Source organism: Erythrolamprus reginae, unplaced genomic scaffold, assembly GCF_031021105.1.
Source record: "Erythrolamprus reginae isolate rEryReg1 unplaced genomic scaffold, rEryReg1.hap1 H_5, whole genome shotgun sequence".
Classification (NCBI taxonomy): Eukaryota; Metazoa; Chordata; class Lepidosauria; order Squamata; family Dipsadidae; genus Erythrolamprus; species Erythrolamprus reginae.
In genome coordinates, this window is record NW_027248506.1 from 114052 (window position 1) to 238658 (window position 124607).

Here is a 124607-nt window from a genome sequence, read left to right on the forward strand (position 1 = left end):
CTGTTTCTGGCATGCCACAGCCCAGTGACGGTCCCTGGAGTGAGGGGTCAGGAACCCCTTTATTATAGTACTGCTGTGCTGAACTTGTAGACGAACCTCATTTTAACGTATTTTTAGTTAGGATTATGCTTTAAGGCACTGCCACCTCAATTAAGCTTGAGCGCTGGATTCCTAATATTAACTCAAATTACTCAAGACCCACGTTTACCGCCAGGCATGGGGGAGTTGAGACACCTTCCCCCAGGCTTTTTATATTTATGTTTGGTATGTATGTGTTGTTTGGTATTTTTAAATACGATATGCTTCTTTTTAATATTAGATTTGTTCCGCCATAATATTGTTGTGAGCCGCCCCAGTCTCCCGAGAGGGGTGGCATACAAATCTAATAAATAATAATAAATAATAATAATAATAGCTACATAGTTAAAACTTAAGTTCTCAGCGATACTTACCCAGTAGTGAGCTAGAATGTTGATATCGTATATTTTTTGTATTTGCTTGTCTGGGATAGAAAGCAGCTCTCCTGTTACTGCCACACCGGCGTTATTCACTAAAATAGTGACATCTCCAACTTCTTTTTTCACCTTTAAAGTTAAGAAACAGAAATGGTTAAACTTTGCAATGGTTAAATTTAGTTAAAATCTTCCCCTTTTTGGTCTGTGCTGCCATATTGGGTGCTGGTCCATGGACCGGGATTGGGGACCCCTGAATTATGGGAAGAACCAGGACCAAAAAGCCTTCCTCAGTGTAAAGATGCTCGAGGGTGACATTTTACTTTGTAGCATGACAACTACACTGCACAAAAAAATAAATAAAGGGAACACTTAAACAACACAATATAACTCCAAATAAATCAAACCTCTCTGAAATCAAACTGTCCACTTAGGAAGAAACACTGATGGACAATCCATTTTACCTGCTGTTGTACACATTCAACTTTGTACAGAACAAAGTATTCAATGAGAATATTTCATTCATTCAGATCTAGGATGTGTTATTTGAGGGTTCCCTTTATTCTTTTTTTGAGCAGTGTATTTCCTTTTTAATTAAAGGAATTTGCAAGGCAGGTGGTGAGGGTCATGGAAAGTGTTTGTAGGCACAAGAGCAACCTCTCCCTCCACATGATGGACAGCAAATCGAGGCAGTGTTGGATCTCTCAATTCACAGGATATATTTCATACCGATCTATAGGATTTTTAAAGATATTAATATATATCTATATTGTGTAAAAAAAATGAAAAAAATACCAATACCCAATTTTGAAAAACGTTGATCACTATAATTTGTTGTATAGGAACTATATTGACAAAATTGAACGGGTCCAAAGACGGGCTACAAGAATGGTGGAAAGTCTTAAGCATAAAACTTAGCAGGAAAGACTTTATGAACTCCATTTGAACAGTCTGGAGGACAGAAGGGAAAAGGGGGACACGATCGAAGCATTTAAATATGTTAAAGGGTTAAATAAGGTCCAGGAGGGAAGTGTTTTTAATAGGAAAGTGAACACAAGAACAAGGGGACACAATCTGAGGTTAGTTGGGGGAAAGATCAGAAGCAACATGAGAAAATATTATTTTACTGAAAGAGTAGTAGAGTCTTGGAACAAACTTCCAGCAGATGTGGTTGGTCAATCCACAGTAACCGAATTTAAACATACCTGGGATAAACATCTATCCGTCCTAAGATAAAATACAGAAAATAGTATAAGGGCAGACTAGATGGAGCGTGAGGTCTTTTTCTGCCGTCAATCTTCTATGTTTCTATATCATACTGAATAGGAGGGAACAAAGCAGCCTCTAAGCTCATTAGAATGTGATAATCTTTTTCTTGAAGCGTGTTTTTCAAAACTTTATAAAAACCAGGAGGAAGAAAACCCACACTCATTTACTGCACAGAATTCTCACTTTCTCAGCCGCACTGTAGATGTCCTCTTTCAAACTGCAGTCCACCACATAAGGATACGCTTCAACGCCCAGCTTTCTACAGTCTTCAGCGGTTTCCTGTATGCCACACTACAAAGAGTAATAATAATATAATAATAATAATAATAATAATTTATTAGATTTGTATGCCGCCCCTCTCCGAAGTAGAGAGGATAAACATCATTCACTTCTTTGCATTCTGCCAACAAAATATTATTGAATCAAAGAAGGGGGAAAAGGTTACTACAGTCTCAGCAAGACCATTTAAAAGTTTATGTAACGTATAACATGTGCTCAGTGATCCCATCACCAGACAATCAATCAATCATTACCGGACTCCATAGTGTCATCCCCAAACCCCCAACACTTTACCCATAGTTCATCTACGGTTGACCTCTCCAGATTCCTAAGAGGTCAGTAAGGGGCGAGTACAAGTGCACTAGAGTGCCTTCCGTCCCCTGTCCTATTGCTCTCCTATATCTCCTATTCCTTTCTTCTATTCCTATATCTCTTCTTCTGTTCTTTCATTGATATGTTCTATTTCTATATCTTCTCTTCCCTTCTTTCTTAGATATATTTTACTATGAGTATTTCCTCTATAACCTTCATCATGTATTTTACTATGTGTATATAGATATATATCCACTAAAACCCTCATTGTGTATTGGACTAACTAACTAACTAACTAAATACCTCACCACTAGTTGGGGGTATTTCTTGTATAAATCATTTAAACTCAAGAGTGAAATATTTCTTTACATATTATAGAGTGGTTCCAACTTGTTTCTCATAGCTTGGTCTCGGATCCTACTCGCCATATATCATCTTTCTTCCTTCCTTCCTTCCTTCCTTCCTTCCTTTTTTCTTTCTTATTTATTTATTTATTTATTAGATTTGTATGCCGCCCCTCTCCGTAGACTCATCGCCCCATCAGCTGTTGCAAATCAGTTTCATTCATCGAATTCATCCTTTTATCCATAATCTCGAATTGAATGTGGTCCACCATATACCTTTACCAATTTTGCATCGTACATTTTGTCGTGTCTTTCCACCCCAAGACTATGACCGCCTGAGCGCTTTCTATCGCTGCTTGTTTTATTTCTCTGTATTCTCCCATCTCACTACTTTTTACTAACACTGCCATTTCCTTAGTAACCGTCCATCTTATATTTAATATCCTATTAATATCCTCTTGCACTTTTTGCCAAAAATGCTGCACCTCTGGGCATTCCCAGAGCATATGCATAAACACTCCTTTATCTTGGCACCCATGCCAACAGATACCTTTAACGTTCTGCTGAAAGTGTGCAAGTTGAATGGGTGTGATTCAGGAAGTTACTGCCGCTGGTCAACTGGAGCCGTCCTGCCTGCTGCCCACCCCTATTTATAGGTCATAACCAATAGTACTTTGAATTGCATCCGGAAACCAATCGGCAGCCAATGCAGTCCACTGAGTGCTGGAGAAATATGGGTATGTCTTAGAAGGCCCATAACCGCTCGCGTGGCTGCATTCTGAACGATTTGAAGTGTCCGAACACTCTTCAAAGGTAGCCCCATGTTTGCGCAGCCCAGTTGCTAGCATGCCGTGGATTGGTGGTAGCCCATAGACTGGGAACTGGGGACCCTGGATTTAGGGTTATGTAGCCTTAGTATGATTTAATTTAATTTATTAAATTTGTATGCCGCCTCTCTCCAGAGACTCGGAGCGGCTCACAACAATAACAAGAATGTAAACAGTTCTAATACATTAAAAAATAGCCATCTAAAAACCCATTATTAAAACCATACAACACATACTACACATAAATGATATAAACCAAGGGGCACAATTTCCACCTATGATCACCTATAAAATCCTACAGAGCATTGAGACTCATCTCAAGTTTTCACAAGGGATGTGCCTGGCCTGAATAGCCTCTATTGGAATAAACTGGGTCATCCCTTGAGATCAGTAATAAAAGTACCATCAATAAAATCATTTCTTTCCTGTTTCAGTGCGATTGTAATCTTGGAACATCTCAAACTAGTTTACAGTCTTCAACAACACAAGGCATTCTATGTCTTCTGCATGTAGCAGGAAGCAAGGGACTCATGTATGTAATTAATCTATTTAATTAACACCTTTTGCTTTATTGAATACTAGATTGTCTAAATAACTTCCTTTCTCTGTCTTTTTACAGCCCACTAATCAGTAGTTCTAGAAGGAAATAGTTGACTTAGAGGTAGAGACACCTTTCAGGTTAGAACATAGAATAATAGAGTTGGAAGAGTCCTCGGACCTCCAACCCCTAATCGGACAGAAGACCCTAGACAGACCCAATTCTTATAACTGTTCTTTGTAATTTATTTATTTTACTTCATTTATTTATTCATTTGTCCAATACACAAATACATAGGAAGAAAAATAGACATGTGATAATATAAAAGAGGGTGAAAGTGAGCTTAGAGGAGAGGATATACGAAAGGAAGAGAATATATAAGATAGGTGAGAGAAAGGAAAGACAATTGGACAGGGGACGAAAGGCACACCAGTGCACTTATGTACGCCCCTTACTGGCCTCTTAGGAACCTGGAGAGGTCAATCGTGGAGAGTCTAAGGGAGAAGTGTTGGGGGTTAGGGGTTGACACAATTGAGTCCGGTAATGAGTTCCACGCTTCGATAACTTGATGGTTGAAATCATACTTTTTACAGTCAAGTTTGGCGCCGTTCGTATTAAGTTTGAATTTCTTGCGTGCTCTTGTGTTGTTGCAGTTGAAGCTGAAGTAGTCATTGACTGGTAGGACATTGCAGCATATGGTCTTGTGGGCAATACTCAAACCATAGCCTCCAGCCCCCTAATCATTTTTGTGGCTCTTCTCTGCGCTCTTTCCAGAGTCTCAACATCCTTTTTGTATTGCGGTGAGTAGAATTGGATGCAGTTTTGGTTTTACTAAGTGTGGTTTTACTAAGGCTTTGGAAAGCGGTACTAGAACTTCATGTGCTCTTGATTCTATCCGTTATTAATGCACCACATGATTGCGTCGGCTTTTTCCGGCGGCTGCTGCATTCTGCAGGCTCATATTTAAGTGATTGTTTTTCTTATGTCAAGACATGAAGAGTTATGATCAATGTTAAATTCCAGTTACGTTAGCTTATCGTTCTGACCTATGCATAAAAATCTAGTTAACTAAAGGTCAGCAACAAATTGTCACTAGATAAGAGTAAATGATAATTCCAGACTATTTCCCCTCTTGACTCGGGCCTCAGGCAGTACTTGTTTTTCTACATATTTTTTCCTATTGCATAAGTAGGGCTGTCTGCAGGAGGAACAATAAAAAATATTGAGAGGGTATTTATAACTATCTATCTCAGGGTATCAAACTCAATGTCATTGAGGGCTGAATTATTATTATTATTATTATTATTATTATTATTATTATTATTTATTGGATTTGTATGCCGCCCCTCTCCGCAGACTCGGGGTGGCTAACAACAATGATAAAAAAACAGCATGTAAAAATCCAATTAATAAAACAACTAAAAACCCTTATAGTAAAACCAAACATACACACAAACATACCATGCATAACTTGTAATGGCCTAGGGGGAAAGAATATCTTAACTCCCCCATGCTTGGCGATAAAAGTGGGTCTTGAGTGATTTGCGAAAGACAAGGAGGGTGGGGGCTGTCCTAATCTCTGGGGGGGAGTTGATTCCAGAGGGCCGGGGCCGCCACAGAGAAGGCTCTTCCCCTGGGGCCCGCCAAACGACATTGTTTGGTCGACGGGACCCGGAGAAGGCCAACTCTGTGGGACCTTATCGGCCGCTGGGATTCGTGCGGTAGAAGGCGGTTCCGGATGTATTCTGGCCCAATGCCATGTAGGGCTTTAAAGGTCATTACCAACACTTTGAATTAGGAGATCCATGATGGCGAACCTACGGCATGCGTGCCAGAGGTAGCATGCAGAGCGCTGTCGCCAGCTGCTCTTCTGGTTTCCGATGCGTGCATGCGTGCTGGCTAACTGATCTTTACATGTGCCGGAGCCAGGAAACCCGAAGATCAGGTGGCCGGTGGGTGTATGCGTGCTGGTCAGTTGGTCTTTGAGTTTCCGGGGCTCCTCTGCATGGGAGTTTGGGCACTTAGTGCCGAAAAGGTTGACCATCACTGCTGTGAATCGGGCCAGGTTACTTGTGGGACCACCCCCTGCCGCATGAATCCCAGCGACCAGTTAGGTCCCACAGAGCAGGAGCGGGCTACCATTCCCAGCACTACCGGAACGGGCTGGGAGCGCATGACCCCCGCGGCCCCGCATGCTGTGCGCATGCACCCCCGTGTGGGATTTGGCTTCTATGCATGCGCAGGTCTAATCTCGCGCGATGATGAGATTTCCGGGTTTTTTCACTTTTTTTCATAGTTGATACATAGAACTCACTACCAGACTCTGTAGTATCTCCCCAAACTTTACTCTTAGACTATCCACTGTTGACCTCTCCCAATTCCTAAGAGGTCAGTAACGGGTGTGCATAAGTGCACCAGAGTGCCTTCCATCCCCTGTCCTAATGTTTCTCTTTTACATGTTTATAAATATTATTACAATGTTCCCTCGATTTTCGCGGGGGATGCGTTACGAGACTGCCCGCGAAAGTCGAATTTCCGCGAAGTAGAGATGTAGAAGTAAATACACAATACAATTGGCTATGAACAGTATCACAAGCCATCGCTTAACACTTTAGACCCCTAAATTACCATTTCCCATTCCCTTAACAACCATTTACTCACCATTATTACTGGTACTCACCATTGAATAAGACAGTGATCCTGATATTTAGAAACATAATTATTAATAATATTTTTTGTGTTATTTATTTGCAAAAATTATTAGTATGACGTCATCGGACAGGAAAAACCATGGTATAGAAAAAAACCTGCAAAATATTTTTTAATTAATTTTTTTAAAAAAAAAACGTGGTATAGGCTATTTGCGAAGTTCGAACCCACGAAAATCGAGGGAACACTATATATCTTTGTATACCACCAATATGTACTTGACAAAACAAACAAATAAAAAGAAATATTTCCATTGGAACTCGTCCCACAGATATTTGATTTCTCTACATTTGATTTCCAGGGATGTCTGTGAGCCTTTTGCTTATTCTCTCTCCCTCTCTCTCTGGTTCATTCACTAATTCTAAAGTAGAATAATTGCCATACCTTGTTTATGTCCCAGAGAACCAATCGGCTTCCCTGTTTGGCAAATTCAAAGGCTGTGACTCTTCCGATGCCACTTGCAGCTCCAGTGATGAGGACAGTTTCACCAGCTACGGATTTTCTCTTTACAGGAATAAAGCATCTCACCAAAGCTTCAATATAGCAATAGGTGGCAAAGACGGCAAACCAGAGGAAATGCAATAGGGAATTCATTCCTGCTCTCTTCTGCAACTGTGATTTGACAGACTGTTGGGAGGACTTTGGAATACTGTACAGCAGGCTATTCACCTACTCACTACAGTTCTTGCCAACTCCACCCTATGCAAATCCACTTACAAAATGAAACAGGAGAGAAAATACATCTGCTCTTTAAAGTTTATGATAATCAGCATGTCGGGAGAGAGGTGTCACCCAGGCATCCTTTTAAAAAAATTTCTTTCAGCAGTTCTGAGTCAGAGAATTTCATGATAGGATACATAATATTATTCCATTCTTCCATTAAAAAAAAATACAGTATAGCTGCACAGCAGTTTTTGAATTAGAAGGTGTAGCAGCTGTTGAGTAAAACAGTAGTATATTTAGGATTTTTTTTTTTAAAAAAGGAGGAAAGTATTCTGTATGTTTGCCACCTTGAGTTTTTAAAAAAATAATAAAAGGAGGGCAACTGATAAAAATCGCAGACGACACCAAGCTGGCGGGGGTAGCCAATGCGCTAGAAGACAGGCTCAAATTACAGAAAGACCTAGACAGTCTAACACAGTGGGCCCACACCAACAAAATGATGTTTAACATCGACAAGAGCAAAGTCCTTCACCTAGGCAGAAAAAACCCTGGACACACATACAACCTGGGAGAAACCCCTCTTAGTAGTAGCGACTGCGAAAGAGACCTCGGAGTCTTGGTGGACAATCAATTAAACATGAGCCAACAATGTGCAGCAGCAGCTAAAAAAAGCCAACACAATCCTAAGCTGCATCAACAGGGGGATACACTCCAAGACCAGGGAAGTCTTAATACCACTCTACTACGCCCTGGTCCGACCACACCTGGAGTACTGTATATAGTTCTGGTCACCACACCTCAAAAGAGACATTGAAACTCTGGAGAAGGTGCAAAAAAGAGCAACCAAGATGATTAAGGGATTGGAAACCAAGACTTACGAAGAGAGACTGAGGGAACTGGGCATGGATAGCCTAGAGAAAAGGAGGGCCAGAGCGGACAGGTATACAAGAGGTTGCCACAGAGAGGAGGGGATCACTTTATTCTCCAAGGCAGCAGAGGGCCGGACGAGGAACAACGGCTGGAAGCTGACCAAGGAGAGATTCAACATGGAGATAAGGAGGAACTTCCTGATGGTCAGAGCGATCAACCAATGGAACAACCTACCACCGGACGTTGTGAATTCCAACACTCTGGACATTTTTAAGAGAAGATTGAACTGCCACTTGACTGGTGTGCTATAGGGTTCCTGCTTGGGCAGGAGGTTGGACTCGATGGCCTTCATGGTCCCTTTCAACTCTAACAATAAATAAATAAATAAATGAATGAATGAATGAATGAATAAATAAATACAAATGAATAAATAAACCAATCTAACATATTTGCATAAAATGGAGATGCAACTGTCTATAAAGTAGGATTAATCAAACAGATTTTTAAAAGGTTAATGACAACTAGTCACAACGGTAATATAGAATCACACATAATTGTTTCCCTTTTCCTCTCCTTATTGACTCTTTCGCTCCTTTTGTGGGACTTTTTTCTGATAATTCAGTGGAAACATTCCCTACCCATCCTTAACTTGGCAAAAAACTAAGGATAAAAGTAGCTATTTCCATTATTGATCCTGACCTTGCCTTTTATTGTTTCTGTTCCTGGACCCGGTCAGAATTCTAACTTCCTTCCACGTAACTGGTTCAAAACCCAACAAGCATTATGCGCCTTCGGTCTATCTTTGGATAGAAATAACACAAAGAGGGTAAAGTTAATTTACTATTGGAATACTTTAAAGGTGCTTCAGAAATGAAATTAAGACCATGCCCTGAAGACGTGGTCCAAAAATAGATGCCACCAGACCATATCTGTGCCACGGTTTGATGCAAGTGGGAAATGAATAGTGGCTGTAAATGTCCTTAGGAGTCATCTGGATGGAACAGAAAAATAATAATAATTCCAAAATTGCTGTGCTTTAGTAAATATCGACAATTTAGAACTTTAACTGATTCAGAAGGAGGCACTTTGTCTACTAGCAGATCAGCCCTGCCCCTGCAGAATAATCACAATTCTGAAATCACTGCCTTAGATATCATTAGATTTCTGGGTCAACTTCAAAGTTATGATGATGCAAAACAGGAAGAGATTCAGACCACAGGAAACCAAGATAAGCTTCTTGAATCTGTGCAGATGGTTCAGACCGATAAGCTTATGGAACACAGCAATGGAAATTCTGATCTGAACAATTTCAGATACCAAAGAGAGCCATTTTATACTTTTTTCACAGTTGCCAAAGGCATTGGACATATTGGTTTGGCTTTACATTATATGAGGGTCGCCCAGAATGTAATGCACCACATTTTTCTTCTCAGTCTACAGTAATGTTACGAATGTGAAACTTTAGATATACATTATTTGAATTGTCAGGAGTGCGTGTGTAAATTTTGTGTTTCTACAGATAGCAAAGCTGCAGCAGTTTTTTGAAATGGCGTCTGTAAGTGATGTACGTTATGTAGATCAGCTCTTTACCATATTAAGTTAACATGTGCTTGTCTTCCTTTGACTATGAATACTTTTACTTTCCCATATATGGGGCATAGATTTCATGTTAACATTTTAAAACTTCCTGTGTCTGTTTATAGTCAGCCAATCTTCTGGACCTTGGTTACTTCCCTTTTTGTAGTTTTCCAAAAGAGACTTTCTCTACTGCATTAAGACTTCTTGCTATCAGTGCTAAAGGGGTCACTTACAGATCATCTAGTCCAACCCCACTTGTTTCACTTAATGACTTAATTAAGGTTTTGATGTGCACTTTGATCAGGTAGTCCAGTAGCTCATGATTCCAGCTATGCCTCCCACAGAAATTTTTGGTGAAACCCAAAGGCCCAATAAAAGCAACAGGTCAACAATTCATTCGGTAGCAATCTGAGGATTAGAAATTCACAGTTATTCAAGTTTTCAGATGGGTGACCAAAGAGTTATGCTGATTTTGATGCAGTACAGTATAACATCCCTATACTGGCAAAGCAGAAGTTGGTTTGACTTGCCAGCAGAATTGTTCCACATTACAATCTTCGATATCGCTGGGGAATCCTGGGACTTGAACTCCACTCTTTTCAACAAGTTTGAAAACACATCGCCATGTCTGAAAAACAGTATTTTTTTTTAAAAAAAATCTTTTTTAAAAAAGTATTTTTTTAAAAAAGAATAGTCTAGAATAGAATAGAGCTGGAAGGAATCTTGGAGGTATTCTAGTCCATAAAAATTATATTTTTAATACAAAAATATATAATATAATCAAAACTGAGGAGCATTTTTTAAAAAAAGAAATAAATGAAGCAACGAAGTCTGATTTGAATCCAATTTAGAAGAGACACGAATCGCCTCAGTGGATTTAAAAAAAAAAAAACAACCGAATTTTTACGATAATAGATAAGATAGGTAAATAAATAAATAAATAAAGCCAGAATTTATAAGGCCAGGAAACGTCAGAACGTTTCTATCTAGAAGAAACTTTTCCTTTCCTGCAGATTTTTGTCCAGTAAATAATTTCAAAACGGCATTTCCCCACCAAGAAATAATGTCCTCAGTCAGGGGTAGGCAAAGTTGGCTCTTCTAAGATAGATGAACTTCAACTCCCAGAATTCCTGAGCTAACATGATAGGCTCAGGAATTCTGGGAGTTGAAGTCCCCAAGTCATAGAAGAGCCAACTTTGCCTACTCTTGTGACCTCAGACGCGGCTCTATTTCTTTTCCATCTCTATGGTTGAAGAAGAAAATTGAGACCGCGACATGAAAAGCTTCGTCTCGGCAAAACAGGCAATCACGCGTTCATCCCTTATCTAATCAGAAATCGCATCTCTCGTGACGTAACGTTTGGCGACGAGGTTCGAGGCGAACCACTGCGCGTTTTTAGTGACGATAACAAAGTGGGCCGGGCTAAAGAGAGTGGGAGGATGATATCTTTCGTTTTTATTGGCGAGAGTCGGTGTCTTTTATTCTTCCGCCTCATCAATGCCGAACAGTAAAGCCAGCATTTTAACCAATGACGAGACGGCGATTGGTTCGAAGGCGGGATCACGTGGCAAGGAAGAGGAAGGAAAATTTGACGGTGAGTTTTGGAGGAAGGAAGGAGGGGGCTGGAAAATGCACTCATTCCCCCCCTCCCAAGATTATAATTACCTTGCTTATGGAATGAGAAACATATTATATGTATATATTATGCAAATTTAAACACACACACACATTTTATATCTATGTATATGTGTATGCATGCATGTATATAGGTGTATATACACACACACACACGCACAAACTTACGAATTATCCTAAAAATGCAAGTTCCAGGTATAGTTAAAAATGAAGAAACGACAGACAGATATATATATATTGCTCAAAAAAATAAAGGGAACACTTTATAACACAATATAACTCTACGTAAATCAATTTCCTGTGAAATCAAACTGTCCACTTAGGAACCAACACTGATTGACAATCCATTTCACAGGCTGTTGTGCACGTTCAACTTTGTACAGAACAAAGGATTCAATGAGAATATTTCATTCATTCAGATCTAGGATGTGTTCTTTGAGGGTTCCCTTTGTCTTTTTTGAGCAGTGTGTGTATGTATGTAGCTCTCTCTCTAGTATATAGCTCGCTCTCTATATCTATCTATCTATCTATCTATCTATATCTCTATATCTCTATATCTCTATATCTATATCTATCTATCTATCTATATCTCTATATCTCTATATCTCTATGTATCTATATCTATCTATCTATCTATCTATCTATCTATCTATCTATCTATCTATCTATCTATCTATCTATCTATATCTCTATATCTCTATATCTCTATATCTCTATGTATCTATATCTATCTATCTATCTATCTATCTATCTATCTACCTATATCTCTATATCTCTATATCTCTATGTATCTATATCTATCTATCTATCTATCTATCTATCTATCTCTATCTCTATGTATCTATATCTATCTATCTATCTATCTATCTATCTCTATCTCTCTATCTCTATCTCTATCTATCTATCTATCTATCTATCTATCTATCTATATCTCTATCTATCTATATCTATCTATCTATATCTATCTATCTATCTATTGCTATATCTATTATAGCATTGCTATATCTATTATCTATTTTCTTAATTCATACATTTTATTGAGGTATATTCAATATTAAGGAATTGAAGTATTTTAAGTATTTTAAAAAAGCAGCTATGTTATTTCTTATGTCAGTTGAAAGTACAATTTAAAAATACAAAAAAGAAACACAGCATTGTCATTAATTCATATGCATTGCAATATCTTCAGATATAAACAATTTGACAGAAAATATCAGCAAAGGGGAAAATTTTTGAATTACGTTCTGCAGCTGATCAAAATAGGCAGCTTGCACCTAGACTTATATACAATATAATGATAATTACTTTATCTTGTAGGTGATGAAGAAGGGAAGACAGCATATATCACATTCTTTTTGGGGGGTTTGATGTCCATCTTTTTCTACACATACTTGGTGTTTCATTTTGAAGAAGCCACCTTTTTTGAACTCACTACATGGAATGGCAAGAGGTTTCTTCGCCCAGACCATTACTGTAGTTTCTCTTTCTGTAACTCTTTCGGTTTTTACTAAAAAGTCCTGCACCAATTTTTCTCCAGTATTCCAGACAACAAGGAATCTTGCTTATAGGTACTTATTCCATGGTCTAATTTACTTTCTATACCAGTGATGGCGAACCTGTGGCACAGGTGTCACAGGTGACATGCAGAGCCAAACCTGCTGGCATGTGAGCTGTTGCCCTAACAGTTCCAATGTGCATGTGTGTGCCGGCCAGCTGATTTTTGGCTCACACAGAGGCTCTGGGAGGGCGTTTTTGGCTTCCAGAGAACCTCTGGGGCGATGGGGGAGGACATTTTTACCCTCACCCAGCTCCAGGGAAGCCTTTGAAGCGTGGGAAGGGCAAAACATGAGCCTCCTGGTCTCAACAGCAGTTGGGAAACAGGTCGTTTCCGGCCTCCAGAGGGCTTCCGGGGGGCAGGGGAAGCTGTTTTCGCCCTCCCGAGGCATTGAATTATGAGTATAGGCACTTACACATGCCCAATTGGCAGTTCTGTGTTAGCAAAAACTTGAGAAGAGAAGGATTTAGGGATAGGGATTTCTGACATTCTCAAAATGGTTGAACAGTGTGGTCGGGCAGTAGGAAAAGCAAGTAGGATGCTTGGCTGCATAGCTAGAGGTATAACAAGCAGGAAGAGGGAGATTGTGATCCCACTATATAGAGCACTGCTGAGACACCATTTGGAATAATACTGTGTTCAGTTCTGGAGACCTCACCTACAAAAAGATATTGACCAAATTGAACGGGTCCAAAGACGGGCTGCAAAAATGGTGGAAGGTCTTAAGCATAAAACGTATCAGGAAAGACTTCATGAACTCCATCTGTATAGTCTGGAGGACAGAAGGGAAAGGGGGGGACACGATCGAAACATTTAAATATGTTAAAGGATTAAATAAGGTTCAGGAGGGAAGTGTTTTTAATAGGAAAGTGAACACAAGAACAAGGGGACACAATCTGAAGTTAGTTGGGGGGGAAATTAAAAGCAACATGAGAAAATATTATTTTACTGAAATAGTAGATGCTTGGAACAAACTTCCAGCAGACGTGGTCGGTAAATCCACAGTAACTGAATAGTTGAAATCCACAAGTCTTAGAGTTGCCAAGTTTGAGGACCTCTGGTCTAAGTGTACTTATATATCTCCAGCCCATCTTCACGGCCCTGGTTCCACAGAGGCACAACTGCAATGGCCGACTGTAATGGGCCAAAGGAAAATCTGCATAGGAAAGCCAGAATGTCCCCCTATCCAGGGTCAAAAATTGAACGCGCACAAGTACCTGATGATAAAGTGGATTGGTCGATCAACTGGAAGAACTACAGTCCGGCGGACTATACGGCACCAAGTGTTTTGTCGGGACCTAAGTGGGCAGACCCAGAAATTGGGTGAGTCACTCGACCATAGAAGTGTAATCCAACCTTGAGCCGGTGATGAGATTTGAACTGCTGACCTGCAGATCTAGCAGTCAGCTTTAGTGGCCTGCAGTACCGCACTCTACCTGCTGCGCCACCTCGGCTTCTCATAGGCTAATCACTACTGCAAGCCTCAAGTGTATTATAGAACGGAGAATTGATCAGAGGTTTTAAAGTCTAAATTTTTGAAGAGGAATGAAAAAGCTGACAAAGGCTTATTTGTGATTAAATGTTTTTCACTAAATTCAAAATTGTGTTTTGAATTAACAACGTTCATAACTTTCATGAGATACTTTATCTAATCTTTTAATTGTTTTTGTTTTTCTTCTGAAAAGAGCCAAAAACTTTTCCCCAAAGTTCAACGAGAAGGATGCGGAAGTGGAAAGGAGAAGCCACAGTGGCTTATATGACGTGGAAAATGGGAGGCCCAGGTGCGTGGCAGTCTTTAGCTAAACAAGCACTAAATAAACTAAGCAATGGCTTAATAACTAGAATTTATTGAATAAAGTACAGCTCACTGGGTTCATAAACCACATATCAATCAAAAGGTATTCATCAGTATGTAAAGTTTCAATCAGTAACTCCATATTTTAATTTAGCGTGATATATGAATTTAGCCTTTATGCGTGAAGATCAGTGGCCTGCAGCTAGTTTCTTTTTCTGTATCTTCGAGATATTGGGCCATTATGATGGGTCAGTACAGTGGTACCTCTACCTAAGAACGCCTCTACTTACGAACTTTTCTAGATAAGAACCGGGTTTTCAAGAATTTTTTTGCCTCTTCTCAAGAACCAATTTCCACTTACAAAACTGTAACCAGAAAAGGCAGGGAGAAGCCTCTGTGGGGCCTCTCTAGGAATCTCCTGGGAGGAAACAGGGCCGGAAAAGGCGGGGAGAAGCCTCCGTGGGGCCTCTAGGAATCTCCTGGGAGGAAACAGGCCCAGAAAAGGCGGGGGGAAACCTCCATGGGGCCTCTATAGGAATCTCCTGGGAGGAAACGGGGCCTCCACCCTCCCTGTGGTTTCCCCATTCACACACATTATTTGCTTTTTCATTGATTCCTATGGGAAAAAATGCTTCTTCTTACAAACTTTTCTACTTAAGAACCTGGTCACGGAACGAGTTAAGTTCGTAAGAAGAGGTGCCACTGTATTGTTTATTTGTATTTTTATTATGCTTTCTCCATCCGGGCTGGAGAATTTTGGGGTAGAACGTGGAATCTTAAAATTGACAAGTTTGGAAAACACTGGATTACAGCCAGACCGTTGTTATTTTCAGGAATCCTGTAGGCAGGACAGGATTGGTGGGACGAGGTCTGCTGGGGCGCTGGGGACCCAATCATGCTGCTGATCCTCTAATAACAAGGTAAAAAAAACCACGATACAGGCAATGTACGTCCACCAAAGATCCAATGTTTCTCACCTAATATACCAGGGTGACACAACAGAAAAAACATACAGTGGTACCTCGTGATACGAACCCCTCGTGATACGAACATCTTGAGATACGAACCCGGGATTCAGAAATCTTTTGCCCCTTTTTCCGGCTTACGAACCCACCGCAGATCTCAAAATGGCTCTCCACTGGGCTCCGCCGCCTGGCTGTCACCTTCTGAAACAGCCGGGGGGCTTCTCGGCGTTCTCCTGAACGCCAAACCTGGAAGTTTGGCAAAAGTTCGGGTTCGCATTCGGGTTCTGGAGGCCGCCGAGAAGCGCCAGGATGTTTCAGAACGTTACAGCCAGACGGCGCCACCCAGCGGAGTGCCGTTTTTGCAATCGGCAGCGGCGTTTTTAGCCGATCTGGAGGCTGAAACGGAGGTGGGGAATCCCAATAGGGAATTCCATGGGCGGAGCTTTGACGTCACAAAGACGTGCTTCCTGGTGGGCCGAAACGTGGTAGGTAGATAGATAGATAGATAGATGATTACATTTGTATGCCGCCCCTCTCCCCAGACACATGCTAATTCCCAGTCACGGTTTAACGTTAATGAACTTTGAACCATATATCCACTCTCCTCTGTCCCCTCCAACTCTTCCTTTTTTTATACACACACTAGCTGCAACTTGATTCAATGAGTTTGACCTTGTGGTGGGTAGAAGGCTACGTCGTCGTCAAGTGCCCCCTGGGCTTCTGTGCTGTCTGTCAGTCGTAACATGCTGCCTTTCTTCTTGAATTTTGAGGGCTTAACGATTTTCTTGGCGCAACTTTCAGGTGGAAGAGAGAGGACAGTGGCGATAAAACAGCTCATCCGGTATCTGGTAAAAACATCTTGCAGTTTATTGCCATCAAAAGGAAGGACTGTGGAGAATGGGCCATTCCTGGGGTGAGGAGAACAACAATGAGATATTTCATTTTCAGGGAAATTTATCTGCATCAGTAATGGGCCGCTAGCTGGTAGGGCAGGGGTGGGCAATTAATTTTGCCAGGGGGCCGCATGAGAAATTGGGATGGTTTTAGAGGGCCGGACTAATATAATTAACTCAGTTCTACCCAATACTGTATAATACTGTATAATGCGTGCGTTTGGGGAAACCACAGGGAGGGTGGAGGCCCTGTTTCCTCCCAGGAGATTCCTAGAGAGGCCCCACGGAGGCTTCTCTCCACCTTTTCCAGCCCTGTTTCCTCTCAGGAGATTCCTAGAGAGACCCCACGGAGGCTTCTCCCCACCTTTTCCAGCCCTGTTTCCTCCCAGGAGATTCCTAGAGAGGCCCCACGGAGGCTTCTCCCTTCCTTTTGCGTTTACAGGTTCGGAGGCTGGGGTTTGTAAGTGGAAAATGGTTCTTGAGAGTCTAAATGCTCTAATGCTATTTCATCCTGAGGCGACACCACCTCACCCATCCTTTCCCAATAGCTATTATTGGCTAGGTGCGTGAACATTACATAACAAGATTGCGATCTTCCTTTAGGGAATGGTAGATCCTGGGGAGAAATTGTCTGCTGCTCTAAAGCGAGAATTTAGTGAAGAGGCCTTGAACGCTTTGCAGAAAACTAAGGCTGAGAAAGAAGAGATGGAGAAGCAACTGAGTAGACTCTTCAGTCAGGATCACTTTTTGGTAAGTTATTATTATTATTATTATTATTATTATTATTATTATTATTATTATTATTTATTGGATTTGTATGCCGCCCCTCTCCGCAGACTCGGGGCGGCTAACAACAATGATAAAAAACAACATGTAACAATCCAATTTAATAAAACAACTAGATCAGTGGTCTCTCCTATGTTTTTAAGCTCTTTAAATATTTAATGGAAAGATTTATTTTATTTATTTATTAATTGGACTTGTATGCCGCCCCTCTCTGTGAACTTGGGGCGGCTCACAACACACCAGTGACCAAACAGTACACAATAATACAGCTGGATCCAATTAATATAAACAGTTAATTTAAAACATTATTTTTTAAAAAGCGCTAAACATTAAAATCATTCATACAATTACAACCATAAGCATACTAAACATTCAATGGCCAGATGCCCCCAAGCCTGACGGCATAAATAAGTTTTGAGGTTCTTACAAAGGGCAAAGAGGGTGGGGACAGTATGAATCTCCAGGGGGAGCTGATTCCAGAAGGCCGGGGCCGCCACAGAGAAGGCTCTTCTCCTGGGCCCCGCCAAGCGAGATTGTCGAGTTGACAGGACCTGGAGAAGGCCAACTCTGTGGGACCTAACCAAACACTGGAATTCATGTGCCAGAAGGCGGTTCTGTAAGTAATCTGGTCCGATGCCATGTAGGGCTTTATAGCTCATAACCAACACTTTGAATTGTGCCCAGAAACCAATTGGCAGCCAATGCAGTCTGGGGAATGCTGGAGAAATATGGGCTGCATTCTCAGATTGCTGAGACTTTTCAAGTAAATTTAGGAACATTAATTACTCCACTTAAAACCACCAAATAGTAGGTAAAATAGCAGTATTTAGCTCGCTCAGCACAACAGGTTTAAATAGTTAAATTAGCTTGAAGTTGGACGGCCTGTTTTTAGTGTGGTTTTATTCCCATCCATGAAGTAGAGCCTGGCATGGCTCAGTTTCCCAATCTCTCCAGTTTTTTAACATCTGACATGAGGTTTTGGGCATGGGATCATTTGGTGATTTAGTACTACAGTGGTACCTCTACCTACGAACGCCTCTACTTACGAACTTTTCTAGATAAGAACCAAGTGTTCAAGATTTTTTTGCCTTTTCTCAAGAACTGTTTTCCATTTACAAACCTGAGCCTCCAAAACTGTAACCAGAAAATGCAGGGAGAAGCCTCTGTGGGGCCTCTCTAGGAATCTCCTGGGAGGAAACAGGGACGAAAAAGGCAGGGAGAAGCCTCTGTGGGGACTCTCTAGGAATCTCCTTTGAGGAAACAGGGCCGAAAAAGGCAGGGAAAAGCCTCTGTGGGGCCTCTCTAGGAATCTCCTGGGAGGAAACGGCCGAAAAAGGCAGGGAGAAGCCTCTGTGGGGCCTCTCTAGGAATCTCCTGGGAGGAAACAGGACCGGAAAAGGCAGGGAGAAGCCTCTGTGGGGCCTCTCTAGGAATCTCCTGGGAGGAAACAGGGCCAGAAAAGGTGGGTAGAAGCCTCTGTGGGGCTTCTCTAGGAATCACCTGGGAGGAAACGGGGCCTCCACCCTCCTTGTGGTTTCCCCAATCTCACGCCTTATTTGCTTTTACATTGATTCCTATGGGGAAAATTGCTTCTTCTTACAAACCTTTCTACTTAAGAACCAGATCACGGAACGAATTAAGTTCGTAAGTAGAGGTATAAAGCTATTACCATTAGGCGCCAGATTACCTGCACTTTGTTGGAGTCAGCCCAAGTCCAACTACTTTGATGTTAGCAGAAGAAACTGGCTGTTGTCCATTTACAGATTAGATCAGCAAACCTTGGAAGCCACATCTCGCTTTAATAGATTCCCTGGAAATTGCCTCCCACAGGGAGTTAATTTGGCTTCAATATTAACCAGTATTAACCACTTTCTGGAAACCACTGAAAACTGGGGGTTGATGCCAGAGGGTGTCCACATCGTCCACCCACACACACATTAGAGATAAGCATATTGTCCTTATTTGTGAGTTGCCTAGAGCAGTGTTCTCCAACCTTGGCAACTTGAAGATATATGGACTTCAACTCCCAGAATTCCCCAGCCAGCATTTGCTATGGAGACAGGGCATTCGCTGGCTGGGGAATTCTGGGAGTTGAAGTCCAGATATCTTCAAGTTGCCAAGGTTGGGAAACACTGGCCTAGAGTCTGTGGGTGGTGGGATATAAATCTGATTAATAAACAAATATGGCACTAAATAAAATGTGACACCTCATCCTAAAAGCTCTGAATTTTGCTTTTTAAATTTTTTTATAAGGTTTATAAAGGGTATGTGGATGATCCTCGCAATACTGACAACGCTTGGATGGAGACGGAAGCGGTAAACTATCACGATGAATCTGGTGAGAAGCGAGGCCTGTGTAATAAAACCTTTGATCTTAATTCAGCAGTGTTGATTGTAATGCCGCGCAATATCTTTGTATTGACAGTTCAATTCTTTCTGTTAATGGTAGACAGTTTAGGAAACCGTCTTGATGTCATGCTTTCTATTTATTTATTTTATATATTTTATTTATTCATTTGTCCAATACACAAATACACAGGAAGAAAAATAGACATGTGGTAATATATATAAGGGTAAAAGTGAACTTAGAGGAGAGGATATATGAAAGGAAGAGAATATATAAGATAGGTGAAAGAAAGGAAAGACAATTGGACGGGGGATGAAAGGCACACCAGTGCACTTATGTATGCCCCTTACTGGCCTCTTAGGAACGTGGAGAGGTCAATTGTGGAGAGTCTAAGGGAGAAGTGTTGGGGGTTAGGGGTTGACACAATTGAGTCCGGTAATGAGTTGCACGCTTCGATAACTCGATTGTTAAAATCATATTTTTTACAGTCAAGTTTGGAGCGGTTCGTATTAAGTTTGAATCTGTTGCGTGCTCTTGTGTTGTTGCGGTTGAAGCCAGATGGATACAGGTAGTCCTCAACTTAGAACCAAAATTGAGTTGGGAAAGTGGGGGACACGATCGAAACATTTAAATATGTTAAAGGGTTAAATAAAGTTAAGGAGGGAAGTGTTTTTAATAGGAAAGTGATTTATTCCTATGGGAAACATTGTTTTGTCTTACGAACCTTTCACCTTACGAACCTCGTCCTGGAACCAATTAAGTTCGTAAGACAAGGTATCACTGTACTATGTTCCAACCACTACACAATCTCGGCTCATGCACAGATGGGAAGGAGAAGGAAATGAAATGCCAGCCCATATTGTAGACTAGAAAGAGACAAGACATCGGCTGAATTCCATAACGTCTCTCTTTGTATTAATAGGTAAAGCCATGAAGAATTTAGCCCTGGAAGCAGGCGATGATGCTGGGAAGGTGAAATGGGTGGATATCAGCGGAAAACTTACACTGTATGCCAGCCACTTAGACTTTGTCCGACTTGTAGCAGAGAAAAGAGGAGCTCATTGGAAAGAAGACTGACTTTGGTTGACGCGATGGGACTAACATCAAACCATAAATGAAATCCTATCATTTTGAGATGGTAATGTAGTTGGAGAATGGGAAGAAAATGCTTTTTAGGATATTATCGGTGCATGACTTAAAGATGCAAGATTTCATGCATATTCTGACGTTCTTGGGTTGAAATCATTGGAACTTTAAAATGTTTAGTGTTGGTTGCATTATGCTTTTGTAATCACGTCATTCGACTAAGTATTGGCTGTATTTGTTGTATACCTGTTTTGTACAGAAAATAAACTGAGTAAAATTGAGTTTTTTGTGGCCCACCAGTAATATTGTTGAAAGATATTTACAGCTGTCAAACATCTCTGGAGTTGACAGCTCACTGAACAGCTTAAATGTGTGCCTTTTGAGAATAAAGAAAAACGTCAATCTACCTTACTGACTTGACATTATGTTGAAGTTATGTTTTAGCGACGCAACGATGCAATGAACAGGGACAGTAAAAATGGGCAAACTAAAAGCTAGAACATTCGGTTGTGCTTCAGAGCGAATGAATGATGCTCATTTCAGTTCCATAAACATAAATGTATTACACTGGTTTGTATTATTTACGTAGCAAGGTTTTTTTATTAGAGAAGTAATGCATTTAGGCAATAAACCCTACAAAATATATTAGCTTGAAAGCTGTAAGACATTTCAGTAAAATGAAACCAGCTTAATTGGCAAATGGAAGCTTATGGGTTCTTTTAAAAGCTCTGTTAAGTTTAAGATTTGAGAAAGAGAATTCAGTACTTTACCGAAACTATCATTGCCTTACAATAGATGGTTTTACATAACATTCAGGATTTAACTTCACAATGCAAATGTACATTTTTATCAGAGAAATGAAGATAGTTTCTTAAAAACATGTAGAGTAAATATGGCATTTAGAATGCACTAAAGCTGTGGTTTGGAAACTGTAGCAGGAAATGAGAAATAGGTAAGTCGTCTTGGATGAACTCTCTCACATTTTCATTGTCACCTTTAGAAATAAAAAAAAATTAATAGTTGAGCAGCTGTTGAATTTTGTAATGCCACATCTAGGTGGCAAAAGCTTTTGTGCACACAGTTCCAAATTAGGTATAGCTTTCCTGCGACACATGATATATATATATATATACTCTCCTACTTTTAGTATTTTAAGGTAAAATTGATGGTAGATTCTTAGATGATGAGTGGATAGATGTAGATGATAGATAGATGATAGATATAGATGATGTAGATAGATGATAGATAGATGATTGTTGTTAGCCGCCCCGAGTCTACGGAGAGGGGCGGCATACAAATCCAATAAATTATTATTATTATTATTTATTTAAATTATGATATAGATGATGGATGAATAGATGGATAGATAGGTGATAAATGATAGATATAGATAATAGATGATAAATGATAAATGGTAGATAGATGATAGATTGATTGATAGATGATAGATATAGATGATAGATGATAAATGATAGATGACAGTTGATAGATGATAGATGATATAGATGATGGATGAATAGATGGATAGATAGGTGATAAATGATAGATATAGATAATAGATGATAAATGGTAGATAGATGATAGATTGATAGATGATAGATAGAGATAGAGTCATAAAAATGACACTTTCCCCAGTTATAATTTTGGTGTCAAATCTTGTAGGCCATAAACATTTAATAGAATTGAATCTCAATATTTGGAACCTTGACACAAAGAATACAACAGAATACCAAAAAGTATTTGATACATACCGAGAGCAACAATAAGGATTCTATTTCTGTTGGGGAAAAAAGTATTTTTTTAATTTCTCATGAGAAAGGTCAACATATAGATTAGCTTTCACTGTCTTAAATGGATGCTCCTTGTATGAGGAATAACAACATCCTATCTTCATGTACCACAATCCTTGCTAATAATCTCTGCCTTTTCCCCTTCTTTTTTGAAAACTGACACCACAGCTCCCTATTTGAGATGGTAGGGGGGTTGAGGGGTGGGGGGCTGGGAGAGCTTCACCTGGATTCTACGGTCATAGCTGATGAGGTCCAGGGAGATCTTCCAAGCGGTTAGCTTTCCCCAAGCCGGGATACTCTGTGGGGCAGTTAGGGTTTTTCATCCAAGCCATTTGGGAAGATACCTGGTTGGAGAAGGCCGGTTTTGCATTTTGCATTTATGGAAAGACTCCACGGAAGTGCTACTAATCAAGCGCTTGCCCTAAGAGCTGACAGGTTTTAATCCTCTCCTGCCTGAGACTTTAGAAATGAAGTCAAATGTGCACTGCTCAAATAATAATAATAAAGGGAACACTTAAAGAACAGAATATAACTTCAAGCAAATCAAACTTCCGTAAAATCAAACTGATCACTTAGGAAGCAACACTGGTTAACTTCACATGCTGGTGTGCAAATGGAATAGTTGTACAAATGAAGTATTCAATGAGAATATTTCATTCATTTAGATCTAGGTTGTGTTATTTGAGTGTTCCCTTTATTTTTTGTGGCAGTGTATTATTACAATTTTCTACAAATGGTGTAAGAACTAAAAGGATGCTTCCAAATTGGGGCATTGGCCCCATTTTAATTCCCCCATCCTCCCCCAAGGAAGGTTGAAGAAGTGGGACTGCTCCTGCTTATTTAATTATGTATTATTATTATTATTATTATTATTATTATTATTATTATTATTATTAGATTAGATTTATTGGATTTATATGCCGCCCCTCTCCGCAGACTCGGGGCAGCTCACAACAATGGCCAAAAAACAGTACATATTGACAAATCTAATATTTACCAATCTAATTGCAGTTTTAGGTTAAAAATTCATAAAAGCAACCCCAATATGTATAAAGAACAAGCACACAATCAGTCGAACATGAATTATTATTATTATTATTATTATTATTATTATTATTATTATTATTTATTAGATTTGTATGCCGCCCCTCTCCGTAGACTCGGGGCGGCTCACAGCAATAATAAAAACAGTGTACAATAACAAATCTAATATTTAAAAATATCTAAAACCCCATTATTTAAGAAAGACATACACACAAACGTACCATGCATAAACTATATAGGCCTGGGGGAGATGTCTCAATCAGGAGTTTACGAAAGGCAAATTTAATTATATTTATCCCAGAGGGTTGGGAAGGAAAGCCAAGCATTAATCGTTGCTCCTGTGTCAAGAGTGTACATATCACCATTAAGTCAGAACTAGTGCTAAAATTCTCTTGCGTCATAACTTTCAGAGGAATATGTTGTTAGCATGGCACATGGGGAGGATTGAGTTATGGATGTGGGCACCACACCTGTGCGATAGCATGCACACGTGCGCTTTTAGCACCTGAGGAGGAAAGTTCACCATCGCTGGTATAGGGTTTGCTGCCTGAGCCAGGGGGCTGGACTAGAAGACCTCCTAGGTCCCTTCCAAACCTATTCTTCTTCTGTGTCTGGCCTTGGTCTAGAAAAGTCTCAGGTTTTGGGACAAGGGCATACAAATTTCCACTGCAAATGGTAATGTGGGCACGGTATTATCATCCTGATACCAGAACTGTTTATTCATTCAGCCAGTGTTGGGAGTGACAACTGCGCTGAAAAAGTGATTTACGGCTGGTCCTTGCACGTATAACCATCACAACACCCCCACGGGCATGTGATTAAATTTGGGGAGCTTGGCAACTAGTATGTGTTTATGATGGTTGAAATATCCTGGAGGCATGTGATCGTCATTTGAAGCCTTCTTAGAAACAGAAACAGAGAAAACAGACGGCAGAAAAAGACCTCCTGGTCCATCTCGTCGGCCCTTATACTATTTTCTGTATTTTATCTTTGGATGGATCTATGTTTATCTCAGGCATGTTTAAATTCAGTTCCTGTGGATTCTTCCTTCCTTCTTTCCCTTCCTTCCTTCCTTTTCTTTCCTTCCTTTCTTCCTTCCTTCTTTCCTCCCTTCCTCTCTTCCTTTCTCATTCATAGAAATATAGAAGATTGACGGCAGAAAAAGACCTCCTGGTCCATCTAGTCTGCCCTTATACTATTTCCTGTATTTTATCTTAGGATGGATATATGTTTATCCCAGGCATGTTTAAATTCAGTTACTGTGGATTTATCTACCACGTCTGCTGGAAGTTTGTTCCAAGCATCTACTCCTCTTTCAGTAAAATAATATTTTCTCACGTTGCTTCTGATCTTTCCCCCAACTAACCTCAGATTGGGCCCCCTTGTTCTTGTGCCTATTAAAAACACTTCCCCCCCTGAACCTTATTTAACCCTTTAACATATTTAAATGTTTCCATCGTGTCCCCCCTTTTCCTTCTGTCCTCCAGACTAGACAGATTGAGTCCATGAAGTCTTTCCTGATACGCTTTATGCTTAAGACCTTCCACCATTCCAGCAAGTACAATCAATGAGCAAAGCTCGATCCACATAAGAACCATGTAACAACTGCAGTATGTGCTTAATAGCGATGGTTAAAAACAAAAGTACTAAAATGGGGCAGAACTCACTTAACAATCACTTTTCTTAGCAACTGACCCAATTGTGGGCATAAGTAGAGGACTACCTGTACCATAAGATAAAGCTGCCTGAAGAGCACTTCCTTCAATAGGTGGAGCAGGAGATGGGTGGGATGATTACATGGTCAGAAATTTACATTTCTAGCACTGTTTAAGCTGGATAAGGACAAGAAGGTGAGTTTTATGTATATATGATAACATAAACTACTTACCCCTAGGATAGGTTGAAAGCCCTAGGAACAGAGTAAATATTAGATTATTATAGCAAATCCAGTGGTGAAATCTGACTTTTTTTACTACTGGTTCTGTTGATGTGGCTTGGTGGACGTAGCGTGGCGTACTGTGGCTTGGTGAGTGTAGCAGGGGGAAGGATAGTGCAAAATCTCTATTCCTACTCCACCCTGGGGCTAACCAGAAGTGGTATTTGCCAATGCCCCGAAATACTCAAAATTTCCGCTACTGGTACTTTGAACTATTCAAAATTTCCGCTACTAGTTCTCCAGTACCAGTCAGAACCTGCTGGACTTCACCTCTGAGCAAGTCTTTAATGGTAAACTAATTAATACGGTTGATCTGCATTCCACTCTCTTACAAAACTGACAAATTAAGTGCCACTGGGAGTGTTTGCTCCCAACAACTATGCGCTTTGTATTGCACATAGTTTTCTCCTTCTTGTGAAAGTCCCTTCTAATTAAATAGTTTCCTCATCATATCACTGACGACTCCACTGTTTCACACCTACGACTAGTGCTAAGAAAATAATTAGGGTGCCACAACATGTTTGAACCATCTGGAAGTCCTGAGGATACTAAAATATCTTTTTAAAAGGCCAATCAGTTCTCACAAAACTCTAGGTATGTGTAGGAGAGTAGGAAATGATGTGAAAAATAGCAATGTGGATTGGAAAGAATTGCCATTAATCTAGAAATGCTGGACCAAATGTCTTTTTGGGTATATATAGGCCTTAAAACCTCTGCACAAGTATTTGTACTTCAGAAATTAAGGGGTTTTTTAGTTTTTTTTTTAAAAATCCCCCTTCCTTTCTCCATATCTTTGTTGGACATCTTTCATTCCTAAGTATAAAGTTGGTCCTACTCATTGGACCGATGGATAATATGACATTATCTGAGTAAAATCTTGGATTTTAGTAACCTGAATATGCTGGACTGGAGATCTTACCGCCATTCCAGGAAATCCAGGGTAAAACTAAAAAGAAACATAAGGACAAAGGAAGGTAAGAAACACAGAACTAGTATAGTACTTTGAATTTCCATAACAAGGCTGTGCCCCCAACTCAATGGCTTTGAGAATGGGAAACTCAACCATTGATGTCTCAGCCTATGGCAATTATATTGAGGTCTAGAATTTTCCAAAACAGGAATGTTGCTTATATTTACAATATAGCTGGGTTGCTACCAGTTCGCTCTGGTTCTGGCGAACCAGTAGTGGCGGTGGCAAGAGGCTCCGCCCACTGCCCAGGTGTCATCCCAGATAATCTGCGCACGCACATCTCCAAACTAGTAGCAAAAGTAAGTGAGACCCATTATTGCCCCACTAGTAGCTGGTCCTTAGCTGCCTGAGCCATCTATTCTTTCTTATTCTTTATTCTTTATTGGCCAAGTGTGATTGGACACACAAGGAATTTGTCTTTGGTGCAGATGCTCTCAGTGAACATAAAAGAGAAGCTACATTTGTCAAGACTCATGAGGTACAGCACTTAATGATTGTCATAGGGGTCAAATAAGCAATGAAGAAACAATCAATATTATTAAAAAATCTTAGGATACAAGCAACAAGTTACAGTCACACAGTCCTAAGTGGGAGGAAAAGGATGATAGGAATGATGAGAAAAAAACTAGTAGTAATAGTAGTGCAGACGTATGGTTTGACAGTTTTTAAATAGTTTTTTGTGTGGTGTTTGACAATTACTAAGGTGACCAATTGTCCTCCTTTAGGGAGGACACTCCTTCTTTTGTAGGTTCTGTCCTTCCTCAAAAAGTGTCCTCCCACCTGTCCACCTTTTTGATATTTTAAAACTAATCTGTTAATCTCTGTATTCAGAGATGCCGCGCCGAACTGTTGCGCGTCATGTGATGGCACAGTTCAGAAATACGCGATTACGAAACGCATGCGCAGAGCACAGGAGAACCTCACATGCCTCGCACTTATCTCCCACCATTGCCTCTATATTATACTTCGTGTTTACTGCTAACGGAAATACGAAATTATTTCTTTCTCAGTGAATTCACGTTTTACTAATTCATTAATTCAATTGTATAACAACCCGGTTTTCAACACAAAGTGTAAAATAATTAAATATGTATTTCCAATATATTGTTAGAAATGATATACTGACAAAAATATTCATTCAATGGGAAAAAAATACTCGTTTAATTAAATAATTAAAAGGGATGTAAGATTAATTAGTGTATTTTGGTTTGAATTAATAAAATGGTTCATTTATTTACGTTGTACTTTTTTCTTATATTTTTTTCGTCCTCCTTTTCATTGTAAAGAAATTGGTCACCTTACAATTAGCTACCACACCAGATAATAAGATATCACACTTTCTTAAAAAGACAACTAGACTTTGGAATTGCCAGTGAAATGGCCTTCAGAAATTCCCAATTGAAATATGGATGAGTGAAGTGAATTGGTCTTACCTGAGCAGGCCCTGGAACCTAGAAGAGAGCAGAAAAAGAGAGAAAAATTCATATCACATGAAACAGGACTATGATATTCACATCCAGAATAACAAGAGTTGGAAACGACCTTGGAGGTCTTCTAATACAACTCCTGCAGGGGACATTATACCATTTTAGACAAATACAGTGTTCCCTTGATTTTCGCGGGTTCGAACTTCGCGAAAAGTCTATACCACGTTTTTTCAAAAATATTAATTAAAAAATACTTTGCAGTTTTTCCCCCTATACCACGGTTTTTCCTGCCCGATGACATCATATATCATCACCAAACTTTCGTCCACCTTTAATAAATATTTTTTAAAAATAAACTTTAATAAATAAACATGGCGAGTAATAATCTAAAAGGTTGCTAAGGGAATGGGAAATTGCAATTTAGGGGTTTAAAGTGTTAAGGGAAGGCTTGGGATACTGTTCATAGCCAAAAATAGTGTATTTACTTCCGCATCTCTACTTCGCGAAAATTCAACTTTCGCGGGTGGTCTCGGAACGCATCCCCCGCGAAAATCGAGGGAACACTGTACTGTATACCAGTTTACCAATATAATTTCACCCTGGCCAGTACAATTTTCAGACAAATATAACGACTTCCTCTTCCCACATATAGTTCAGATTGCTGAGCTGCAGGGTGAATTTCGTGGGGGTTTAATTATATTTGTGGAAACTTGGCATCTCTCCTCATCTTATGGAAGAAACGCTTTTCAATTTTCCCCGAGCTGCCTCTTCCCGTTTCAATTCTTACTATATATTGAGCTTATTAAAATGAATGGGTGTTGTTAATGGAGTTAAAGATAACACTTGGCATCGGTTGTCAGTGCCAGGTTTCAGCTTGGGAAAGTGTAAATAACACGGAAACATCTTCTTCGCCTATGCAAATATACAATTGGTTTCCTCATCGATAAATATGGGGTGTTTTAGATTTGTACTTCACTTTAGCCCTGGTAATTTGCTTTACGGCAGCCAAGACGAATCTCATTTTCTGCTCTCTGCCCCTTTTTGGAAAGTCTGCCTGGTGAGATGGCACATGGGTGGTACATAAGCAACTTTTGAAAGGGAATTACAACGGCTCTTTATTTATTTAAGACAAGTTATTTGGACGCCCAGCTCTACGACGTTTTACTGTTATTAATTGATGGATTAACTTAATGGGGTTTTATTGCTTTTAATATTTGACTTAATTTATGTACTGTATTGCTATTGTTGTAAGCCGCCCTGAGTCCTGTGGGATTTGGCGGCAGATAAGTCAAATAAATAATAAACAAACTAACAAACAAACAAACAAACATAACTAAGCTGAGCTGAGCTGAACTAAACTAAGCTAAGCTAAAATAAACTAAGCAAAACTAAAACTGAAACTGAAACTGAAACTAAAAGTAACTAAAACTAAAAGTAGCTAAAACAAAAACTAAAAGTAGCTAAAACTAAAACTGAAACTGAAACTGAAACTAAAAGTAACTAAAACTAAAAGTAACTAAAACTAAAACTAAACTAAAAGTAGCTAAAACAAAAACTAAAAGTAGCTAAAACTAAAACTGAAACTGAAACTGAAACTAAAAGTAACTAAAACTAAAAGTAACTAAAACTAAAACTAAACTAAAAGTAGCTAAAACAAAAACGAAAACTAAAAGTAGCTAAAACTAAAACTGAAACTGAAACTGAAACTGAAACTAAACCAGCCCAACTCATCCTCACTGACTCCAGGCAACTTACAAGGATAAAAACCCAATGTAAGATGGTTGGAGGGCAATATGCTGACATTGTAAACTGCTCAGAATCAAATGAGCCGTTTGATGGGCTCCATCCGACTCTGGGGTCCCCAGCCTCATTGGCAAAACCGGGTCTTCAGAGCCTTGAGCAACAATATCAAAGTTGGGCCAATCGTATCTTCGCAGGGATGATGTTCCAAGGAGGGAGCCACCACGGAGAAGGCTCTTCTTCTTGGTCCTGCTAGACGAATCTCCTTAGGAGAGGGGACCCGTAGCGTTCCCTGCCTCCCCGCTCTGGTGGGTCGGGTAGTTGGAAAAGATAGTCCTTCAAATAACCTGATCCAAGGCCATGTAGGGCTTTGAGGGTAACAACCAGCACTTTGAATTGGACCCAGAAGGAAATCTCTATAGAGATAGAGAAGGCTCTGTATGAGCTGAGACACAGGCAATACGAAGTGCTTCATTAGAAGGATTAAACCCTTCCACCTATGGTCATAAGTTATGTGGGAAAAAAATTCCTTTGTGTTTTATTATTAGAAACATAGAAACATAGAAGACTGGCGGCAGAAAAAGACCCCATGGTCCATCTCGTCTGCCCTTATACTATTTTCTGTATTTCATCTTACAATGGATATATGTTTATCCCAGGCATGTTTAAATTCAGTTACTGTGGATTTCCCAACCAGGTCTGCTGGAAGTTTGTTCCAAGGATCTACTACTCTTTCAGTCAAATAATATTTTCTCATGTTGCTTTTGATCTTTCCCCCAACTAACCTCAGATTGTGTCCCTTTGTTCTTGTGTTCACTTTCCTATTAATAACACTTCCCTCCTGAAGATTATTATTTATTATTATTTATTAATTAGATCTATCAGCCGCCCTTCTCCTCACGGACTCGGGGCAGTTTTTATATTAACTAATATAATTTTTTTAATATGAGTTATGTGGAAATTATTCCAGTAAAAATTCAAGCAGAAGAGGGAAGAGTTAATTATATTCTGCCCATCTTCATCCTGGTTTTGGTGAATTATTTTGCTCTGTTCAAGAAGCCCAGGGACTTCCATTGTTTATGGCAATTGTTTTTTCAGCTGGCCTCCTCTTGAATTGTCGAAATGGGAGTGTTGTAGTTTTGACACACCAGAGAAGATATAAAACGGGGAAGTAAAATGAATTGTAGAACATCTACAGCAGGGGTGTCAAACTCGAGGCGTCATGGCATCGTCACATGACGTACCGGAACTTTCCTTCCCCTTTCGCTAAATCGGGTGTGGGGCGTGGCCAGTACATGATGCATCCAACCTGTGAGCTGGGAATTTGGCAGCCCTGGTCTATATGATGGATGTGCAATCTTGACATCTTTAAGACCTGTGGACTTCAACTCCCAGAATTCCTCTGCCAGCATGGCTGGTTAGGGATTTCCGGAAGTTGAAGTCCACAGTCTTAAAGTGACCAAGGTTGGAGACTCGGGTCTAGGGAATACTCAAACTTTTTTTTTTTTTTAAATGACTTGACAGGTTGTTTGGTAGCAGATTGTTGTCAATTTGCAATGCAGAAATGCTTCAACCACAACAACAGAAGAGCACACAACAGATACAAGCTTAATATTAACCCCTCCAAACTTGACTGTAAAAAATACGACTTTAACAATCGAGTTGTCGAAGCATGGAATTCCCTACCGGACTCTGTAGTGTCATCCCCTAACCCCCAACACTTTACCCTTAGACTATCCACGGTTGACCTCACCAAGTTCCTAAGAGGTCAGTAAGGGGCGTGCATAAGTGCACTAGGGTGCCTACCATCCCCTGCCCTATATTCTCTCCCATATCTCCTATATCTTCTCTTCTGTCCCTATATCTTTTTCTGCTATTCTCTCATAGTTATATTTCACTCCTTTATTTTCTCCTCTATTCCCCCTTTAATACATTCTACCTGGTTTTATTATTTATTTATTTATTTACTTACTTATTTGTTTGTTTATTTATTTATTTATTTATTTATTTATTTATTTATTAATCAGATTTGTATGCCGTCCCTCTCCGCAGACTCGGAGCGGTTCACAGCAATAATAATACAATATAAACAAATCTAATATTTAAGTTAATTTTTAAAAAACTCCAATTTAGAAACCAATCATACATACTAGCATACCATACACAAATTTTTATAAGCCTAGGGGGAGGGAAAATGTTAATTCCCCCATGCCTGACGACGGAGGTGGGTTTTAAGGAGCTTACGAAAGGCTAGGAGGGTGGGGGCAACTCTGATATCCGGGGGGAGTTGGTTCCTAAGGGTCGGGGCCGCCACAGAGAAGGCTCTTCCCCTGGGTCCCGCCAAACGACATTGCTCAGTTGATGGGACCCGGAGAAGGCCAACTCTGTGGGAACTAACTGGTCGCTGGGATTCGTGCGGCAGAAGGCGGTCCCGGAGATATTATTTCCTCTATAACCCTCATTGTGTATTATTGTGTATTGGACAAAATAAATAAATAAAATAAAATAAAAATAAAATAAATGTTTCTACATGCCAGCCTAGATAGAAACAATGCAAAATGAATAATGAGAAATGGTCTTACTAGGTATTGAGCGATCGGCATCCCTGCTGCATTTATCTAAAGAAAACAAGACACATGTCGATCAGTTCAGTGTGCTTCCTACTGCTATGCTCCTCTGAGTGAAGCCATGCTGCCATTTTATTCTAGATGCTTCATTTTTTGTGCGAAGACATAGAAAATGGCATTGTCTTTCTAGACCAGTGGTTCTCAACCTGGGGGTCGGGACCCTTTGGGGGCCGCCTAAGACCATGGGAAAAGGCCATGATGTTAGGAACTAAAGCTTCTATTCTGGCGCCTTGGAACATATTTTTACAATCCAACCAATCAGGCTTTTACAGCGGGGGTGTCCCTCTGACCTTCCTGCCAATCAGCTTAAAGCTCCGTTGGGAGAATTGGCTCTAGACTTATGGTTGGAGGTCACCACAATATGAGGAACTGTATTAAGGGGTCGCGGCATTAGAAAGGTTGAAAACCACTGTTCTAGACCCTTTAAGGAGTAATTCCATCAAATTTAATAATAATAATAATAATTTGTATGTTTTACACAGGGGCGGAATGCTATGGGTTCAAGTGTACCGGTAATGGCGGCCACCGGTGTTTCAGAGAACCAGTAGTGGCGGCAGCGAGAGGCTCCACCCACCCACCAGGATATCACCATTTTCTTGTTTTCTATTCTTTGCGCATGCACAAAGCCTTCTGCGCATGCACAGAGTGTGAAAGAGTGTGTGAGACAGTGAGACATGCGCACACCTCCGAACTAGTAGGGGAGGTAAGTAGATTTCACCGCTGGTTTAACATGTCGATTGTTGAAAGTCATGCCCTGATACTACTTCCTGTATTTTATCTTAGGAGGGATCTATGTTTATCCCAGGCATGCATAAATTCACTTCCTGTGGATTTACCAACCACGTCTGCTGGAAGTTTGTTCCAAGCATCTACTACTACTGGCACAGTTTTGAAGCTAGTGAAATATTATTATCCTTTCCCCCTCCCTTCACCCCTCAAATGATTGCAATTATCTCATACCGCAGTTGGGTCAAGAGGCACTGGAATAGGAATCTGTAAGATCAAATGAATATAGAAATCAGTCAAATAAGACACAAAAGCATATGACAGAACTTAGAAGCAGCCCTTGACTTACCACAGTTTATTTAGTGACATAGAGGCACAGAAACATAGAAGACTGACAGCAGAAAAAGACCTCATGCAGTCTTTAGTCTGCCCTTATACTATTTCTTGTATTTTATCTTAGGATGGGTCTATGTTTATGCCAGGCATGTTTAAATTCAGTTACTGTGGATTTATCTACTACATCTGCTGGAAGTTTCTTCCAAGCATCTACTACTCTTTCAGTAAAATATTATTCCCCCCCCCAACTAACCTCAGATGGTGGCCCCTTGTTCTGGTGTTCACTTTCCTATTAAAAACACTTCCCTCCTGAACCTTATTTAAGCCTTTAACATATTTAAAATATTTCAATCATGTCCCCCCTTTTCCTTCTGTCCTCCAGACTATACAGATTGAGTTCATTAAGTCTTTCTGGGAGTTGAAATCCGCCAGCCTTAAAGTTGCCAGGGTTGGAGAACCCTACACCAGAATATTGGCGGTTGAATATATGCTGTCAAATAAGATGCTTACAAATTGCCAAAAACACTGCTTAGCAAAACGCTGAGCAATTTCTGGGCCCCTCTCTTCCATCCTCCTTCACAGGGCAGGTGGAATCTGACTTGGAAAAGCTATCATGGACTTCATCCGCGTGAGTTACTTGATACTGCAGTGCCATCTAGCGATACCAATGATATACAAATCTTAGCATACTCATTGAGTAGACCTCAGTCCCTCAATCAGTGGATACCTGCTTTTCTGTAATTAGACCGAGGTGAAATTCATTAGGTTCTGACAGGTTCTGGAGAACCAGTATTGGAAATTTTGAGTCGTCTGGAGAACTGGCAAATGCCACCTCTGGCTGGACCCAGAATGGGGTGGGAATGTGGAGTTTGCAGTATTTATTTATTGGATTTGTATGCCGCCCCTCTCCGTGGACTCGGGGCAGCTAACAACAGTGACAAAAACAGCATGTGACAATCCAATACTAAAACGGCTAAAAACCCTGTTATAAAACCAATCATACATACAAACATACCATGCATAAATTGTAGAAGCCTAGGGGGAAAGATTATCTTAGTTCCCCCATGCCTGACGGCAGAGGTGGGTTTTGAGGAGCTTACAAAAGGCAAGGAGGGTGGGGGCTATTCTAATCTCTGGGGGGAGTTGGTTCCAGAGGGCCGGGGCCGCCACAGAGAAGGCTCTTCCCCTGGGTCCCGCCAAACGGCATTGTTTAGTCGACAGGATCCGGAGTAGACCCACTCTGTGGGACCTAACTGGTCGCTGGGATTCGTGCGGCAGAAGGCGGTCCCGGAGATAATCTGGCCCGGTGCCATGAAGGGCTTTATAGGTCATAACCCACACTTTCTTTCCCCTTGGGTGGGGTGGGAATGGAGATTTTGCAGTATCCTTCCCCTGACAGGCCCACCAAGCCGCGCCCACAGAAAGGGTAGGGAAATTTTTTGAATTTCACCCCTAAATTAGATCTTTTGAATGATCTGTCCTGGGGCAGAAACCTTTTCTTATGAATATTGCCTCTGGATTGGCAGCTCTTAGCTAAAAAGGCTACAATAGAAGCAGGCTCTCAAATGCAAAGGGGAATCCTAACATAGAAAATATGGCAGGCTCTATGTGCATCATGGTCTGGAGAGTCCCATCCTTGGTCTGCTGTCCCAAGTGGTCATTTTGTCATCTATAACGTATGAACCCTGTCTGAACATGGTTCAGTAGATCTACTACTGCGAGTCTGCGGAGAGGGGCGGCATACAAATCTAATAAATAATAATAATAATAATAATAATAATAATAATAATAATAATAATAATACATCAGTAGATTCTTCTGTTTTGTTAAGTACAACTTATGTCATTGCAATGAAAAGATGGTGATGGTGTTACCGGTATTGGCATAGGAGGTATGTTCATCCCTATAGGGACATCTTGCTGTTGTCGAGGGGCTAGGAGGCGACCCATGCGCTGTGGAGATATAACGGCACCATTGTCATTCTTCTTAATGAGTTAGAATTCTAGCGCAGTCTTCTTAATCTTGGCAACTGGAAGAATGTGTGAACTACAGCTCCCAGAATTCCCCAGCCAGAAAATCATGGCTGTCTCAGGAATTCTGGGAGTTGAAGTCCACAAGTCGCAAAGGGGCTTGTTTGGTACCTTTTAATAAGAAAGAAAGAAAGAAAGAAAGAAAGAAAGAAAGAAAGAAGGAAAGAAGGAAGGAAGGAAGGAAGAAAGAAGGAAAGAAGGAAGGAAGGAAGAAGGAAGGAAGGAAGAAAGAAAGAAGGAATGAAAGAAGGAAGGAAGGAAGGAAAGAAAGAAAGAAGGAAAAAAGAAGGAAGGTAAGAAAGAAAGAAAGAAAGAAAGAAAGAAAGAAAGAAAGAAAGACTTTTCTCTGTTTGAAGGAGCAAAATCTGTAACCCCTGTGCTAATGTGGCTATTCTAACAGGCAGGATAAAAACACATTTATGCTATCCCAAAAACTCTTTTCAGAATTGGGCATAAGATCTCAGCTTCAAATTAGATGACCACTATATGGTGTTTAGAGTTTTCTCTCTACTGCCATGTGTGTGTGTCCCTATATCCTAGCCCCAACTGAGGAGTAATTGCAGGGTATATGTTCATCTAACTCCAATGCATTAGCTGTTAGGAAATTATAGCAAATAAACAATTTACCACTTCACTGGATGCACTTGCTGATCTCTGTTAAAAAAAAGAAGAGTAAAATAGAGTTAGAACTTAGCTTTCAGGAAACATTCCTTTATTATCATAGACTAGATAGGGGTCAGCAACCTTAGACACCCAGAGAGCCATTTGAACCAGTTTTCCACAGAAAAGAAAACACCGGGAGCTGAAACAGTCTTGTTGTTTTACCAACATTTATCATCATTTTACCCTTAGACTGTCCACGGTTGACCTCTCCAGATTCCTAAGAGGTCAGTAAGGGGCGTGCATAAGTGCACTAGAGTGCCTTCGCTTTGCCATTGATTCCTATGGGAAACCTTGTTTCGTCTTACGAACTTTTCACCTTACGAACTTCGTCCTGGAACCAATTAAGTTCGTAAGACGAGGTATCACTGTATTTTTAATATTTTCTTGTGAGGCCACATTACTAGTGGTCCAGCAGCAGTGGGCTGCTCGCAGTTCGACTTAGTTGTGCAAACTGGTAACGGTGATGGCGCATGCACAGAAGCGTCACATGCGAGCACATGTAGGTGAACCACTAACAACAGGTTTTAGAACCCACTACTGGTTCATGGGCCAGCGATTGGACATGTTAAAAAAAGGGAGTACTGTAGTGTGAAACTTATTTTTGCACACATTTGTGACAAAATAGGAATTGGTCAGGGGAGTGGGATTTACCTCCACACGTCTTCTGACACCATGATGTTCTGTTTCCGGTCTCTTTGTGACTCTTGTTGGGTGTCTTTCCTTCATGGATAAAAAAAGAAAAAGGTAAGCAGAGGACCAAAATGAAGGAAAATGGAATGGTCTCCCTCCCATTTTTAAGAATATGGATTAGATCCAAAGATTGTGGATTGTGCTGAAATGAATCGATTTACAATGAAAATTAAAGATAAAGAAGATTGGTAGTTTTATGAAATCTGGAGAAAAATTTACGAATGGATTGAAAATAAAAATCGATAAATTTATAAGCACTTTGAAAGTAATGTAAAAGAATTAGAGACACGTTTGTAAAAACCTGGATGACAAAAAGACAAATGGTGGCAGTATTAGATAAATTATATAACACAGACTTAAAGGAATTAATATTAGAAATTGTAAAAAATGCATGCAATTTTTAAATCTTTATATTTTGGTATATTGTTCTTTTCCCCCCCTTTCCTATTTTAGATTAAGATTAGTCTTTCTTTTTAAATTAGATACGATTTAGTTGCTAGATTTTTAATTTGCTGTACAAGATGTTTATATATATATACAGCATTAGATATCAAGGTATGAGTGTATTTACAGATATGATTGATTATGATGACTTATATGTTTCTATTTATGCGTGTTTTAAGGTGCAGAAAAATAAAAAAAACTTTATACCCACCCCCAAAAAGCCTTGAGTGAAGGAGTATTATCTTGGTCCACACATAAAATATGCAATATATAACAAGCTCCCCTTTTAATGTATTTTTAATTATTTTCTTCTGGGGTCACCTTACTAGCTGCCCATGGTTGTTCTCAGTTCAACCCAGTTCTGCGAAATGGTAGCGGTTGTGGCGGGAGGCTCCACCCACCCGCATCAGTGACGGGCCGCCCGTTGCTGGCGCTACTGGTACACTCTTGGCGACGGGCGTGGGCATTAAATTTGGCTTCTGCACATGCGCAGGGAGTGAAATCTCACACGAGGATGCTCTCGAGTGAGAGATTTTGCCAATATTCGGTGATTTCTTTGCTTGTGCAAAAGCAACCCCCCCCCGGCGAAATCTCTCATGCACGAGCATCTTCATGAAAGATTTCGCTTCCTGCACATGCACAGATGCTGAATATTGCATGGGGGCGCATGGGCATGTGTCAGGAACACAGAGATGCATGGCCATCTCTGTTTTTCCAACCGGGACTGCGCACTGCACCATCCATGCAGCAGCTCACTACTGACTGACTGCACAGAAGCGTCATGTGCGAGCACGCATGGGTGAACCACTAGCAACAGGTTTCAAAACCCACTACTGGTTCATGGACCAGGGATTGGACATGCCTGATGTAAATAAAAAAGGGAATAGTATGAAACTTATTCTCACACACATTTGTGACAAAACTATTAGATTTATCATTATATATTGTTTTTATCATTGCTTTAAGCCTCCCCGAGTCTACAAAAAGGGGCGGCATACAAATGTAATAAATAATAAAAATAAAAATAATAAAATAGGAATTGGTCAGGGGAGTGGGATTTACCTCAATGCGTCTTCTGACACCATGATGTTCTGTTTCCGGTCTCTTTGTGACTCTTGTTGAGTGTCTTTCCTACATGGATAAAAAAAGAGAAAGGTAAGCAGAGGACCAAAATGATGGAAAATGGAATGGTCTCCCTCCCCTGTTTTCAAGAATATGGATTAGATCCAAAGATTGTGGATTGTGCTGAATTGAATAGATTTACAATGAATTCGGAGATTCGGAGTTTTATGAAATCTGGGGCAAATTTTACAAATGGATCTACAAATTTAATTTATCATCATCATCATCATCATCATCATCATCATCATCATCATCATTAACATTATCATTATTTGTGACCAGCCCTCCAATGTCCAATAGGCACGAGCAAAACGGAAACATTTCACCCTGTCCCAAAGTTGGAGGTTGCATTGAGAAGTTGAAGAAACAACCTTAAAAGCAACAACAAACTACTTCAACTTAAAGCTACTTAATTTATTATTGAAATCACCAGGTGTTTAACTCAGTTTAAGGTGGCTGTCACTTTAATTCTTACTTACCCCGACAGGGACTGTAAGCACCACATTCAGAAGGCAGGCAACAAGAATCAACAGTTTCATGTTGGCAGGGAAACCTAAAATGATATAACACAGAAATAATTCAAATTACTCTTTGCTTTGGGTTGTTCTCAAACTTTGCCAGTCCTTTTCTTCATTGGAACTAACGTATTAATGGATTTGTTTCTTTTAAATATCTTAAATATTTTAAATTGCCTCTGAATCAGTTCTTACTACCCTGTTCCCCCCCAAATAAGACATAGAAAAATAGAAGATTGACGGCAGAAAAATATCTCATGGTCCATCTAGTCTGCCCTTATACTATTTCCTGTATTTTATCTTAGGACGGATCTATGTTTATCCCAGGCATGTTTAAATTCAGTTACTGTGGATTTACCAACCACATCTGCTGGAAGTTTGTTCCAAGCATCTACTACTCTTTCAGTAAAATAATATTTTCTCACGTTGCTTCTGATCTTTCCCCCCAACTAACCTCAGATTGTGCCCCCTTGTTCTTGGGTTCACTTTCCTATTAAGGCATCCCCTGATAATAAACTCAATCGGCTTTTGAATACATGTAAATAAAGGCAAGCGCTTATTTCAGGGTTCAAAAAAAATACTGCTCAAAAAAATAAAGGGAACACTCTAACACAACGTAGCTCTGAATGAATGAAATATTCTCATTGAATACTTTGTTCTGTACAAAGTTGAATGTGACAACAACACCATGTGAAATTGATTGTCAATCAGTGTTGCTTCCTAAGTGGAGAGTTTGATTTCAGAGAAGTTTGATTTACCTGGAGTTATATTGTGTTAAGTGTTCCCTTTATTTTTTTGAGCAGTGTATAAGGGTCTTATTTGGGGGGAAATACAGGTAGGAGTTCTTAGCTGTAGAAATATTATTCATATCTGATTCTTTTGTTGTATTTTATGAAATACCAACAGATGTGGGTTTCAGCAGGTTCTGGCCAGTTTTGGAGAACTAGTAGCAGAAATTTTGAGTTCGGAAAACCAGTAAATACCACCTCTGAGTGGCCCTGTCTCCATCAATTCTCTGCCTCCTGAGTCCCACTCAATCTGTAAAGTCTGGAGGACAGAAGGAAAAGGGGGATCGAAACATTTAAATATATTAAAGGGTTAAATAAGGTCCAGGAGGGAAGTGTTTTTAATAGGAAAGTGAACACAAGAACAAGGGGACACAATCTGAAGTTAGGTGGGGGAAAGATCAGAAGCAACATGAGAAAATATTATTTTACTGAAAGAGTAGTAGATCCTTGGAACAAACTTCCAGCAGCCGTGGTAGATAAATCCACAATAACTGAATTTAAACATGCCTGGGATAAACATAGATCCATCCTAAGATAAAATACAGGAAATAGTATAAGGGCAGACTAGATGGACCATGAGGTCTTTTTCTGCCGTCAGACTTCTATGTTTCTATGTTTCCCAGCTGATTGGGAAAAAATTAGGATTTTGCAGTATCCTTCCCCTGCCACACCCCCAAGCCAAGCCACGCCCACCAAACTACACCCACAGAACCGTCAGTGAAAAAAAATTGAAACCCACCACTGAATACCAAACGGTAAAAGTGATTTTTGTAAAACTCAGTTTTAGATATAGCTCAGAGTAGAAGTACTGCTATTGCTATCTGAATTTTTTTGGTAACATTCTATAAACTATCAATCAGTCAATAGGAGCGTCCTCGGCTAACTCCAACAATGCAGCAGATTCAACTCCACTTTGGAAAGAAACTATCAGGAATCCTAAGCAGGCATAAAAACATAAGCCTTTTAGAATTTATGAGATTTTGGTGTCATCTCATAAGGCCTTACAAGATTTGAAACCAAACTGCCAACATCTCATGATAGCTCAAGACGTTTGTACTCTCACCAAGTTTTAATCATTTTAATACTTTAAAAAAAATGCTTTTGGATATAGCTATCCAGTATCTGTAGCTGACTCCCTTCCCCTTTCCTACAACTCATAGGTAGGCTACCATTAGCCTCTTTTTCAGATTGCTTGAAATTTAGCGTAAAGAGAATGGCTTGGAAAACTGCCAAAGGTTTGAACAAAGTGACCAATAGAATAGAATAGAATGGAATGGAACATAACATAGAATAGAATAGAATTCTTTATTGGCCAAGTGTGATTGGACACACAAGGAATTTGTCTTTGGTGCATATGCTCTCAGTATACATTTAAAAAAGAGATACATTTGTCAAGAATCATGTAGTACAATATTTAATGATTGTCATAGGGGTCAAATAAGCAACGAGGAAACAATCAATATTAATATAAATCTTAGGATACAAGCAACAAGTTACAGTCCTAAGTGGGAGGAAAAGGATGATAGGAATAATGAGAAAAAACTAGTAGAAATAGAAGTGCAGACTTAGTAAAAAGTTTGACAGTGTTGAGGGAATTATTTGTTTAGCAGAGTGATGGCTATATACTTCTAATTTTAGCCATCAGATCTCTTTGTGAAAGAATCGGACACTTCATCTACAGCTGAAATCATCCTATCTTAAAAAATCATTAAATCTAACAAAACAAAATGTAACAGTGCAGAGAGCATCTATCAAAATATACCCAGTTTATTTGGATGCTTATTCTAAAACACACCAGAATCCTTGTCTTACCTTTGCTTTGCATCAACGCCAGCAGGAGAACCAAGAAATCAGCTCGATCTAGGAGGCTTTTCCCCTGCAGCTAGTATTTATATGCTGTCCTGATGATCTGGCTTTATTTATTAGAATATAATCATAGGTTTCATGAATCAGAACTTGGAAAACAGCTGTTGGGTTAAGGATTGGGGTTTTGTGACTTACTTACAGAAATCCCCGGAGGAATGTTTCATCTCGACGCAAAACGTGTTGTGAAAAGAATTTAATTAATTATGTCTTTTTTCAATACGGCGAGAAATATCTAGGGTATTATTTGAAGAGCTTTTTTTAAAATATAGAGACTTTTTTTAAAGGATTTAAGTTATTTAAGAAAGACTGGTCTATGGTGCTTTGCCAGAAGAAATCAAGGAAAAGAATTATGTCCTACATGTTAAAAATGTCCTACCTGTTAACAACTACTTCACCTTCAACCGCAACAACACACGCACACGAAATCGATTTAAACTAAATGTCAACCGCTCCAAACTTGATTGCAAAAAACACGACTTCAGCAACAGAGTAATCAACGCCTGGAATGCACTACCTGATTCTGGGGTTTCTACTCCTAACCCCCAAAACTTTAACCTTAGACTATCTACAATTGACCTCTCCCCCTTTCTAAGGGGCGTGCATAAGCTCACCACTGTGCCTACCGTCCCTGTCCTATTGTCTTCTTTTGTTACTTTTTATCATTACTTATCTAATGTTTTATTTGTACAAATTACCACTCTATAATTGTTTGACAAACAAATAAATAAAATAAATAAATTTGATGGGACCTAGGGGAAGAGCCTTCTCTGTGGGGGCCCCGGCCCTCTGGAATCAGCTCCCCTCAGAGATTTGCACTGGCCCTACCCACCTCGCCTTCCATAAAAGTTTAAAGACCTATCTGTGCCTCCAGCCTTGGGGCCGTTAGAAGCGGTATATAAGTTTAAATGCTGTTGCTATGTTCTAAAATTGTGAGAAACTGAACAAGAAATTGGAGTGATACATTGAGTATGTTTGTGTGTGTATGTGTGTGTGTGAATAATATTTGTCCTAATCCTAGTAAATCCAAAATCTTGCTTTGTAATATATAATGATTATATGGGTTGTAGTATACTTAGGTGAGATTAACTAGTGGGTACAACATATATTTTAAAGCCTTTCCATTCTGAAATTTCACCCTAATTAAAGTGTGAGTTTGAGGAATACCAATCTTCTTCAGCCAGTGGCTTCCTTTTGTTCGTTTTTTGACAGAGCTCAGTCATAATCATTATGGTTTTATGAAATATCTTTATATGCGGCTCTTAGTGTGGACCGACTTTGATAACACCTAGCTAGCCATTCTAGAACTGACAATGGAATTCTGATAGCATAAATTATCTGGAAATATTTACGGGACCGCCTCTTCCAACATACCTCCCAGACACCAATAAGAGCTCACAGGTCCCATTGACAAAGCAATGCAGGTTGGTGGGACCATGGGGCAGGGCCTTCTCTGTGGCTGCCCCGGCTCTATGGAACCAACTAACCCCCCCAATGTTTGTACTGCTCCCACTCTACTGGCCTTCCGTAAAGCCATGAAGACCTGGCTTTGCTGGCAGGCCCAGGGAGGGGGCATGAACTAACAACTGTCTAGGCCACACTGTATGAATAATAATTTAATAATAATAATAATAATAATAATAATAATAATAATAATAATAATAATAATAATTTTTAAAAAATTAGATTTGTATGCCGCTCCTCTCTGCAGACTCGGGGTGGCTCACAAGTGATATATATGTATGGGAATGTATGAGAAGATATAATCCAAAAGGAGATTCTGTCTGCAGCAGAAATTCCAATCTATCTATATTTACAGCTTTTATATTCCTATGAATGAATGTCTGATAACACAATTAAGTTCCCCAATTTAACAGAATAACAGAGTTGGAAGTCTTGTAGTCCAACTCTCTACTACTCAAGTAGGAAACCCATCACCCTTCAGACAAATATTTATCCAGCCTCTTCTTTAAACGTTCCAGTGTTGTACCATTCACAGCTTCTGGAGGCAAGCTGTTCCACTGGTTATTCTTTAAATGTTTTAGCCTCCTGTCGCTTAAACATATGGACCCCTAGACTTGTGGACTTCAATTTAGCCTTGAGTGCTCACTTCCTGTTCACTTCCATTTTTCATCCTTCAACACAGATAGTCTACTACAGGTTATGGTTTTCTTCCTCCTTCCCTCCTCTTCCTCCCCCCTCCTTTTTTCTTTTCTTTTTCGTAAAAGGTCACATAAGATTTCTCTTATCGCTCCAGTCACGTTATCGACTTCAACCACTGGAGTTAACTTGCAAATATTTAATTGCTTTCCTCTGTAAATCCCTTGGAAACCACAAGGAGTGTTTCTATTGACATCACCGTCTTCTGGATTATATAGTAATGTTTAGATTTAAGAAAAATTACCGAAGAACATTCCTTTGTTGTTGTCCCTTTGAGGCAAAAGGGCAAAACAAGAATAAATGTTTTCCACAAGGATGACAGAGCACAATTTCAATTCCATAATAATTCATTCCTTAGGCATTATTAGAATAGTTAAAGACAAGCAAACCAATTTAATTTTGTTACTAATTTCATTATACATGATACAATTCCCATTTAAATAATAATAATAATAATAATAATAATAATAATAATAATTTATTAGATTTGTATGCCGTCCCTCTCCGAAGACTCGGGACGTCTCACAACACAATAAACAATGTACAAATCCAATATTAAAGAACAGATTAAAACCCTTATCATAAAAATTAATCACACAACCCAAGCAAACCATACGTAAATCATAGTAGCTACGGAGAATATCAACTTCCCCAAGCCTGGTGACATAGGTGGGTTTTTAGGAGCTTGCGAAAGGGAAGGAGGGTGGGGGCAATTCTAATCTCCAGGGGGGAGTTGATTCCAGAGGGCCGGGGCCGCCACAGAAAAGGCTCTTCCCCTTGGTCCCACCAAACTGCATTGTTTTGTCGACGGAACCCGGAGAAGGCCAACTCTGTGGGACCTAACCGGTCGCTGGGATTCGTGCAGCAGAAGGCGGTCCCTGAGATATTCTGGTCCGATGCCATGAAGGGCTTTATGGGTCATAACCAACACTTTGAATTGTGACTGGAAACCGATCGGCAACCAATGCAGGCTGTGGAGTGTTGGTGTAAAATGGGCATATCTGGGGAGGCCCATGATTGCTCTCGCAGCCCTATTCTGCACAATCTGAAGTTTCCGAACCAAGGCAGCAGCAGCATCGATCACGACAACAGGAGCTGTCGGAACTTCCCGAGCTGCCGAGGCTTGTAAAACGCACCTTGACAAGCCTCAACAGCTCAGGCAGTTCCCCTTCTTGCTCTGCCTCCTCACGCTCCCCTTTGTGCGCTGCTCCTGCTGTTGTGGTCGATGCTGCTGCTTCCGCCGTCACTACCGGTACCGCTCAGGTTACAACAAAGGGAAGGGAGGGGCAGACGGAGGCAGGGGGAGGGGGAGAAGATGGGAGTGGGGGCCATGTGATGCCAATGCCGCCAGGCCCCTCCTCCTCCCCCGAGACCAGGACAGAAGGGGCCTCCAACTCCAGGTCACCATGCCCCCTCCTTCCCGACTGCCACCAATTGCCTGTCTGCACCTGGGAGCAGCGCCTTCAAGTAGCACCTGGAGCACCTTCCTCGGTTTTCTCCTAAAACATCTGGGCGGAGGTGTGTTAACATGGAGGTCTGTTAAAATCGGGACATTTTTGAAACCCAGCGGGATGTGGGATAAATTATTCAAAACCCTCCAAAAGCGGGACATCTGGTCTCGTTACTATTAAATTATACAGTATTTCCTCTTCACTTCCCCAATCTTTTCAATAACAAAGTACCCCAATTTCTTAACTATGTTGCTGGATATATGCCCAATATTAGAAGCAAGAGAGTCCCTCGGGAAAAAATCCAATTGACCATCAGATGCCTACAAAACTTTTGCCAGACCCATCCTTGAATACAGTTCATCTGTCTGGAACCCATACCACATCTCGGACATCAACACCCTTGAAAATGTCCAAAGATACTTCACCAGAAGAGCCCTTCACTCCTCCACTCGAAACAGAATACCCTACGAAAGCAGACTATCAATCCTAGGTCTAGAAAGCTTAGAACTACGTCGCCTTAAACACGATCTGAGTATTGCCCACAAGATCATATGCGGCAACGTTCTACCTGTCAATGACTATTTCAGCTTCAATCGCAACAACACAGGAGCACGCAACAGATTCAAACTTAATATTAACCGCTCCAAACTTGACTGTAAAAAATATGACTTCAGCAACCGAGTTGTCGAAGCGTGGAGCTCATTACCTGACTCAGTAGTGTCAACCCCTAACCCCCAACATTTCTCCCTTAGACTCTCCATGATTGACCTCTCCAGGTTCCTTAGAGGCCAGTAAGGGGCGTATATAAGTGCACCAGTGTGCCTTCCATCCCCTGTCCAGTTGTCTCTCCTTATCTCATTTATCTTTTCTTCCTTTCAAATATGTTCACCTATACTTTTATATCTTTTCTTCTATTATTTTCTTTACTTATATTATTACATATCTTTCTCTTCAATGTGTATTATGTATTGGACAAAATAAATAAATAAATATCCATTTTATTTTATTTCCACCAGCACTGACTGGTATCAGCCACAGAGAAGGGAGAACCACAGCAAAAGAGTGCCCCCTCCCCACCATTTCAAGGTTACCAAAGTCATTCTGGCAAGATACCATGGTCGGTGGCATCAAAACTGCCGAGAGATCCAGAAGGGTCAGGATGGAGACTCCATCCCCATCCTGAGCCCTCCAAAGTCATCCACAGGCGTGACTCAACTGATCCTTCACTCCTTCATGATTTCATCTGTCATTAGCTGATGGAGCTTGCCACTCCACTTTAGATGTTTGAGTTTTAAAACACCCTCTTCTTTAAACGCAAATTCCACCAGAGATATGATCTGACACGCTTCTTCAACAGTTTGCTTGCTCATGTGGTCAAGGCTCTGCCCAGCTTCTGTTAGTCAATTCAGGCTGCTGTGAGCACCCTCCCTCCCTAGTCACTGACCAAGTGTCATTTGGCCTTAGGCTGACACGTAATGTCTGACTGGAACTTTCCAAGGGCTTCTCAGGTTGCTTCCAAGGGCTTCTCAAGGAGTCCTCTTTTAAAAACCTGCCTAAAATATCAATTTAAGCCGGGAAAGTCAGCGGAGTGCTGCCCACCGCATGTAACTGGTTCAGTTACAAATTTCCCAGTGTGCTGCTGAAAGAGGATTTTAATAGCCTTATTTTGAAGGCCATATGTCTTTGCAACTCTTAGTCCTTCGGAGGAATCAACTTATGATTTCCATTCAAACTGGTCAATGCTCCCAGGACCAGTATCATCCACATGGGGTTTTTTCATCTACTCCACACTGGGAGCTGGGTGATGGGACAGGTTAGGGGGGGGGGGGGTGTCTTGCAGTCTTGTTTCATTAGGACTAGGTCACTTGGCTTAAATCCCTTTGGTCACTGGGGATGGTGGTATGGGGCAGATAAAAGGGGCTAACACAAACCTGGGCAAGGGGCGGCCCGCAGGCCGCAGGCCGCAGGCCGCATCTGTCCTGCCAGCTGTCTGTGACCGTCCCGCCTGCTATGTGTGACCGGTCCTCAGAGGTCGGGGCCCGCTCCAGTGCGGGGATGAAAGAGCTCACTGCATCTGCCAGGACTCCTCCAGTTTGTTTGTTTGTTTGTTTGTTTGTTTACTTACTTACTTACTTACTTACTTACTTACTTACTTACTTACTTACTTACTTACTTACTTACTTACTTATTTATTTGATTTGTATGCTGCCCCTTTCTGTAGACTCGGGGCGGCTCACAACACAATAAAACAGTTCATGACAAATCTAATAATTTACAATTTAAAATTTAAAATAGTTAAGAAACCCCATTTTAAGCAGACATACCTACAAACATACCATACATAAATTATATAGGCCCGGGGGAGATATCTCAATTCCCCCATGCCTGATGACAAAGGTGGGTTTTGAGGAGTTTACGAAAGGCAAGGAGGGTAGGGGCAGTTCTAATCTCTGGGGGGAGCTGGTTCCAGAGAGTCGGGGCCGCCACAGAGAAGGCTCTTCCCCTGGGGCCCGCCAAGGATCAGTTCCTGCTTTCCTGATGAATCATGCCTCCAACCCAAATTTTTAGCCTGGTTTTTTTTTGGGGGGGGGCGTCTTATACTCTGAAAAATACGGTAACTAAAGTTAACTTCAACAAGCCCCTTCATTGTGTTTCTTCTCAGTTGCAAATAGCTATTGCCCTGTTTCTATTCTGTAGAAGAAAATTGCATAGCATTTCAAATAAAAGCAAATATTGATGCATGTGTTTGTGTCCTTGTGTAGGTGTTTTTGTGGGTATGCCTTACATTATTTTTATTTTTCTTCAAAAGTGCCCTGCAAAAAAAGAATAAAAATTAACCATAGAATATCCTTGTGGGCTATAATTTGGGAAATTATACTATACTTAAGATTTCCAAAACTAACAAAGATAGGCAATAAAGATAGACTTTTTACCCATTTGGAAATTGGATAAGTATGCAAATTTCCTGAATTAGTTGGTACTGGTATCCCTTGCTCGGCCTCTGAAAAAAATGACTAGGGTCAGGTTTGCATTTATTTCTGTCTGTTTCCCAGTAACTAAAAATGGGTCAGAGACAAAGGAAAGTCCATAATCCATAAATTTTAATAGTCTCATTTTAAGAAAAAGAAGCAAGAGAAAAATGTCAACAACTAATTTCATATAATAATTTAGAAAAACTTTTCTAAAAAATTGTGACATTACCTTTTTCTTCTTTTATTGGATTCAAATTATAAATTCCAAAGTTTCACTTTAAGAAGAATACAGGTGAAACTCGAAAAATTAGAATATCGTGCAAAAGTTCATTTATTTCAGTAATGCAACTTAAAAGGTGAAACGTAATATATGCGCGAGAGACTCATTACATGCAAGGCAAGATAATTCAACTTGTGGTTTGTCATAAATGTGATGATTATGGGGTACAACTCATGATGTAGTTTAGTACCACCTAGTGGCCAAAATGTTTCATGACACTATCCATAACATAACAATTTAAGACTGCCAAAACTCTTTAACGAAAGGTGAAATAAAAACAGGAGTGGGCTACTGCCTGGACCGGGGTGGTGGTGGTGGAATGCAGTGGGGGGTAGCGAAAATGGAGCTCCACACCAGAACACCCAATATGCACAGACAGATGTTGAAAGAAAATGTATAAGCCATGCCCACAGTGTGGTAGTAAAAACTTTGGTAGCCCTTTACTGAATAAAACTATCCAAAGTAATTGACAGTTTGCACAAAATTATTACATTTTTTTTCAGGTACCAGGCTTCAGTAAATCCTGTGCATATGCGTAGGGTGCAATGTGGCGGTGTGTGTATCCATGGCCACACACACCCTTTTGGTACATGAACCAAAAAAGGTTTAGAAAGCTTAGAGCTATGTCGACTTAAACACAACCTAAGCATAGCCCATAAAATCATCTGCTACAACGTCCTTCCTGTCAACGACCACTTCAGCTTCAACCACAACGCACGAGAACACAATAGATACAAACTTAAAGTTTTTAGCCATAGTTTTAATTATTGGATTTGTTATACATTGTTTACTGTTGCTGTGAGCTGCCCCGAGTCTTCGGAGAGGGGCGGCATACAAATCTAATAAATTATTATTATTGTTATTATTATTATTGTTATTATTATTATTGTTATTATTATTATTATTATTATTATTAAAGTAAACCGCTCCAAACTCGACTGTAGGAAATATGACTATAGTAACCAAGTACAGTAGTTGATGCATGGAACTCAGTACCTGACTCTAGTATTATCACCTAACCCTCAAAACACGACCCTTAGACTGTCCACTGTTGACCTCTCCTGATTCCTAAGAGGTCAGTAAAGGGCATGCATAAGTCCACCAGTGTGCCTTCTGTCCCCTGTCCTAATGTTTCTTTTATTTTTTACTAGTATCATGTATATAAATATTATATCTTTACATACCTCCAAAATGTACTTGATAAAATAAACAAATAAATAAACTACCTCAGGTTCACCATCACTGGACTAAGTAATTGGTCAGTAATCTTCAAAATGAACAGGTATTACGATCATCTGAATTTAGTTTGGGGATTTTGTTGTTGGAGGTTTAATTACATTGTCTTTTGTGGATTATTGGTGTGGATGCCCAAAAGCACATAAGACTAATGCAAATTTAAAAAAATTCAGATTAAGTTTTAAAATTTTTCTTGCTTTTCCATTATCAACAGGAACTGCTGTAAAAAACAAGGCTGAATTTCACAGAGTGGGATGTTATTAAGACCTGTAGATGACAGAGAAAAAGCTATTCGTGAAAGAAAGCACCTTAATATGTTCAGAGTAGCTTTTTAGAAATGAAAAAGAAGAGTGGTAAGATGGAGGATTTCGGTCAAATTATAGTCATATTAAAGAATGTGGCAGTAGAAATAGCAATCAAGTTAAGGAAACACCCACACAAATTTTATTTTGTACGTAAATACACTCTTTTATATTTGTATGGTCTGAATGATGGAATAACAAAACAAGCAAATACAGCACAGAAAAATTACACTGGAAAGCACAGAATAAACACGATTTTCCATTTCCAGAAAATTAGATGTTTTAGATGCAGCCTGAAAATTTTAGCCTAGCATAAATATTCTTCTTCAAGAGAGTATCTGTATTTTCTGAAAAGAAAATCTCTAAGTAAAATCATGGCTTTGCAATTGAAATCATCCAACTATTACTTTTTAAACATTTATTCTACATTTGTTCAGACCTAATTTATTTTGTCTGATTCAGATGATATTTCTTCTCCTTTGTTTGATTAACAACCTGATTTCTTCTTAACTATCTTCCTGAAGGATCTTTTAAATAAGATTTGTCCACCCTGCTGATGGGCCTGCTTCATCTTTAGCTAAGGGAGCTAAAGTTTTTAAAGCCTTTCAGAAGGTCAGGAGGGTGGGGGCGGTGCAAATTTCTGGGAGGAGTTGGTTCCAGAGAACTGGAGGCGCCACAGAGAAGGCCTTTCCCCGAGGTCCTGCCAGTCCACGGGATGTATTCTATATATATCCATGTATTTTTCTTCAAATGCTAGAGGAACATAAATGCACACATAGACTAACTCTGCTAAGCAACTCATGCCAATTACCAAATTTCCACATTCAATCATGCCAATTATTGAATTCACACATTCAAATCATAATTGACTCAGCCACGATTGGCCGAGCAATTCACACACCTAGCCATCACTTGCAATTTACAAACTACAAATTACAGTTTACAAGCTGCAATTGCTGGATTCATCCATAAAACTAAACCAAAGCCAATGATGTTCTAATCTGGGTTAGTGCAACCCAGTCAATAGTTGGGGAAAAATAAGCATTAGCATTTCAGGGAGCCCATCACAATTCATTTACAGTGGTACCTCTACCTAAGAACACCTCCACTTACGAACTTTTCTAGATAAGAACCGGGTGTTCAAGATTTTTTTTGCCTCTTCTCAAGAACCATTTTCCACTTACAAACCGGAGCCTCTGAAACTGTAATCGGAAAAGGCAGGGAGAAGCCTCCGTGGGTCCTCTCTAGGAATCTCCTGGGAGGAAACAGGGCCAGAAAAGGCAGGGAGAAGCCTCTGTGGGGCCTCTCTAGGAATCTCCTGGGAGGAAACAGAGCCAGAAAAGGCGGGGAAAGCCTCTTTGTGGCCTCTCTAGGAATCTCCTGGGAGGAAACAGGGCCGGAAAAGGCAGGGAGAAGCCTCCGTGGGGCCTCTCTAGGAATCTCCTGGGAGGAAACAGGGCCGGAAAAGGTGGGGAGAAGCCTCTGTGGGGCCTCTCTAGGAATCTCTTGGGAGGAAACGGGGCCTCCACCCTCCCTGTAGTTTCCCCAATCGCACACATTATTTGCTTTTACATTGATTCATAGGGGGAAAATGGCTTCTTCTTACAAACTTTCCTACTTAAGAACCTGGTCACGGAAGGAATCAAGTTCGTAAGTAGAGGTACCACTGTATAGAGTTGCACGTTTATGAGCTCCCTTTTATCCTATTGACCATTAGGGGCACTTATAGAGGAGAGATAGCAGCGAATGAACTTCCTGGAGTTAAATAAGGACCCGAACGTGGGACTTTTCCAGCCTCAGACCACACTGTCCCTCACCCTGCCCACCCCCTAGGATTGCTTCATCTATTATAAAGAACTTCATGTGCTGAAATAAAAAAATATGCTCATTGCAAACGGGTAACAAACCTACGTGTATTTGCTCTGGGTGTGTTCAGTGTACCTTGGGGTTGGCAGTGGAAATAAAGAGTGTGGATAAGTGTGTAAGAAACTGGGTTATATCCTTATTCCTACATGGTGGTTCTCAGTTTACTTTGGCTCTTAATCCAGGAGGGAGAGACAGCTACGACAAGGAAGCTCCTTATATGGCAATGCATCCCTGCCGTTGCCGTTTTTTCCAAAAAACCACGTCTTCCGAGAAAGTGGTATTTATTCCACTTCCTTGAGGGCAACCAGAGAAGGTTCTGTGTAATTATGTCAAGCTCAACACAGGCAACACATCAGCTTGTGAAAGGTGTGTATGTGGACCTGTATGAAGAGTAGGTGGTCATTTTATCCTGCCGTGTTAGAGATAAATAGATCGCCCCCACTTTTTTAATGTTTTTGTTTTAGTGAGGGATGCAGGTTTTAGACTGATTCATATTAATCAGATAGCGCTGGAAACAGTGATGCCCTATTTATTGAATACTTAATAGCTTTTTAATTATCCTCCCTTCTCTAATACCTCAGTACAGTGTTTTTCAACCAGTGTTAATTTTTTTGTACATTTTTTTATTTTTAGTGTTAGTGTTTGATGTTTGCTGGTTCTCTCTTTTTGCTTTATTCCCTTATTTTGTATTTTAATGTTGAGGATAAATCCAATTTTTTGAAAAATAAATAAACCAAACATTAGATTAATTAGTCTTTTACCTCTTCTGAACAGCTATTTTATAGACTTGTGGGAAGGCAGTCTTATTACCAACCTTATTTATCTATCTATCTATCTATCTATCTATCTATCTATCTATCTATCTATCTATCTATCTATCTATTTATAAGATTTGTATGCTGCCCTTCTTTGAAAACTCGGGGCGGCTCACAGAATAAGTATAAAATGAGGCATATAGAAGAAATCTAATACTGTATATTAAAGAAAGTACGACTAAAAACCCTATATAATAGTCAATCAACCTTGTTGCCGGTGAAATAAAAGGAATATTTGCTATTATTTAGATACACCTTTTTTGAGAATAACTTTTCTGCTCTAAAACCCTTATTATAAGAAAGAAAAACAATCACACAACCTAACAGACCATACATAAAACCATAGTAGCTAGAGGTATATGGGGAAGCCAGATTCGCTTAACGACTACATGGTTGACTTAACAATTGCAAAGATTCACTTAACAACAGTGGCAACAAAGGTTGTAAAATAATAATAATAATAATAATAATAATAATAATAATAATAATAATATATTAGATTTGTATGCCGCCCCTCTCAGGGCAGCTCACAACAACAGTAAACAACATATGTCAAATCCAACAATTAAAACTGTGACTAAAAACCCTAATCATTAAAAACAACCGTACGACCCAATCATAACCATACATTAAATCTTATTAGCTAGGGGATACATCAGTTACCCCATGCCTGGCGACATAGATGGGTTTTCAAAGGCTTGCAGAAGGCGAGGAGGGTGGGGGCAATTCTAATCTCTAGGGGGAGTTGATTCCAGAGGGTCGAGGCTGCCACAGAGAAGGCTCTTCCCCTGGGTCCCGCCAAATGACCTTGTTTAGTTGACGGGACCCGGAGAAGGCCGACTCTGTGGGACCTTATTGGCCGCTGGGATTCGTGCGGCAGAAGACGGTCCCGTAAGTATTCTGGTCCAATGCCAAATGTTCACTTAACATTTGCTTAGCGGTGGAGATTTTGAGCTCAATTGTGGTTGTAAGTCAAGGGCTACCTACATAATGACTTCTTTTTGTTTAAATCAGCAATGGAACGGCCTCTTCTGATAAACTCATATTTTAAAATGTATGTATATATTTTCTGTGCGGTTGTCTGTGGTTGGAGCTATTTTGTTGTCTTCCCCAAATGACCTGCAAGTCAATATTCCCCTTTTGTGTTTAATGTATGGTGGTTTATCTATTTAAAGCCCGGCTCATCCCACATGAATATTGTTTTGCCAGACAGATAATGACTGTCTGTCATAGTTATTTAGACTGCACACTTCTTTTGATCCTACTGAGTCCCAAAAAAGGTAACTTTATAAAATAACCTGTCCCCTTCTTTCTACCAGCTCAGCTTTTCCTGCTTAACGGTTGAGTTCAAGTTCTATTCCCAACAGAGTTCTACTCACAACAGAATACCTTATTCCGCCAGACTTGAAATTTTGGGCTTAGATATTGTATAAGACACACCTGAGTATAAGACACACCTTAGTTTGGGAGAGGAAAATAGGGAAAAGAATCCGCTTATCAGGTATTCACCTGGCTAGCGGCCTTAGTCTGGTCAGCTTCAGCACATTATTTTATCCCCTGGTTAGGGCTTTAAAAAAAACCTTATTCTAAGAGAGTAACAATGAAAGAGCTTGCAAGCCACTAAGAGCTGGGAACATCATTAGCACCTGGAAAGAAACATTTGGAGCAAGTAGAGCAATAGGGAAAAAACCCTGGAAAGACTTAGGGCTTGGAAAACGTTATTCGCAGAGAGTAACAATGAAAGAGCTTGCAAGCCAATAGGAGCTAGGAACATTGTTAGCATCTGGTTAGGGCTGGGGGGTGGGGGAGCTACATTCAGCCTCTTTTAGGGTGGAAAAAGGTGTATCTTATACTCTGAAAAATACGGTAGCTTAGAGCTACACTGTCTTCAATCTGACCTACCTGTAGTTCATAAAATCACCTGCCACAATATCCTACTTGTCATTGAATACTTCAGCTTCTACCGCAACGATACACAAGCACACAATAGATTCAAACTCAATGTCAACCGCTCAAAACTCCACTGCGAAAAATACAACTTCAGCAACAGAGTGATCGATACACTACCCGACTGAGGTTTCTTCCCCAAAGCCCAAAAGGTTTAACCTTAGACCAGAGGTCTCCAAACTTGTGGACTTCAACTCCCAGAATTCACCAGCCAGCAAGATTGATAATAATAATAATAATAATAATAATAATAATAATAATAATAACAATACAGTAATAATAATAATTTATTAGATTTGTATGCCGCCCCTCTCCGAAGACTCGGGGCGGCTCACAACATAACATCAATACAATATAAATACAAATCTAATGTTAAAGAATTAAAAAACTAATTTAAAACACATTATTATAAAAAACCTATGTACTACACAATCATACACACTGATGTGTTGTGTTTGTCCCACACCAAAGAAATGCATGACACCCTAATTGCATATCGTGACCAGCAGGGGGCTCCTCATCTTTGGTGCTACTGGTGCACCCTCTGAGGCTGTTGCGGGTGCATTTGCGTGCATCGGGCATGCATGCATGTGCCAATCAGTGCACGCGGGCCCATCAGTGCAAGATTTGGCATCTGCGCATGTGCAGCAAGCAAAGTCTTGTGGGAGGACGCGCATTGGAGTGAGATTTTGGCAATTCTCGCCAATATTTTTGCTTCCGCACATTGCTTAAATACTTCAATGCTCTTTTCCCGTTGAAGCATTGCCCAATAATCTTAAGCCATGAGCCCTGAAATATAACCCTGACCTGGCTCTCTGCATCACTAAGTCTGCTAGTTACTGAAATACAGATTCTATTAGATGAAACTGCCAGTAAAAATAGTTAAAGAACAGAATCATCATTCATTGGATGCAGTCCAGCACAGCGTGAACTATTATCTACTGGGAATGGTTTAACAAATTCCTGTTCTTAGCAAGGTGTTAAACGGGATAACCTAAAGGGTTTCTTCCAGCTGTACGATTTTATAAATCTAATACCAAGGGCATTAGGGATAAAGGTTTCCCCTATACAGTGGTGGCTGTAGGGACAGTGCAAATCTCCCCAACGTCCCCATTTCTTAGTTGAAGGAGTCAGTATTGTCTGAAGATACTTCTGTGGTCATGCAGCAGAGGGTGTAAATAATTTTTATCAATTCTGCACATGTGCAATGCTTCTGTGCATGTTCAGAAGCTGCAGCGCATGTGCAGAAGTGTCCCAGTTTTAAGTTAGGCTCTTCTCCAGCAAATCCTTCCTTCTCATTAGTGGCCAAAGTATTTGAGTTTCATTTATTTATTTATTGATTGATTGATTTTGTCCAATGTACAATGAGGGTTTTAGTGGGTGTACATACACGTAGTAAAATATAAAATGAAGGTTACAGAGGATATACTCATAGTAAAATATATCTAAGAAAGAATAGAAGAGAAGATATAGGAATAAAATGTATCAATGAAAGAATAGAAGAAATATAGGAAAAGAAGAATGGTATAGGAGGTATAGGAAAGCAATAGGACAGGGGACGGAAGGCACTGTAGTGCATTTATACTACTTGGTTTTATGATTTCTAGCTTGTTTGCAGACACTGGACCATAATCTTACATCTGCCTATCAAGTAAGGTTCATTTCTATGGCAGTTTGTCATTTGTTCAATAGGAAAATCACATCTGACATATTCTAAACATAGGGATTTTTTTTTTTACATTAACCCAGGACATTTGGATGACTTTTTTTGTATGAATACAGAAAGGAACTTCCTATTGTTCTTGGGTGTATCATTCCGATATGTAGTCTTGATATATTTTTCTGTCAAGTGGTCTGGCCTGGCTAATTTATTATTTATTTATTATTGATTGATCGATTTTGTCCAATACACAATGAAGGTTTTAGTGGGTATAAACATAGTAAAATACATAATGAAGGTTATACAGGATATACTCTTAGTAAAATATATCTAAGACAGAATAGAAGAGAAGATATAGGAATAAAACATATAAATGAAAGAATCGAAGAAGAGATATAGGAATGGAAGAAAGGTATAGAAGATATAGGAGAGCAATAGGACAGGGGACGGAAGGCACTCTAGTGCACTTGTACTCGCCCCTTACTGACCTCTTAGGAATCTGGAGAGGTCAACCATGGATAGTCTAAGGGTAAAGTGTTGGGGGTTTGGGGATGACACTATGGAGTCCGGTAATGAGTTCCATGCTTCGACAACTCGGTTACTGAAGTCATATTTTTTACAGTCAAGTTTGGAGCAGTTAATATTAAGTTTAAATCTGTTCTGTGCTCTTGTGTTGTTGTGGTTGAAGCTGAAGTAGTCTTGTCCAGCACCATAGTTCAAAGGCCTCAATTCTTTGTCGCTCAGCCTTTCTTATGGTCCAACTTTCACAGCCATAAATTTCAATTGGGAAAACCATAGCCTTGACTATACACATTTTTGTTTGCAGGGTGATATCTCTGGTTTTTAGTGTGCTGTCTAGATTTGTCATAGTGTTCTTCCCCAGTAGCAAGAGACTTTTAATTTTTGGCTGCAGTCCCCATCTGCGGAGATCTTGGAGCCCATGAAAATAAAATCTCTTACTACCTCCATTTCTTCCCATCTATTTGCCCGGAATTGAGAGGGCCAGATGCCATGATCTTAGTTTCCTTAGTGTTGCGTTTCAAGCCAACTTTTGCATGTAGCTTCTTCACCCACATTAAGAGGCACTTTTCTCCCAGCAATCTTAATTCAAACTTTTGATTCATCTAGCTCCAGTAGATTTATATATATTTATATATTTTAAAATATATACACTCACATTGCTGCAAACATTGAGGAATGTATGAGGAATGGTTAATGGATCTAGGGATGTTTAATCTGCAAAGAAGAAGACTGAGAGGAGACTTGACAGCTGCCTACAAATAGTATCTGAAGGGCTGTCACAGAGCAGAGGGATCAGCATTGTTCTCACTAGCACAGGGAAGGACTAGAAACAATAGAATGAAACTACAAGGGAGTAGATTTAGATGAGATATCAGAAAAAACTTTCTAACGGTAAGGGTGATGAACCAGTGGAACAGGAGGTGGTGGGCTCGCCTTCACTGGAGGTCTTCAAACAGAGACTGGACAGTCCTCTTTCTGGGATGGTTTGAATAATCCTGCATTGAACAGGGGTTGGACCCGATAACCCTGGAGGTCCCTTCCAGCTCTATGATTCTATGATTCTCCAGTTACCTTTCAGGGATGTCTGGTGAAATAGGAATAACTCTTGGACTAGATTTATCTAATTCTCCTAAATTAGAACATTTCAACTACAATCTTATTTGAGAGTCGGTCTTGCCGAACTAATTAGGACTTGGGACTTCACAGATATATATAGGATTCAATTCAACCTTGCAGAAGATTCTGTCTTCCCGCATTGATAGGTTTACTGGATAATCTATTAACTTCCCTTCACTCCCATGCTCGTATCTGTTTTGCATAAGGAGAGTACAAATGTGTTATGACACATCAATTGAGCAATTTTTATCATGCTGTTTGGTTAATTAATGCCTCAATAATTAAACAAGCCATAGGATACACCAAGGAAGCCTATTCCCTGGAGAAAGCTGATTATAAATCCGAATGACCACAATGGAGGGGGGGGAAATGTCTAGGTCACCGTGTCTAGCACAGCTCGTTACTGCAGCCAGCTGATTCTATGTATTTAAGAGAGCGTAAACTCATTTCATGTGAGCTTTTTAATTAAGTGGATAGAAAGCGGTCTAGTCACACTGGAACCGGGCTGATTTTGGGGGCTAGGAAGTCCTGTTAAGGAAGCGTGGGCAGTTAATATGTACTTCACCACCCAGTTGCATCGGACAGTGTCCCAAGAGCAATGATTGGTTAGGATCGTACCTAGGCAAGCATTTAAATTTCAGAAGGTTCAAAGGTGACAGGGAAACCTTCCATCAGACCTGTCGCAGCCATTTGAGATCTCAAAGATAGTGTCTTTCTTGGAAGTCAAGGTAAGTAAAAAGAGTTTGACCCTTGCCTATTTCCTAAGAGGTCAGTAAGGGGCGTGCATAAGTGCACTAGCGTGCCTCCCATCCCGTCCTATTCTCTCTCCTATATCTCCTATATCATATCTACTATTCTTCTATTCTAATCCTCTTATACTACTCTTATAATATCCTTCTATTCACTAATTGATATATTCTATTCCTAAATTTTCACTTCTATTCTTTCTCTAATATATTTTACTCGAGTATAACCTCTATAACCTTCATTGTGTATTGTTGTGCATTGGAGAAAATAAATAAATAAATAAAAATAAATATTTCCTTTCTGTTAGAACAACAGGAAGGACTCACAGTAGGGTAATAGATTTATTGGGACATTTATTATTTATTTATTTTATTATTTAGATTTGTATGCCGCCCCTCTCCGCAGACTTTTGCTTTCATGGACTAAAGTCCAGTTTGAAGCATAAGATGCAGCATAACTTAGAGAACTCGTTATGGGAGATGAGAAGGTGCATGTCAAAACGTTAAGGAGAAAATACTGAATAGTCATATTGAATAGGCAATGATGGTGTAGTTAAAAGATTTGAATGACTTTGAAAAAAAAAAAGCTCTTGTTTAAATTGTACAATGTGAAAACTGGTATCACAAGGCTTTGCAAATACAGTCATAACTCAGACCAGCCTTGTCTGGGGGAAAAAACCAGGAAAAGAAATAAAATAGCAAGAGATTCTCACTCTGTCTGACCTATTTTCATTATCTGCATATCCTGTGGCATCCAACTACTTCCAGTGAGGAGGTGAAATATCTATCGCAAGACTACACTGCTTCAAATTGAACTTGGAGAATATCGCCTCACACTTGACGGAAAGCAGGAGGCTTTATGAAACTTGTTAGTGTACTCTTGGGTAGGTTATTTTGTAGGTCAATGGGCTAATTTAGCATATTGGGAGAAGCAGACTATCTGATTAAGCCTCCACATACGTTATTTTGGAAGGGAGAAATTGTTAATATGCACATAGTAGTTGCGTCATATCCATGAAGCAATGTGTATCGTCAATTAAACGAGTCTCAAATGTTTTATTTTGGAATGCCTGAGAATGAGGTTCTTCCATATTTTAAATCAATCACATCCCAGGCAACATTATAGAGAATGGAATGACATCAAAAATGGCGGTGGGGTGTTGGTCCTTCGGGAATTTACAGGGCTTCATAATATCTCTATTAATATTCAAAGTCTTTTAGTGAAAAGTGTTAAGAAACAACAGCGGCAGCAACAACAACCAGAAAAGCAATCTGTACTCTATATCCAATATGTTTGTAAAGAAGGTAACGCATAAAATGCATCATATTGATATAATATGGTGTTTTAGTTACCGGTAATTAATTGTGATTCATGTTAAAGCTTTAGTTCAACTAGAGCAAGTATCCCCAAACTTGGCAACTTTAAGACTTGTGGACTTCAACTCCCATAATTCTGGGAGTTGAGGTCCACAAGTCTTAAAGTTGCCAAATTTGAAGACCTCTGAGCTAGAGTATAAGCAACAGCAAAGTGACTATTTCGATCAAACACACATTTATAAATTTAAAAAAAACCAGACAACTGTGTTTTCAGCAGCTGTTGACAGAAATTGAGGTTAACAGAACTAATTGAGAAGGGGTTGCTGGAGAAAAGGTTGCTGAGATTATGAAAAGGGAAATGATTAGATCCCAATAAAACTGAGAAATATCTGTTTTAAATGGGTACTGTTGAAGGGTTTACAGTGGGATCAACACTGGATTTGTAATTTAGTCTCTTATTTTTACCTTTAATAATCTTCACTACCATTTTTTAAATAAAAACCTGTTTTGTTAGCCTATAGAATAGAATAGAACAGAATAGAATTCTTCATTGGCCAAGTGTGATTGGACACACGAGGAATTTGTCTTGGGTGCATATGCTCTCAATGTACGGAAAACAAAATATACATTCGTTAAGAATCATTAGGTACAACACTTAATGATCGTCATGGGGAGAGATCAAGTCAAAGTTTGACTCAGTAAAAGTCAGTTCATTAAACCAGAATATTTTGAAATAAAGTGTATCAGAATAGAATAGAATAGAATAGAATAGAATTATTTATTGGCCAAGTGTGATTGGACACAAGGAATTTGTCTTGGGTGCATATGCTCTCAGTGTGCATAAAAGAAAAGATACATTTGTCAAGAATCATGAGGTACAGCACTTAATGATTGTCATAGGGATCAAATAAGCAATCAGGAAACTATTAATATAAATTGTAAGGAGACAGGCAACAAGTTAAAGAGTAGAGTAGAATAGAATTTCATTGGCCAGGTGTGATTGGACACACAAGGAATTTGTCTTGGTGCCTATGCTCTCAACATACATAAAAGAAAAAGATACATTTGCAAAGAATCATGTGGTACAACACTTAATGATTGTCATAGGGGTCAAATAAGCAATGAAGAAGCAATCAATATTAATAAAAATCTTAGGATACAAGCATTTTAAAATGGGAGGAGCGGGGGGGGGGAGAAAATGGAGGAAGCTAATCGCACATGGGTGAAGTGGCTACAACCAGTTTACATCATTAGACTCATATAGACTTAGTACCCCTCATTCACCAAATTGCTGGCCTGTGTAAACCTGTTTCCTATGTAGCCACAATCATACAAACCTCTTCCAGCACAGGTAGTTATCACCAAACCTACAGGCACCCCAACATTGCAAAGTATAAAATAGATTTGTTTTTTAAAAAAATTCTTTGAGTTAAAGTGGGTGAGGAGAGATCCAATAAAAGTCCCCGAGTCCAGAGCACGTTCTATGAACAAATACTGCTGGTCAGCTGTTGGGAAAGGGAAAGGATAGAGTGGATATTCTTTATTTATATTTTTATTTATTTCATTTCTATCCCGCCTTTATCCAGGGAAGAACTGCGGAGCATTCACGTCGTAACACGCGCATCCTATTTCTCTAACGTTCCATTTGCCTTTGTGTGTCCTGAATAATACGGCGCAGCACTTGTTGGAAAACCGGTCTATATGACTGTCTACCTTCTACAGTGTGTCTTGTTTTCTTATGTGCATCGAATTATCTCTTTATTTGCAGATTGTTCCCAAGGTCAGACTGTGCCTGTCGGTGAGCATGAAGGAAACAATTGTGTTTCTTTGTATTGTTGTAGCGGTTCGGGCACTCCCGGTAAGTCGTTTTTAAGGCTTCATGGAATTAATGCCAAATCTTTTCATTTTGAACTGCAAATTTGGGGTGGAAATAAATATTCTTCTACAGAAAAGCAAAGATTGTTAGAACAGAATAATAGATTTGGAAGAGTCTTTAGATTCTTCTAGTCCAACCCAATGATAGAGCAGGAAACTCTATACAAGTGATGGCGAACCTTTTTTCCCTCGGGTGCCGAAAGAGTGTGGGCATGCGCTATTGCACATGTGTGAGTGCCCACACCCATAATTCAATGCCCGGGGAGCGCGGAAACAGCTTCTCTCATCCCCCAGAAGCTCTCTGGAGGGTGGAAATGGCCTGTTTCCCAACTTCTAGTTGGCCCAGTACGCTCGTGTTTCACCCTTCCGAGGCTTCAAAGACTTTTCTGGAGCCGGGGAAGGGTAAAAACGCCCTTCCCCAGGAGGCTCTCTGAAAGCCAAAAACGTCCTCCCAGAGCCTCTGTGTGAGCTAAAAATTACCTGGCCGGCACACACACGCATATTGGAGCTGAGCTTAGGGCAACATCTCGTGTGCCCAGCAGATATGGCTCTGCATGCCACCTGTGGCACCTTCGCCATCACTGCCCTATACCGTTTCGGACAAATGGCTGTCCAGCCTCTTCTTAAAAACCTCCAACAATGAAGACAAGCCATTCCACTGATTACAGTGATACCTCGTCTTACGAACCCCTCGTCATACGAACTTTTCAAGATACGAACCCAGGGTTTAAGATTTTTTTGCCTCTTCTTCCAATCTATTTTCACCTTACGAACTCACTGCCGTTGCTGGGATGCCCCGCCTCTGGACTTCCATTGCCAGGTGAAGGCTCCCCTCATTGGGAAACCCAACCTCCAGACTTCTGTTGCCAGCGAAGTGCCCGTTTTTGTGCTGCTGGGATTCCCCCGAGGCTCCCTTCCATGGGAAACCCCACCTATGGACTTCTGTATTTTTGCGATGCTGCAGGGGAATCCCAGCATTGCAAAAACGGGTGCTTCACTAGCAACAGAAGTCTGGAGGTGGGGTTTTCCATGGAGGGGAGCCTCAGGGGAATCCCAGCAGCGTGAAAACGGGCGCTTCGGCTGGCAAAAGGGGTGAATTTTGGGCTTGCACACATTAATTGCTTTTCCATTGATTCCTATGGGAAACATTGTTTCATCTTACAAACTTTTCGCCTTACAAACCTCGTCCTGGAACCAATTAAGTTCGTAAAACAAGGTATCACTGTAATTGTTTTAACCATCTGGGAACTTTTCCTTAGTTCTAGGTTGATTATAACCTTCACTAGTTTCCATCCATTACTCCTTGTCCTGCCTTCAAGTGCTTTCAAGAATAGCTTGACCCCTCTTCCTTTTAGCAGGTATTTAGATATTGGAACCCTCCTATTATATCACCTCTAGTTTTTCTTTTCATTAAACTTGATATATCCAATTCATTCAACCGTTCTTACATAGAACTTAGGATGTAGGTATTCCCATTTTGGTTTAATTCTACATCACTCACAGAATTCAGGGGGGGAAAAAGAAGACCATAGGATGTTTGCATATTTTAATGCAATTCTCTGAAAAATCACTTTTTAAACTAGACTGCAAAAATAAAAAATAAAGGGAACGCTAAAAAAACACATCCTAGATCTGAATGAATGAAATATTTGCACAACTATTCCATTTGCACAGCAGCAAGTGAAGTTGACTGTTGATCAGTGTTACTTCCTAAGTGGATAGTTTGATTTCTCAGAAGTTTGCTTGAAGTTATATTCTGTTTTTTAAGTGTTCCCCTTATTTTGGGGGTAGGGGCAGTGTATTTTTCCTAGTATGCTCCCATTTTTCAAGTGACTTTTCTGTGGATATTTCACTTTTGTATGCATTTATTTAAGGGCCACAGTGAAATTCTGAAAATTGCAGATGTAAAACACCAGTTTGTTCATTTATTTATTTGCAATAAAATTTGACACCGCCCAGTCCAAAGAAATTGTGCTAGTTTGTATTTTGCTCAAGATGCAAATTGGATATTTTTATATAAAAGATGACAACCAGCCCAATGCACTGCTGTACCTAGGGTTACTTAGGTAGACATCCATCAGGAATATACTTAGGAGGTTCCAGGATGTTGTCTAATAATTAATTCAGTAACATCCAAAGTTACACATACACCACTCTGTTGGTGTAAACTACAATGTGGCCCAGGATTTTTACTATGCTCTTATGGATCACATCAATATCTGGATGAAAACATTCCATATTCAATTGTTAAGCAATGGTTTTATCATGCCACATCTGGTCAAAGAGAACATAACTCCTGCTCAGGAGCAATTAATTATCTGATAATTTATTATTCAGTAGTTTATGTTGGGTGAGTACTGTACTCCGTTTTGAAAGTGGGTACTCTGTTAATCATTATCGTATCAGAGAGAGGCAGAAATAAATATTCAAAGAACCGTTGACAAAGTACAAAAAGAATTCACTGAAATGACAAATCAAATAATAACAAATCAAACCATATCACATAAACTCCTGCAATACCATTTACAAATCAAGCAGAAATATTCTGGGTCTTCTAAACTGATTATTTCAAATAAAATTTAATTGTTGTTTCATTTTTTTCCTGATTTGCAAGCTCCTTCAACATGAACAAAGGAATATTATTAGCACTGGGGAAAATGAGGTGAGTAAAATTTCAGCACGTGTATGTAACCTAATTATACAATGATGATATCAGATTTCCTTTAAAATAGGTTTATGGTTAATTGGTTTAGGATATTATTTCTATACTGCTTTTCTCATTGCTAAGAACTACAATATATTTTAGAATCATTTGTTTTCATGCCTTTCTCGATACAATTTATCGAGGATTCAGCAGATTAAAAGAAATAGTTAGCCATGCCATTACACCGGAGATATGGTTAAGAGTAGGGGAGGAACAATTTAATAAATATAAGAGGTTTTGGGCTGCATTTATTAAAATGGGAGACAATCACTTTAATTTAACAGGGGGATAGAAAGGTGTTTTGAATTTTTTCAGTCTCCAGTATCATATAACTACTTCATCTTAAGAAAGAAACTATCTTTGTGCTATCCTGGATAGTTCATACAGTAATTCATTTGTATAATTCAACAAAAATGCAAGTTGTTCGTCCTCAGGTAACTGGCATAGGAATAGAAACAAATCCCAAAGAACTCTTGAAGGCAAAGTAGGAATTATTGTGATACATAAAATGGAAGAGAGATATTAATATGATATGTTAGTTGTTAGCCCTGGGGAGAGTGAAAACAGCCAAAAAGAAGGCCGGAAATCAGCTGGCCAATGCGCGCATTCTCACTGGAGCTGACATAGGGCAATGTCTCATGTGCCCTCAAATACGACTCCGTGTGCCACCTAGGCTCGCCATCACTGCACTATACCATAATGCTATTTTCTCCAGAAATGTATTATTGTGTCAGGCGTTTTCGGAATCCAAGGCTTCCTAGTTGGATTATATTTGTATTTGTATTTGTATTTATTAGATTTGTATGCTGCCCCTCTCCGAAGACTCGGGGCGGCTAACAACAGTATAAAAAGACAATGTAAACAAATCTAATATTAAAACAATCTAAAACCCCCCAATTTAAAGAACCACTCATACATACAAGCATACCATGTATAAATTCTATAGGCTTAGGGGGAAGGGAAATTTCAATTCCCCCGTGCCTGACGACAGAGGTGGGTTTTGAGGAGCTTACGAAAGGCGAGGAGGGTGGGGGCAACTCTGATATCTGGGGGAGCTGGTTCCAGATGGCCGGGGCCGCCACAGAGAAGGCTCTTCTCCTGGGTCCTGCCAAACGACATTGCTTAGTCATATCTCTAGTCTAAGAGAAGTGGATTGGGTGGGTGGGGAAAGGTCAACATAGAATGGAACGACTCTTCTGGCATTTTTCTGAGTGACAGAAATAGAAGGAACAGGTGATGCTATCTTTATATCGACTGTGTCCTTTTGATCTTGCATGCCTTTGAATTCTGACATTCTGTCCAGGTTTAACTTGGTACTTCCTGACAAACTAATATTTAAGGAACCGTGGTTTTCCTGTCTGTGCCAAATTAAGCTCCTGTTTTAGCGTCTAACCCAGGTACAAGTATTTGACTTAAACCTAACAACAGCACTCTGTCCATCTGTCATTGTCATCCTTCAGATCAGTTAGAAGATGGGAAATCCTGTCAACGGGGAATGAAATTACAAGTGTTTTAAGAAGTGTTAGAAAAGATATTATTAAAGAGGTTTTTCTTTAAAAGCAATGTAATAATTATATTGAAAAAGAAAGAACGTGGCAGAGAGAATCAGATGATTAATAAACTAGGCTGTTAATTACAATGGTTTGGATCTGTTGTTTAAAAAGGTAAATTGCTTATAATTGCCATTTCAGTCTTTGCTCCCCAATATTCTTTGCCTTAAACTTGTGTCCTCAAACCTGTGTAACAAAGATAAAGTTTATGACTTTTTCTTTGTTAGACAAAGGGAATAAAATCCAGACCAGGCTCCTTTTTATGACTTAAATGAACTTGTTCAACTGAGATGGGGGATTTTTTGCCACAAGTTTCAATTACAGAATCTTTCCATGGGAACTCATGATCTTCGTTCCTTGCTGATATTTTTATTTATTTAATTATTTATTCATTTGTCCAATACACAAATACATAGGAAGAAAAATAGACATGTGATAATATAAAAGAGAGTGAAAGTGAACTTAGAGGAGAGGATATACGAAAGGAAGAGAATATATAAGATAGGTGAGAGAAAGGAAAGACAATTGGACAGGGGATGAAAGGCACACCAGTGCACTTATGTACGCCCCTTACTGGCCTCTTAGGAACCTGGAGAGGTCAATCGTGGAGAGTCTAAGGGAGAAATGCTGGGGGTTAGGGGTTGACACAATTGAATGCGGTAATGAGTTCCATGCTTCGATAACTTGATTGTTGAAATCATATTTTTTACAGTCAAGTTTGGAGCGCTTAATATTAAGTTTAAATCTGTTGTGTGCTCTTGTGTTATTGCGGTTGAAGCTGAAGTAGTCATTGACTGGTAAGACATTGCAGCATATGATCTTGTGGGCAATACTCAGATCGTGTTTTAGGCGTCGTAGTTCTAGGCTTTCTAGGCCTAGGATTGTTAGTCTATTTTCGTAGGATAATTTTCATTTAGGAAGCTGTCCTTTAAAAAAAAAAATCTTCTTTTAAAAAAATCTTCTCAATTGAAATTTGTGGCAAAAAGTCAAAACTGTAGTGCTCTTTTGTGTTTGAGTTATTATTGATGTTGGCATACAGGTGTATGTCTCCTCTTGTGAGCAGATTTTATTAAAAAGCGAGGTACTAATTTATAAAAAGTGAGCAAAACAACTTTTCTTTCATACGACACTGCTGGTAATACGAAGCCCTGGAAAACTTCTCACTGGAAAACTAAATCGCAGCTCTTGATGCCAACACATACGGGGGGAATTGTCCATGTCCAATTTAATAGTGCTAGAGTTTTGCTCAATCTGACAAAAACAAAGAGAGGCAAAAGACAATTAATTGTTCAGGTCAGTAAGTAGATACGATCTAATTACCTTGGTGACATCACATAGGGTTCTGGATTTTTTGATAGTGTGGTTAATCTTCTACTTACCTCTTTGTGCCAGAATTGAGGCATAATTTGCAGATGAGAAACCTGATAACAACCAAATGTAAGACAGACTATAAGAAAATGTTTTGAGTCACAGGTTAAAAAAAAACAGGCAGAGCCTCAACCATCAACTTGCTTTGAGGCTCATGTTTAATTTTTCAATCTTCCTTGCATTCTCTTAAGATTTAATTGGATTTGTATGCCACCCCTCTTCGAGGACTCAGGGTGACTCGGGGCCCCCACAGAGAAGGCTCTTCCCCTAGGTCCCGCCAGCCAACATTGTTTGGTCAACGGGACCCTAAGGAGACCAACTCTGTGGGACCTCATCGGTCACTGGGATTCGTGCGGCAGAAGGCGGTCTCAGTGATAGTCTGGTCCTATGCCATGTAGGGCTTTATAGGTCATAACCAACACTTTGAATTGTGTCCGGAAACAGATCAGTAGCCAATGCAGTCCGCGGAGTGATGGTGAGAAGTGGGCATTTCTTGGAAGGCCCAAGACTGCTTCCGCGGCTGCATTTTGGATGAGCTGAAGTTTCTGAACACTCTTCAAAGGTAGCCCCATGTAGAGAGCGTTGCAGTAGTCGAATCTCGAGGTGATGAGGGCATGAGTGACTGTGACCAAAGACTCCCTGTCCAGACAGGGCCGCAACTGGTGCACCAAGCGGACCCAGGCAAATGCCCCCCTCGCCACATGAATATTTCATCTCATAGGCCAGTGGTTCTCAACCCGGGGACCGGGACCCCTTTGGGGGATCGAATGACCCTTTCATAGGGGTCGCCTAAAACCAGGGGAAAACACAAATTTCCCAAGGTGCTAGGAACTAAAGCTTTTATTCTGGCGCATTGGAACAATCTCACCAATCAGGCGTTCACAGTGGGGATGTCCCTCTGACCTTCCTGCCAATCAGCTTAAAGCTCTGTTGGGAGAATTGGCGCTAGACTTATGGTTGGGGTCACCACAACCTGAGGAACTGTATCAAGGGATTGCGGCATTAGAAAGGTTGAGAGGTTGAGAACCACTGCTAGGCCCTCTATCCAGTTTTCTGTCTTTTCTTCCTATAGTTAATATAATAAGCATAATAAATTATGTTCATTTCTCATTTCATTGTTTTGACTTCTCTCCCCATTTTCCTTCCTTTCTGAAAATATTTCAAATGTTTGCAAATCTTAGGGTCCTCCCAAGCTTCATAATATCTCTTTCCTAAACATGGATAATACTGATTTGGCTACATAATAATAGATGCTGGTAGGGGAATGATTTTTTTTCTTAGTATTTTATTATTTTTATTAGTCTTTTATTCAAATTAATCAGATAGTTATTATCGAGGAACAGATTTGAGGTTGTTTGAGATTTCTCAGCCTCTTAGTTTATAGTCTACTTTTGAATTTTTTTTTTACATCCACTACAAATTGTGCAATGCTGTTAGCAGAAAGCTGATTGGCTCAGATTTGAGTTGATTCTTCGAGATTCTTCTTTATGCTATCACCACTGATAGCAACGGGACACAAATTCAACCTTTAAGTTCACCTTTAAAATGTCACGCTTTTCATTTCTCTTTCTTTACTCCTGTTTGTCATATTGCTCTCCTTTATAGGATACATCAAATGCCATTCATCATTACAACGGTGGAGAAGACCTCGGAGTTTTACTCAACAACCAAAGATATACTAGTGGAAATATCAATTGTGTAAATGGAAGGAATATCGGCCCTGGCCAAGAAGACTGCAAAACAGAAGAATCGACTACAAATGCAGATAGAGTTAATGGAGCTATTGATTTTGTTAATGTCAATGAAAATGAAGGTGGACGACCTGAAGATCCACTGAGAATAAATGAAAACGGAGAACATCTTCCCGCAGAAGAAAATGCTAGTGAAAGACAAGAGGTTATTCTAGAAGGTGAATATTTCGGCTATTCCAGATATGGAATTGGGGAAGAGAACATTAACAACAGAACACCAGGAGAACTTTTTGAGAGCGGTCCAAATGATAAGCAGCTTGGTGCTGAAGATCAAATTAATGATCAAACTGGAGACAGTAGAGGACTCCAGGGCAGTCCCATCCAAAGCTTTATTGACGTGGGTGAACTTAGAAATGCAATTTCTGGGCCCGGAGATAACAGAGCAAATATACTGATGGGAAGTGAGGTCCATGGGGAAAGTACACCTTGGGCATACGTTGATGAAGGTGGAAGTGGCAATGGTGGCGATCCCAAAGAAGAAGGTTCTAGTGATGGTTGGGGAGAGGGAACCTCAGAACGTACAAGCATCCTTGGAGAAACTGAGACAGAAGCCCATAGTGAGAGGAACAACCCCCAGGCTTGTGACACAGAAAGAACCAACCCAAGCAAGGAAGGAGAGGGTGATACTGTGGATGGTTCCCTCAATGCTGGTAATGAAGAAGGTTTCCAAGGCCGCGGTGATGTCAGCCCTGAAACCAAGCATGTGACATGCCTTGGGGAAAAAAGGAGTGATGGGCTGGACTCAAATGGCAATACCAAGGTGAGCTGTTTGTTTGTTTGTTCATTCATTCATTCATTCATTCATTCATTCATTCATTTATTTATTGGATTTGTATGCTGCCCTTCTCCGCAGACTCCAAGATCCCAAAGATGTACCTACTACCCTGTTTTCCCCAAAATAAGACATCCCCTGATAATAAGCCCAATCAAGCTTTTGAGTGCATGGCAATAAGGCCAAGGGCTTATTTCACGGTTCAAAAAAATATAAGACAGGGTCTTATTTGTGGGCAAACACAGTATTTATGCCTAGAAAAGATCAAGACACCATCGTTTTACAGGTGATAGTGGTGTTAGTATCATGGTCAGTGATGAACTGCTACCCCCACAGAGGGGGGGGACGATGACAGTGGGATAGTAAGTTTATGCACTGTTTATTGAATACTTAATAGGTTTTTTTTATTGTCCTTCCTTCTTTAGTACCTTAGTATGATCCTTAGTTTCTTTTAAAATAGGCAAGCATTGACTCATGCAATTGTCTTGGTCTCTTCAGCCTTGAAAGACGGCGTTTAAGGGGAGACTTGATCAAAGTGTATAAAATCATGCATGGAATAAAAAAGGTGGAGAGAGAAGAATTATTTTCTCTATCACACAATACTAAGACAAGGGGGCCCTCCCTAAAGCTCATAGGAAAGAAAGTGAGGACAAACCAAGGGAAATATTTCTTCACCCAGAGGTTGCATAGGAACCCATGTGTGGGCATGTATGGGTGCGTTCCAGTGAGGTTTTTTGCTTCCCCGCATGCCGAAACAGGTGTGAGAAAAAAATTATGGTCTATCCTGCACCATGGCTGTAGAGCTGCACGCAATTAGTCGTTCCAACAAAACCAACCATCTCTGATTGGTTTTTATATAAATGGGTTTTATTGGGGTTAGTTTTTTAGAGTTTATACTCAACTTCTTTTTTATTGCTGCATCTTTTTGTATTGTTATTATGTTGTCAGCCACCCCGAGTCCTTCGCGATTGTGTGGCATAGAAGTCGAATAAATAATGAATAATAATAATAATTTCTGACAATCTCTTCTAGCCATTGCCTAACTTTCTTCCAATACTGCCTTGCTTTGTCACACTCCCAGCACATATGGTAATATGTTCCAATGATTTTTTTGACATTTCCAACATATTCCTGATATACAGTGATACCTTGTCTTACGAACTTAATTGGTTCCGGGACGAGGTTCATAAGTTGAAAAGTTTGTAAGACGAAACAATGTTTCCCATAGGAATCAATGGAAAACCGATTAATGCGTGCAAGTCCAAAATTTACCCCCTTTTCAAGCCGAAGCGCCCGTTTTTGCACTCGTGGGATTTCCCTGAGACTCCCCTCCATGGGAAACCCCACCTCCGGACTTCCATGTTTTTGCGATGCTGCGATTTTGCTAAGGCTTCCCTCACTGGGAAACCCCACCTCTGGACTTATATTGCCAGCGGAGCGCCTGTTTTTGTGATCCTGGGATTCCCCTCTGGGATTTCCCTACAGCATCGCAGAAAGTGGAAGTCCAGAGGTTGGGTTTCCCATGGAGGGGAGCCTCAGGGGAATCCCAGGATTGCAAAAACGGGCGCTTCGATTGCAGTGGAAGTCCGGAGGCAGGGCATCCCAGCAGTGGCGGGTTCGTAAGGCAAAAAAAGTTCGTAAGAAGAGGCAAAAATATTCTGAACCCCGGGTTCGTATCTCAAAAAGTTCATATGACGAGAGGTTCGTATGACAAGTACCACTGTATTTTGATTAGTCCTGCTGCTTCTTGATATACTAAGCTTATGCTTTCTTTTAATTTTTTGTCATCAGGGCACAGAGAATAACACTGCAGCTGTAGAGATGACCCCCACAGGTGGCGGTAGCATGCACGATAAGGTTATGAATATACCCAACCATGAACCCCCCCGTCAAGATCCTATTTGGGCTCCACAGGGAGGTGACGGGGAAGGTAGCAATGGCCGCGAGAGCAACAGTGAAAATGAGAGCAGCAGTGTGTACAGCTTCAGTGATGAATTGATGCAAGGGGATGAACCCAACCCAAGCCCGGATTCTGACGGCTCAGAAAGTAGCAGCCAGCAACGTCTCCCCAGTCAGGCCAGTGATGGAGGAAGCGCATCTTTAGGAGAGGAAGAGGAGCAAAGCAGCCACGCCAGCAGCGAGCAGTCAGACAGCAAAGGTGGAGAGGATGAAAGCCGACAGGGAAGTGATGAAAGTAGCAGGCACTCTGGCGGTGATGACAGCGAGAATGACGGCCCCTCTGTCGGCAGTGAAAGTGAGAGTCAACCAGGCAGCAGCCAGAGCCAGTCGGAGAGTGGCAGTGAGGATGAGAACATCAGTGAAAGTGACAGTCAATCTGAAAGTGGCAGTGACAGTGGCAAGGAATCCGAGGGCAGCAGTGAAAACAACAGTGAATCCAAGAGCAGCAGTGAAAGCGACAGTGAACCAAAAAGCAGCAGTGAAAGCGACAGTGATTCCAAGAGCAGCAGTGAAAGCGACAGTGAATCCAAGAGCAGCAGTGAAAGCGACAGTGAATCAAAAAGCAGCAGTGAAAGTGAATCCAAGAGCAGCAGTGAAAGCAACAGTGATTCCAAAAGCAGCAGTGAAAGCGACAGTGAACCAAAAAGCAGCAGTGAAAGTGACAGTGAATCCAAGAGCAGCAGTGAAAGTGACAGTGAATCCAGCAGCAGTAAAAGTGACAGTGAATCCAAGAGCAGCAGTGAAAGTGACAGTGAATCCAAGAGCAACAGTGAAAGCGACAGTGAATCCAGCAGTGAAAGCGACAGTGAATCCAAGAGCAGCAGTGAAAGCGACAGTGAATCCGACAGCAGCAGTAAGAGTGATAGCAGTGGAAGCAGCAAGAGCAACAGTAAATCCAACCGAAGTACTGTCAGTGATAGCAGTAGCAGCAGTGAAAATGACAGTGATAGCAGTAGCAGCAGTGAGAGTGAAAGCAGCAGCAGTGAGAGTGACAGTGATAGCAGTAGCAGCAGTGAGAGTGAAAGCAGTGAAAGTAAAAGCAGCAGTAGCAGTAAGAGTGACAGTAAAAGCAGTAGCAGCAGTGAGAGTGAAAGCAGTGAAAGTAAAAGCAGTAGCAGCAGTGAGAGTGACAGTAAAAGCAGTAGCAGCAGTGAGAGTGAACGCAGTGAAAGTAAAAGCAGTAGCAGCAGTGAGAGTGACAGTGATAGCAGTAGCAGTAGTGAGAGTGAAAGCAGTGAGAGTGACAGCAAATCTGATAGCAGCAGTGAAAGTAAAAGCAGTAGCAGCAGTGAGAGTGAAAGCAGTGAAAGTAAAAGCAGTAGCAGCAGTGAGAGTGAAAGCAGTGAAAGTAAAAGCAGTAGCAGCAGTGAGAGTGAAAGCAGTGAGAGTGGCAGCAAATCTGATAGCAGCAGTGAGAGTGAAAGCAGCAGCAGCCGCAGTGAGAGTGATGCTGAGAGCAGCAGTGAGAAGGAAGATCACAATCAAGCAGACAGCAGTGAGAGTGACAGCCAATCCCACATTGACAATTATAGCGATTCAGCAAGCGAGTCCAGCAGCGACAGTGCTGCAGATACAACGACAATGGAAGATTCAAGTGAAACTGAATCTGAAGCAAGCGAGGATGATAACAGCAGCACCCACTCACACAACGCAGCCTCTGAGAGTGAATCTCTAAGTCAAGGAAGCGAAAGCAATGATTTAACTAGAGATTACTAACCAAAGAGACGGATGAGCAGATGAAACGCAATGGGGACTGAGAGGGGGGGGGATACAAAGTCTATTTGTAGAAGCCAAGTCACTAGTCCTTAAACCAGTTACCTTTTCTAAAGATCAATCAGACTTCAGAATAAGTGTCGTTAAGGCATATTAGGAGGCTATTAACAGAAAAAAAAACAACCCAATTATGTCATAGTTTTTCTTTCTAAATGGAGCCATTTTGCTTGCGGTGGATATGTAGCTTCACCTGTGGAATTTTAATTGCCAGTAAATAAGAAATAAAATCAAAGCTCAGGTTCAATTCTTCATATTATGTATCTGTTTCCAAGAGGGTGGACTTGATTTGCATAAGCAGACCTATTACTTGATTGCAACATGAAGTGATGAATTGCAAGCATGACTGAGCTGTTAGTGATATATCTCCACATTGAGCAGCCCAACGTGGATCTGATTTATTTATTTGTTTAGTATATTTATGGCTCCAGCATCACGTGCTTGACTCTACATATTCCCCCTGTGTGAACTGTAAAATAAATTATTATTTTTCACGATGTCTCAGGAATATTTGTTAGGAATAGTTCGCCCAATTTTTTATTCTCAGATATAAAATAGAAAAGGGATGCCTGCAGAGGCTATAATGTGTTCTCTGCGCCCAGGATTTTTATCTTCAATAGAATTTGTCAAGGGAAGCACCGACATAAATATAACTTAGTTTCCACAAAGTGTTTTGATTACATAAAGGTCCTACTTTTTTAGCAATAGCAGTTAGACCTATATACTGCTGCACAGTGCTTTTACAGCCCTCTCTAAGTGGTTTACAAAGTCAGCCTATTGTCCCCAACAATCTCATTTTACCCACCTCGGAAGGATGGAAGGCTGAGTCAACTTTCAGCTGGTCAGAATTGAACTCCCTGCAGTGAGCAGTGAGTTAGCAGGCAATACTGCATAATCTTTTCTTTGTGAGACTTCCCGAGTTCCTCTTTTTCTTAGGGCAAACAAAAGGAAACAAAAAGCTGAAAAATGCTTTTTGACTAACAATTTCCCCCCAAACTTTTGCTGGATAGACCCTTTGTTTACAAGGAACATTTTCAAGTTACGATTAAATTCAGATATTGCTTCATTTGAATGGGGAGGGTGGCAGTTTGCTTACATTGCTTTTCAATACAGAATTGTCTAATAATGTATTTTGCACTAAGCTTAAATATTTCATCTCTGAATTACACAATATTCACACATTGAAAAAAAATATTATATATGGTGGGGCCAAGAAACAAAAAGGAAGCAAGTATGCTTCCTCCCATACTTGGGTATACCAGGGTGACTCGACAAAAATCACATATAAACTTTCCCTGGTACAAACTGATAAGGAGGAGAGCCTGTAGTCTAGAGGCTAAGGCCACTGCCTTATAAGGCAGAGGCTGCAGGTTCAAATCCTACTAAGGCTATAGCTGGTTGATGAGAGCAAATAAACTCAAAATAGAGCTATACTTCTCCTTTCATTATCACCCCAAAATGTGTTACACATAAAGAGAGAGAAAGAGAGAGTATCAATCTCAAATGAAAGCAATGTTAAAATGTATCTTGTTAGAGGTTTTGTTTGGTAAAAAGTGCATGTCGGGTAAGATGTACAAAAATACAAATATTCAAAATAATACCACAAAAACCTAGTTTTCAGCTTAATAGAGGCATAGAATGAATCACATTTCCAATGAAAAAAAATATTGTCTGGGAGAAATCAAATTATCAGTTTTAGACAGAGAAATTCAGATTGGCAGATTTAATCATCAGTAATCAGTCTCAAAACCTGCCAGAATTGGAATTGGAGTTTTCCAAACTGTCATCCTTCAGCAAAGACATTTTATTCCATTCAATAATCTTTCCAATTATTTATTGCAGGGGTCCCCAATCCCTGGCCTAGGAACCAGGACTGGGCTGCGGTACCAGGCTATGGCACATTAGGAACTGGGTCACACAAAGGAATAACACTTCATTTGCACATGCACAGATCTACATAGTGTGCAAAACTATGCTCTTCCCCCCAGGCCCATGTAATTTCCCCACCATGGAACTAGTCCCTGGTGCCCAAAGGTTTGGTGCGATGCTGATTTTTTGGGTTTATTATTCCATGATTTGCTATTTCTTTTTATAACTTCTGATCTGAAATTGAAAATGTTTGGAGGGCAGGGAAAATGTTTCAAAAGCACCACGAGCCATAGATACAACATATTTCTGAAACTCTGGCCTGGCTAAAAGACAGTTCTGGATCCTGTTGCATAAGTAAGTGTCTGGGAAATTCATTTTGAAGGGGGAAAAAAAGAGATTCAACAGTCTGTGTCTGAGCACCACAATAAGATACGAAGAATATATTTTAAGAGCATTTGTTCTTTTTATATTCTGAACCTCATAATTATCAGAACCGGATAAACATACAACTACGGAAATGAGTCTGCTCTCTTTGGCACGCGAACCCATGCAATAAACCTCTTTTATTTATCAGAGCAGACCTACAATAGGCACCATATGTAAACTGCAAGTTGGAAGAAATCTTGATGATACTAAGCAGAAATCACAAAGGTGCCAATTTCATGATGAAATGTGGTTTGAAATTGGCTCCAACCTGGCCTTCTAAACAAGTATTTCACCCAATTGTGACTTATTCAACAAGCCATAACTCAAACATGGTTCGGCATTTGTAAACCCGAGCCTTATTGAACGAACCACAATAAATTGTGATCAGATAGACGATTAAGCCATAAACATGTTAAAGCCAAGATCAAACAATCTACAATATGACATAGAATAATACTCAAACATGGTTAACGTCTTGCTATATTAGGCATGTGTCCATTTCATCCTGCAATAATCCCTCAAATCTGCCCCTCAAAAACTGGAAATACTAAGATTTGAATCAAGATTATTTATTATGCCAAGCATTGTTTGGTCATCAAGCTGCACCATCTTGTAGCAGTATTCTCATAATAAACAATACTTTTAATATCCCTTTCTTAATTTAAATTTTAACATGCCCTTCTTAAATTAAACAACCCAAGGATGAAAGCAAAAATTACTAACAATGAAACAATGAAATACTGAATAAACTAATAATAAACACAGTGAGGCAGAAAAACAAAAGAACCAGTGTGCCTTCCGTCCCCTGTCCAATTGTCTCTCCTTATCTCATTTATCTTTTCTTCCTTTCAAATATGTTCTCCTATACTTTTATATCTTTTCTTCTATTCTTTTCTTTATTTATATTATTACATATCTATTCTCTTCAATGTGTATTGGACTAAATAAATAAATAAATAAATAAAATAAACAGTTAATAAAATGGGATAAGATTTAAAAAAACAACTAAAAAGAAGCGTAATGAAGAAGGACTTTCAAATTGCAAGCTGGCCAAAGAGAAACCACTTCTAGTTTGGGAGGGAATATCTGTTCTGAAGACTATTGGTGATTTTTTAAAAGTGTTTTTGAAAGCTTGTCTCCGTATTGTGTCAGAAAACCTGGCTTTTCAAGTGAGCTTGGGAGAAGTCCTTCCTGGAAGCTATTCCTAACACTCTTTGTGGGTGTTACAAGGAAGTGGCTGAGCAATGCGTGGGGAATCGAGGAAGCTGCTTGTTCCTTTCACGGTTCTCCTTCTACTTGGTTAAGTGTTTCTCTGCCTCACTGGCTCATGTCTCACTAACAGGATGTGGCCAAGTTTTATTTCAGTCCCGCTGGGCGCAGTTGGTGGTGTGTGAGGCTTCCTAATGTTTCTTCGTAACCATGGGCAAATCTTCTAGGAAGGGTCTTTTCATATTCACACTGGTTCATTCTTTTCCGTCTTATTTCCACAATATTAAACATTTACTTCTTAATTTTTAAAATTTTAAAACATAGCTAAAAATACACGTCAGCATTCAACATTTGATGGGTGAGCCATAAAAGTGGGATTGCACCCATTTTAAATTCCTGAAGCATCTTACTACAGTACTTTACTGGGCATTTAACCTAAGAATGGGTGTTTGGGGAATGTAGAGGATCAATGACAATAAGTATCACTTTAACTTATAACGACATTTTCCATCTATGGCTTTAAGAAGTCTTTATGTTCCCACCAACCACAGAGAGAGTTCTGGGGCCTGAAGTCTGATAAGTTTCAAGATATTCCTACAATTAAAAAATAATAATAATTCAGAGCTTCAGAATGGGTTTGTTCACTTGCAGATTTACCATATTTTTCAGAGTATAAGATGCACCTTCTTCCCCAAAAAGAGGCTGAAAATTTGGATGTGTCTTACATTCTGAATGTACAGTGGTGACTCTACTTAAAAATGCCTCTACTTAAGAATTTTTCTAGAGAAGAACCGGGTGTTCAATATTTTTTTTGCCTCTTTTTAAGGATCATTTTCTACTTAAGAACTCGAGCCCGGAAAAATTTCCCAGGAAATTTGAGAGCGGCACGAAGGCCCGGCCAGTTTCCTGACATTCCCCCTTTAATCCCAGCCATCTCGGGCTTTTCTGGGCTGCCAGAGGAGCCTTTCGTGGTGCTTAAGGAGGCTTTGGCAGTCCAGAGCGAACAAAGCATTTTCCTTTCTCTGGGCACTTGGAGAGGAAATAAAACTCCCTTCGCTCTGGACAGCGACTGTCCTCCTCCTCTTCTTCCTCCTCCTCCTCCCACCCAAATTCCGAGCTTTTATTTGCTTTTACGTTGATTCCTATGGGAAGAATTGCTTCTACTTACAAACTTTTCTACATAAGAACCTGGTCAGGGAACAAATTAAGTTCCTAAGTAGAGGTGCCACTGTAGCTTTTTTGAAGGTTTCACACACACACCAGCCCTAACAAGTTGCTAATAATCTTCCCAGTTCTTACCAGCTTGCAGGCTTTTTTTCATTGCTATTTGCTCCAAATAAGGTTTTTTTTCCAGCCCTAACCAGGGGATAAAATAATGTGGTAAAAGTTGACCAGAGTAAGGATGCTAGCCAGATGAATACCTGGTAGGCAGATCCCCCCCCCATTTTCCTCCCCAAAACTAAGGTGTGTCTTATAATCTGAAAAATATAGTATTTCCAAATACAGATAATCCTCAACAGTTCATTTAGTGACCATTCAAAGTTACAATGGCACTGAAATGATCATTTTTCACATTTATGACCATTGTAGCATCTCCATAGGTCACCTGATCCAAGTTCAGATGCTTGGTGATGTTATGCCGGGCATCATGTTACAAGCCCCAATTAAGTCCGAAGTGTAAATTCAAACAGACACGCCGTTGCAAAGTAAACAAAGACTCAGTTTATCAAAAGAAAAATATTGTACACATGCACTTTAATCAGCCAAAGTGCTCTCCCACAAACCACAAGCCTGCAATGCTATGAAAAGCAAAAACAAAAGCAGAGCGGATAAAGGCAGCTGTGAAGGCGTCACAGCCACACCCCTTCAAGAGTCCACAAACTGTACTTAACTGAGAAATATTCAAAAAATCTTTGTAAATCCTGGAGTAGTCCAAAAATCAAACAACACTTGTCTCTCACCAACCGGATAATCTCCCACGCACACTCTCAGCGACGCTGGCAATTTATCAGCAGCCCCATTAGCCTAATTGCTCCAGCCACGGGTGTCCTCCCTTATTATCTATGATACTTGCGCAGTTGTTACCTTCTCGTCATAAACCTGCGTCTGCGAGCATCTATGAATCCCTCTTCCTCCAAAGCTAATGATGACTCACTAATGGGGTCATTAGCTAATGGGCTGCCTGTAACTACCTCATCATCCAATCCTGCTTCAGTCCCAAAATTTGCCCTTGACACAGAATCCTCACTGTCTGAAGCTGTTGGCAGCAAAACCGGTCTCTGATAACGTGAGGATTCTCCCAAACCAACACTTGGAGCCCAGAGCCAACCACAACAGGGGATAGATTCATATTTATGACAGTTCTAGTGTTCTGGGATCACGAGGTCAACTTTTGTGGTCTTCTAATAAGCAAAGTCAACGGAGAAGCCAAATTCGCTGAATAACCGTGTTACTAACTTAAGAACTACAGTGATTGACTTAACAACTATGACAAGGAAAGTCATCAAATGGGACAAAATTCACTTAACAACTGTCTTGGTTAGCAACAGAGATTTTGGGTTCTATTGTGGTTGTAAGCTGAGAACTACCTGTATTATTCAAAAACCATTCAATATGTCTCCTCCATATTAATTTAATTTAATTTAATTATTTAATTTAATGTATAGGCTGCCCAGCTCCTTCCAGACTCTGTTAAAAAGGTAAGCTACTTTTTGGATAAGCCTTAAAGCCAGATTTCCAAAATAGATTGAGTCTTCAGCAACAAAAACAGCCACAATGGAAATATTGATAAAAATTCCACCAGAAGTTCCCACTTTCCCAAATCTGTCTACAGCAAACATACAGCATTAATGCCACAAAGGGGGGGGGGGGGGGGGAATCAGCAATTTGCCTTTTAATTTAAAAGCTATTCCAAGCATCCTCCTACCTAATGGCTGTCAAATGAGGTTATTCAAAGCAGTGTTGTTTGTACAACACTTAAGTTAGCAGGAAGCATCCTTGTTTCAGGTATGAGAGCATCTGGCTCTATACAAGGGTGACGCTGCAATTGTTTATAGTCATAAACCTGCCTTCATGTGAAACACCATAATTTTAGAAATCCAAATGAGATCGTTCATAAAAAAAAAAAAAGACAGTCTAGTCATTTTGAGAACCACAGCTTATTTTTAGGAAAACGGTCCTTCTGGGGGCAGAAGGGAAGCGTAGGCAGGCTAGATGGATGGTGACAAGTGACATCACTCTCTTTCCCAAGGCAGCTGATTGGTCCTCTCTTTTACTGCGGCAGAGTTTAAATTCATGCCCTGCCATAGGGGATACTAATTCCTGGGATTTGAAAATAGGATTCGATTTTTTTTAATGCTGTAAGGGGAGCTATTTTTTCTTAAGACAAGGACTTCTGGATTGAGCCATTGGAATAAGTAAAGGTAAAAAAATATTTCTATATTTTGTTCTGAAATGGTTAAGAATGAAAAAAGCTACTGTAGAAAACACCAGCTGATATGTAGTGATAGTGAAAGAAATTAGAGAAGAAGTAGATTATTATGAACTGCGAAACCTATAAATCTTAAAAATCAGCTTTAATTATTTCATCTTTCAAATGTAAAAGTGTAGAATGAGAACCGTAAAGGAAGGTCTTCTTGAAAAGTAAACATTTAAAATTTATTGTAATAATAATTAAAATATCCATTACGTATGTCTAAAAAACTAAAAGTGTTAATGAGTATAAATAAAGGAAATAAATTTTGAATATAAGTTTATTTCACCTTTGTGAATAAGATTTTCTTAGATTTAAGTAATTGATGATTTTCAAAAGCAGGAAAATTTATTCCTAAATATCTATTAATGGGACAAGGGAAAAACTTCTGGCTTCATTAATTTTAGTTGGGCAAAAACAAGACATTTTGAATTGTGGTTGTATGTATACTGTGGAGGGAAAGGGCAGATTTAATTTATGGCACCAAAATGGATATAAAACAACCCTTAAACATTGCTCTCAATACACTATGAAAAGACATATAAACTTATATACATACAGACTTTTCTGATGGTTGCTCCTGATGCCATGTTATGGCAATACACTCAGTAATCTCATAGTTTATACACATTTCCCAGGTCTATGAGAGCAAATTGAAATTTGCTCACAGATGTATTTTCAACATCTGGGACATAATCATTTGTACCTTCTGCCTATTACTATCAGTCTTTTTAAAAAATTACAATTAAAATGACAACTTTCCCAATTCCCAAATAATGATCTGGAAGGAAAAGTCTTGGTCTTCTTATCTGATTGTATTTATTGTATTTTATTTATTTTGTCAAGCACAAATCCCAGCGACCAGTTAGGTCCCACAGAGTTGGCCTTCTCTGGGTCTAAACAATGTCGTTTGGCGGGACCCAGGGGAAGAGCCTTCTCTGTGGCGGCCCTGACCCTATGGAACCAACTCCCCCCAGATACCAGAGTGGCCCCTACCTTCCTTACCTTTTGTAAGCTCTTAAAACCCCACCTCTGTCATCAGGCATGGGGGAATTGAAATATTCCCTTCCCCTAGGCTTATAAAATTTATGTATGGTATGACTGTATGTATGACTGATCTCTTAAATTGGCGTTTTTATATTTTTTAATATTAGATTTGTTTACGTTGTCTTTTTACTGTTGTTAGCCGCCCCGAGTCTGCGGAGAGGGGCGGCATACAAATCTAATAAATAAGTAAATAAATAAATAACAGATATAGGTTAAAACATGTTTATGGATAGTTGAAATGGATACAAATAAATGGGGGAATTAGGACAGGGAGAGTAGGCACAATGGTGCACTTGTGCACGCCCCTTACAGATCTTTTAGGAAGAGATGGGAGCGGGTCAATAGTAGATAGTCTAAGATGTTAGATCAGTGATTCTCAACCTGTGGGACCCATTTGGGGGTCAAATGACCAGGGGTCACCTAAGACCATGGGAAAAGACAAATTTCCCATGGTGTTAGGAACTAAAGCTTCTATTATGGCACTCTGAAACATATTTTTACAATCTGACCAATCAGGCGTTTACAGCGGGGGTGTCCCTCTGGCCTTCCTGCCAATCAGCTTAAAGCTTTGTTGGGAGAATTGGCTAGACTTGTGGCTGGGGCTCACCACAACATGAGGAGTTGTATTAAGGGGTTGCGGCATTAGAAAGGTTGAGAAGCACTGTGTTAGATGATTAGCTGTCGTTTCTGAAAATTGTGTTTTGGAAAGGTAAATCTAGCAGCTTATGGATCAAATCTATCTTGTCATTAATTTATGCCGTCCATCAATAGCCTTTTGTTGTGAATGAGCTAAGATGCCTCTCAACACAATAAAAAGGAAGAAACAATCAGAGATCCTTTCCAGGGCTGTAAACGATTGCTGATTTGGGCATCTATCTTTTATTGTTACAGACATCGTAAAATAAAAATGAAGATAACTGGTCTCTTGTTCATCTCGTTATGTAGCCTCTGCTGGGCTCGTCCTGTAAGTACTCGAAATATTTTAAGGTGACTCAAAATATTCTTCCAAAAGTTTGAAATGACATCTGCCCCTCTAAGCCAAGAGTTCCTTTTTAAGAGATTGATTGATTAATTGATAACATTTGTACAGCCATCCTTTTTTAAAACCAGATTCTGAGTAGATCATACTAGATATACAATAAAAATATGTATTTCCTCTTGTTAGTACTATGTACGTAACAGTTGGGTTTGGCAATACAGTATATAAACAAGCTAACAATGAATGCTTGCATGTATTGAAACACTGACTTTAAGAGTTAGTGTTGGGAGTTGCCACAAGAGGGAGCCAGAAGCGTGATTCTTTCTCTCTGTGTTTTTTCTGCTCATTTTGTGCTGATTCATGGTGACTGCTGTAGTAAGAACTGTGTGTTCGAATATAGTTTATGTATTTGTAAACTGGACAAGTAAGGCTTGTAGCATTGTTAATGTATGGAGAGTGATCGACTAATTTGATTGTGTATGACTGGACTGTTTAACCTGACAACGATATTTGCTAAAGTAAATACTATTGTATACACTTTAATGTATCTGGCTTGTATGACTGAACCATTATTCCTATCTACTGACAATCTGCTGGATATCTGCTACAATTTCACATTTTCTTTGCATATTTGTATCGTTGATAACTCAGGGGTCACTCTGCATACTCCTTAATGCCCCTTCTAATATTTTCAGATGTCCAGACACCCAGGTGCACACCACAGCAATTCCAAAGAACACTGGGTAAGGAAATCTACTTCAATATTGGTTTTCAAACTGAGATTATTTTAGAAATTGTCTTTATCACTTCTGTGCAAAATCAGAGTGTAAACAGCCGTGGAACCTTGGCGGGACTGCTGCAAGGACTGCATTTAAATAGAAGATAGGTGGTGTATCCCTCTCCCTACTTTTGACATAGATGGTCTCTTTGACACCAACCTCTTATGTTAGAATTGAACAGCCCGCCCTCAACAGAGAGGGATACAACCAGTTATGGGCTCCTCCGGGGACGGTCAGGAACGCAGTTCCGGTAGCAAAATTTGGAGCTCCACCCCAGAGCACCCAATTTGCATTGAAAGATGTTGAAACAAAATGCATAAGCCACGCCCACGGTGTGGTAGTAAAAATTTTGGTAGCCCATCACTGGATACAACTCAACCAGTAATGGGTTGCAACCAGTACAGTACGATCAGGGCTCTGATAGCAGAAATGGAGATGTGCACACATCTCCATGCCCCTGGTGTATGCCCGCATGTTCTCATGTGAGATTTGGCTTCTGTGCATGCACAGCAAGCAAAATCACATGGATGCTCTCTCGCATGAGATTTTGCCAATTTTCAGTGTTTTTTGGCTTCTGCGCATGCATGGAAGCAAAGAAATTGCTGAAAATAGGCAAAATCTCATGTGTGAAAGCATCCTCGCATTAGAGTTCAATTGCTGCGCATGCGAGGAAGCCGAATCTTGCGCCAATGGGCGTGCACGCACCTGCAACAATCCCAAAGAGCGTACCGGTAGCAACTGGTAAGTGGAACACCCACCTGTACAAAACCTGTATACAACATATGGCCTCCACAACTCTCAGAAAGTTAACAACTGATCCTTCCATTTCTCCTCCAGTCAGTTAGAACTGAAGAAGCTTTTTGGATGAGAGGTGAAAGGTTGCCTTTTGGAAAAAGGATCTTTGGAGTTGGAACAGCCCTGGTGATTGAAAAATCTCCACAAATTCTTCATGTCTGTCATTCTTTCTTGTCTACTTTCAGCTACTTTTCTTATGCTCACTCATAATATTCTCTCTCCTTCACCTTTTCTCTTGGGCTTTGTTGCTCACTGTCTCATTTGACATAGAAACATAGAAGACTGACGGCAGAAAAAGACCTCATGGTCCATCTAGTCTGCCCTTATACTATTTTCTGTAATTTATCTTAGGAAGGGTCTATGTTTATCCCAGGCATGTTTAATATTCAGTTACTGTGGGTTGACCAACCACGTCTGCTGGGAGTTTGTTCCAAGGATGTACTACTCTTTCAGTAAAATAATATTTTCTCACGTTGCTTCTGATCTTTCCCCCAACTCACCTCAGATTGTGTCCCCTTCTTCTTATGTTCACTTTCCTATTAAAAACACTCCCCTCCTGAACCCTGTTTAACCCTTTAACATATTTAAATGTTTCGATCATGTCCCCCTTTCCCTTCTGTCCTCCAGACGTGACAGATTGAGTTCATTAAGTCTTTCCTGATATGTTTTATGCTTAAGACCTTCCACCATTCTTGTAGCCCGTCTTTGGACCCTTTCAATTTTGTCAATATCTTTTTGTAGGTGAGGTCTCCAGAACTGAGCATAGTATTATTCCAAATGTGGTCTCACCAGCACTCTATATAGCGGGATCGTAATCTCCCTCTTCCTGCTTGTTATACCTCTAGCTATGCAGCCAAGCATCCTACTTGCTTTCCCTACCGCCTGACTGCACTGTTCACTCATTTTGAGACTGTCAGAAATCAGTTCTCGATCTGTCTCTTGCTCTGTCACTTATCTGCTTCGTTGCTTGTCCCCTCATTCCCTCATTGTATATGTACTGTGGAGGGAAAGGGCAGTAATTCAGTAATGTTGGAAATAATATTATATACTTTAAAAATGTAGCTATGAGATGCACTCTTATGAATGAAACTGGATAGAAGCCTATGCAACCTGTAAAGTCTTACAATGAGCCTATGTTGTTTCCCTCCCCCATTTTGTCTCCTGATACAGGAGGAGCCAAGTGAAGGCCACCTATTTGGGGCTAACAAAATATCCCAAGAACAGTCTGATGTTGAGAATGACGGCATGGTTTATGCCCCAGAACAAGTCCTGTATGCTTTTGTGGAGAAAGGGGGCAGTGATCTAACAGCCGAAGAAGATACCAGTGGGGATGACTCTTTAGATGGAAACAATGGTGAAGACCCCGGGCACACTAAGTCTCCAAGTGAAGCAGATGCTCTACAACCTCCCGCAACTCATGGAGAACAGGAGGGTGGTCATACAGGAGGTCATCATTCTGATGATAGTAGCAGTAGCAGCAGTAGCAGCAGCAGTGAAAGCAGGAGCCTTGAGGAACAAGACAACCACGTTGTTGATTATGGCAGAAGGCATGGAAGTGAGAGCTACAGTAGCAGCCAAGAGGATGGATACGGTTTTCATAGTGAAGAAATGCAAGGAGATGAACCAAGGAACTTTGAGAGCCATGGCAGTGATTCCCACATGCTTCCGGAGGCTGTTCGTTCAAAGGAAAGCAGCCAAGAAATCCACAGAAGTAGCAAAGCCGTAGAAGGTTTTGAAAGAAAAGCGTATCATTATGCTGACTCAGACGAAGACAACAGCCCTGAATATGAGCAGAACAAATCCTTGAAAGAAGATGGTGATAATTCCGAGGCAGACAGCCAACTTGTAGAAGATATGAGTCAATCGACAGAAAATGTCCTCAGTCAATCCAGGGAAGATGAAACTGGTCATTCTGAGACGTCTGTAGAGAGCTCGTCCAGGGGACAATCTAGAGAGACTCTCAGCAGCCATTCTGGAGAAGATATGCATAGCCAATCCCAAGAAGATGATAAGCCCAGCCGGTCCAGGGAAGATGATAAACACAGTCGGTCCAGGGAGCATGACAAGCACAGCCGGTCCAGGGAAAATGATAAGAATAGCCAGTCCACAGAAGATGATAACCACAGTTGGTCCAAAGAAGATGCAACCAGGGAGCATAGTCAGAGCCAGTCGAAAGAGAACACGAGCAGTCATTCTGGAGAAGACACACATAGCCAATCGCAAGAAGACGATGTTCGTAGTCAGTCAAGTCAATCAAGAGAGAATGAAGACACCGTATCGGAAGAAGATGTACAGAGTTACTCCTTTGAAGAGACCAGAAGCTCCCAAGAAAAAGTTGCGCAAAAGTCTAAAGAGACGGAAGAGGAATCGAACCCCAGCAAATCTCAGGAGAGTCACTCTGCGGAAAAATCAGGAGGCATGCCACCAAGAGCCGCCGAATCCAGAGAATTCAAGTGGCATCACAGTAGCTCAAGTGAGAAGAGCTCTTCTGTGGAAGAGAGCGAAGAGTCAGCTGAAGACACAGAAGAATCCGTCGAGGACGACAGCAGATTGTCTCAAAGTGCATCGTCCGACAGCAGCAAAGTGTCTGAAGAAAGCGCGAGCAGCGATGACAGTAATTCAAACGAAGGGCAAGATCAGCAAAGCTGGTCATCGGAAATCAGCGAATCCAAAGAGGGAGCCAGTAATTCTATTGAAAGACCCGGTCAATCCAGAGAGGACACTATGAGCCAGTCTGACAGCACGGAAGATAGCAGTTGGTCAAGAAGCAAGGAGCTCGAAAGCCGGAAACTCTTGCGTAACTTTTACCATAAAAAACCCTTTAGTGATTATGATGATAACGATTGCCAGGATGGATATTAATTTAATGCACGAAAAACAAAGGGAACCCAACTTTGTAGTCGGAGGTCAGGATTCTTTCCTTTAATTTATTATTGTTTTAGAAATGTGAAAGTTGTCAGGTAGAAATGGCAATTCTAGAAGAACCAGAGGCTCCAATGAAGCACAAGTGCAGCTGAGAAATGTCCAAGGAGATGGCACCGGACCAGAATATCTCTGGGACCGCCTTCTGCCGCACAAATCCCAGCAACCAGTTAGGTCCCACAAAGTTGGCCTTCTCCTGGTCCCGTCAACTAAACAATGTCGTTTGGCGGGATCCAGGGGAAGAGCCTTCTCTGTGGTGGCCCCGACCCTTTGGAACCAACTCCCCCTGGATATCAGAGTTTCCCCCACCCTCTTAGCCTTTCGTAAGCTCCTTAAAACCCACCTCCATCGTCAGGCATGGGGGAATTGATACTTTCCCTCTCCCTAGGCTTATAGAATTTATGCATGGTATGCTAGTATGTATGATTGGTTTTTAAATTGGGGTTTTAAATTAACTTAAACTTAAATATTAGATTTGTTTTCATTGTACTATTATTGCTGTGAGCCGCCCCGAGTCTGCGGAGAGGGGCGGCATACAAATCTGATTAATAAAATAAAAATAAATGAAGTCAGTTTCTGCCCGATTTGACACGCATTGATTGCTGTGGAATTAAGTTCAAAGAAAAATATCAGTTGATAATTTCTCAGAATAAACAACTGAGGAATTTTGCAGAAAGGGAGAGTTTGGATATCAGTGGCAGCTGCCAGTAGATTTCCTTCACAAACTCTTTCAGCTGCCCTTGAATACTTCTTTAGAGGCTGATATTCATTTCACATTGGCCTACTTAAAAAAAAAATAGTTTACACAGATGCACATATGTGTTCACAACAATCCAAAGACATGTGGTTGATTGATGTTTAAACCAGTGGTTCTCAACCTGGGGGTTTGGATCCCTTTGGGGGTCAAATGACCATTTCACAGGAGTTGCCTAAGACCATGGGGAAAGACAAATTTCCCATGGTCTTAGGAATTAAAGCTTCTATTCTGGCACCTTGGAACAATCCCACCAATCAGGCGTTTACGGTGGGTGTGTCCCTCTGACCTTCCTGCCAATCGGCTTAAAGCTCTGTTGGGAGAATTGGTGCTAGACTTATGGTTGGGGGTCGGTCACCACAACATGAAGAACTGTATTAAGGAGTCATGGCATTAGAAAGGTTGAGAACCAATGTTTTGAATTATATCTATGATCAATTTAATAAGAAGTTTTCCCTTTAAGTACACAGGGTTCCCTGATATTATTATTTTTTGATGCATGGATGCCTCTAGCTCCTAATTTGCACTCCTGAAATCTGGTGGCACAATACACAGATCCTCCTAATCTAGGAACCATTCAACAAGAAATCTTTGGGACAAAGTTCCAATTCTTTGCCATGATGTCAACAGATTATGGGTTTGGAGGAAGAACAGGAAGAACATGTTAAGGACATAGGTACAACATTTGGGTATTAGGATTAGACTCAGTGGCTTGTGACTAAGTCACACTAGGAATTTAGTTACTACGGGACCACTGAGAAGGAGACCAAGAGAATACATGTCCTGTATTAAATTCCAATGCACGTCAGCTGGTCTGCAGCCTTAGAAATGTCATTAATAATATGGGTTGTATGTAATATTTTGTAATAAATGTATAGCTGTATTGGAAAATATTATATTTTAATCCCTTCTTTTTATACAAGTGGACTTAAATTAAAAAAAATAAAGCAATCCTCTTCTTAGCAATAAAAGATTTTTAAAAAACCAATTAATTGTTCGCCTGCTTTAATATTTATGCTAGCAACATTTTTAATATATTGTATTAAGATTTGAATTCCAGTGTGTCACAAAAATAGCAGAATATGTATGTATTTGAGAAATAGAAATGCTTCCTAGTTTTTAAGCAAAAACATTTGGAAAAATATAAGGAGAATTGTTTTGAGAGTAAGAGCAATTAATCAATGGAATAGCTTGCCTTCAGGGTTGTGGATTCTATGGCTATGTCTAACAACAACAAAAAAATCCTAAAAAAAAAAAGACCCAATTAAAAAAACCCAATTTATTATTTTTTTAAAGCAAAAAAAAAGTTACTTACCCAATTGAAGGAACAAGGCATCCAGGTGAGACATCGGCAAAGCAAGTACCTGTGCCCATGTGACAAAGGGGGACAGCCTATATAGGCTACGGGTGGTGAGCAGTAATGGGTAACTTCTTCCACACCATGCAACATGACAATATCCCTTCGACCTCTATGCCACCCAATCCCTAGAACTCAGGGCAGCTTACAACAATATTAAAAAATACAATTTACAATAAAAAGAAGCAAAATATAAATATTAAAATGATAACCCCCAGTTTAAAAACCCACGACTCAAACAATCCAATCGACACATGCATATAATATGAGTTTAAGTATGCTGTATGAACCCAATCATTGTTTAGGTTTTTTAAATATTATTATTATTATTATTATTATTATTATTATTATTATTAATTAGATTTGTATGCCGCCCCTTTCCATGGACTCGGGGCGGCTCACAACACAATAAAACAATTCATAACAAATCTAATAATATACAATTTAAAATTTAAAATAGTTAAAAAGACCCCATTTTTAAGCAGACATACCTACAAACATACCATACATAAATTATATAGGCCCGGGGGAGATATCTCAATTCCCCCATGCCTGACGACAAAGGTGGGTTTTGAGGAGTTTACGAAAGGCCAGGAGGGTAGGGGCAGTTCTAATCTCTGGGGGGAGCTGGTTCCAGAGAGTCGGGGCCGCCACAGAGAAGGCTCTTCCCCTGGGGCCTGCCAACCGACATTGTTTAGTTGACGGGACCCGGAGAAGGCCGACTCTGTGGGACCTAACTAGTCGCTGGGATTCGTGCGGCAGAAGGCGGTCCCGGAGATATTCTGGTCCGATGCCATGAAGGGCTTTATAGGTCATGACCAACACTTTGAATTGTGACCAGAAACTGATCTGTAACCAATGCAGACTGCGGAGTGTTGGTGTAACATGGGCATATTTAGGGAAGCCCCTGATTGCTCTCGCAAATATTTGTCATATAAGTAGGATTCCTATCACAGTGCTTGAGTCCCTCAAGTAGTCCTTTACAGATTCAACCCTGAGTAATGGATGCTTCCTCAGAACAAGGCACAAAGTCACAATGTTGTTAGAGGACGGCACAAGCCTATAATTTAACTTTAAAGTTGTAAAAATTGCAACTTTGCCGACAGCCAGAAAGTGGCACTGCTGTGTAAATCAAGCATTGTAACTAGCCAGCTGTTTTCGGCTGGACTTGAATATTTGCTGGGCCAACATTCCATAGAAGTTTAGAATGTAGAATCACAGAGTTGGAAGAGACCTTGGAGGTCTTCTAGTCCAGTGTTTCCCAACCTTGGCAACTTGAAGATATTTGGACTTCAACTCCCAGAATTCCCCAGCCAGCATTTGCTGGCTCGGGAATTCTGGGAGTTGAAGTCCAGACATCTTCAAGTTGCCAAGGTTGGGAAACACTGTTCTAGTCCAACCCCCTGCTCAAGCAGGAGATCTATACCATTCCTGACAAATGGCTATCCAATCTCTTCTTGAAAACCTCCATCCCACAGGAAATTTCTTCTTAGTTCTAGGTTGGATCCCTCCTTAATTAAGTTTCCATCCAGCCATACAACATGAAGTTATGAAAAATGGGAATTGTAGAACTGAGCCCAACTGGAAATGTGCCTGCAGCAATGCATAATTATTGGACACAAACTGTTTCAACTCGGACCCTCAAAACGTCGCTACAGAGCACTGCACACTAAGACAACTAGACACAAGAATAGTTTTTCCCCGAATGCCATCACTCTGCTAAACAAATAATTCCCTCAACACTGTCAGACTTTTTATTAAATCTGCACTTCTATTCTACTAGTTTTTCTCATCGTTCCTATCATCCTTTTCCTCCCACTTAGGACTGTATGACTGTAACTTGTTGCTTGCATCCTAAGATTTTTATTAATATTGATTGTTTCTTCGTTGCTTATTTGACCCCTGTGACAATCATTAAGTGTTGTACCACATGATTCTTGACAAATGTCTCTTTTTCTTTTATGTACGCTGAGAGCATCTGCACCAAGACAAATTCCTTGTGTGTCCAATCACACTTGGCCAATAGAATTCTATTCTATTTGCATAAAGATTAGTTTCTTCATATGAAACACTTAATGAGGATAGCCAAAATGGGCTCACATTTATCACCAACCTGTTGTAAGTGTAAGCTGTCACCCGGTACATATTATCATATGTGGTGGGAATGCCAAAAGACAAGGGAATTCTGGGCAGCAACAAAGCAATGGCTGGAAGAGATATTGAAAATAAACATAGAATTAAAACAGAGCTCTTTTTACTTGGGATAATGACAGACACATAGGATAGAAGCACAACATGCTTAATGCTACATATTTTGACCGCTTCAAGGCTAACTTTCGCTCAGAAATGGAAGAACAAAAATATACCCACAAGTGTTATGTTATGTTACAAGTACAAATTTCAGACACACACACGTTTGAAAATTCAAAACAATGTTCTTTATAATGAAAATTCACTTAAACTAAGCCCTCTTTTGGTATAGCAAAGAGCACTCGTCTCCAAACAAACTGGTCATTTGTACAAGTCCCTTATCAGTTCTGAGATACTTAGCTTGCAGCTGTGAGGCAATTCACAGTCCTTCTTCTTTCACAAAGTGAAACACACTTTGCTCTCGTTTAGTTTCAAAGCAGGGAAAAATCAGCACACAAAAGGTCAAAGTCAGCAAAGCAGTCACGAAACATAACGATCAGATAATCCTCCACAATGGCCAAACCCACAAGTTGCTATTTATAGCAGCCTCACTAATGACCACAGCCCCACCCAACCACAGGCGCCCTCATTTTCTTGGATAATAATCTCTCGGTTGTTGTTGCCTATGCATCACTCTCCACATGCGTGGCTGTATCATTAACTCTTGTTCCGAATCCAAGGAGGAGCTAGATAATTGATCTCCTTCTGAGCTGTCTGCCACACTCGCCTCCTCCCTGTCACTCATGTCTTCTTGGTCAGAGGAGCCTTCATCATCAGATTCCAATGGGGGCAAAACAGGCCTGCAGCATGTGGATGTCTCCCCCACATCCACAGTCCTTGGGGCAGGAGCTGGGCCAGAGCTAACCACAACAACAAGGAGGAGGAAATTCTACATAAAATACGATTATGCGCAGAGATGGAAAGGCTGATGTTAGAACTGAAAGAAAAAAAATGAAACTGGTATGGAAAAAGGACCCCCAGGATTGTAAATTAAGGGAACCCAGGAGAGATTTGTGCGTGTGTGTGTGTGTATGTGTGTGAGAGAGAGTGTGTACAGGAGTGGGCTGCCGCCCAGATGGGGTAAACCCAATGGGGTAGCGAAAATGGAGCTCCACCCCAGAGCACCCAATTTGCACTGAAATATGTTTTTAAAAATGCAGGGCATTCTGCATAAGCCACGCCCACAGTGTGGTAGTAAAAGTTTTGATAGCCTTTCTCTGTATTACACACACACACACACACACACACACACACACACACACACACACACACATATTCATATATTCACACACACATACCGGTATATAATATTGTTTTATGTATTTTAAAGTGAATATTGAAGTAAGGACTAAGGGAATTTAAATATGTATATTAGAAGATCCGTCATGTAATTGAAATTTCCATCCATTTTTTTCATGACACGGTCGGCGCGCAGAGGTTTACAATAGCCCCCATCCTGCCACTTCCACAGCTTGGAGAGCACTGAGACCAGTTTCACGGCCAAGCTTAGTGTTCCCCCCACCTACTCCAAGTGCTTCGGTCCCACTCCGACCAATAGGAACGGTGCAGGAAATTCAATTACTTTTGGAACGCACCCTGTATTCTGGAGGGACTTCCTCTCCACAGTTGTTTCAACCTTTCCCAGAACTCCTTGGTGAATTTAAGTGTGCTACGGCTCTCTTTAGAGTTGGCTCAAAACAACATAAATATGGAAATGATTGACAGTCCTAACCAGTGAAGGACTACCAAATTTTTTACTACCACTCTGTAGGTGTGGCTAATGCAGGACACCCTGCATTTTCTTTCAACATCTTTCAGTGCAAATTGGGTGCTCTAGCGTGGAGTTATTATTATTATTTTATTATTATTATTTATTGGATTTTTATGCCGCCCCTCTCCGCAGACTCGGGGCAGCTAACAACAGAATAAAAACAGCATGTAAATCCAATACAAAATAGGTAAAAAGCCCTTATTTCTAAAACCAAACATACATACAAACAAACATACCATGCATAAATTGTAAAGGCCTAGGGGGAAAGAATATCTCAGTTCCCCCATGCCTGACGGCAGCGGTGGGTTTTTAGGAGCTTGCGAAAGGCGAGGAGGGTGGGGGCAGTTCTAATCTCCATTTTCACTACCCCACTGACTTCCCCCCTGTCTGGACACTAGCCCACCCCGGTCCTAACTGATGTGCACAATCCAATTCAGTTCACTGATCCTTAACCTAGGAATTTCTTTGTGGCTTACGCAAAATGTCATCGAAGATTTGTCATTGTAGAAGCAACTCCGTAATATATGACATTGAAAGGAACCCAAAGCAAAATAAAAACCCCAAAGACAAACAAATGTATACCATGCACTTTGGAGGGTTTCCCCCCCCCCCTCAAATGTCAGAAGTGCAAGTTTTAGTCATTTGGTATAAAAAGTAAAATTGGAAATGGGGAGGAAAAAGATAATTTGGTGCCTTCCAGAAGGTTTGGAGTTCAGTTTCTGTAATTCCTTGCTAACTACCCATAGTGTAGCTGAAATCCAAATCCTCAATTTCTGGAGGGTAACAGAATGTCTAACTATGTTGTCAACTATAACCATATAATACTTAAAATAGAGCATAGCTGACTGGAAAATTCTGGGAATTGAAGACCACAAGTCTTAAAGTTGCCAAGTTTGAGGACCCTTGGCTTAAAATGTCTGTGCTATTTGTTTATTTATTTATTTTTATTTATTTATTTTGTCCAATACACAATAATACACAATGAAGGTTATAGAGGATACAGTAGAGAAGAAATATGAGATATAGGAGAGACTATAGGACAGGGGACGGAAGGCACACTAGTGCGCTTATGTACGCCCCTTACTGACCTCTTAGGAATCTAGGGTAAAATGTTGGGGGTTAGGAGTCCGGTAATGAGTTCCACGCTTTGACAACTCGGTTACTGAAGTCATATTTTTTACAGTCAAGTTTGGAGCGGTTAATATTAAGTTTGAATCTGTTGTGTGCTCTTGTGTTGTTGTGGTTGAAGCTAAAGTAGTCTTTGACAGGCAGGACCTTGCAGCATATGATCTTGTGGGCAATACTTAGATCTTGTTTAAGGCGTCGTAGTTCTAAGCTTTCAAGACCCAGGATTGTAAGTCTAGTTTCGTAGACCAGTGTTTCCCAACCTTGGCAACTTGAAGATATCTGGACTTCAACTCCCAGAATTCCCCAGCCAGCATTCTCTGGCTGGGGAATTCTGGGAGTTGAAGTCCAGATATCTTCAAGTTGCCAAGGTTGGGAAACACTGTCCTAGACAATACATTACCAACTTCAAAAAGTATCGAAAACAAGTATTACAAAAGTATCAAAAAGTATAAAAACACTATCGGACAACCAGTTAGAAATACCCAGATGGTGGTGTCTGCTTCACAGGATGTTTTCAAAAAAGAAATGTTTTAATTTGTATTCTTATAGGGATCAATGAACTGAACTCAATCATCTTGAGTCCCAATTATAATTATAATTATTATTGTTGTTGTTGTTATTATTATTATTATTATTATGCAGCACAGAAGTCAATTATATTAAATCTACAAACTTTTTTCAGCCATTTGGGCCTGGATACTGTCATATCTTTATTGGTCTTTATTGGTTAATTTTAAAAAAGGATCCTGGTTTACTGTATTATCCCAGAAAAAAACCCCAAACTTCTAAGCTTAAGCTTTTTTTTTTCATGTGAAAAAAATATAATGGGTAAAATACAAAATCAGAACCTTATGGAAAATTCCTTGTTTTTCTTCAGTTTAGGTGAACTGTGGTTGCTGGGGGGACAAATGTTCCTTTTAAAAATTAAGGGAAAAATAAATAATGGTTAATTAATAGATAATTACAGAGAATATTTGTTAAAGAGGTAGTAGGTAAATAAGAGTATATAATGTTTCTGGAAATTTTATGTATGTAAAAGTTTACTGTAAACAACTTCTGAAAAGAGCGGGGTGGATAAAAGCCCTTGTATATCTTTTATATTTGTTTTGTTTTGTGTTTGTCTAATAAAAATAAAAATAAAAATTTGGGACATTGAATAGTGTCATGGTATTGCACAGCTGCTGTCCAGAGCCACTAATATAAATTTGTAGTATTTTATATATACATAAATATATTCAGTATTCAAACTTACAGTAGTTTTTTTTTTGCTCATCATCCAGAAAGAACACAAGAACATCATGAGGTAAATTTAAACAGCATACAGAATATACAGAGGAAAAAGGCGGGAAAAGAGGGAAACGCCCCCTTTATCCCTATGGCAACCAATCATAGCATTGATTGCCTAACAGATGAGTCAGCACTCTCTATTAAATTGCCTACACCTGCGTGTTCTGGCCTATTGCACAACTTACTCTTTCAACTACTAAATTCAATATCTTAACAGATACAAAAAGCAAAACATGGGCAATTTCTCCAGGATTTTTGGCAATTGTTCCAAATCAGGGGTAGGCAGTTGGCTCTTCTATGACATGTGGACTTCAACTCCCAGAATTCCTGAGCCAATCCTGCTAGCTCAGGAATTCTGGGAGTTGAAGTCCATTGGTCATAGAAGAGCCAACTTTGCCTTCCCCTGCCCTTGGAAATGCACTTTAACAAAGACAATAGGTAAACGAAAGAAAGCTGTTTCATCACAAATATATAAGAATTAGCGAGCTTTCAAAAATTCAGTTAATAGCTCATTTTCAAATGGCCCTTATTAAAAATCAAATTGGGAGCCACTGTTCTAAGGGCTCTCGTTGTTCTAAATATGTTTCTTGCTTTTCACCACAATCCTGCGGTCAATTTTTGTTTGGGGTTTTTTTTGGTTTAAATACATGCTTTTCGCCCGTCCCATATATTTTTTTTAACCAGGAATATATTTTTTAGCACACCAAAATGCAATACTAAAACTCCAAGCTTAATTATGCAGACAAATGTACCCTTAATGCCTGTTTGCCCCCTTCCCATATAATAGTATACCACCACCAAGAACAACAACAAAAAAAGGAAAAAGATTTCAAAGTGTTCTGTACAAAAGACCACTCTTTCATTTGCCCTTTCATTGAGAACTATATTTTGGGAACACCACAGGAATGTAGCCTTATTTTTAAAAGGGACTTTTTTTCAACCTCCAGCTCTCTCCTTGCTGCTACACCTTGTGAGAAGATGTGCAAATCATGGCAACCAGGCACATTCGGTGATTTCAAATACTGTTTTTGGGATGTACATTGGGGTTGTCACAAGGAGGAGGAGGTCAACCTACTCTCCAAAGCCTCGGAAGGAATATCCTCGCAACAGAATATCCTACGAAAATAGACTAACAATCCTGGACCTAAAAAGCCTAGAACTACGTCGCCTAAAACACGATCTAAGTATTGCCCATAAGATCATATGCTGCAACGTCCTACCGGTCAATGACTACTTCAGCTTCAACCGCAACAACACAAGAGCACGCAACAGATTCAAACTTAATACGAAGCGCTCCAAACTTGACTGTAAAAAATATGATTTCAACAATCGAGTTATCGAAGCGTGGAACTCATTACCGGACTCAATTGTGTCAACCCCTAACCCCCAACACTTCTCCCTTGGACTCTCCACGATTGACCTCTCCATGTTCCTAAGAGGTCAGTAAGGGGCGTACATAAGTGCACTGATGTGCCTTTCGTCCCCTGTCCAATTGTCTTTCCTTTCTCTCACCTATCTTATATATTCTTCTTCCTTTCATATATCCTCTCCTCTAAGTTCACTTTTACCCTTATATACATTACTACATGTCTATTTTTCTTCCTATGTATTTTTGTATTGGACAAATGTATAAATAAATAAAATAAATAAATAACTTTTCACCGGAACTCTCTCTGTTGTGCCATTCCCGGGTCGAAATCTATTGGTCGTGCCATTCCCGGGCCATTTCCACAATACAAAACTTCATCTGTTATTCAGTCTCTAGACGTGAATTGGCCTTGGTTTGAGTGATTTCTTTTGGTGATTTAAACTTTGTTTAATTTCTGTGGTCCCTGCTTGGGTAACTTGTTTAAATCCATATATATTCTTGTAATTTGCACACAGAACTTTCTCTTCCCTGAGTCTTTGAATCTGATGCTTTCCCCACATTGATGTCTTCTTTTAGCACACAATGTAGAAATGGCCTTTTCATGTCCAGATGTTTCGTTTGCGTCATTTGCTGTTGTTAGGCTCACCAGCATTCTGATTTTTGTGTATTTAACTATTCGAATGCATGTCTCATTATCATCTGCAGGGTATTTTTGTGAGTAACATGCCACAGCTATTTAAGACCGCTTTTGTCGTCTTCTGCACGACATTTGATTTTGTGTTTGTTCATTTTCAACCTTTCGATTCTATGTTTGAAGGTAATAAAATAAATGTCCCGATCTGTGTCTGTTTCTTTTGCTTTTCTCTACTTTCCATTAGTTTGTAGGAATTTAGCACCTATCCCCCTCCTGGAGGAATGAAATATTTTAGGAAATTTATTTATTTATTGATTGATTGATTGGACTTGTATGCTGCCCTTCTCCACGGACTCGGGGCGGCTCACAGCATATACCAAAAACATAACAATACAGTTTATCCAGTTAATATACTAAAAAGATTCTTAAAAATTCTAACTTTAAAACATTCATTTGCATTCATTCAATAATCACACTAATGACATTCGTTGGTCAGGGGAAAGGTCTAATGTCCCCAGGCCTGGCAGCAAAGATGTGTTTTTAAACTCTTTCGGAAGGCAAGGAGGGTGGGGGCAGTGTGAATCTCCAGGGGGAGCTGATTGCAGAGGGCCGCCCCCCCCACAGAGAAGGCTCTTCCCCTAGGCCCCACTAGCTGACATTGTTTGGTTGGTGGGAGCCTAAGTAGACCCACTCTGTGGGACCTTACTGGACGCTGGGATTCGTGCGGCAGAAGGCGGCCTCAGAGATAATCTGGTCCTATGCCTTGAAGGGCTTTATAGGTCATAACCAACACTTTGAATTGTGTCCGGAAACCAATCAGCAGCCAATGCAGTTCACGGAGTGATGATGAAATATGGGCATGCCTTGGAAGACCCATAACTGCTTGCGCGGCTGCATTTTGGATGATTTGAAGTTTCTGAACACTCTTCAAAGTTAGACCCATTTAGAGAGCTTCCCAAATATATATACAGTGATACCTCGTCTTACGAACCCCTCATCATACGAACTTTTCGAGATACGAACCTGGGGTTTAAGATTTTTTTGCCTCTTCTTCCGAACTATTTTCACCTTACGAACCCGCCGCCACTGTTGGGATGCCCCACCTCCAGACCTTCCATTGCCAGCCAAGTGTCCGTTTTTGTGTTGCTGGGATTTCCCTGAGACTCCCCTCCATGGGAAACCCCACCTCCCGACTTCCATGTTTTTGCAATGCTGCAGGGGAATCCCAGCAGCGCAAAAATGGGCGCTTCGCTGGCAACGGAAGTCTGGAGGTGGGATTTCACAGCGAGGGGAGCCTCAGCGAAATCGCAGCAGCGCAAAACATGGAAGGCTGGAGGTGGGGTTTCCAATGGAAGGGAACCTCGGGGGAATCCCAGCAGTGCAAAAACGGGCGCTTCGACTGGCAAAAGGGGTGAATTTTGGGCTTGCATACATTAATCGCTTTTCCATTGATTCCTATGGGAAACATTGTTTCGACTAAACAATGTCGGTTGGCATGGACCATCACTGGTAGAAGCAACATGAGAAAATATTATTTTACTGTTTTTAATAGGAAAGTGAACACAAGAACAAGGGGGCACAATCTGAGGTTAGTTGGGGGAAAGTTCGGAAGCAACGTGAGAAAATATTATTTTACTGAAAGAGTAGTAGATCCTTGGAACAAACTTCCAGCAGACGTGGTTGGTCAATCCACAGTGACTGAATGTAAACATGCCTGGGATAAACATAGATTAAGATAAAATACAGGAAATAGTATCAGGCAGACTAGATGGTCCATGAGGTCTTTTTCTGCCGTCAACCTTCTATGTTTCTATGGTAGAGTGTCCACTCAAAGACCTCCAAGGTCTTCCTCCAAATTCTGTTCTTATTCAAAACCACTTTATAGAAATTACGGTATAATCAGTAAAACAGAAAAAAAAAAACCCCGATACAGCCACACAAGAAAAGTACCTTTAAGCAATAGTTTGGAACTCAAAGGCACGAATTTGTGTGGTTTTTTTCCCCTAAAGAGAAGTTTGTGCTGAGGCTTAACAACTCGCCTTTTCAATGCCACAATTATCTTCCTTTTCCAGAGTTGCCTTTAGAGCTCTCAGCACCCTTTATTATACTGTAGGTCAGTGTTTTCCAACCTTGGCAGCTTGAAGAGATCTGGACTTCAACTCCCAGAATTCCCCAGCCAGCGAATGCTGTCTGGGGAATTCTGGGAATTAAAGTCCAGATCTCTCCAAGTTGCCAAGGTTCGGAAACACTGCTGTAGGTAATGCAGATGTAAAGGCCAGAACTTATTAAAGACACAGTACATTACAGAACCTACTAAGCTCAATGCTCCCCAGAGAAAGCTCCACATCAACTGGATGCGTTCACAATGTCAAATGTAGGAAGTTTGACACTCTTTGGTCTCTCCTTCCAAGATGTCTTGGGCCCAGATCTTCAAGTTTCTGGATCCAACTCAAAGTTGGACCCTAGGGAAGGTTTGCTTATTTGCTGATGACTCTAAAGTGTACAATAGGGTTGATATTCCTGGAGGCGTCTGTAATATGGCAAATGATTTAGCTTTACTAGATAAGTGGTCAAAGCAATGGAAACTGCAGTTTAATGTTTCCAAATGTAAAGTAATGCACTTGGGGGAAAGGAATCCTCAATCTGAGTATTGCATTGGCAGTTCTGTGCTAGCAAAAACTTCAGAAGAGAAGGATTTAGGGGAAGTGATTTCTGACAGTCTCAAAATGGGTGAACAGTGCAGTCAGGCGGTAGGCTGTTTTGTTCCTTATTTTTAACCTGGAGAACTCTTCAATAATCGTAACATCTAAGCAACAGCACAAATTTAAAGAAGTGTGAAGTGTGAAAAAGGATCTGGGAGCTTTGAGTAAGATGTGACTCAGGAATGCCCATCCCTAAGACACATCTATTAAAAAAACCCACTTGTATTTGGTTTGTAAATACTTTCAAGAGGGGAAGTTACATAAAAATGCTATTTCCTACTGCAGTGGACATCTAAACAGGCACAAAAATATACTTTTGGGGTTGGCCCCAAAGCTATTCAAATATTTTAATTCCTGCTGTACTCATCTTCTGGGCAAGTCCTTATCCTGGATTAATATTTGCCAGCTAGGAGAAACAACCTTGAGCTTAGAAAGGTATATTTAAAAGGCTTAAGCAAATTGAACACCGGCTCCTAAAATACCACTTTGTCTCACATCAGATAAATTCTTTAAAGGAAGAGTTGGTTGACTAGACCAATGGCATTCATGTCTTCCCTTTATTTATTTGTTTGTTTGTTTATGATTTGATTTGATTTGATTTGATTTGAACACCACCCTTCTCCGAGGACTTGGGGCGGCTAACAGCATATAATATAACAATACAGTACAACGGCAAATCTAATTAAATTTAAAATTACAATTTAAAAATCCAATATTTAAAAACAAACCTGGTGACATAGTTCAGTCTTAAGACTCTTACGGAAGGCAAGGAGGGTGGGGCAGTGCGAATCTCCAGGGGGAGCTGATGCCAGAGGACCGGGGCCCCCACAGAGAAGGCTCTTCCCCAAGGCCCCGCCAAGCAACATTGTCTGGCTGATGGGACCTGGAGAAGGCCAACTTTGCTGGACCCCCAGCTGAGGACAGAGGCAAAACAGTGATTCAAGATAAAAGTACATGATGAGATTTATTTATTAGTTATTTTTCAGCAGGGGTGTATGCGGTGCTCATGGAGGGGTAGCACCTCTGGTGTAGGAGCATGTCATGTCCAGCCCATTTAGGGCAGCTTTGGGAGCAGCTAGTTCACCTTTGGTCCCCACCTGTCACTCACCTCTCACCTGTGACTCCTAGTAGCTGTAGCATGCATGGGGGCCACAGCCCGGGCAACAGCTTCGACAGGCTGGCCAAACCAAAAACTCATCTCTAGTAACAGAGATAAAGCGCAACCCTGGGAATAAAAAAACAATACCAGATTAGATGAACATCTGGACTTAGATATGGCCTTCAAAAGTTACGGAAGCCTCCATGCTTGTCCCTGCTGAGTGGAGTCGCTCAGAGCTATAATTTAGAAACATCTGGAGAACCACAGATTTGGCATGATATTAGTTCCCAATGTCCCCAGTTAAAAAAGCAGAAGGCTAGAGTGGTTAGCCTTGCCTTGCTACCACAGAATATGAGAACTACCCACACCAAACAAGTGTCCCATTTCCATCTCCACTCTTCCCACCAGAGAAACTGCGGGAGGACACCATTGAGACGAACACAAACACATTGCAGTAACCCTGAACACCAGGAAAAGGAAACAACAGCAAAATAGTTACCCATGGAACTTTATCCAAAAAAATGCCTGACCACTCAACCCACTACAGTGCAGCTAACAAAAGCTATGAAAAAGATAACACTGCCATAAATTTAAAAAGTATATTGGATACCAACAAAAGACTATTACAATCATGTGGCATCATTGTAGCACACAAACCAACTAAAAAATATTTAATTAGAATTTTAGGGTTGTTTTTTAATGCATTAATTGGATTGCTAGTATTGTTTCCTGTTTTTCTGTACATGTTATGAGTCGCCCCGAGTCCTCGGAGAGGAGTGGCATACAAATCCAATTAAATATTTTTTTAAAATCTAAATCTAAATCTAATCCCAGCGACCAGTTAGGTCCTACAGAGTTGGCCTTCTCTGGGTCCCATCAACTAAAAAATGCCGTCTGGTGGGACCCAGGGGAAGAGCTTTCTCTGTGGCGGCCCCGACCCTCTGGAACCAACTCCCCCCAGAGATCAAACTTGCCCCCACCCTCCTTGCTTTTCGTAAGCTCCTTAAAACCCACCTCTGTCGTCAGGCATGGGGGAACTGAGATATTCCCTTCCCCATGGCTTATAAAATTAATGCATGGTATGTCTATGTGTATGATTGGTTTCTTAAATAATGGTTTTTAAAATTAACTTAAATATTAGATTTGTTTATATTGTTTCACTATTGTTGTTAGCCGCCCCGAGTCTACGGAGAGGGGTGGCATACAAATCTAATAAACAAACAAACAAACAAACAAACAAATAAATAAATAAATAAATATTGAACAATTAAAAAGCACAACATATAAAACAAAAAACCCAAGTCTATACAATTTAATTTAAAATCAAAACTTAAGATTTATTCCTTTGCTAAAATGATAAACTGGCTAATTCCCAAAACTCCAGACAATTTTCAAAGTGCGATAAAAAAGAACAACCACATAAATATAACATAGCACGAGCAATTAAAACACCATAACAAATCCTTAAGGAATAAAAATCCTCCAAAAAAGCCCAAGTCTTATGAATTGGGGATGTGTACAAATTTCACGATGCAATACATTCCTTTTGGTTTGGACCTCTAGAGAAAAGCTTTACTTCTATTCCTAATAAAACACATAGCAAAAAACCCTCTTTACATTGTCCTTTGCGTATGTGCACAAACTCTTGGCCATATTCAGTGTCAGAGAACATCATAAATTTTGGTTTAATATGCCAGAATCTAAACAGGTAGTGTAGCACATCCATATCTTTCTTATTCATCTTCAGTCTTACTGTGGTCCCTCATCCAGCTCTCTAAGTTAGAAGAAGGCATGTGATGTCCACGTTGGAGAAATACGTTTTTCGTCACACCAAAAAATCAGTACTTGGAGACTTTGCAAGGAAAACCTGAGTATGAATAAATAGAAGCCTTTGACAATAGGCAGGCCAGAATATGTGATTAGAAGCATCATAAAAATAGTTATTAAGAGTAAACTGGTGCAACAGATAGCCGGATCTAGGTGTCACTAAAATGTTACCTTTTGGTTAGAGAGTCTCTCCTGAACATCTCGAAAGGAAAAGGCAGGAGAATAAAACTATAATCACAGACCAGAGACTTATCTGGCATTCATAATATATATTATCTTCCACAAACAAGTCATAAAATATACTTATCTAGTATTTTGCAGGAGTGTGGGATAAAGAGAAGTTCAATTTAGTGCAAAGGTACCTAATAATTTCAAGGACAAAAAAAGGGATTAGTGGGTTTCCATTTAAGACCATGTGAAGTTGCTAAGCTCCAATTGGTTGCTTAGAAACTAAACCACAGTTTATATTCTTGCAGGGTACCATTCTGGGTCTTTATCTCAAAGACCAGAGGCACAGAAGCACCCAGTACCCCAATGATTTTTCAACTATTCACAGGCGTCCAGCAAAAAGGTGAGTGGATTTTTTTAAAAATTGGAAAAACAAAGTTTGCCATATAATTGCTTTATTAAAAAAAATATGGAGGGATAGAATCTATAGATTATTGAGTATACCTTTTCTCCAAATTTGAAATTCTTGCACTGGCTGGTCCATTTTAAAATCAAATAACAAAATTTAAGCGAGAAAGACCAAAAGTGATTTAGCATCATTCTACTGCACGACAGCTGCGTTGTGTATTTGCGTAGATTTGTGTACCACAAATTTGTACGTAATAGACAGAATTCCAAGTGTAAATCTAAATAAATAGATCACCTCTTTATCCAGAAATGTTATGATCTTGTCTGATGGATTTTTGCCATTTGTGAAAAGAGCTAAAAAAAAAAAGACCTATATAATTATGATAGAGTAGTTTCTGTGACATTGTTCACAGTAGGGACAAAAGTACAATTAATTTTTTGTAAATACAGTAGGTACCATTGAATTGAGTTCAACTCTTAATGCCTGGAAGTACAAATGTTCCATTTTGACTTGTTCATTTCAAAACATGAACAAAACCAATTCTAACGGTAATTATACATATCAAGGTGAAAAAAAATCCCTTATAGCTTTTCTGGAGTGTTTAATCTATGGACATTCTCATAAGGTGTAGAGAAAAAACTTGACGTGGTAGGAGAAAACTAACTCCAGTTTTGAAACCAGCACGCCTAATTAACTATAAAAAAGCTCAAAAATCAAACTCAACAGAAATTGTGTTACAAATTGTTCCCCAGTGTTATCGGCCTTGGGGAAAATCACCCTCCCCAGGTTTCCGGTTTCTGGAGAGAAGCCTCCAGAATGCAAAAAATGGCTCAACGGGCAAACAGGAAGTTAGTTTTTCCGAACTTCCGGTTTGCCTATTGGGCCATTTTTCACACTTTACACACACACACACATATATAAAGGAATGGATTTATATAAGTATTAAACTCTTTGAGAGAAATTATGAATGATTTGATATATAAGAAATGTATTACTATACCTATGATGGATTGTAAGCGGTTGAAAGCACAACAAAATTGTAAATTAAGTGAATTAAGCAATTTATATATCCATCCTATGGATATAACATATATCCATCCTAAGATAAAATACAGAAAATAGTATAAGGGCAGACTAGATGGACCATGAGGTCTTTTTCTGCCGTCAGACTTCTATGTTTCTACCGCCATCAAATTAATTTACTATAAGATGTGTTTGATGGATATGTACAAAATGATGAATCAATACATATTGTTTTGTTTTGTTTGTTTGTGTTCTTTTTCTATTCTCTTATTCCTTTATTATGTATGTTACACTCTGTGTTTTTCAATGTGTTTTTTATGTTTTGTTTTAAATTTTAAAACTGAGGATGTCTTGTTTTAAATTCAGGGAACTGAGGCAGTTATGGCTGCAGAATCTAACATGCTGATGACACAGTGTGAATAAAACTTTGAGGATTAAATAGGGCACTCTTCTAGCTAAAGACCAAATTGACTGTGGTATGAAATGCATAGTTGGTTTTAATGGGAAGGTTTTTCCTCAAAATGTGAATAATTTAAGCTGCGAATGCTATCAATTACTGGAACTTCAGCAGAGGGGGAATTTAATGTCAAACCTGATCCTTAAGCAGCTGCATTTTGAATTTGGGTAGATGCTATCTCAGCAGCTGTATTGAATTTAGTGGTGAGATAATGATGGCTTGTTCTTTCAGCAACTGGAAATGATCAGAATGTAGAAGCTGAGCTTGGACTTTCACAAAGGGGTTTTAATTCTTCTTCTGGAATATCTAGATGAAATCAGTTTTTTGGGAAAAAGTGAAACACATGATGAACAGATTTTGAGAGAATTTATGCACAAGATCATTTTATTGCTATCTAAATATTCTTCCAAAATTTGACGAATAAAAATAAGAACTTGACCTGTTCCTTTAAAATAATATAATTTAAACCAGAATGGAGTGAGGAAACTGTAATAAAAACCAATAACAATGTATAAGTTGGCTTGCTACAGGTTGAAATCCCTATAAGTTGCTAGAAGGCAATTAAGATGTTAGGAGAATTCAACACACTGGGAGATAGAGGAAACAGGAAGAATTTCTGGCAACATCATGTTAAAAAGTTATTTACTGGAGATGTTATCCCACATTTAAACAGACAGATTCTATTCTATTCTGTTCTGTTCTGTTCTGTTCTATTCTATTCTATTCCATTCTATAGTATTAGGTACACTTCTATTTGGTGCCCTTGGTTCCATTTCTCCCTATCATTCTTATCCTTCTATTGCTTTGAAACCTAGGACGAAAAGATAACAGAAAAAGGATGGTGTTAATATTTCTCTCATGTACTTTTGGGGTTTCTTTCCACAGCTTAATCAGGTTTGGTTGGCCTCTTCTGGTATGAATGCCCCCTTGTTTTTGAACAATTACAGTAGTAAAAATCTGCTCAAGGAGACTAACCACCTAGTCCTTCCTCTACATTAGCACAGTTGTTTCTGGATAGCTCACAACCAAGGTATGAAGGCTACAACTTCGATTTTTCTACCATTGCCTCTTCCTCTGTCTTTACCGGGATTCAGTTGTATACAGTATTATCTGCAGGCTTAACGGTTCCACCTGTCCATGTTGAGCAGCTATGGGGGAAATTTTATAATCCGCTGTTAGTAAGTTATCCCATAGACAGAAATTATTGAGGAGGCCAACAGCTGATTGGCTCTAAACTCCCCATCTTTGCTCTTGAGTAGAAATAAAACAGATGGATCAATTTTATGACATCAACTTTGAAAAAAAAAATAGAAACATAGAAACATAGAAGACTGAGGGCAGAAAAAGACCTCATGATGCATCTAGTGTGCCCTTATATTATTTTTTGTATTTTATCTTAGGATGGATCTATGTTTATCCCAGGCATGTTTAAATTCAGTTCCTGGGGATTTACCAACCAGGTCTGGTGGAAGTTTGTTCCAAGGATCTACCACTCTTTCAGTGAAATAATATTTTCTCATGTTGCTTTTGATCTTTCTCCCAACTAACTTCAGATTGTGTCCCCTTGTTCTTGTGTTCACTTTCCTATTGAAAACACTTCCCTCCTGGACCTTATTCATTGTTGCATTTGGAGCAATAGACTCCATCAGTTAACTCATTTCATGAAGCAGCATTTCTTTTTACCATACTTTTCTTGAATTGGTTGTCAATAAGTTGTCAAACATTAGCAGAGAAAATATATCTTACTGCCTCCTTCACGTTTCTACCTACAATTTTATGACTCTGAGATGCCCACTTTTTTCTTTTTCTTTTTTCTTTTAAATATATTTTTATTGATTTTTTAGAATTTTACAAAAAACAAACAGAAAGCATAAAATGTACCATCACCATACAGAAAAAAAAATCCCTTCACCAGGGAAGAATCCATTTTGTATCCTTCATTTGCTTTGTCTCTGGGTTACATTGTTCATTCTTTATAGAGTGATTGGATTTTATTTCTTACATTTGCATCGCTTACTGATGTTGTTAATATATAATTTTTAACCTTCTCCCACCGCCTCATTGTTGCTGCTAATTTTCCTTCATTATAATTATGTAGTCTAATTTCCATAATTTCATAGTGAATGTGATCCGCCATGTATTTGCACCAATTTTTTATCGTCCGTTTATTATCATCTTTCCACCCAAGCACTATTGTTGCCTGGGCACTTTCTATCGCTGCAATTTTGATTTCTTCGTATTCTTTTACCTCGCTATTTTTTATCAATAATGCTGCTTCCTTAGGTTTTTTCCAATTACCATTCGTAATTTTATTCACTTCCGTTTGTATTTGTTTCCAGAATTTTTGAACTTTATTACATTCCCAAAACATATGCATAAATACTCCTTTTTCCTTGCACCCATGCAGACAATTTCCTTTCTTCGTTGTTTGAAAACGTGCTAATTGTACTGATGTAGTATTTTTCTTCTCATCTCTCTTATTCTTGTGTTTTTAATTTTTTTTTTAGCCCACTTTTTTCTTTAATGGGAAAGACTTTTTTAAAAAAATAGGCATGATATGTGAACCTCTTTCTCTTATTTGAAAGTTACCTCTGGTCGTTTCTCTTACCATTTCAACACTGCTTCCCAAAGATATTTGAAATTGAGAAACCTCCTCTATTCTCCTTTCAATTGCCTGTTTCCACCCCACTGTGGAAAATTGAAAACCTAAGTGGTTTGAAAAGAATGTTTCAATAGGTACCTTGGTTGTAACCAAAGCGCAATAATGAACTCTTAAGTACTTTAAAAAAAGAACCTTGAGGTTTTTTACCTTGTGATATACTGGACTTTGCCATCTATTTATTCTATATGTTTCTCTTGAAGCCATTTATCCTCCACCTAAATTGGGATGTCGCATCTTCTGACAGCTAGAGACCTATTATTATGAATTCTCACCTCTCTGGTGGTTTCATAGGGCCTGAACCTTTATAGCTGCTGAAACAGCTTTTTCATGGGACAGAATCATTTTACCAACATAGAGGAGATGATTAACAACTCATGTGGCTTTTTTGGTCTTGGGTGGCATATCAACCCAAGGGCTGGTGTTGATAATTAAAGCCTACATGAGTATATTTGCTGCCATGCCTTTGAGAATAAAAAAACACAACAACCCTCAGCCAGTTATAGTGGTCACAATAATAACTTCCAGATGTTCTTGGGATGTTTTAAGGTCTTCAAATGTACAGAATGCAGAGGGAACACAATCTATGTGCGCAAATCAGTAAATATGACTTATTTGTTCAGTGTGAAATATGACTTATTTGTTTATGTGTTGAGTTCTGGAGACCTCACCTACAAAAAGATATTGATCAAATTGAACGGGTCCAAAAACGGGCTACAAGAATGGTGGAAGGTCTTGAGCATGAAACGTATCAGGAAAGACTTCATGAACTCAGTCTGTGTAGTCTGGAGGACAGAAGGGAAAGGGGGGACATGATCCAAACATTTAAATATGTTCAAGGGTTAAATAAGGTTCAGGAGGGAAGTGTTTTTAATAGGAAAGCGAACACAAGAACAAGGGGACACAATCTGAAGTTAGTTGGGGGAAAGATCAAAAGCAACATGAGAAAATATTATTTTACTGAAAGAGTAGTAGATGCTTGGAATAAACTTCCAGCAGATGTGGTTGGTAAATCTACAGTAACTGAATTTAAACACACCTGGGATAAACATAGATCCATCCTAAGATAAATTACAGAAAATAGTACAAGGGCAGACTAGATGGACCATGAGATCTTTTTCTGCCGTCAATCTTCTATGTTTCTATGTTTCTATATGACTTATTTGTCTCAATGACAACCTCGTCAGTGTAAGAAACAATGTTAGGTAGGAAGGAATTGTGTGTTTATTTAATTGTTGATTCTCAGGATGCTTACTGAGACTATTTAGACAAATACGGTACTCATAAGATTACCTGTAAAGACCCTATTGTTATCCAAAGTAAATTCTAACTCCAATATCTGTAAAGCAAGTCCCCCCCCTCAAAGTAGGGGGAGGAAAAAAAGAACAGGTTAGAGCTCTCGGAACTCAAAGTTTAAACTATTTTAACTGAGTTTAAACTAGCATGGTGTGTTGTTCTTTGTGTGCCTTGTATTGCACAAGCAAGCACTTATGCAGTTGCAAAGGTTTTGGGTTAAATATAGCAGCCTTTCTGAAAGCCAGATTTCGGTCTTTTTGCAAAAACCAATATATTTTTAGACTACTCATGGGTAGTCTACTATTAGCCTCTTGCAATGGCCCTGAGCCAATTTCATATGAATGGGGGACCTGTGATCTACAACTGAAGAGGTTAGCAGGTAGTTCTCCCCTAGTCAAGCTGTTTGATTTTAAAACAACTTGTGGTTGGATAGAATAATGTTTCTCAGCCTTCAGAAGCTGTGGGTATTTCATCTCTGGAAGCTTTTAAGAAGAGACTGGACAGCCATCTGTCAGAAATAGTATCGGGTCTCCTGCTTGATCAGGGAATTGGACTAGATGACCTACAGGGTCCCTTCCAACTCCGTTACTTTATCCCAGTGGTCCCCAAACTACGGCCCGCGGGCCACATGCGGCCCACTGAGGCCATTTATCCGTCCCGCCAGTGAGTGACAAGAGCACAGGGAAAAGAGAGAGAGAGAGAAAGAAAGAAAGAAAAGGGAAAGAGAGGGAGGGAAGGAGAAGTGGAGAGGAAGGAAGGAGGGAAGGAAGGAAGGAAAGAAGGAGAAATGGAGGGAACAAGGAAGAAAGGAAGGAAGAATGAAATGGAGGGACAGAGGAAGGAAGTTTTGGAGGGGGGTAATTTTTTTAAATTTTTCTCTCAACATACATTCAAACAATACAGTGTACCATCTAATTTTCCATGAATACAATGTGGTATTTTGTTAGTAACTAATATCAATCATCAAAAAAGTTGCAAAAGGTTTTTTTTTCTAATGTTGTCATCCAGTTACATTCATTTTCTTTTAATTAAATTCCCTCCTTAATGTTCCTTCAAAAAGTGCAACACCAATTATATTTCTAACTTATTAACCATTATGCCAAAGTGCTTCCTTCTTTCTTTATACATTTTTCATAAGCCAAGAAAACCTTGCATAGCCAATCAGATGTTAACAAAAGAAAATTAAAAACAAAACATAAACATATATGAATTTCAGATCTTCTCCCCCCTCTAAATAGTACGTTCCCATTTTGTTTTTTACTTTAAAACAAGGTATGTGCAGGGTGCATAGGGATTTGTTCATAGGTTTTTTTTATAGTCCGGCCCTCCAACAGTCCGAGGGACAGTGAACTGGCCCCCTGTGTAAAAAGTTTGGGGACCCCTGCTCTATCCTTACAACCTTGACAGCTTTAAGATGTGTGGCCTCCAACTCCCAGAATCCCCCAGTGCGCCAGGTATCCTAAAGTCATCAAAGTTCAAAAATACTACACGAGAAATATAGTTTGACTAAACAGAAAAACTCTTGTTTGAAACCAGAATTACTAACACCCCCTTGATCTGAGTAATGAGAATAAAAACAATTCTTCAGCAAAGTTTTTGTAGCAAGAAATCATAATTGTCAGCATCTCCAGTGACCCTTCTACTCTCCTTTAGTTTCCCTCCTGATAGCTATTCTAAATACTGTCTGATCAAATGTTATTAGTTAGAATAGAATAGGATAGGATAGGATAGGATAGGATGGATTTTTTTATTGGCCAATTGTGATTGGACACACAAGGAATTTGTCTTTGGTGCAGATGCTTTCAGCGTACATAAAAGAAAAAGAGACATTTGTCAAGAATCATGTGGTACAACACTTCATGATTGTCATAGGAGTCAACTAAACAATTTTTATTAATCAATATTAATAAAAATCTTAGGATACAAGCAACAAGTTACAGCCATACAGTCCTAAGTGGGAGGAAAAAGGTGATAGGAATGATGAGAAAAACTAGTAGAAGAGAGTGCAGATTTAGTAGAAAGTCTGACAGTGTTGAGGGAATTATTTGTTTAGCAGAGTGATGGCATTCGGGGAAAAAACGTTCTTGTGTCTAGTTGTCTTGGTGTGCAGTGCTCTGTAGCGTCGTTTTGAGGGTCGGAGTTGAAATAGTTTATGTCCAGGATGCGAGGGGTCAGTAAATATTTTCCCCGCCCTCTTTTTGACTCGTGCAGTCTACAGGTCCTCAATGGAAGGCAGGTTGGCAGCAATTGTTTTCTTCTGCAGTTCTGATTATCTTATTTTAGAAACCAGTGGACTGGATGGGAATAGAAAAACATTGATTTAGGTTGGGGAGATCAATCAGGTATCAATTTTAGATTATACAAACTCCTCCCCCCCCAGCCTCATCATCCTTCAGAGGAGTCACATACGTTTGACATTTGTTGACTTCAAAGCAGTTTTTAACTCTTTCTAATTAACTGTGCAACAAATTGGAGACCTTATCCATTCATAGGTGCATCCTGATATTCCTTATTAAAATATTGTATGAAACAGAACACCCTACGAGACTAGACTTTCAATCCTGGGCCTAGAAAGCCTAAAACTAAGACGCCTTAAACATGATCTAAGTATTGCCCACAAGATCATATGCTTCAATGTCCTGCCAGTCGGCGACTACTTCAGCTTCAACCACAACAACAAAAGAGCACACAACAGATTTAGGTCCCTCCAGACAACATTGTTTAGTCGACAGGACCTGGAGAAGGCCAACTCTGTTGGACCTAACTGGTCGCTAGGATTCATGCGGCAGAAGGCAGTCCTGGAGATATTCTGGTCCGATGCCATGAAGGGCTTTATAGGTCATAACCAACACTTTGAATTGTGACCGGAAACTGATTGGCAACCAATGCAGACTGCGGAGTGTTGGTGTAACATGGGCATACTTAGGGAAGCCCATGATTGCTCGCATGATCGGAAGTTTCCGAACACTTTTCAAAGGTAGCCCCATGTAGAGAGCATTACAGTAGTTGAACCTCGAGGTGATGAGGGCATGAGTGACTGTGAGCAATATATGCTGTCAACATTTGTATTACGAAATGGATTACTTGGTATTCATGCTAAAATGTACTTTGATTTCTTCCTAGGTTACAATACCAAATATGAAGACCCTGCTTCTCCTTACCACCATTGTTGGACTAGTTGTTGCTTCTCCTGTAAGTGAACTGAACAATAACAAAAAAAGAACTAAAAGGGTCACATGACAAGGTGATCTACTAGATGTAGTAGACCAGTTTAAACAAACCTGGTGATCCAGTAGTTAGATCCAAAACAAACCTGCACAATGGCTTGTTTAGAAAAAAAAAAGGAAAATAGAAAAGTAGTTTCTGGGGAACTGGTGAAAACCATGTTAATTCATTCTAAAAATCTGCAAAGTCAAAGGCAATTAGTTCTAGGCTCAAACAAATTTGAAATCCTGATTCACACATTCTGAGTCGCCGCAAATTCACATGTTGCAATAAAAATGTTTGCTTATGTTCTTGGTACTTATGGACATGCTGACTAGGACTTCTGGGAATGGTAATGACTACATATCTAACATTTGGGAAATTGCTATATTGACAACAGATGGCTTTGTGGCACATAATAACTGATTAGGTCTCATCCCATGTTTTGCAGACATTTCTGAAAAAAATGTTGAGTACTAATACAAGACTGGAAATTCAGTTTTTCTTCTTACTTCACTGGCTGTTCCATGTTGATTATTTAACAGCATCGTTCAGCAGGTGTTAAGTAATCTGTCAGTATTGGAGATGGTTTTATGCCACCCCAGTGTGTTGACTGGTTTATGCTGTTTTCTGTCCCTCCCCTAAAATGGAGAGGGACAACTTGTGACCCTGGAGCTGGCAATTTATCAGCAGCCCCACTAGCCTAATTGCCCCAGCCACAGGTGTTCTCCCTTACCTTCTATAATACTTGCGCAGTTGTTCCCTTCTCGTCATAAACCTGCGCCTGTGAGCATCTATGAATCCCTCTTCCTCCGAATCTAATGATGATTCACTAATGGGGTCATTAGCTAATGGGCTGCCTGCATCTACCTGACCATCCGATCCTGCTTCACTCCCAGAATCTGCCCTTGACACAGAATCCTCGCTGTCCAAAGCTGTTGGCAGCAAAACCGGTCTCTGATAATGTGAGGATTCGCCCAAACCAACACCCACAGTCCTCAGAGCAGGAACTGGCCCAGAGCCAACCACAACAATACCCAGCGAAGTGTTACCAAACTTGTTACTACCACACTGTGGGTGTGGCTTATGCAGTACACCCTGCATTTTCTTTCAAACATCTTCCAGTGCAAATTGGGTGCTCTGGGGTGGAGCTCCATTTTCACTACCCCACTGCATCCCCCCGTCCAGGCAGTAGCCCACCCCGGCATATACCCTATGATTCCTTAAGGCAGATTAAATAAAGGGAGGGGTGTTGCTCCAAAATCTGTACTTTGAGTAACATGTCTCTAAATATATTCATATGCTAATATTTCATGCTTCTTTGTGACAGATCCAGAGGAGTGATGTGCTTAGAAGAGGCCCCGGGGACAATCTTAATTCTACTAAAAGAGATCAAAAAATATTAATTAATCCTGCCCATGAAAATGAGCGGAAGCAAAGCAGAGATGGTGATCGCCCGGAAGGAGGAGTATTGCTCCACCTCAAGAAACAGCACGTCGCAGCAGGAGAAATCTCTATAGGTGGCACTATCAGCCCCTATGGAGAGCCTCAACACTCAAAGGAGGGGCAGCTGCTTCAGGACGGCGTAGGAGGACTTGCACAAACCACAAGGAACAGCCGGTATCATACGCAGGAAAATCCGGGTCAATACCTTAAAAGCTCTCAGGTGGATCTCCTCAAAGAGACCAGCCACGTGGAAGAAAACTACATTGAGGGTAAGAGAGAGAACGATTCCTTTGCTGAAAAACAATCTAGCGAGGGACTCCACACCAAGCATGGCCTGAAGTCAAGAAAAGATGTCGGTGTGTCCCCTAAGGAGCGTTACAGCTTTGACAGCTTCGACTTATACGATGAGGGCATGCAAGGAGATGACCCGGGCTACGCTGATGACTCTGATTCTGGCGAGAGCAATTCCCACCAGCAGCCCGGGGCAGCAAGTAGTTCGAGCGATTCGAATGACGAGGGGTCAGAACAATCAAGCCACTCAGCAAATCCCGGAAGCCCAGATGGTTCCAATGGGGCGCAAGACACCAGCGACTCTCAAGATTCGAGTAGCTCAAGTGACTCGACTGATTCTAGTGATTCAAGCAGCTCCAGTGATTCCAGTGACTCGAGTAGCTCCAGTGACTCCAGTGACTCAAGCAGCTCCAGTGACTCCAGTGACTCAAGCAGCTCCAGTGACTCCAGTGATTCAAGCAGTTCCAGTGACTCCAGTGATTCAAGCAGTTCCAGTGATTCCAGTGATTCAAGCAGTTCCAGTGACTCCAGTGATTCAAGCAGCTCCAGTGACTCCAGTGATTCAAGCAGCTCCAGTGACTCCAGTGATTCAAGCAGCTCCAGTGCCTCTAGTGATTCGAGTAGCTCCAGTGACTCCAGTGATTCAAGCAGCTCCAGTGACTCCAGTGATTCCAAAAGTTCTAGTGACTCCAGTGATTCCAAAAGTTCTAGTGACTCTAGTGATTCAAGCAGCTCCAGTGACTCTAGTGATTCGAGTAGCTCCAGTGCTTCCAGTGATTCAAGCAGCTCCAGTGACTCCAGTGATTCAAGCAGCTCCAGTGACTCCAGTGACTCCAGTGATTCAAGTGACTCCAGTGATTCCAAAAGTTCTAGTGACTCCAGTGATTCAAGCAGTTCCAGTTCCTCTAGTGACTCAAGCAGCTCCAGTGACTCTAGTGATTCTGGAGATTCTAACAGTGATTCTAGTGACTCTTCTAGCAGCTCCAGTAGCTCCAGTAGCTCCAGTGATTCCAGCGATTCCAATAGCTCCAGTGATTCAAATGATTCCAGTGACTCCAGTGACTCCAGTGATTCTGGTGATTCTTCTGAATCCAGTAACTCTAGCGATTCCAATAGTCCAAGTGATTCCAACAGCTCCAGTGCTTCCAACGCTTCGGATGATTCTAATGGCAATAGCAGCTCCAGTGATTCTGACAATTCTAGTAATTCCAGCGGTTCAAAATAAACAAAACTATTTGAGAGGCGAAACAGTAGGAAAAAGCTTCACGTATGAATATAATAAGTCAAAATGGTAGCATTGTTGTCAAAAGAGTGATTTTGATAACCGCTTCACTGTATTAGGCAGGAAAGTTCAATGAAGTAACAAATTCTTAAACCTTTTTATGCAGCACTTGGTGTCTAATTTGGCTGCTCTACTCACCTCACTATTGTAAAAAAAAAAAAGATAACTATCCGTGAAAAATATATATTCACAATTACAATAAAATCCTGAGTTCTCAACCCCCCCCCACCTATTACAAGCCCTAAACAAATGTTAGATTTCACCAGTAATAAAAAAAACAAGAACCCCCCCCAAAAAAACATTGGCAACTAGTTCCAAACTGTTTTGTGAGCAAAGGGTGCTCACAAAAATTGGATTAATAATAGTCTACTTTCTCCAGACATCCATTTGGAAATTAGAAGTCTACATGTGTACGTATGTGAATATAGTTCCTCATAATTCTTTGAGGAGTGTCACAATATTTAAGGTGGGCTAAAACCAAATGCTTGTTCACCCTTTGCATTCACCATCACAATGTGCATTCATTTTTTAAAAAATGACGTCAGACTTGGCATAATACATGAGTCTACCCGGCGTTCAGCAACCGTATGAACACAATGTGTAGATTTGAGCATTTTAAATTTAGAGTGCGCTAAATACATAAATAAATTGCTTTCGAGTGGATTACCAGATCTATAGGAACACATAATTAAGCATTAAAAAAAAATATTGCAGACAGAAAGTGATGCAAAGTGGTTCCTCTACTTACGAACTTAATTTGTTCCCTGATCAGGTTCTTACGTAGAAAAGTTTGTAAGTAGAAGCAATTTTCCCCATAGGGATCAATGTCAAAGCAAATACTGCAGAAAGAAATAAAAGCTCGGAATTTGGGTGGGAGGAGGAGGAGGAAGAAGAGTAGGACAGTCGCTGCCCAGAGCGAAGGGAGCATTTCTTTTCTCTGGGTGCTGGCAGAGGTTTATCCCAGAGAAAGGAAAATGCTTCGTTCGCTCTGGACTGCCAAAGCCTCCTTCAGCACCACCAACAGACTCCTCTGGCAGCCCAGAAAAGCCCGAGATGGCCGGGATTAAAGGGGGAATGGCAGGAAACTGGCCGGGCCTTTGTGCTGCTCTCAAATTTCCTGGGAAATTTTTACGGGCTCAGGTTCTTAAGTAGAAAATGGTTCTTAAGAAGAGGCAAAAAAATCTTGAACACCCAGTTCTTATCTAGAAAAATTCTTAAGCAGAGGCACCACTGAAAATGGTGGGGCCAAATTTACTCCACGTCTGATATTCTTTAGATGTTTCTAAACTACAATTGCTAAATTTCTCAGCTCTCCAGCTAGGAATTCTGATAAATGCAATCCTCATTCATGCAGAGGACACTTGGTTGAAGAAAGCTAGAGTAAACAAACCTTTCCTTTTTGGTGTCCTCTGTGATTTTTCTCTTTTTTTGACATTTGTTTTCTTTTCTAATTTGGTGGAATGTGGCTTCTTATTATAGAACTCGGGTGTGGAATCATGACAGCACCACAAAGCTGGTGTGTTTCTTCTTTAAAGCTCAGGCTATGCTGTATATGTGCTCACAACGTCTCTTCCAACTTGCTTAAAAATATTATTAAGCAATATTATTAATAATAAAGCAATATCCCATCAAATCTTGGACACATTATAGACCAGGGGTGTCAAACTCAGTTTCATGGAGGGCTCCGTTTTCAGCCACAATGGCCTCCTGCAGCCCTCGGCCAGTGAAAACAGAGCTCAGGGAGTCCGGGTGCTTCCTATCTGAGCTCCGTTTTCAGCCACAATGGCCTCCTGCAGCCCTCGGCCAGTGAAAACAGAGCCTGGGCAGTCAGTGTGTGGCCTCTTCAAGCTCCATTTTCATTGGCAGAACATTGCAGGAGGCTGAAAATGGAGCATGGGAGGGCTGCTCTCATCCTACCTCCTCTTACAATACTAGACCACACAGTCTCAATAGTAGAGACCTCCATATCTCAAGACCTAAAATGGTCACCTAACATCAAAAAAGTCATCAAAAAAAGCACAACAAAGAATATTATTTCTGCGCCAACTCAGGAGGCTCAAACTGCCCAAAGAGTTGTTGATACAGAGGAATCATTGAGTCTGTCATCTGCACCTCTATAACTGTCTGGTTTGGTTCTGCAACCCAACATGACAGACACAGACTTCAGAGGATAATCAGAACTGCAAACCTCCACTCCCAACAACAAACAATTGCTGCCTACCTGCCTTCCATTGAGGACCTGTAGACTGCATGAGTCAAAAAGAGGGCGGGGAAAATATTTACTGACCCTTCACATTCTGGATACAAATGGTTTCAACTCCTACCCTCAAAACTATGCCATAGAGCACTGCACAACCGAACAACTAGCCACAAGAGCATTTTTCCCCAAATGCCATCACTCTGCTAAACAAATAATTCCTTCACCACTGCCAAACTATTCATTAAGTCTGCATTACTGTTAATATTATCTTCTCATTGTTCCTATCACCCATCTCCTCCCACTTATGACTGTATGACTGTAACTTGTTGCTTGTATCCTTATGATTTATACTGATTGTTTCCTAGTATGATTTGATTTCTTATTTGTACCCTATGATTGTCATTAAGTGTTGTGCCTTGTGATTCTTTATCTTTTCTTTTTATGTACACTGAGAGCATATGCACCAAAGATAAATTCCTTGTGTGTCCAATCACACTTGGCCAATAAAGAATATCAATTCAATTCAATTTTATCTTTCCTGTCCTAAAATTCACAGTTAAATTCTTTCCTTCAAGCTAACCAGAATTTGCACATTTCCAGCTTGGAGTGCAGTTACATCCAGAGTACATGAACATATTCTGTAGGAGCTAAAAATGGTCTGATTTCTGGGAATGCCACCAGTGGCACAATGGTTTGGCAACTTTTGTGAGTCCAAAGATATTTTTGCATCATCTGATCTGATATTTTTGACCATCTATTATTGGAAACATCCAAGCTGGATTTTTGCCTGGGTTTTTCCTGTAACTATTAGCTTTGCTGTATATTTCACTCCATAATCCATCCCTTCCCAATCCCAAAGTGTTCGTTAGGATTAAGCAATTAATTAAAACAAAACTGGTTCGGAAACATGTGAAGATAATAAACCCAAAGGTAGGTACATTAAGTCTGTAGACTTCAGCAATGCAACGTTGGTTACAATTTTGGGGAATTGTAGTCCAGTAAGATCTGAGGGCCTCAAGTTTTTCATTTTTGTGTTGTAAGAGTATATTTATTATTTAATAGGAAAGTGAATACAAGAACAAGGGGGCACAATCTGAGGTTAGTTGGAGGAAAGGTCAGAAGCAACATGAGAAAATATTATTTTACTGAAAGAGTAGTAGATGCTTGGAACAAACTTCCAGCAGACGTGGTTGGTAAATCACAGTAACTGAATTTAAACGTGCCTGGGATAAACATAGATCCATCCTAAGATAAAATACAGGAAATAGTATAAGGGCAGACTAGATGGAACATGAGGTCTTTTTCTGCCGTCAGTCTTCTATGTTTCTATGTTTGTCAAAGCAATAAACTTTGTTCAATGTTGGGAAACAGAATCTGAACTCCAAATACGAACTGAATAATCAAATTATCACAGATAACCCCCGCTCGGTTAAAGACCTCGGTATACTAATAACAAAATATTTAAGTGCCAAAGCCCACTGCAACAACATAGCCAAGAAGGCTTCAAGAGTTGTAAACCTAATCCTACGTAGCTTCTGCTCTGGCAATCTCTCACTACTTACCAGAGTTTACAAAACTTTCGCCAGACCCATCCTCGAATACAGCTCATCTGTTTGGAACCCATATCGCATCTCAGACATTAACACCCTTGAAAATGTCCAAAGATACTTCACCAGAAGAGCCCTTCACTCCTCCACTCGAAACAGAATACCCTACGAGACTAGACTTTCAATCCTGGGCCTAGAAATCTTAGAACTAAGACGCCTTAAACATGATCTAAGTATTGCCCACAAGATCATACGCTGCAACGTCCTGCCTGTCGGTGACTACTTCAGCTTCAACCACAACAACACAAGAGCACACAACAGATTTAAACTTAATATTAACCGCTCCAAACATGACTGTAAAAAATATGACTTCAGTAACCGAGTTGTCGAAGCGTGGAACTCATTACCGGACTCCATAGTGTCATCCCCAAACCCCCAACACTTTACCCTTAGATTATCTACGGTTGACCTCTCCAGATTCCTAAGAGGTCAGTAAGGGGCGTGCATAAGTGCATTAGAGTGCCTTCCGTCCCCTGTCCTATTGCTCTCCTATATCTCCTATACCTTTCTTCTATTCCTATATCTCTTCTTCTATTCTTTTATTGATATGTTCTATTACTTTATCTTCTTTTCTATTCTTTCATTGATATGTTCTATTCCTATATCTCTTTTTCTATTCTTTCTTAGATATATTTTACTATGAGTGTATCCTCTATAACTTTCATTATGTATTTTACTATGTGTATACCCACTAAAACCCTCATTGTGTATTGGACAAAATCAATCAATCAATCAATAAATGTTCTAAACAACAAATAACAACATCACCCATTTCCTCCCATGTTGACTGTATGACTGTAACTTGTTGCTTATATCCTACGATTTTTATTAATATTGCTTCTTCATTGCTTATTTGACCCCTATGACAATCATTAAGTGTCGTACCACATGATTCTTGACAAATGTATATTTTATTTTATGGACGCTGAGAGCATCTGCACCAAGACAAATTCCTTATGTGTCCAATCACACTTGGCCAATAAAATTCTATTCTATTCTATTCTATTCTATTCTATAAATTTGAACTTGAATCGTCATTTCAAGTGTGCTGAGTTGGCATCATATGACAATGTCAACCTGTGATTTGGTTGGGTATTTTTGCCTTGGAGCTTCAAGCCTTCTTTGTAATTAAACTTGGCCACGAGAACATCAGGAGCTTTGAAGTTAATGCCTTGGCAAACCCAAGTGGTTTAACTTTATATCACCGTTAACACTAGCATGACAAAGACAGCCTGGCAGAAGATCCTGAAAAGGAATCAGGCCTTGGGTTGTGCGCATTGGCAACCCTTACCCAACTTATAAAATTCATCAAAATAAGCTTTGAAACTATGGGGAAATTCCACTGCAAGTTATATTGAGGAAACAACCACACTTTTACCTAAACTAAGAGATTAATATTTGTTCTGGTCCCACTAAAGCCTCTGTTAATTGGAATAAAGGCTTGCTGAATGCAGAGATTTACAAAACAAAAACATCACCTTTATTTTTCTTTCTTCTGTTACAAACTGCTTCATCGACAGGCAGTCGCTTTTATCTCAGTCTTTAGTAGCTAAATCAACATAAAGCATTCTCCAAGCATTCCTCCCTTCATCTTAAGATTTATGGCTAGGCAGCATTAGCCCAGGGTAATAAAAACTGCAGTTAAAAACCACATAACCACTTGTCCGGTCAGTGAAGCGGTGGAAGTGATGTACCGGTGCCTGGAGGCTGTTGGGGCCTGGATGGGTGTCAACAGACTCAAACTCAACCCGGATAAGACGGAGTGGCTGTGGGTTCTGCCTCCCAAGGACAATTCCATCTGTCCGTCCATAACCCTGGGGGAGGGAACTATTGACCCCCTCAGAGAGGGTCCGCAACTTGGGCGTTCTCCTCGATCAACAACTTACATTAGAGAAACTTCTTTCAGCTGTGCCGAGGGGAGCGTTTGCCCAGGTTCGCCTGGTGCACCAGTTGCAGCCCGACCTGGACCGGGAGTCATTGCTCACAGTCACTCAGGCCCTCATCACCTCGAGGCTCGACTACTGTAACGCTCTCTACATGGGGCTACCTTTGAAAAGTGTTCGGAAACTTCAGATCGTGCAGAATGCAGCTGCGAGAGCTATCATGAGCTTTCCTAAATTTGCCCATGTTACACCAACACTCTGCAGTCTGCATTGGTTGCCGATCAGTTTCCGGTCACAATTCAAAGTGTTGGTTATGACCTATAAAGCCCTTCATGGCATCGGACCAGAATATCTCCGGGACCGCCTTCTGCCCCACGAATCCCAGCGACCAGTTAGGTCCCACAGAGTTGGCCTTCTCCGGGTCCCGTCAACTAAACAATGTTGTCTGGCGGGACCCAGGGGAAGAGCCTTCTTTGTGGTGGCCCCGACCTTCTGGAACCAACTCTCCCCGGATATCAGAGTTGCCCCCACCCTCCTTGCCTTTCGTAAGCTCCTCAAAACCCACCTCTGTCATCAGGCATGGGGGAATTGAAATTTCCCTTCTCCCTAGGCTTATAGAATTTATACATGGTATGTTTGTATGTATGAGTGGTTCTTTAAATTGGGGTTTTTTAGATTATTTTTAATATTAGATTTGTTTACATTGTCTTTTTATACTGTTGTTAGCTGCCCCGAGTCTTCGGAGAGGGGCGGCATACAAATCTGATAAATAAATAAATAAATAAATAGATAGATAGATAGATAGATAGATAGATAGATAGATCGATCGATCGATCGATAGATAGATAGATAGATAGATAGATAGATAATGATGATAGATAGATAGATAGATAGATAGATAGATAGATAGATAATGATGATAGATAGATAGATAGATAGATAGATAGATAAAACAAAGCTTACTTCAGAGCCGCGGAGAGGCACCTCCATATTGATTTATAGCAGAATTTAAAACTCCATCCTTCTTCTCCACTGACACGAAGACATGACGAATTAATTACTTAATTAATTAACCCATTCCTCTCCTTAATATTTCTCCCCTGACACTTGTTCTCTTCGTCTCTGTAATCATCTGAAATGTTGTAAGCCACCCCAAGTCCTTGGAGAGAGGTGACGTATAAATCCAATTAATTAAAAAAAAAATTATAGTAATAATTTGTTTCTGGAACTCTGCACCTTGATATGGCCCAAGGGCAATCAATCCATGTAAATGGTACAGGAAAATTAATATAGAATAGAATAGAATTTTATTGGCCAAGTGTGACTGGACACACAAGGAATTTGTCTTGGTGCATATGCTCTCAGCGTACATAAAAGAAAAAGATGCATTTGTCAAGAATCATGTGGTACAACACTTAATGATTGTCATAGGGGTCAAATAAGCAATGAAGAAGCAATATTAATAAAAATCTTAGGATGCAAGCAACAAGTGACAGTCCTACAGTCCTAAGTGGGAGGAAAAGGATGATAGGAACGATGAGAAATACTAGTGGAAATAGAAGTGCAGATTCAGTAAAAAGTCTGACGATGTTGAGGGAATTATTTGTTTAGTAGAGTGATGGCGTTCTTGTGTCTAGTTGTCTTGGTATGTGACAATTCTGTCTCTTTTGGGTCACATGCCTTCTAGATAAAAGGGATGGAGGTTAGTTTGGGTTTCTTTTTTCTTGCATCTATGAAGGAGGATTAAATCAGGGCTGTGAATCCTTGAGGACTGGCTACTTGAATGGCTTATTAGTCTGAGACCTAGCTCTGGAACGTAACAATAGAAAGAAATCATTCTTGATCTCCATTTTATATCTAGTTCAGAGAAGAACACCCAAGATGAAAATGCTTAGGAAAGACCCTATTATAAAGATTCTTTTTATTCCAACTAGACACTAAATCCCAAGGGAAAAAAAAAAGAAAGTCATATTTTTGGCTTTCATTGCAACTGTTTTCCTTTATCCTGGGCTCGCTATAAAAGCAGGAATCTATTTTTAGAAAGACAATATTTTTAGAAATATTTTATAGAGCGGGCTCTGTAATGAGTATAACTAGAGGTTACTGTGAAGGCTTGGGCAGGTCACGGCTTTCCCAAATGGATTTTGCAGACAGGGTAGACCATGTAAGATCGAGATATTTAAAGTGAGTTTCTTCCAAGAGAAACCAAGATTGAAGCGGGCAGTCCTGAAATGACACTGGAGTACTGGATTGTCTTCCAGATAACCAAATTTAGGTGTGAGAGATTGACTTCCAAGACTCTTCCCTACAAATGGTAACCATCTCCTTAGAATAACAGAGTTGGAAGGGACCTTGGAGGTCTTCTAGTCCAACCCACTGCTTAGGCAGGAAACCCTACACTACTTCAGACTTTATGTGCTTTTAAATTGCAGTTTTTATTACCCTGGGCTAAACGCTGCCTAGCCATAAATCGTAGAATTACTTGTGGAATGCTTTGGTGATTCTGATGTTGCCTTGACTACTAAAGACTGAGATAAGAGAGTGGTGCGTACCGAGACGACGCAGTTTGTAACAGAAGGAAGAAAAATAAAGATGATGTTTTGTTTTTACAAATCTCTGCATTTAGCAAGCCAATTAACAGTGACCTTAGCCGGAGACCAGAACAGTGCTTGTCTGTGGACACTGCCATCTTTTTTTGGGGGGAGGGGGGTTGCTATTTTTTCTACGGACTTCACAGCTGCCATTTTGTTTGCAGCTCAGGAGGAAGTGAACCAATGATGGGGTAAGTTGGAACCCACCCCTGTAGTGCATGTTAATAGTTTTGGGTTGATCCTGAACCACAATCTCAGACATCGACATGCTTCTCCCAAGCTGTTCCGTCAAGTGTCAGACCACCAAGGAATGCTGATGAAAGTTACACTGAATATAGGTGGCCATTGTGTTTGAGTCCTAGAATAGTGTTGAAGAACACAGTTGGAGAAGATGGCATTGTTCCAAGTAGTCGGAAAAAACCAAAGTCCTCTCGTGGTCAAATGTATTTTTTTCAAGATCAGTGACTACTAACATTTGGTATCCTAACCAAAACCACCTAGAACATTCAAACTCTGCAATTTAAGAGAGCACTATTGCTCAACTTATGCTAAATGTTACGCATTTTTTCTGCGGACTTTCCCCCTGTAATTAATGACATTGTTAATCAGGTAAATTTTGCAAACACTGGGGCTTCACACTGCCTGGTTGCTTTGTTCTTTTGAGTAAGACCTTTTAAAATTTAAATTTCTCTAATTTTTATGATGTTCCACATTTAGCAAAG

General features: G+C 40.1%; 3 protein-coding genes across 5 annotated transcripts in view; 2 read left to right on the forward strand and 1 right to left on the reverse strand.

Annotated features, from left to right (window-relative positions):
* The window catches only part of LOC139155735 (estradiol 17-beta-dehydrogenase 11-like), an 11785-nt gene extending 4279 nt beyond the window's left edge, over nucleotides 1–7506 (reverse strand). Inside the window, exons 1-3 of the mRNA XM_070731004.1 lie at nucleotides 7115–7506; nucleotides 1905–2012; nucleotides 453–584 (exon numbers count right to left, since the gene is read on the reverse strand). Coding sequence (XP_070587105.1) covers nucleotides 453–584; nucleotides 1905–2012; nucleotides 7115–7324 — 450 coding nt within the window. The 5' untranslated portion in view covers nucleotides 7325–7506. The remainder of the gene's footprint in view (nucleotides 1–452; nucleotides 585–1904; nucleotides 2013–7114) is intronic.
* Nucleotides 7507–11346: 3840 nt separating this feature from the next.
* On the forward strand, nucleotides 11347–21309 carry LOC139155739 (ADP-ribose pyrophosphatase, mitochondrial-like). 3 transcript variants are annotated; one of them, XM_070731011.1, is made up of 9 exons: nucleotides 11360–11435; nucleotides 12794–13044; nucleotides 14118–14354; nucleotides 14717–14812; nucleotides 15660–15746; nucleotides 16593–16704; nucleotides 17288–17434; nucleotides 19724–19808; nucleotides 20740–21309. In XM_070731011.1, the coding sequence occupies exons 2-9, from the start codon at nucleotides 12917–12919 to the stop codon at nucleotides 20892–20894; spliced, it is 1047 nt and encodes a 348-aa protein (XP_070587112.1). In that variant the 5' UTR covers nucleotides 11360–11435; nucleotides 12794–12916; the 3' UTR covers nucleotides 20895–21309. The 3 variants fall into 3 exon arrangements, with proteins under 3 accessions (XP_070587114.1, XP_070587112.1, XP_070587113.1); XM_070731013.1 differs by lacking the exon at nucleotides 12794–13044 and having other exon boundaries at nucleotides 11347–11435; XM_070731012.1 differs by lacking the exon at nucleotides 15660–15746 and having other exon boundaries at nucleotides 11379–11435.
* A 37284-nt stretch (nucleotides 21310–58593) lies between these two features.
* On the forward strand, nucleotides 58594–115661 carry LOC139155725 (dentin sialophosphoprotein-like). The gene is made up of 7 exons (XM_070730992.1): nucleotides 58594–58669; nucleotides 61773–61862; nucleotides 64494–64541; nucleotides 69107–70012; nucleotides 71816–73646; nucleotides 85777–85827; nucleotides 114520–115661. The coding sequence occupies exons 2-7, from the start codon at nucleotides 61809–61811 to the stop codon at nucleotides 115545–115547; spliced, it is 3918 nt and encodes a 1305-aa protein (XP_070587093.1). The 5' UTR covers nucleotides 58594–58669; nucleotides 61773–61808; the 3' UTR covers nucleotides 115548–115661.
* Nucleotides 115662–124607: the final 8946 nt, after the last annotated feature.

Coding starts and splice junctions, on each gene's coding strand:
- LOC139155739 (XM_070731011.1), top strand. CDS start 12,917: ATGGCAAGAGGTTTCTTCGCCCAGACCATTACTGTAGTTTCTCTTTCT. Junction 14,355..14,716: donor TGGGCAGACCCAGAAATTGG/GTGAGTCACTCG, acceptor TCTTCTGAAAAG/AGCCAAAAACTTTTCCCCAA. Junction 19,809..20,739: donor AAACTATCACGATGAATCTG/GTGAGAAGCGAG, acceptor TTGTATTAATAG/GTAAAGCCATGAAGAATTTA.
- LOC139155725 (XM_070730992.1), top strand. CDS start 61,809: ATGAAGGAAACAATTGTGTTTCTTTGTATTGTTGTAGCGGTTCGGGCA. Junction 61,863..64,493: donor TAGCGGTTCGGGCACTCCCG/GTAAGTCGTTTT, acceptor CTGATTTGCAAG/CTCCTTCAACATGAACAAAG. Junction 85,828..114,519: donor CAGTAGCAGCAGCAGTGAAA/GCAGGAGCCTTG, acceptor AGCCCGGGGCAG/CAAGTAGTTCGAGCGATTCG.